General features: G+C 41.9%; 5 protein-coding genes across 10 annotated transcripts in view; 4 read left to right on the top strand and 1 right to left on the bottom strand.

Annotated features, from left to right (window-relative positions):
• The first annotated feature begins 18,218 nt into the window (after window positions 1-18,218).
• Window positions 18,219-37,546, top strand: NMNAT3 (nicotinamide nucleotide adenylyltransferase 3). Of its 5 annotated transcripts, none has more exons than XM_050977998.1 (5): window positions 18,219-18,316; window positions 25,461-25,597; window positions 31,800-31,983; window positions 35,320-35,426; window positions 36,732-37,546. In XM_050977998.1, exons 2-5 carry the CDS (start codon window positions 25,489-25,491, stop codon window positions 37,121-37,123), a joined length of 792 nt encoding a protein of 263 aa, XP_050833955.1. In that variant the 5' UTR covers window positions 18,219-18,316; window positions 25,461-25,488; the 3' UTR covers window positions 37,124-37,546. The 5 variants fall into 5 exon arrangements, with proteins under 5 accessions (XP_050833955.1, XP_030082727.1, XP_018768806.1 ...); XM_030226867.2 differs by having other exon boundaries at window positions 18,306-18,389; XM_030226868.2 differs by lacking the exon at window positions 18,219-18,316 and adding an exon at window positions 18,435-18,517.
• A 648-nt stretch (window positions 37,547-38,194) lies between these two features.
• RBP1 (retinol binding protein 1) lies at window positions 38,195-55,231 on the top strand. Its single transcript, XM_009089365.4, has 4 exons — window positions 38,195-39,698; window positions 40,317-40,495; window positions 51,766-51,867; window positions 55,042-55,231. Exons 1-4 carry the CDS (start codon window positions 39,626-39,628, stop codon window positions 55,093-55,095), a joined length of 408 nt encoding a protein of 135 aa, XP_009087613.1. The 5' UTR covers window positions 38,195-39,625; the 3' UTR covers window positions 55,096-55,231.
• A 17,824-nt stretch (window positions 55,232-73,055) lies between these two features.
• RBP2 (retinol binding protein 2) lies at window positions 73,056-82,317 on the top strand. Its single transcript, XM_009089364.4, has 4 exons — window positions 73,056-73,179; window positions 75,793-75,971; window positions 80,407-80,508; window positions 82,235-82,317. The coding sequence occupies exons 1-4, from the start codon at window positions 73,107-73,109 to the stop codon at window positions 82,286-82,288; spliced, it is 408 nt and encodes a 135-aa protein (XP_009087612.1). The 5' UTR covers window positions 73,056-73,106; the 3' UTR covers window positions 82,289-82,317.
• An 18,114-nt stretch (window positions 82,318-100,431) lies between these two features.
• COPB2 (COPI coat complex subunit beta 2) lies at window positions 100,432-114,219 on the top strand. Of its 2 annotated transcripts, none has more exons than XM_030227008.2 (22): window positions 100,432-100,570; window positions 101,744-101,881; window positions 102,107-102,193; window positions 103,063-103,189; window positions 103,750-103,898; window positions 105,009-105,155; window positions 106,203-106,302; window positions 106,432-106,574; window positions 106,792-106,991; window positions 107,280-107,390; window positions 107,645-107,733; window positions 107,810-107,916; window positions 108,197-108,340; window positions 108,984-109,114; window positions 109,385-109,592; window positions 109,818-109,928; window positions 110,729-110,943; window positions 111,220-111,312; window positions 111,392-111,572; window positions 111,686-111,754; window positions 113,401-113,490; window positions 113,861-114,219. In XM_030227008.2, the coding sequence occupies exons 1-22, from the start codon at window positions 100,568-100,570 to the stop codon at window positions 113,954-113,956; spliced, it is 2,739 nt and encodes a 912-aa protein (XP_030082868.1). In that variant the 5' UTR covers window positions 100,432-100,567; the 3' UTR covers window positions 113,957-114,219. The 2 variants fall into 2 exon arrangements, with proteins under 2 accessions (XP_030082868.1, XP_009097678.1); XM_009099430.4 differs by having other exon boundaries at window positions 113,398-113,490.
• A 521-nt stretch (window positions 114,220-114,740) lies between these two features.
• The window catches only part of MRPS22 (mitochondrial ribosomal protein S22), a 7,377-nt gene continuing 221 nt past the window's right edge, over window positions 114,741-121,896 (bottom strand). Inside the window, exons 2-8 of the mRNA XM_050978143.1 lie at window positions 121,624-121,784; window positions 120,746-120,910; window positions 117,991-118,134; window positions 117,456-117,539; window positions 116,377-116,522; window positions 115,200-115,308; window positions 114,741-114,916 (exon numbers count right to left, since the gene is read on the bottom strand). Coding sequence (XP_050834100.1) covers window positions 114,824-114,916; window positions 115,200-115,308; window positions 116,377-116,522; window positions 117,456-117,539; window positions 117,991-118,134; window positions 120,746-120,910; window positions 121,624-121,784 — 902 coding nt within the window. The 3' untranslated portion in view covers window positions 114,741-114,823. The remainder of the gene's footprint in view (window positions 114,917-115,199; window positions 115,309-116,376; window positions 116,523-117,455; window positions 117,540-117,990; window positions 118,135-120,745; window positions 120,911-121,623; window positions 121,785-121,896) is intronic.

Raw genomic sequence — 121,896 nt, 5'->3', positions numbered from 1 at the left:
TTCATCCTACCAATTTTTATATCAGTTGCTTTAACTTTTCATAGTTTCTTTCCCTTTTCAGTATTGATTTAAGTATGGTACATGGCACAGCTTAGGGAGAGTATTGGATTGCATGGATCAAGAATTCATTGACTTATTACTGCTAAAAGGAATGACATGACTTGGTTATTCTTCATTGTGTTCTGTACTTCTGGATCTGCTTGTCAAACCTATTTTAACCCTTTCTTTGACAAGACAAGATCAGTCACATTTTACAATAGGTGCATTATATTTTCTGAGATTCCTTCCTGCTTCTAAGCCCATCCTGACACAGCTTATTTTACAATAGGAATTTTAAAAATCCCTCTTTGGAATTACTTTAAGAAATTATAGTTATTCTGTTCAAAAATATTTTTATCATTTGCTAAAAAAAAGCTTCATAGGAAAATGTAAAAAAAGCATTTTTTTCCTAATCCTGATGGCATCAGAATGTCACCTTCCTGCAGAGAAACCTGATACCAGACAGCTACAGAACTTCTGCAGGGCATGGAAAGTCCCACAGGCTTGGCCTGAGACAAAAATTTGGCATTCTGTTCTTTCAAAAAATTCCTATTTTACCTTGGCCAAATCACCCAAACTCAGGCCTTCTAAATTTATTTAGATCCTTTATACTAATCCAACTTAAAAGAATCTGTATCCTTCTTCTCCTCCTTCACTACTTTTTTAAGAAGTAAATCCTTATCCCATATGAATGGAAAGCTGACACATTTTTAAGACCATCAGTTTCTCTGTAACAAGTGCCAGTGATTGATAGCAGAAAAAGTTACTCAGGTTTTTTGAAGCATGTCTTTTGAAGAATTCTTATTCTAACTTAAGGGCAAATTCATTTATTGAATAAAGCAGCGCCAATGTCATTAACCTCACTGAATTGCAAGTCTTGGCAAAAAAGAAAACCACCTTTCCTACTACTTCTTTGAGGGTAATTATTCATGATTAAAGAAAGCCAAATTAGTAGGAAATGTGAATTCAGTTCCATGAAGCAATTTCAGAGATACGAGCAGCTGCACCTTTGCTGCAGAGAACTGTAAAAGAGAACCCTTTACTGCCTGCTCATAATTCAGAGCTGCTGTGCGCGGGCTAAGGAAGAAGAAAGGAAATGTTAATTATGTTTCTTTTAACCTAACTCTTCTTTAATATACCTTTTTCTAGGAATACCATATCCATAGATGGTTGAAGTGTTCTTGGGTTAAGAAGCTTTATTTCAGATGTGAAAAGATTGAAGCCAAGTATTTCCTAGCTATTAATTCTTTCTTTTAAAATTTTTTTCCTGAGTATTTTTTGGAGTTTAATACTTCTCTTAAGGAAAGTCCATTAGCTATGTAAGGACATCAGACATACTTGTCCTTCTTCAATCCTGTTCACCTCATTGTGCCATTTCCTGCAAATAGCAAAGAAATTGAGTCATTCTAAAAATGGCAGTACCAAACTCACTGCCTGCATTTCAATTCAACATACATTCAGGTTTTCAGGGTTATTTTTCCTCCTCTTTTCTACTGGTTTACTGTCTGACTTCCCTTCCTTTCTGAAAGAGGCCAGTCCTTTCTGAAGTTGTTTAGTTGTATATCTTGTTTTCATAAACAACTATTAGAGGTTAAAGACACCAATGTTTTAACCTTTCTCCACGTGCAAGTAGTCCTTCCTCTAAAGAGAGACAGGATTCCACCCTGCTCTCCTCATACTTTTAACCAGTTCTTTATTCAGTGCCATGCTTTACCTTGACAGTTCATAACGTTTATCTTACAAAGAAATCTCTCATTGTTTCCACTGGGGTTTACAGTATTAAATTCCAAAAACTGAATTGGTCCCTTATGCAATTCCAAGGGCTCTGTGTTGGAGTCACAACAAACCATCAAACTACCACTATGTGGGGAATGCAGAGAAACTGAAAACAGCAAGAAATCAAATACCATCTTCCAGCAGTACAGAGGGGTGGAGCTTTAAAAACAAAAATCTGCTTGTGATGAGTCTCAACACATCTGCAGAAAAGTCTGGGAAGAACTGGAGAAAGATGAAGGGCTGGCTTTGTACATTCTGTTCCCCGCTTTTTCTGAAAACTGAGCAGCACGAAGAAATGACACCACAGCAAAGTTTGTATCACTCTACATAAGGCAATCCTGACTCTGCAGGCTCCAGGGAGAGGCAGACCTGGCCCTCATGGCCCTTGTGGCCCAGGGTTAGTCATGGACAGCAGCAACTGCACTGAAGCTCTGCTGAGGTAGAGACACTGAAGCCTGGAAAAGCTCAGGGGATGAGGGGACAAACAGAATCACTGCTTTGGATTTTTGTTGATGTGAATTACAGATGCCTAAGGGTGAGAAAGAAACAAGCAAAGAAGTCTGCTCTGCACTTCATGAATGTTTTCAGCAGAATTACTGTTTCCTTTTCCCTTCCTTTCTAACCCAAGAGGTATTTAGGAAAAATCTTTTACAATGGGCTGAACTTCCTTCTCCTGCGGCTGAAACAGCTACTAGCCAAACACAAGGCTTAGCTTTAAATTCTAACAAACAATGTATGCAAATCACGATTTTGTGTCTGTCTTGCTGCATTAAAAATCTCACATATTGTGATTGCCCATTTTGAGAAGTCTTCTTATTATAAACATCTCCTAGATTAGCAGAAGCAGTCATTAGAGGAAACAGTAAAAGTGCTCAGTAGAGCAGGAGAAAAGTGAACGTGAAAAGAACAGGAGAGGTAATGTCGACTGACAAAACCATAACGCTCAGTGAAAAGGGAGCAAACTGCAAGCACAGTGAGAGCTGAGCTTAAGAGGAGTGCTGAGATGTCTTTTCAGACTTTCTTGGGTCTCCTGGAGACAAAGTTTTGTGCAGGGGCAGAACTCAAGCAACCACTTTGCCCAAGAACCAAAAGGGCAACAGAAAAGCACACAGGTTCCACATTAAGGTGCAGAAGGAACAGGTCACATCTTCCCTTCCACTCTCAACTGAGGTACTGAGGCCAACATCAGCACAAACACCTGAAGCTGTTCCCAAACATCTGACGTACCTCAGGACTTCCCCAACGACTCTGTGAACTTGGGAGTGGAATTGCATCTTTTCTTTCAGAGAACATGACAGAATATCCATGGGAAAGCTTTAGCAATAATGTCTCCCTCCAGAATGGCTTTTATGTAAGAGACAGCCAAAGCCTGAAGTACAGCTAGGCAGATGTGGCCTTATTCTGAGGTTTATACTTGCAGTTACAAAAATACAAGCAAAAAATCTCAGAGACTGAGATTCCTTCATACCCTGATTGTTTCATATTGCAGACAGCTCCCCCTGCACTCTGATCACAACGTTAACCATAAGGGCCCCATAGCTAGCCAAATATCCTCTTCCTCCAGAGGTACAAAACAATCCTGAAAGGTCAACAGAAGGAGCAGCATGAATCATGACAGCAGGGAATTACACCTGCTGCAGCATCAACAAGGTGCTCAGAAGAGCAGAAGTTGTTGATCAATGCTGGAGCAGGGGGATGAAGGAGGTGACTGACAGCTCTGGCAAAGCCCTGGCTGCAGGTGCCTGGAGTTGATCCCTGGTAATGGCAGCTTCCCCCCACAGAATCCCAGAAGGGCCAGTGGGCAGTGACAGAGATCTCTGCTCAGAGCTCTGCTGGGACACTGATGCACTGATGGTGTGCTGCATGTTGAGGATGGGGACTGGGAATTTTAACCGCACTCATTTGCTAAATCCTTGTTAAAATCTTTTCTTAAAGTCTGCTCCATTTAAGTTCAAGAAGTTCTCACAATGTGTCAGACACTGCAGGTAAACATTTCCAATGTCTGAGGGTGGCTGGAGCCCCCCAGAGAAACACGAGACACAGCTTTTACAGTCCCAGCCTGTGCTCCCTGTGCTGTACTGCAGCAGAACTCCACCCGCATCATCCACCTTCAGATGCATTTACACACCCTATGCAGAAATGGAGAAATGCTATCCCACCTCCACTGCAAACTTTTTTTCTGCATCAAGTAATTCAACTAAGATTTTTTTGCACATAAAATCATTGTGGTCTTAAGCATCTCTCACAAAAGAACAATCTTGCAGTAAGAATTGACAAGAATCCCCTAAAGAATTACGGATTGCGGAATCAAGAACTACCTTTTGCCTTCCAATTCCAACAGAAATTCCAATTTCTAGATGAAAAGGTACCTCTGAAAGCAACATTCAGTTTTCACTTCTGAATTTCTGCCTGTGTCTCTTCTTTTATGCAGAAAAATTAACTTGTCTTTGTCATCTTATTAGCCAAAAAATCACTGCAATATCTTACATTTACATAATTTCTGCTTTTTCTTTTATGTTGGATATATCAGTTTAGACATATAAAGTCTCCATCACTCATATTTCCTGTTTAATATACATGAAGTATCAGTAATAAATGGGTGTCATCTCACATACTGTCCAGGTGTTTTTTGAAAATAAATTATTGGTGAACTGTTGAATCTCACTAAAGGGAGATTTTTGCAATTTTTATTACAGCATGCAAATAACTGTAATTGCTTATGCCACAAAAAATATTAGTAAAAAGTATTTTTGGAAGTCACAGAGCAGAAAATACTTCTTAATTTTTTTTAAATATACCATGAAAATATATACAGGAATATTGCAATCAACTATATTCATAATTACATTTAATGCAACTGAGAATGAAGTTTTCCTAAACCCCACCTGTCTGTTGATTTAAATGGTGCCTTTCACACACTGCAATAAATCTGCAGCTTTCCTAATGCCCATCAAAAATATGCAATAGATGAATGGTCCAATGCAACAATCATGGTACATGATTGCAGTAAAATAATAGACAGCCACAGCTTGAATAATGTTTCTAGTTTGATGACAATGCAACAATCCAACAGCCAAATACTTTTTCTCCTGAACAAAATTTAGGGAAGTGAAAAATAGTTAAAACCTCCTGCAGGTGATATTCATTAAGTATTTTCCTCATTGTTCAGCAATAACTTCCTTTTTTTATTTTATTCAAGCAAGTCACAGTGTTGCCAGGACATTTTTGTGAGAACATTTACCTTCACATATGCTTGTCAAAAACATTATTTCTCCACAAAACAGAACATTGCAAATTGGAAAGACTATTTCTTGAGGGCAAGGAAAATAATGTTGTTTACTGTTATTTTTTCTAGGTTTGTACATATAATAAGACTCTGAAATTAGCTCATTGGGATGGTTAATGAAGTCAAGTAAGCCCATTTATTGTACAGCAGAAGCAATAATTTGTTTTAATTCCATATTAATATAATTTTGCCTGGATTTTTTTTCAAAGAAACCAATTCTTCTCCATTCTGGAGCAAATTATGTACTCTGTGCACATACTGAGCATGCCTTGATAACCAGAGATCCCATTACATGTTTAATAATTGACTATTCAATAGAGCATTGATGCATTTTTGTCTGGAACTTATTCACCTTTGTCTGTGTATCAAGAAGAAAGTACAGTGAATTACAGATACGGTCTTGAAATGTAAAGGCCATATGCTTTATTCATCTTAGGTCTTTTAAACTCCATATTCATGACAGGCACTGCTTGGGAATTAATATCCTGACTTGGATATGCCAGTATATATACAATATGATTTATTAGAGCAATGATTCATTGAAAAGCACCTTGAACCTCTCAGGTAGACAGCACCTTCTGTAGCAGGTTTGACCTCACAAATAAATCACTCACTGCTGTATTTGCAGAGATGTGTGTGACGTGTCACACTAACAAATAAATCCGGGAGTTACAGTATTTAAAACATCAAGTTTAACAAACCCACCAAAAGTCTAAAAAATCCACACACAAATGTCTTTGTGGCAGAACAGTAAGCACAGGAAGGTCCCCTCTGCTCATGCAGAGTTGTCATCCCATCACTGCCAGCTTAGGAAGAGAAGATCTTAACAGAGGGCTTATTCTCAAATGTAGGATGTTTCATCTCACCAAAAAATAAGCATCTCCAGCACCTCCATTCTCACCAAACAATTCTAATGAAGGTCAGTCAGCCTGGGTGGTTTCAAGCACACACTCACTGATCTAGGTCTCACAACCCCATTGAATTCAGCCCAGAATGAAAAATAAGACTGAAGAAAACAATTTCTAAAATTTTCAACAAATGGCATTCAGTCTCAAGGAGAAAGAGCAGTAATTTTCCTCCATTGGTAAACATTCTCTCTTAGCTGTACAGTAACCAAACTACTTTCCATATTTGGAGGCTGCATGTCTAAAGGTGAATTTGTTTTATATTATGCCATTTAAGCCAGCATCTTCAAGAGCAATAAATTCACATACTAATTATTTTTGTCACTTTGCCACAACTGCACTACTGGCCCAATACTGCATCTGGATTTCCTCTGACTATAACCAATGCCGAATCCCTCCCAAGTGAAACAGGAATGCCCTGAAGTAAAGCATCTGTTACTTTTACAGTGATTTGTAAAGTCACAAATGTAGGTTTGTCACCAACCAAATCTGGTGAGGGGTTTTTTCTATCTGATAACTACTGCAGTCCAACTCGCTGTGATCCCAAATCCTGCTTGGCCAGGGGAAGAATGGCGTAAAATAGAGGAACGGGAACAACAAACTCACCCAAAAAAGATTTTTAAGAGCAAAATAACAAATGAAGAAACCTCATCATCTGAGGGGCAAGATCCAAAGACCTGTGGGCATGGCAAACGCAGCCAGGCACAGGGGTATCTGAAGGCAAGGGTCCAGTCACAAACTTGGAACACGACCTTATTTTTAACAGCTTCTGAACTAACTGAGAACAAGAGCCAGAAACATGACCTAATATAGAATAGTTCCATTAACATCCCATTAACATATTGACTCTCATGACCCCACTCTTCTCACCATTACCTGACTAGGTGCCTCCCCTTCAGTATCCTGTTTCCCATGGCCTGAGGTTGATGCCCTCTGTAAATGCTACTGAGGCAAAAGTCCCAGCTGGACACAGTTCCACAGATAATCTCACCTGTTACACTACCTTGTGACATACACAGGCTGACATAAATCTTGCCATGGAAAAAACCTGATAATGTTCAATTTAACATTTTAAGAGATTTCAGATACCGACTCTGGTATTACTTCACCATTCTTATCCTTAGGAAGTGTTTATCTTCAGATTCCTACAAAGTAGAAAACCATTCCAGACACCTCTTTACATCTGACTTTAATTTTTGCTGTCTTTGCAGCCATTCCTCCAAATATTTGGGTTTTATCTCTAAATGTGTTCAAACCGTAACAAACTTTTCCCTATACTTGGCAGTTGTTTTCCCTCAGAGAGTTTAAGAACACAAAGCACCCCAAACATTTTTATCCACTAATACATAACTATGTTTTGAGAGGCATTTATCAAACAAGGTCAGAGTTTTGCCACAGACATGACCGACCCTGTTGCAATACGACATGAAAAGAACGACACTCACATGCTGAGATGTCTCAGGTAAAAAAAAGGGTTAGTTTATTTCTGGACCTTGATATTTATAGAATTCCAAAAGTGATCATGGATTGGAGGATGAAATTGCTACCTCTCCAACCACACTGGTCAAACTAACAGTTCATCAATTCTGTCCTCCTCCAGAAATGAATGCTAACAATCATTATTTACATGAAAAGTGTGTGAGAAACTCCATTACAAAAATGTAAACATCAGAAGGCTTAGAAGAACTTTAGAAGAACAGGGTGACAAGACCCCACTACACTGATCACTCTGCAGAGATCCCAGATGAGTACACTGTTCCCAAAGCCCCATTCTGAGGGTGCACAATCACAGCAGTCACTCACTCACAGAAACCCAGGGGATCCCCAGCATTTGTTAAATTCTGCTTGAGGAAATAGCTGCAGACACACCCTGTATTGGATAAATGACTCTTCACTGCTGCCATCAAACCCAAAAGTGAGAGTGTTCTGCTAAGTAAGTGCTTTTCCCACCCAACCACCCTGTGGATGCTGATGAGCAAGAGAATTTCTTCCCATCTCGAGAAAGAATTTCAAGTCATGTCAGCCACAAACCATTGGCTCAGCTCTAAAGTTGGGCCACTGCAAGTACCCCATTCTCCTTTAGGTCTGGAGCAAAACCAAAGTAAAACACTGCAAAGACCTGCTACGATTTTTAGGAATTGTCGTGATTTGAGAGGAAATGAGGGGTTTTTTTGGGATGGTGTGGTCACACCCATCAATGTTCAGATTTTAATATTGGCACCTGGTTTGTCCACTGAGGGCATGGATACACCTCTGAGAACACAGGGGGTTAAAAGCTGTGAACTCCCAGGGGAATTTCCTTTTGGGTTCCGGTTTGGAACAGAGCAGACCCTCCCTGCCCGGCTTGAGCGGGGCAGGGGAGGAGGGGAGCCATGTGGCCGAAGGCAGGTAGGCCAAGCCTAGGCCGAAGGGTGGAGAACATTGCAAGGGCTTTGGGCAGCCATCCCCCATTCCCCCCCTGGGAGAGAGAGAGAGAGAGAGCAGCCTGTGCCTGTGATAGCGCGGCCGGCGTGAAGGAGAAGAGGGGGTGCCCAGCAGGGCAGCCCTGGGAGTTCATGCACCAAACCGGCAGAGCCTGGGACTTTTAATCCTTCTTGGGATGATGGAAACCTTGCAAATGCTGATTCTTCCTGAAGTTGAGGAGATAGAGTGGGATAGCAGGAAATGGGCAAGTGAAAGATATTGAGAGAAGTTGAGAAGAATCCTAGGTGGGAGAAGATGATGGAGTGGCCTTTGGCTGGACTTTTCTTGGATAGCCATGGCAGAACCCTTGTGTTCCCGTGACACAGAGACTGCATTCTAGGGGGAGGCGATGGCTCAGAGCCAGGAGAGTGCAGTGATGTGGAGGAGTGTGAACGGAGATGACGGGTGAGGAGGGTGGTGGTGGTGCACTCCGTCTTCGAAGAAGAAGAAGAGGAAGATGATCTCTGTTCAAGAGACCCCTCAGCCCCAGGGGGTGAAATCTGGGGGGGACAGGTGTCCCAAAAGGAGAAGGACTGTGCTCTTTTTTTGGAACTGGACAAAGCATTCTTAAAGGGAAAAACCCTAGAAGCAGCTCTGGTCCATGTGTATTACTGCGGGTTTTCTGAGGTCTTAGGATGAGGGAAGAGACGACAACGTTGACTCTATGTATCAGAAGGCTTTGATTTATTATGATATGATATATTAGATATAGAAACTATACTAAAAGAGTAAAGAGAAAGGTTTCACTACAAGGCTAAGCTAAGAATAGAATAGAATGTGTAAACTGAAGTCTTCTCAGCCCGAGACGGGCCGAACAGGTGAATTGTGATAGGCTCTCAATTGGAAACAGTCTGACGGGGCCAATCACAGATTTTCTCGTGGCATTCCACAGCAGCAGATAAGAATTGTTTAGTTTGTTCTGAGGCTTCTCAGCTCTCAGGAAAGGAAAAATCCTAAGTAAAGGATTTTTCATAAAATATGTTAGCAACACATGTGCAGTGGTGAGAGCACTGGACATGGAAGGAAGAAGTCACGATGGCAAAATGTTCTCCAGGCGGTGCCACACGTGACACGGAAACACGAGAAGTTTAGACTGTTTCCTGGGGAAGGCTGTGGTGAAAGAGGGACTCCTCTCTTCTCCAGGAATTGAGAATTGATTATCTAAAGGGTGGTGATGGACTGAGAATGGGTGATCTAAGGGGTGGTAACGGAATTGGAAATTTGATGGGGGGAGGAGGAGGAAATTTGGAAGGTTTTCATCCTGTGTTCTGTGTTTTTTTCTCGTAATTTTTGGTTAATAAAGTTTTTTTTTTCTTTCAATTTTAAGTTGGAGACTGCTCTGCTCTGTCTCTGATCACATCTCACAGTAGATACCAGGGAAAGAGGTATTCTCATGGGGGCGCTGGCATTGTGCCAAGCTCAAACCATGACAGGAATCTACATTCTTTGCTTTCTAACACATTTGAAATGTCTAAATTTCATTTCCCTGTGGACTGTGGGTTTGACTGCACAGCTATCCAAGTGTTAAACAACTTCCTTTGTGATTGGATGCTGGTCTGTGATTTTATTTTATCTTTTACTGATGGGGCCCTTGACAAGCAAAGTCAATTTAGAGATTTTCTGAAGCAAACAATAACTTACAAGTACGAACTCAATTCACGGTCCAGTTCAAGTGTTGGGTGATCTCTCCACATGTTTAATGTGGTTCTGCTGTACTTGGAAATATTTCCACTCTTTCACTCCCTTCTTTGTTGAGAATACCTTTGGTAAATACCATTAATTCCCAGTGATTTATTTACTTCATGTTTATTTAACAAGATGTGCACTTTACCCACTTGTGTGGTGTTACAGCCCTGACATGCTGCATACCCACAGCTTCACTTCTGCTTTTGTGGGGATTGTGATCACAGACACATGGGCAACAAAGACAAGGGACACTGAAGATCTTAATTACAGAGCCTGTTCTTCCTTGTTTTTTTCTTCAGAACTAATAATCATTTATAACACAGACAGATGGGGTTTTTTTCTCTTCCCACATAACTGTTATGTTGTCATTGCATTCATGTCATCTAGTGAAAATGCTTTCCATTGATGAATTCAGGAGATAATGCTGGTTCTGCATTAGCTAGAAAATTACTGACATTTCACTGCATGAGGAATGCTGTTTCCTAAGTGGATACTTCACCTTTTAAAGGGCTTATTCCAAGCTTGGCTGTAGGCTGCACCATTGCACACAGCTTTTGTCTTTCATCAACAGCAATGGCAATCACCAACACTGCTCTGCAGCTCCAGAGACACTTCAGCTGCTCATGGCTTCCAAGTGGTGAAAATAACCAGCAGTTTCTTGTTCCTGAGTTATCCTGTGTTTCTCATAGCTGGCTCTCTTGGTTCTCTGGATGCTGTCAAAGTAAGTCAAATGCCCCATCCAGGACTAAAATGAAAATGCACTCAGAAATATGTGGGGAAATGAAGATTTTTATGCAAACATTAATATCATTAATGAAAAATAGACAAAGCTCATTCTGTCTCTTTTTAAAATATGCATATATTGTCAACTGTTAGCACATCACAACCAGCTACACTATTTTGCAGTAATAGCTAACAATGACTGTTACACAAGATTTTGTGGCTCTCCTGAAAGAAAAAATCTTGACACAGCAGTTATGAAAAGTAAAACAAAAACAAAACCAAACCAACCAAACAAAAACCAAAACCAACCAACCAAAACAAACAAAACCAAACAATACCCCACAAAAACAAAACAAAGCAAAAAAAAAACCCCAAAAAACAACTACAAAAAAAACCCCCAAACAACAAAAAGCCTTTATATCTGCTTTTCTCAGAGCTTCATTTAAAACATTTTTCTCTGCAAGGGTTCATTTCAGCAGTGATCTCTGCAGGACGAACAGAGCTCCAGTCAAAGTCAGGCACTGCTGCTGGATTCTGAATTGCCTGTGTATGGGCAAACCAATTAGTGACTGGCAATAAGTCATCAGGTGCAATTGAAAGGAATCTGCAATCTGGCTTTCCCTTCTCAAGAGGCACTTATCTTCCCATCCATTGCTGCTAGAACTTGAAACTCCTCTGCAGCTGCCATCTGGCATGCAAGTGTGGATGTGGGCCTAAATGAGGAACAATAAAGATGGATAGAAGCCTTGATGCTTTGTACTGCACAAAAGGCTTTGTAAAAGATCTTTTATATTAATTGATACTGAAATCAAGAATTTAAGCATTATGACTATGCCTCATGTATCATTTCAAACTTATATAACACAGATTAAATAATCTTCTAGCCAAGTTACTATAAACTAAACTGGTGAGGGATGAGAGAAAGAAGTCTTCTAGCTGACGAAGATAACAGAAACACTAGTAAAAAAATAGGTAAAATGTGATGTTTGTGGCACATTTAATTTTTACTCTCTAAAGTACGATATCACATGTCTTAAAATATGTGTACAAATATGAACAAAAAATAATTTATTTCTTTTTGAAATTCAAGCCATGTTGTTCTTCAATAGTCCTTGAGGAGGATGGCAGTACCAGGTACCCAGGGAACGCAGGCATCTGACTGGCAGTGAGGGATCTCCTGCCACGGCCTGGTGACATTGCTGAGAGCCAGAGCACCGTCACTGTGGGACACAGAGGGAATTCCTGGTGGGAGCAGTGACCCTGCAGTTCCTCCCCGAAACACAAACCCCACACTCTCCTAACCACTTTGTTTGTCCACATAAATCCCACTGTAGTAGCTGGAGATCAGTTCTAGGACAGTAAAAATTCTCCCAATTTCCTCCTGACAACCCCAGGAGAGGAAAAGGAGGTTACAGGAAGGGAAAACCTGTAAGTATGGTTTGCTATCAGAAAATAGCAACAAACTTGAGTATTTCACCAAGCCTGCGTGGCTGTAGCAGCAGAATCAAAGACGGGAGCATCTCCATTTCTGAGAGTGGGGAAGTGATGTGCCTTTACAGCAATGCCTCTCAGAAAAACAGTAATGAAAGCCATATATCATTCTCAGTTTTTCTACATTACACAATTCGGTTTTACAGAGAAGCTACTCTTAAATTTACAGAGCTCCCAAAAAATGCCAGCTCTGGTTCACAACAAACCTTCAAGGTTTGAAATTAGTCTTTGGTCTGCATTGAAAGAACACAAAATCCTCTCCGTATCTTTCCCAAAGGAAAATGTGTCAGATACCAAATTTTATATAAACCCAAATGCTTTCCGGTCCTGGACTCTTCTCCTTTCTCTGTGCCCTACGTGTGCAAGGGATCAGTGAACACTCTGCAGTCAGGAAGTTATCAGAACAAACATGCCACCATGATACATTTCCATATTGACTCCTGCCACATTTGATCTAAATGCAATTCAATTAAAATCATCAGCACAGGGCACACAGAGATCTAGCAAGTGCCAGTGTTGGACAACACCCCAGAGAGAAGTTCTAACTCTGCTGGCTATCCATGTTCCAGCTGGGGATGTTACAGCACCTTTGCTGGACAGAAATGTATTACAGATTACAGTAGTAGTATTTTTTTGTCTTGGTCCTTTCTGAATCAGAACAGAGTCATACCAAGAAAACAAGAATGGTTTCCTTTTGGTAATGGCATCACTCCCACTTTCAGCTCAGCAGAACTATTACATCTCAAACTTCCAATGATACAGTAGCTTTAGGTATAGGAAAGCTGACATTTGACAAAAATGGTGCTGTGGTTGTCAGTACAATTATTAGAAATACCTGCAGTTAAATTCCATAGGTTACAGAAGAACACAGCACCATGCTAATATTCACTACAGAAATCCTACAGAATGCACAAATGAAAAGCAATGTCCCAAATACTCTCAGAAAATCCACTTGAAAAAACAATATCAAATTTCTTATATTAAGAAATAGATTTTAAAATGATCTTACAAAATTTCTCTTGGACTTGTTATATGTTGTTGTTGTTGTTGCTACCTCCAGACACAACCCTGCAAATTGTTTTATATTGTGATTAAAATAGCAATCAACTGTAAGATTTTATCAGCCAGTAATACCACTTACTGTGCTGGAAAGATAGTATGGAATGGAAGCATTATGCAATCAAAACAAGCTATTTTAGCTCCACTAAAATTTAAAATATAAGCAAGTAAATGAAATGACAAAAACAATTGATACATATTGACATAACTTTACAAACAGTGGAGGATTAATGAGAGGGATAAAAAAAAGAAACCAAAGCAATTTAAAATGCACATCTGAGAGACTCTCTAAAAACAGAAAGAAATGAACCAAACATTTCATTCTGTTCACCTGTGACCAAAATAAAGACTGTTTTGATGGTCATGGAACCTAAAACAAGTGAAAAATTTTGTTTAACTCCCTTTCTGTGTTTATATTTTATCTTCTAGATAAGCCTTCCTTGCAGCCAAGTTTTAAAGTTTTATGATTGTTCTTTGAGCCTTTTAAGTTGGTTTGGGTTATTTCTTGACTTTCAGACAAAGCTTTGTATTCTGCCATGTCTCTACGTCAGCTCATTTATCTTCTGTGACTTCAGAGGAATCTGCACAATGGACCCTGCTTTGCTTTGTTTCTGTACTGCAGTTTAGTCTTTTGATTCCTCCTGCTTGCCTCTGTAATACTGGATTTGCTAATGTTTTTCTTTAATTCCAACAGCAATCAACCAATGGAATGATTTTCTTTTGCAGGAAGTCAACATTTACTTGCCCACCCGTATTTGTGATATTCGATGTAATGTTCAAAGTAGCTGTAACTGCAGCACTTAAGTAAGTTCAAGATAAAAACTGTGTATTTCCTTTACTTGTGTACAGATGAAGCCATGGGAGTATCAGCAAAGCTTCAAGCTAATGCTCTCCAACTCTGCTATGGAGGGGAAAGGTTAATGAACACTTCTCTCATGCCTCTCTTCTCCATGTCATCCCAAAATAATTTTCTTCAGATCTGAACTACTACACAACACAACAGAACAGAGCAGATGCCAAGAACTAAAAGATTATTTATTAATTTACAATTACAAGCCCTAATTCTACAACCTCAGTGTGCACAAACTGTGTAAGACCCTGGGAGTTCTGCATCTCAAGAACTGCATTAAATGCCAATTTTTCTTCACAACATCTGGAACAACTTTGGCTTGGAATTCCATACTCGTAGTTTCACACCTTGACATGGGTATTCTGATTTACATTTTACTTAATACTAGTGTAAGAGAAATAAAATAACATGTTGCTCCAAATTCCCCCTGAAACTAGGCCAGAAACCCATGAAAATAATTCTGTGATAAAGAGCAGAAATCAGTCCAGTGACTACCATTCCCTTTAGGTGATTGTCAGAACATGACCTGATTCTGTACCAGTAACCAGACAGGTTTTAATTAGTCCATCATTCACGACACTGGGGAACTTTCTGTGGTCATTTGTTCTTCCCTTGCAGAGGAGCATCTCAGCGCTTCAGCTCTTGGACACCTTCATGTCTGGTGCCCACATCATCCCTTTACACCACTGCACCTCAGGCATGGTTTGCAATTTCACCCACTTACAGAGGGCTCATGGAGAACTCAGCTTAGGATCACACTCAGCTCTCTATTTGTTACCTTCAGAAAATTACTCTCAGTTCTAAAGCATTTTATTTATGAAACATTTTCTTAAAAACTAATGTGAAGTGGAAACCTTATGTTTAAAGACAGCAAGCCAGAAGTGCACACCAGTGATGCAGTTTACAACAAAACTGGTGAAGGACAGAACCACAGCCAGCACAGAACAGCTCCCACTGGGACCAACGGAGCCTCATTATTTTGTGCCCACTCATCCTTAGTTTTTCAACCTGAGGCACAAGATTTAACCTTTGCATTGGTTGTCTTTTCTATAAATGAAATGTTTCCTTTTATAAGAAATCTTATATATTGACAAAATATGTAACAGGAATTCAAACTCTAGAAAGAGGAGCTACTACTTTTCAGGAAAAGCTTTATATGTTTAGTAAGCATGGTCAGGCAAAATAAGTGGTCCATTATGCACGGGATGTCAGTGTCATAAAGTTTTTAAAAAGGACTTTTGTCAGTCAAAGGGAGTTGGGGAATTACTTTTCTACTAAGTTCTAGATCCTTTTGTAAGAAAGATTATTTATACACACATTAGTGCATTTCAAAACTGCTAATCTGACTTTTCATCATTATATAATCTCACAGTTTTTAAAAGTTAAGCACCTACGGTCTGGACTCCTCATGTATAAGAAATTGCTTGTGTAGTCTTTGTCCAACACTCTCCCTGTTTTAAAAAATTACAAAAGTCACCCTGCCACTAACAATAATAGTTCCCTAATATCTCAAAATGCAAGTTGTAGAAGAATGAAACTTGATGTGAACAGAGGAGGACCAACGACAAGCGTGGAAATATCATGGAGAAATACATAGCCACACACAATTTCAGTTCAGTTTCAGCATTTTCCACACTGCCACTTTATCTCCCTGAAGTTAAATCTCAAAAGTGCAAACTCTGCTCCCAGTCTGAAACCAAAGTCCCAATGCCAAAACCATCTCTTGGCCAGCTTTCAGCAAGGGCAACAAAAGATCTAAAGTACATCTCATGGCCTCTGTGCAGGAGTGAAGCTTCATCATTTGCATGTACATTTCACACAGTAGAGCTTAAAAATGCATTCCACAATCCTATTTATTATTTACCATGATGTCAGACCAGAGGAAAATTTGTGTTTCCTTTCATCAGTACAAAAACCAGGATGTTTGTGGTGGACTCTAAACCTAGCTGGTGACATTTTGATGTCTCAAGAAACTGGACTTTATATGCCTGAAAATTAAAGAAGCAAATTATTTAAAACTCTCTGGACTTCACTTTTTTCAAAATCTATTTAACACACTTTTCATTACATTGGCATATTTTGAAGCTGATGGAGAAGGAGATGACTTTGTGAGGCCATTGGACACAGAGAAAGCTGAGCTTTATGAAAGGAATAAGATAACTGTAAAAAACGCCAATCACTTGTTTTTAAAATCTTAAAAGTTTAATGATAATCAAATTGTTTTAAAAATAGCAATATAATTAGAGTAATAATATTTTGGACAATTTGGATTAGGACAATATGAGACAATAAAAACAGAGAGGTTTGGACAGTCCAGGTACCTTTTTCTGGGCAACACAAGCCCGAAAATGGACCCACGTTAACAGAGGATTAACCCTTAAAAACAACAGCCTGCTGAATATTCATACACCTCATACATGATGCATAAATTCCCTTCAAGCACAGGATTCTGTCTGGTCAGTGTCAGCTTCCTCCTCTGAATCCTGATGGCATCTTCATGGCTGAGCAGGTGGGAAGAAGTTCATTTCTTCTGATGAGGGAGCAATAAATTATTTTTCTCTGAAAGATTGAGGTGTCCTGTGGCTGCTATCTCAGTGCGAGTACCTCATTCCTTTCTTAGAAAAATATCTCACATACATGGTTTCTATTTTAACATTACGTTATAACCTAAACTATATTAAACACACTACTTAAAAAAATTAATACAGCATAGCTTCCTAACATAACACATATAATATTCATTTTAGTATTTGTGAAAAGCCAATCATAAAATCCGCATTTTTCACGACTATGTCTTTGCAAACACACCTGTGAAACTCCTTGTAGATAGGGCCAGGGACTCACACACCGGGAAGCGATGGAAGAGACCATCAGCTCTAGAAAATGGTACTAATTGGCAGAGACTGCTGCTCAGCCAAGGCCGTGGTAAATTCCTGAACTTAAAGAGAAAGAACAAAGACTTAACAGAATTATGAACATCATTTTGTTACATAAAAGAACAAAAGAAAGGGGGGTACATAGTAGAGAGGGACATAGAGTAGGGGATGCATGAAGTGTCTTGTGAGAACCCCGGCTGATGGAGAAAGCAAGAGCGTGATGCGGATGGGAATTAGGGCAAAAATGGGGCTGTGTCCCCCAGCCATGTGAAAGATCCCATGGGAAATGCCCCATGGCCTCTCCCTTTATTCCAACGAAGTTACAGGACTCCTCTGTCTCCTTTTCGGACACAAATCTCTGGCGCTGGGAATTTTCCCACAGGTTCGCAAGCCGACCTTCCCCAGCTGTCAGCACAGGCCTGGCGCCGCAGGGGCCACCCTCAGTAACAGCGGGAAGCCGAAAGTTTGGAGGTCACCCTCAGGTGACAATAAAAACACACTCACTGCCGTGTAAGGAGGCGAGGCTGCCGCTGTGCAGGTCACCCTCAGGTGACAATAAAAACACAACTCACTGCCGTGTAAGGAGGCGAGGCTGCCGCTGTGCAGGTCACCCTCAGGTGACAATAAAAACACAACTCACTGCCGTGTAAGGAGGCGAGGCTGCCGCTGTGCAGGTCACCCTCAGGTGACAATAAAAACACAACTCACTGCCGTGTAAGGAGGCGAGGCTGCCGCTGTGCAGGTCACCCTCAGGTGACAATAAAAAACACACTCACTGCCGTGTAAGGAGGCGAGGCTGCCGCTGTGCAGTCCCCGTGCAAAAAACACCTCACGCGTGGAGCAATGAATAAACACACAGCGTAGGCGAGCTGCGCGTGCAGCCCGTGACATAAAAACCACCCGGAGGAGCGAGGCTGCCGCTGTGCAGGTCACCCTCAGGTGACAATAAAAACACAACTCACTGCCGTGTAAGGAGGCGAGGCTGCCGCTGTGCAGGTCACCCTCAGGTGACAATAAAAAACACACTCACTGCCGTGTAAGGAGGCGAGGCTGCCGCTGGGCAGCGGCGCTGGGGGAGGCCCGGCCGCGCGGGGCCGACCCCGAGCCTACCCCGAGAGCCGGGGGCAGCGCTGCCAACCGCGGGGACCCCGCTTGTCCTGCGGTAAGTACGGAAGGAATGACGGACGGACGGACGGACGGACCCCGCCGGGAGTCGGGAGCGGCTGCGGGCTTCGGTGCGGGGGCGCGGAGCGGGCACTGCGGGCATTGCGGATAGGCCTCAAAGCCCCGGCCGCGGCTGCTGGGCTGGCCACGCCACGCACGCGATAAACGCTTATCCACCACCATACAGACATACAGACATGTATGTATGTGTGTGTGTGTGTGTGTGTGTGTGTGTTTAACACAGAACGCTTTTTTCCCTTCTCCCCCCTCCCTCCCCCAACACCTAGCCAAGTGCAGTGAGGGTTAAAGAGGACAACAGCAGATATGGTTACTTTTTGTTTATTTAAATCCCGCTGACTTTCACCGCGTAACTTACTCGTTTTTACCCCCGGCTTTAAGAGGGTGCAGCAGCTGCTGTTTGATTTTATAAGCAAAAAAAATGCACGGTGTTTGTTTTCTTTAAGCTTTGTAGCAACAGTCCATGTGAGCTCATTTTCCAGGTGCGATTTGCTAATGAAATCTGGTTCCACTGTGTGTATCACTAAACTGCCTTCGTGCCTTTAACTTCAGAAATGCCAATTTTAGGATTTAGCCTATCTGTGACAACCTAATTAGCATTGAGATTATATCAAAGACCTTTGAGAAGTCCAGAGCGGTGTGTGGGGAGCACGGAGGACACAGCAGGTGACAGTCTTGTCAGAGGGGAATTTGAGCTTGTGCCTTTTAAAATAATTTAATGAGACAAACTGGATTTCATAGCAGGGATGATTTCTGAGGATTTAATTCATGCAGTGTTTCAGTGGCAGGTGAAGCTGTCAAGGCCCAGCTGCCTGCCCTGGCCCAGCAGGTGCCATGGAGACCTGCGTGTGTCCCAGCAGCCAGCCCCACCGCCTTGCTCAGGGTGGGCAATTACCGCTCAATGCTGCTGCGGATGTCACCCTCTCACCAAGCACTGTGCCTTTTTCTGAACAATAATTAGCAGAAAGGAAGAAATATGCCATGCAGGGTCACAGAGTATAATGGGGAACTTCAAAACCATAAGAAATGCCATCCAGCCCAGTGATCTGGCACAAGCAGGTCTTGCTCTGTGTTCTGGAAATACTGTCTCATGCCATGGGTGCTATATATAATTAGTTTGCAATTGAGTGTTCTGCTGTAGTACTGCTAGGGGTTTCATTAGCTTGCTGCCTTGTAAAACCAGCTTTATAAGAGCTGATTTTTGTGATTGAAGATGTTTTCTTTACTACTTAAATTTATCTTCCATTTGTGTGTGAGCTCAGTTTCTGAAATTTGCCTTAGGATATGCTAAGTGTGTTTTGCTAGTTGAAAGAAAATTACAGAAGTGTTGATAGACAAGAAATCACTCTGAATGGCTTCTCAACAGGAACTCTTGAAGTTTTAGCAAGAGTTTGTTTTGACAGATAAGTTGGTGCTTTCACTAAATCAGCAGTTTGTTTGCTTAAAAATAGGCTCCCAGAGCTGCAGTTCGGCGTGAATCCTCTTTTTCTGTAATTCAGTATTTTGTGCATTGTGGATGACTGATTCGTACATGCAAACAGAAGGAGGACTTAGAATAGTTTAGACAATTCTTCTGTAGAAGAAGAAAAATATGATATTATTATTAATATTAGTGTGATTGGGCACAAAGAATAGGAAGGAAATTGAGTGTCAGATGTTGAGTAATTGCTAGGATTATTGGAGCAGTAATTATAAAGATCATACTGCAGGAAATACAAGATACAGGAGATGATCATATTCTCTTGAGTTGTGGAAATGCTGCAAAATGTGCAGGGAGGGGTGTTGTGTGAGGCCAGTGAGACCCTGCACTTCCCAGCAAACACCGGCTATGAGGTGTTGGTCAATCTGGACCTTTTTTACTTATTTTCTGCATGGTTCTGGCTTAGTGGAATATCACTGGCCTTGTCACCAGATGAAACTGCTGCAGAGCTGTCTAAGTATTGTCAAATGTTTTATGAGTAGTTAGAATAAAATTAATGCCTTTTGTATAAAATGGGATTATTTCATTATTTTCCCTGATACAGAAAAATAACATGAAGGACGTTATGCTGTGGTTGTCTTTACATGTTTGCTGTCTAAGGACAGCAGAAAATTTGAAATAACCTCAGAATATTTAGTAAATGCACAAATAGGGATGTTAAAAATATGGTAGTTTACTGTTGATGTGCAGGAATAGTGGTTTCTGAATTCCATGTTGCTGAGTAGTTGTATTCCTTGTTGCTGTTCAGGCAATAGGCAGCCTATAAGCATGATTATTTTGCAGGATGATTAAGAATGTTAATAACATATAGTATTCTTAAGAATACTCAGAAAAACATATAGGATATTATCGTGGGAGTATCTCTGTGGATTCTTTAGTGGCTGGACTCTGGGACCCGACACTCTTGTACCCCACTGTGGAATTCTAGTTACAAACTTGCAGCAACTCACAGGCTAAAAAAATGTGTTGTTCACTTGAATTCACAGGCACTGTTTTGTGTGAGTTGAGAATATAATCTTTGTGACCTTGTGCTAAGACATAATTCTGCTCAAATTTTTCAGAGTACAAAATTGTTGAAGACAATGCTGTGTTCATTATTAACTGAAGGTTCAATATTTGCATGTATTTCAGACTGCATGAGTCCTGTGCTCTATTTATTATTTATATTTGTTGTGCTTTGTCAGTGTGTGCTTTCTGTGGTGAATCTTCTTCTTTAGACCCTTTAGACTGCCAATTCTCTGTAGCGGTGGAGCAGAAAGAGTTGAGATTGGAAACTGAAAACAGAGAAGTAGTTTCATTCAGAAGAAAAAACTCATTCCAAGTAAATGGAGCCATAAGTCATGTTTAGGTTGATTTTAGAGATGTAACTGATGGAGAAGTTTTGTTGGTTCTTCTGTGGAAGGGAATGCAGCCTGAAATAAAGGAATGGCGAGAGTGAAGTGTACTGTGATTTGAAGGATTATAATCTCAGGAGAGGAGGAGACACTTCTGCTGAGTCTGCTTTCTCTGGTTGCCACCAAGGCACTTGGAATTTGGGCCACAGGCAGTTTTCAGTGAGGTGACTTGTTCACAGAGAACTTTTTGTTTTGCTGGGAAAGTTGCTGCCTGGACAGAGAGGAACAAGAAATAGTAAGTATCCCCAAAGTGAGCAGGTCTGTCTCAGGCAAACCCCCCCTGTGCATTGTCAAAGGCAGCATTTGCTGTGTTTTGAGCCATCTTCTGTGTTACACATGAAAAAGCCCAGATGATTTTTATAGGCTTGGATGAGTTGCTGCTCTGGTGAATACTGCAGTGAGGAGGGGAGCAGATCTTGGGATTTGTCTGAAGCTGCAATGGGACTTCTATGCTCTGACTAAAAGTCTGGTGTGGGGATAGGAAGGAGTAGCTTCATGGTTCTGATGTGGTGAATTTGATAGAAATTATGTATCCTGTCATGGCTTTCAGTGAAAGTCAAATAAATGGGGTCGACCTGAATCACTGGAATTTAATAATAATAAAAAGACTGACCATGTGGGCTTGAAAAGTTCTTTTGGAGGGTTACAGCATCATATTGGGCTGTGTATAATATATATGCCCTCCTTGTAAAATCCTTTGTGGCTGGAGTGAGTAACTTCTTGATGATTAAATAAAATACTGCCCCAGATTATACATTTTCCATTTTTCCTCACCCAGGTACATATGTTCATTGTTAAAGGGAAGGTGGGGATATACAGGTAAATATTTGTCACTGTTATGGAGGATTGCTTTTGGTCACAGCAAATGCTGGGAACTTACTGACTGGAGTAATTTCTCTGTGGCAGCAGAGAATTATTAACAGCATGAGGAACTCTCATATCCCATCATATTTTTAGGGATATTTGTGTACTGTGGCTTGCTATGATTTGGGTCAGCTAGTAAATGTAGTTTTATTTACTGACTTTCAAAATCTGTCTCACAGCTCCAATACTCTTAGTGTCACTTGGTGTAACTCAGCTGGTCCCATTGCATCTGCATGAATTTATATGAGGTGATGATTTGGCCCAGTAAAAGAATGGAATCAGGCAGCTTTGAATTTGTTCAAATATAAATTTCATCTAAATTAATCTAGATTCACCCTGACAAGAGGAGATAATGCTTTAATCCTGTGCTAGGATTTGGTTTATTTCTGCTTTTTGTAGGAATGTTCCCTCAAGGGGGAGTGACTCATAGCATGCACGTATCAGTGTCTTGTTCTCCAGTTTACTAATTTAACAGCTCATGAATCAGACTGTGCTGCTCAGCACTCCATTCTGCTGCTGGTAATTAATCAGATACGGCTCTAATTACTGACTTTCAGCAGAACTTAACTGTGGTCATCTGTAGCGTCATCTTTATTGACATATTGTAGGAGTATAGGTACCACGGAAAGAACTTGCAGGAACTATCTAATGAAAGTCATGATGCTTTGTCCATCATTAAACCTTTTTCATATAGCTTGAGTGTGGCCTCCCCATCTGGAGGTGACTGCCCTTTTCTGCATTGCCACACGATGTCCCTGTTGTTGGAAGCTTCCCAAGCTGCAGACTGGCATTTCTGGGAATGCACTGCTTGCCTAGGGCTGCTGGAACGTGGGGCTAGAGCTGGGCACACAGACTCTGTGTTTAAACTTTCCCCAGTGTTTGATTTCTCAAGGGAGCTTAGCTGAAAAATCAGTTAACTCTCTTTTTTTCTGTAACTTTGAGTGGTGTTCTAATGATTTGAAAACCCTCAGGTAATTAATACGAGCTGAGATAGCAAATGAATCAAAAAGTTTTGTTTCAAAAAGTTTTGTTTCAAGTTGTCCTAGACCTGTTGAATAGGTGTAGGTGTGCCATATTTGAAATTTTTATATATACATACATATATATATATATATATGTATATATATATATACACTATATACACACACATATATATGAGGTGTTTGTGAGTTCATAGATGCATAATACCTTGTGAGATACGTTTTCATTATGTGTTTATTTACTATTAGTACAATCTTGGTTTGTCGTGGGTTTTTTTTTTCTGTTTTCTTTTTTGCATTTGTTTGGGTTTTTGGTAGTGGTGGTGGTTTGATTTTTGAATTTCCATTGTCAGTATGTCAAGTTATCACTAAAAATCACAGGTTGAAGTCTTTCCCTGGAGTTTCCAGGGTATAAATGAGTAAGAGCTGCAACAGAACTGTCCAACACCTTTGTTTCAGGTGAGGAGTAGTCTGTAGAATTAAAAGCAAAGCAAAAGAAGTCATTCAGTTGAGATGGCAAATAAAGGAACAGCTGTGGAAATACAAACTGCACTTGATCAGAACTGGAGGGAGCACAGGAGAGCTGTGAGCCAGCAATGAGAGCTACATCCAGATGCTGATGTTTTGCTCAGTTTCAGAGTAGAAACACCTTCCCCAACTCTATGGAGATACATTTACAGAATTGCTGATACTGAACAAAAGAACAGTTTTGGTTTTTTCTGACTAAAGAAGCTATACATTTTGCATACAGTTTTCATGTGTAAGTTTTTGTGTCTGCACAGAGACAGTAAACCAGAGGAGAGAGCAGGGTGCAGTGAAAGGAGCTTCCTCCAGCTGCTCCCATCACAGACCACAAAACTGTTGCTGTCTTTCAGTGGCTCTACAGCCAGCAAGTGTTTTCTCCCCAGTATGTCTCCCCTAGTATGATGGAAGGTATGAGAAATGAGGAAAGTAGAATAAAAACATTATAAAACAAATGTTGTATTCAGTACTAGATACTGGAGGTACAGGTAGCACTTAATGCTTCAAAGGATTTTCTCAGTAAAAGGGTTCAAAAGTCAAAGGTTCAAAAAGTCACAAATTACAATATTAAGACTTGTTGCTTGGTGCACCGAGTGTTGTTCCGTTGATACAGTCCCAGTCTTCAGGTTGTAAATCCTCCATAAATTAACTGATCAGTTTGGCAGCTATAAAACATGGACTTGACATGGATTTAACCATTATTATTAAATTTTTCTAAGTCAGAGAAAGGGGGGAGGGAAAAAGGGACTGTAAGAACTGGGAACTATAAGAGGTGGGCTCTGAGCTACAGCTACAGTGCAGAAGGAGAATGAGATTTGGCTGATCAGAACACACAATCTGTGCTGGGTTTGGTCTGTTATCCCAAAACTGGGTTCTGAAGTTTGGGATGAAGGTGTCTCCTGCAGGAAGCCTGTTCCGTTAGACAGGGGAACTGGAGGCCAGGAAGGAGAGGAGAGTGGTGTTTGTATGATAACACAGGTGTGAGCAATGTAGAGATTTCAAATTCTAGGAAAATACTTTGGATTTGCAGACATTGATGTGGGACACAGTTGTTTTTATCATGCCAGTTGTATTCTGGATTAGTTTTAAAAAGAGTTATAAATAGCTCCAAGCACAGTGGATTTAAACTGATTTTTGCTACATTTTTAGTAGATGACTGACAGTTTAACCAAATTATGTCAGGGTTGTTTGTAAACACCCCTGCAAGGCTCCTCATAGCATGTCTCCCTATGCATTCCCCCGTGCACAGCTTTTTAATGCCCTGGGGATTTCCTGACACAGCTGTGCTTCCTCTTCCCTGCTGCTCCCTGTTGGTGGTGATCCATTGCTCTGCAGCCCAGCAGAGAAGCCACACATACCAGTGCTGATCATCTGGCTGGAAGTGTTTGCCAGCTGGCTGATCCTCAGTGCTGCCTGCCCAGCTCCCAGGAAGTCACACTTTAGGATTGGGTGCTGCACGTGAGGTTTTGTCACGTGTTGCAGAGGTTCATTGAAAGAAGTTATTTTAAAAAAAATTTTGCTTTTCTAGCAGGCCTGTGGGTTCTGACGTTATCAACTGCCACAAAGACAGAACAAAAACATTTCTGTCTAATAAAAGCAAGTTAAAAATTGAAGCAAAAACACTTGTCAGGTTTTAGTAGTAGGAATGTAAATTCCTAGTATATGTTGTAGCCATGTCTGTGTGTGGGGAAGCAGAATGTGTTGATGTTCTCCTAATTAATGTCCAGGAACAGCTGTGCTGAATGCTGGGCCAGGACTGATCTCTGGAGACTGCGCTGGTGCTCCAGGAACACCCAGTCCTGGAAACAGCTCCTTTTAGTTCAGGAACCAAGGGCAGACTCCTCTTTCTCAAGTTTGTCTTTTGTTTTAATTTTTTTTCTTCAGGGAGGAGCAGTAAAGTTTTGCTGTCAGAATGAGGAGCAGGATCCCTGTCATCCTCCTGGCCTGTGGCTCCTTTAACCCCACCACCAACATGCACATGCGTTTGTTTGAGCTGGCCAGAGACCACCTGCACCAGACAGGTCAGTGAGGCCTGGGAAAAGCAAGAAAGAGTTTTAATACTCACTTAGATCAGCTCTTACTTTACAGCTGGGTTCATTTTAATATTCTGTACTGATATTAATGTAAAGTCTTCATGGGATTTTCAATATAGAAAGTCTGGTGTTACCTCAGTGTATAAGCAAGTAAATGAGTGCTCATGCAAAGAGAGTAAAAGTTTTATCAGCAGTTTGAGGATCCTGCTCATGGCACTGGCTGAACCTTGTGAAATAATATGGTTAATAATATTGAAACTTAGGGAAATCTTTTATGTTCCCATTCCATGCTTTTCTGATACAATGTGTTTCAATATGAAGAAGAGTTCCAGATCGCAGTTTTGACAGCCAGAGGAAATTGGAGAAAAGATGAAACGTTAATTATTCATTATCTGTCTTCACTAAGAGGCACTTTATCTATCCCAAAAAAAGATCAGAAAAGCAAGATGCCACAGGCTAGAATGTTTTGGCAACAAAAGAGCAAGGTGGTAACATCAGGAATTTAAGAAAGAATCAGAAATGCTACTGGAAAGACTTGAACTCTAAGCTTGAGCAGCTCCTTAGTTGCTCAGGGATTTTTTATTTTTTTTCCATCTGCAGCTAATATATGCAGTTATGTTTCTGGAAGTGGTTGGGAGGGAATAATTATTTATTATCTGACAGAGAATCTGACAGAGAAGATCCTAGGGAGGTGGTTCAGTAGGAACCTAAACAGCAAATAATAGTAAAAGGAATTTGGCTGTCAAATTTATCAGGGGGAGAGAACCTGGGAACCCACTGATACCAGTGTGCAGTAAAAGCAGCAGCTGCATACTCAGAATATCCTGTGAGGAAATTTTGACTGTCATGAGGAGGAATTACACAGCTGGCTCTGAGAGCAGCCTCTACAAGTCTCTGTTTTCCTAGAACTAACATTATTTTGTTGCTCCTGAGGGACTAGAAATAAAGGGTTAAAAAGAGATTTTTCATTTACTTTTTTCACTGTAGTTTTATAACTGAATTCTGCTGCCCAGATATGCAAAGAGTAGTATGAGACCAACTGGTAATTCTGTTAAGTCATAAATTGTAGTCCAGTAACATTTCTCTTTGCCTTTAAAGAAAGACTGAACTGGGAAATTAATTATTATTCTGTCTGAATCAATTTAATGTCTGGTCTGCCCCAGGGTCAGTTTAGAAAGACTCCACCCCTTACTCAATGTAGCTTGCTTAAAATCTGGTAATAATCATATTAAAAATGAAATTTTGAAAGGTTGAAATGGAAATTGTGCATTATATTACACCTGATGTCAATGCCTAGTTCTGGGTAGGGTGTGACTTGCCTTTTGGCTTCTCATTTTAATTTGTGAAGCCTTACAAGTGCAAGGCCTTTCTGCATTGGATAATCCTTCTTTGGTGTCTGGGTTGCCTACAGCAGCAGTTGTCTTTGCACTTCCTGAAAGCTTCACCCAGTGTGGCAGCAAGGTCAGAGCCCTCAGTTTGCCTGCAGAAGCTTCCCCATCCTGAGCAGAGGAGCTCCAGAAGCAGCTGGATGTGTTTGTACTGTGTGTGGGGGTGTATGGTTTGTATGTATGGGCACTCAAACCCCTCCTGTGGCCCTTCCTCGACAAGGAGTGCAGTTTCTCAAGCTGAAGGGGTTGGCAGCATGCTATAAAAATGACTGATTCTGGATGCCTCTTTTATAGTAGAACCATTCCTACCCAGCAAATTTGTTGGTCATTCTCTCATGGTTTCAGCTTTGTTTCCACTTGGGGTTTGCAAGGAAGGAGAGGAGAAATTGGAGCTTATTTGCTGAGAAGAAGCAGCAGCTGGAGCCAGGGAGATGATGGGGGAGCTGGAGAAGAGGGGTTGTGTGACTTGAGGCAGCAGTGATTCCCTTTCAGAGGGAAGAGTGCACTTTGGAGCTGACATCCACACTGGGTGCCTGAAATGAGTGAGGAATTAATTAGTGAGGGATGTGTTTCCTAGGCTTGGGAATGGCTTCATCTTCCTGCTGCTTCAGTAGTGCTTCTCCATCACAAATCAGGCTGAAATGATGATGTGGGCCATGGCTTGGCTGGAGTTCAGTCACCAACCCTGGAAGTGTTCAAAGGACATGTGGATGTGGCACTTGGGGACATGTTCTAGTGCTGGGTGACTGGTTAGACCCAGTGATCTTTTCCAGCCTCAACAGTTCAGTACTGTGTGACTTCAGAGTCAGGTTTCACTGCCATGAATGATGTGACTATCCCTGATGTGGATCCTGACTGAAGTCTCCAGTAATTCTGTCTGCCAGCTTTTTGTACATCACGTCAGTTTCTAATGCTGCCTAATCTTATTTTTCATACATCCCTATTTTAAGTAAGCCATTTTATTGGGTTTCTTTAAGTGCAGTTTCATTGCCACATGACAAGTAATTCATCCTTTTTCTGTTAATATCAGCCAATAAATCTTGTCATGCTGCCTTTTAAATATAACACACATAGCTGTGTGCCTGAATGACTCAAATCATTCTCTTTATCTGGATTTTCTGTCTATTCATTTGAATCTGGCACTTTACACATCCTCAGACAAAGCTAAACTTTTCCAATATTCAGTCCCTTGTTTTAAATTTGTTTTTTGAAACTTGCAGTGACTGTGGCAGATGCCTTTAGAGTCTATGAATACCTAATATCAAGCACTTTTACATCTCTGTGACTGTATTCCTCATTTGGCCATAAAGACCAAAGAAATAGTACTACATCAATCTATCTGAGATATTTTTACATAATCTTGTTTCCCAAGTGTTGCCAGTGAAGGCTGCTTACATCCCCAAGCTTCCAGGTGAGACCAAAAGTGATGCAGGTCAAAGGAGGAGGGTGTGAAAGACAAGATGTTTTCTCTGTAGCAAGACAAATGCCAGGGGAAGGTGAAGGCTAATTAGTTATTATCTTACAAAAACTGGGGAAAATGGGATGCCATTACTGGGATGCTGTCGCAGTCTGGCTCTCTGCAGCCCCGAGTCTGGTCCAGCCAGGGGGAATGTGGCAAAAACAGAGGGACGGGAACAATGGACTTGCCCAAAAATAAAGAACTTTAATAGCAATATAACAAACACAGAAGCCTCATCTGAGGGTCAAGAGGGGGATGTGGAGAACATAACAAGATACAGGGGTATTCTGAGGGTGAGGGCCCAGTCACCAGCCCGAGCTCAGAACATGACCTTGAACGTGACGGGTTCTGAACTGACTGAGAGCAAGAGCCAGAAACATGACCCAGTCTAGAATAGTTCCATTCACATCCCATTAACATCCTGACTCCCATGAGCCATGACCTGACCAGGTATCTCCCTTTCAGTATCCCACTTCCCATGGTCTCAGGTTGATGCCTCCTGTATATCCTTCCAAGGCTAAACCACTGCTCATCCCAGCTGGCTGCATTCCTACAGCTTCTGTCAAATGCATTCCTGTTCACTTGGTAGGGTAACACCAGGAAGCTGCAGAGCTTCTCTTGGGGATTTTCCCTTGACACTGAGAGGAAAATGAGTAGTGAGAAAGAGTTCAATGTACAAAAGTGTTTCATTTATTTGCTTTTCTGTAGTAGTTATTTACTTTTGTTATTGATTTCTGGCATAATTTCTCCCAGTGAATTACAGACTTACTACCAGAAGAAATTAATCTTTAGAAGTGCCACCAAAATACATAAGCAATTTTGTATGAATTGACATTTGATAAATTTGCTTTAGTATTAATAAGCTAATTAAGCAGTACAATTTGTTAGTGTTTGTGACAATTTACAGTGACACCTTGATAACAGAAAACTAAATACCTATTTTCCTTAATAATCTCCTTTAACATGTTTGAGGGACAGTCTTTGTTTCATTCCTTTTGTTATATTTAGTTTTCTGAGCACTAGCCAGTTCTCCTAAACAGTTCTTAGATAATGTAAGCTCATAGCAACAGGAACTTTTTGCTGCTTTTGGTAGGTAGGTATATTTTGAAAAACAAGCCACTTGAGGGCCTGGAGGACTTTTACATATATTTAGGGCAAGCAATAATAACAAACTACATGATGAAAACAAATAGAATTCCAGAGAAATAGAATTTGAAGATAATTCTGGACCAAGGAAGGTATGAAACAACCTGCAATAATTTATGGGAGAGAGAAAAGAATTGCAATGGACATTAATAAAAGCTCGAGGTGACAGAATTTAATTATTTCGTCTTCACACACCTGCCAAAACTGAGGGGCATATTTGAACAAGTGAACTTCTAAATTACTGAATTGGAAAGAAGTTATTTAGAGCCAGTAATAAAATTATTTCCTATATTTTGACAACTAAACTTGTTTCTGTGTGGAAGGCTCTCGTGCATCCTGTTTGCACAGTGCTGGTTACTCCATCGAGAATCTTCTCAAGCCATTCCTGTGTTTGACTCTCTGAAGTGTTACCAACCTTGCTTTTTCTCTTCCGGTTGGTTTCATTTCTGCTTGGGAACAAGGTGATATGGCACCAGAAGCTCTTATCTCATCTCATTTATGCAGCTCTAGAGCAGATTAGAGACTGAAATCTTTCCATCTCAAAGGATGTGGCAGACCCATATGCTTGGTTAGCACGAACTCACAGAAGTATGATTTTTTCATTTAATATCTTCATTTAAGTTATAAGGGAAGAACTTATATCCGTAGAAACGTGAAGAAACTGAAACATGGCAAATAAAATCATCATGTAGGGAAAGCCTTTTAATAAGGTTAACGTTGTAGTGAATTCAAACTGCACTTTGGAAAAAAGTTTCCTTCCCTTTAAACGAGAAATGAATTTAAACTGTAATTTCTTTCCCTTTAAATGACAACTTGTTATAGCACTGTATAATACCAGAGTATGAGAGAATAATTGTTGTTCATAAATCAAGTGGAATTATTTCCAATTTCAAATCAAGAGATGGACTTAATTATATACACATCTCTGCATGATTCTGGAAAATTTTATCTTGCTCATTTTGCCTGTAATGAGAATATTTTAAAACAGAGGATGGTTTGAACTGACATCTTAAGAGGATGTAAATCTCATTGAATCTTACTGCTGGTGTAAGTCCGATTCAGTGAAGTTCTTTTGAAAATTTTATTACATCAAAATAAATGTGACATTGCTAGAGTGACATTTTCGTGTTGGAATATTAAATTGTCATGTACCAGTATCAGAAATGTCAGGGGTGCTGTTTTCCTTACAAAGCAATAAAGGTAGCATGCTGCATTGAAGTGTCTCTGTTAAAATAATGAATTAGAAAAAAGGAAGAGGATTTTTTTCCCTCTTCAGTAGCATATTTATCATAGTTATTTAAAATGCATGTGCTACATTAGAAATAATTTTGTTCCTTTCTGTTCAGTTGAAACACTCTTCCTCTCCTCTCAATTTCTCAGGGCTTGCAGCTTGTGGTGGTGCTTTATTTTTGTTTCCTGGTTAGGGGCCAGAACTGCAAAATCTGACCAGTCTGTTGTGTTAATGGTTATATTGTGTTACAGGGGTAGAAAACCAGGGGCATATTGTCAAATGTATTTAACATGGTCAGCCAGATAGAAAGGCATTTAGTGGCTGCTGAGCTGATGTGTGGAGCACAGTGCTCCAAGTCTTGTTTTAGACTCCATTAGCCCCATCTTTGTGCTTGAATCTTCTGATCTGTTTGAATCACATCTATCACAGCTGCAGTATTATGCTGTAATTTTTGCTTTAACAGAAAGAAAGGCACAATAAATGATAAATAGTTTCTGATAAATAGCAATGATCAGATATCTAAGAACAAAGAAGTGGTCACTTAAGTCATTCTTTGCTCTGGCTATATCAAAGCTGTACTAACTGGACTATGAAAATTAATTCTATCGAGCAGTTTTGATAGTTTGTAACATCAATTATTACTATGCCTACATGGTTTAAAATGGTCTGTTTACTCAGCTTTCCTTTTTGGATCATTTATTAGGATAAACATGATAGTAATTGTGAGCAGTTCATAGAGGAACAAAACATTTGCATTTTAATTTTGTAATTGCTGGGAATTAATTAATAACAAAACCCAAATCAAGTTGTTCATAGCATCTCAAACCTTTGACCTTTACCATGACGTTACCCTTTGAAGAGGTTGGACTAGGTGAGCGCCCAAGGCCCTATCCACCCTAGATTTTCAAGATTCTGTGAAGAGGACCTAATTTTCTTTTTTTTCTTTTTTTTTTTTTTTCCCCAAAGGAAGATATCAGGTGATTGAAGGCATAATGTCTCCTGTCAGTGACAGCTATGGGAAGAAAGGCTTGGTGTCAGCAAGGCACCGGGTGGCGATGGCCAGACTGGCCCTGGAGACGTCTGACTGGATCCGGGTGGATCCCTGGGAGAGCCAGCAGGACACGTGGACAGAGACAGTGAAAGTATTAAGGTGATTACATTATCTTCTTCCTGTTTTTATGAAATTACTGACTGCCAAAAATCTGCCATGTCAATGCACAGAACTTGCTCCTCTAACACCTAGGCAAGTCAGGACTCCCCACCAGGAATCTTTCATTTGCTTCCCCCAGACCTGTACAATAACTGCTCTTTGGAAAAGGTGCTACAGAAGGTAACAGATGCCATTAAACTGGAAGCCTTCGTGGAAGTCTACAGCCAATGTGCTGTAAGAGCTATCACTGATTCTTCATTTTTATACCCATTTTCTAGGTGACTTTCTGAGTGGAAACAGGTGTTCAAGGCTCTAAATTGTGCTCTCCAACAGCTGCCCCAAAAGCTCTTGTAGCTCTTTGTGAAAGCAGTTAAAAGCCAGACCTGTTACTTTACAAAAGCATCCATTAGAATTCATTGGAAACTTACAAGACAAAGTAGAGTCTTTTAGATCTGCTTTTATTTGCTTCCTTGAAGGAACACAGACATCCAGTTGCTCCTTTTGCCCCTTCCCTCCAGGCAGCAGAGCAGGATCAGCGTGGGAGGTTTTCTATCTTTGCAGAAAACTCTATTCTTTCTCTAATCATAACTGTATCTCCCAGTTTGAGAAGTCACCAAGTCCTGTCCTACCCAGTATGGCCTGGTTATTAGGCTTTTGTCCTAAACTTCAGTTCAGTCAAACCATTTTCCTCCAGAGAAGCTGCCTCAGATCTTGCAGATCAGGTGATCCTACTTTGGTCTTGCACAGCTCCAACCGAAGTGAGTACTGCTTGCAAGACAGGGTTTGTAAATTACAAATCCACTTCAGAGTTCTTCAGGATAAGAAATCAGTAAGCAAAACCTATATGAATAATTTTCTGCTCAGGCAATGTGGTATGAACAGCCTAACTTCCCATCTGCCTAGAAAGTGAACCTCTAGTTATATTAGGAAATCCACAAAGCGTTAAAATGGCTGCTTGTTAAGGAGAGAAATGAGCTTAAATTTTGTTTTGTCCACAAATGCCGATGTGTATTAATGAGCTGAACCAGTGCCATAATCCAGTGCTGAAACTTGTCCCTTGAATGGGGAAGCAGCATTTTGATGAAATGCAGGTGTTTGTGCTTTACACTGTATTTTAAGTATCACAGGTGAAAAAAAGATTAAAAAAGATCAGATCCTTACTAAGTATAAACAGGCAATATTTTATTGTAGAGTTGTTGTTCTTCACATGCATTCAGAGTTAATCTGTAGGTTTTTCACTCCTCAAAAAACCAAGGACTAACTACTGCCTTCACAATAAGGTCCCTCAGGTAGGAAACTTCAGTACCAATAGAAAGAGATTTTCCCATTGCAAGGCAGAGGAAATCATTATTGTACCTAAATGTCTCTTCTCATCTCTTCTAGTAGTTTGAGTTGTACACTTACCTGCAGTAGAACATTTAGTCCTGAAACACATGAATGGCCTTTTCCTACAGTACTTGTTTTAACTGAGTGTGATAAAAATGTCACATCTCATCCAGACCTGTGGATTTTGCAGAGGATCCCAAGTAGTTGTGACACAAAAGAATTTAAAGCAGCAAAGCTCAAATCCCACTTATGGCAGTGCTAATAAATGAGTATGGAAATCTTGGAGATTATCCCAAGGCTTTTCTTAGGGAGGAGGAGGGAACACAATGGAGCTGTTTTCCACTTAGCGGCTGTTGATGCATATTCCTAGACAAGGAAGCAGTATTGTCAGTAGGCAAAGGACCACGTTCATTGCTCCTATGGATTTGATTGGCATGCAGCTACACCACACAGTAATTAAAAATTGGCAAAGATCTGCATTACCCAACTTCTGTTGAGTTGTGCTTGTGATTTAGCTCTATAGTTACTCAAAGCTTCATACACAGTTCAGAAAATGCTTGAGAAGCTGGCAGAGGGGGTTGTCCTTTTTGCTCCAGCCCTTGAGCTGCTGAGCAGACCTGGGGCAGCTCAGATTTTGCAGTGCTTGTAACATTGGTCCTGCAGGGAGCTCTTTGCCAAATGTTTTTGGTTTTGAATCCTGGCCCAAGAATGTCAGAGCACGACACACAGTCGGTGTGCTTGGCTATACATAGCAGCAGCCTGTTTACAGCAAGGCAGGGTTAAAATTAGGTATGTGGGAAGGCACAGACCAAGCTCCTGGTACCCACTCTCTGCTGCCATATGTGCCTCACCTCTTGGCTGTGCAGTTTTTCTGGCCAGTGGCTGAGCACCAGAAATCACTGGAGGCTGCTTTGCAGCCTGCCTGGGTGTAGGTTCTTGACACATATGCAGCTTATTCCTATGGCTAAAGTGCACAATTAGAAGAGTGTACTTTTAAATCACTAACCTGTGAATTCCTTCCTTACAGCAGACATTCTGAGGGTCAGCTGGGACTTTGCACATGCACTGGATCCAGACTGTTCCTTGAAACTCAGAACATTTGTGATGCTGTAGTTGGATAAGAGCTGGTGGTCACTGTGGCTCTATACATGCTGCACTGAAATTGCACACAGCTTTGATTCTGTCTGCTTGCCCTGCCTGACCAGGAGCTTGTACAATGTTGGCTTGTGCAAATGTGAGCAATGCTTAGGCCTGGCTCAGGATGGTGCAAGGCAGGGACTGTTCTAAACAAGCAAGGTTATGCTGATTTGGGAAGAAAAGGCCACTGCCATGAGGTAGCAATACCATTATTGCAGGGGGGCCCAGGGATGAGGAGTGATAAAGGATAAAGTAGCAGAAACCTGGAAAAACATGCAAAGGGATCCTTAACTGCCTTCCTGAATCTGGACTCAGTAAAATTAGAAGCACAGCAGATGTCAAAAGTCTTATGAGAATATTTAGTTTCTTGGAATTGTGATTCTTCTAATTAAAATAAACAGGAAAACAGCAAGGTAAAAACTCACAGAACATATTTTTATGGAGAAGAGGAGGAGAGGGAACAAGAATGTCTCCTCCTCAAAACAGAGCACATGCTACAAAAACACTCTCATGAGGGTTGTATTTAGTCAAGAAATTACAGCTAGTGATTGAGGTGAGATTTAGTCCTGTTTCGTGCAAAAAAACTCCTCTATGTTTTAAATGTAGTAGCTACCAAAATTGCCATAATGGTAGAATTTCAAAAAGAATTTACAAACCAGGATGCTATTAAGTAGATTTCATGTGAATTCCACAAAATGTAACTACATTGATGCTAATCTCATGGCAGCACGAATGTGCCAAATTCCTAAAAAATGGTATTCCAATCAAAAGGGCATAAAATCAGACCCTGTTCTGGAAGGGCAAAGTGCCAGGTAATCACTTTGTTGCATCTCTGAGAATTACCTCACACAGGAACCTTTATTTTAAATGCAGGCACCATTATAATGAAGCACTCAGAACGTTCCAGTCCAAGGAGTTCACAAGAAACAAACATCCCACAGAAAGCTCCACAGGGGACTCCCTTTCTTGCCAGCAGCCAGGTTGGTTCTTGACTGTAAACATAATGCTGTGTTTATCATTAAAAACTCTACAGCTTTACCAGATTAGTAGTGAGAAAATTGAACATAGTAGCTGGTGAGTTTTGAGGGTTGGAGCTGTGTGCCAAAACCAAGCCATGCCAAATGGCAACATAACTGCTGGGGCAGTTCTGTACTACTCCCACACAGATAAGAGACCCTGGAGTTCTATTAACTCTTGATTTTATAAGCAACTCTTTAGATCTGTCAGAGATGTACATTGTGGCCCTGCTTGTTTTGTAAAGCACAGATTTCATTAGTAAAAAATACGAAAAATACAGGGATTGCTTACAATTCTACTTCTAGTGTTAGACAATGGTCAAAGTGCATAGATAGCACAGTAGTGATGCTGCCAAGTTGATGCTTGCTGGCCGGAAAAGCTCCTCTTGGCAGTAGAGGCACGGCAGGCTCTGGAAACAATGTCAGTTTTCAGTTCTCTATCTAATAATCTTCCCTAGCCCTATGGCTTGCCAGGATGCTGCTGAATTTCTGATACATTGCCTTTTTCCTCTACTGTTGTAGCATCTCTTGGACATGAATAATACATTTCAGTTGTTCCTGGTTGTTAAGGAGTTGTATCTTTACAGTTGGTGGAGGAAAGGAGTCACATTTTTGACACATCATCACTGGAATGTTTCTGAATGTCTCCTTTAAGGTGTTTGTAGAAGACTTGCAGATGTGCTAACCATCAAATGAGTGTAAAGTGAAGGCAAACCACCATCTTTCCTCTTTATTTCACATGAGTACAAGGCTGTGAAGCTACCTGGTCAATGTTTGTACAATGCTCAGGTGGAATAATGATGAGTGCTGTGGGAGAAGTTTGAGGAAAGAGTTCTGTGCTGGGGCTTAGGCAGGGAAGAGCAAATAAGAAATAGAGACAATAAAGAACAGCAGGGCAGGATAGTGTGTAGTAGCCAGGTTCAACCAAATCTAATCTTTATGCTAAATTATTTCTCTTTATTTCCTTCTTCCTTTTTATGGATTGCTTGAGTGGAGTAAAAATTCTCCTTTAACTGTGTACAGATAATACTCAATATGCTTTGAATGATGATGAAGTAGGTGATAAAGTAGTTGTGACCAGACACATGAAAACCTAAACTGAATTTTTCTTGCAACCTTCTGAAAAAAAACCTGGAGTAAAGGTAAATTATTTAAAAAATAAATTTTATTAAAAAATCTTAAGTGATGAGTTAAACCTGATTTTGAATATAAACTTCCTAGAAGACTGAGAAAGGATAAGACATCTGTTATTTCCTTTTGTCTTTCCAGTTATACCAGAATTAAAGCTGCTGTGTGGGGCTGATTTTCTACAGACATTTAAGACACCCAATCTCTGGAAGGAAGAAGACATCAAAGAAATAGTGGGGAAGTTTGGTTTGGTCTGCATCAGCCGGGCTGGCTCTGATCCATCGCAGCTCATCCAGGAATCAGACCTTTTATCTAAATTTCAGCATAATATTTTTCTAGTGAGAGAGTGGATCCAGAATGAAGTCAGTGCGACACAGATCCGCTCTGCCCTGTGCAGAGGGCTGAGTGTGAAATATCTGATTCCAGACTCTGTCATTGCCTACATTGCACAGCACAACGTCTACACAGCGGAGAGTGAGCGCAGGAACCAGGGGCACCTGCTGCAGCCTCTCAGGCTGAAAACACAGCAATAAACCCTCTGAGGGACTGATTTCTGCCCTGTGTGCTGTGTCAGACCACCACCCTTGTCATGGAGATTCCTTGGGAAAGTTGTTTCTTATTAATAATGAAGGGAAAGTCCAAAATTTCTTGAAATCATGCAGTGTTTTAAATCCATGAATCTGTGTGTAGTAGTGTTCAAGAAAATTGGGATGCTGAGCTGTGTAGCTTAAAATATACAAAGAATAGCTTCTTTGTGAACATAAAAGCAAGGAGATCTTCACAATAAATATTCTTAGTATTTCAATAATTTCAGTCAGTCAATAAGTATGATTTAAGGGTCAAATATAGTACTTTTCTAACTTATAATTCTGCAATCCTTACTGTTCTAAACCTGCAAAATACAATAACTTGAGAGAGAGAGATATGTTTAAATATAAATTACTTCTAAACTTTGACTTTATAAGACCCTGAATCAATTTTTGGATTTTTGGTGGTTTGGCCAAAACATGGAAATTAATTTTTCTTCCATGCAAGCGCTTAAAAATGCACGTGCTACTACTGCTACTTCTAAGGCTCCAGGTTCTCAAATGACAGGCAGTCCTAATCCCCACATTTAAAGGGGTGTCTTGGTTTGAAAAGACAGGTGTCTTTCAAACCCCCTCCCTCTGAATTATTATAAATGTGAAATTAAGAGGCTCTCAGGCAAAGATAGGGGAGTAGTAATAACAGTTCTTTACTAATACGTATAAATAATAAATTTAAAAACAAACTAAAAACTACAACTTAATAGGGAAATGAAAATAAAATGTATTAGTATGAAAACGCTGACAGGGCCAGAATAGGAGCTGCCCCCTGTGTGTCAGGGTGGTGGCACAGTCCCATCCCAGGGTGGCTCAGGGTGGTGGCACAGTCCCATCCCAGGGGGCTCAGGGTGGTGGCACAGCCCCATCCCAGGGGGGCTCAGGGTGGTGGCACAGTCCCATCCCAGGGGGGCTCAGGGTGGTGGCACAGTCCCATCCAGGGGGCTCAGGGGTGGCACAGTCCCATCCGGGGGGTCAGGGTGGTGGCACAGTCCATCCAGGGGGCTCAGGGTGGTGGCACAGTCCCATCCCAGGGGGGCTCAGGGTGGTGGCACAGTCCCATCCAGGGGGCTCAGGGTGGTGGCACAGTCCCATCCCAGGGGGGCTCAGCCCTCCTGCAGTGCCAGCTGTGGTTCTGCTGGAGCAGGGATCCTGCACAAGGGGGGAGTTTTCCTCTGCAGCTCCAGGGCTGCTGGAGATGGGCCTGCTCTCCCTCTGGGAATGCAGGGCAGCAGAAAGCTGCTCCTCTGGGAATGCAGGGGGCAAAGGCTGCTGGGCTGTTCCCAGGGCAGATTGGATCCAGGGAGGAATGCTTGGCTCCTCCCCTAGGCAGAGCATCTCCCCATGGGATGGTGGGATTTGATCAGCCCTGCAGGGACACTCAGTGGCCATGGACAGCAGAGATCTCCTGGAGGGAGGATTGGCTGTGGAAGAGATAAAGAAAACTGCCCCACCTGGTTTTAACAGATGGTGATTGAATACACACTTCTGGTCACATCTTGCATTGCAGCCTAAGACAAGTGGGTTTCTTTTCTTCTCTGCTCCAGAGTCTTCTCAAAAGCAAGCAATTGCCAAAGCCCCTGAGTAGATAAAATATCCAGTAGAGGCTTCAGTTGTACCATCTGCTAACATCTGAGAGGCTCAGTACCTGAGCTCTGATGTTAGTGGGGAATATCTGTGCTCCTCTCTGCTGGTTGCCTGTTATGCTGATTGAGTGTCTCTCATTTCTGACAGGAGTCACTTTCAGAGAGTACAGAACTCTATAAATGCTCCCTCTGTCTTCCAGAGCTCCTCAACTGAAAACATTCATGCAGCATTTATCACTGTACAGAGTAACCACTGCTTCCCAGTACAAGTTTCCACCTAACTGGTGCTTCTGAGCCCCCAGCTGGCCAAGCAGCTCCCAGGGTGGTTCTTTAGGATTCAGGAGCTTGTGGAACAAGTTAAAGGAATACCAGACACAAATGGCTTTGGCTGAAAGCATCTGTATGATTGTTTTCTTGAAAGAAAGCATAAAGTAGCTGAAATCTATTCGGGAAGAATAATTTGGCTCAAAAAAGACACAGGATAAGCACTTTTTTAGTTTTGGCTAATATCCTAAACTAAAGCTATTTGAAAGGGTTTTTTTTTTTCTGAGTGGCAGGAAGAATGAAGAGTAATATGGTAAAAATGGATTTCCCTTACATAGTGATGTGAAAGGCAAATATTTCATTTGTTTCAAATCAAGTCATCCTGCTGTCATGTTAGAAATCTCAGAGGTTCAGCCTTGTAGAAGGATTTAAAAGCAGCACTTCAACAATAATCGGATTAGAAGGACTTGCATAGCTCCATGGTCTAAAAAAGAGATAAAAGAAACCAGAGTTCAAACCTGCCATAAAGCAAGGCAGTGAGTTGTGTGGTGCAGAATCAACCACAGTTCTCAGCCAGTGATTTTGACCATCACCTGCAGCAGGGATGCCTGCAGACTTCAATGGGTACTGGAAAATGGTCAGCAATGATAATTTTGAGGAGTATCTGAAAGCACTGGGTAAGGTTCCCTTCAAACTTCTTGAATGAACAATCAATGTTGCCTGTCTTATTCTTTATGTGAATCTATTTTTTCTTGTACAGTCATAAGTCATTTTTGTGAAAAGTATTTTTTTTTCAGAAGTGCACTTTAAGGGTTGCCTTAAGCAAAATAGTTTTGCCTTAAGCAGCCTCTACCTTTTACCATCTTGAAGCTTACATTAACAGACATTAAACTACATAGCTTGAAGAGGTATGTGGTGGATTCCAAACATAAAAAATCTCCTATAATTTGAAAAGCAGTAAAATTTTTATATTTAATAAAGATTCAGTGTAGATCTCGATGCAATTTTGTGTGTTTGTATTTGATGTTGTATTAGTATCTCTGTAGGAATATTGGAGGCCTTATTAACTGTCAAATACAATTGCTATTTTTTATAGATTTCACATAATTGGAAAATTGAAACATTAAGTTATTTAGGATATAATAATTAGGTTACATCTTTTTTCTGGATGGGAAGGCTGGTTTGAAAGATTTGGACGTCTATTTATCTTTGTTCATTTCAGTTCTCCCTAGAAGCGACAAGCTTCTTCTTGTGGAAGGCTTTCCTGGATAAAAATAACTCTTTTTCTTTTTCAGATGTAAATGTTGCTGTAAGAAAAATAGCCAACTTGCTAAAGCCTGACAAAGAAATCCTTCAGAACGGGGATCATATGATTATTAAAACACTAAGCACTTTTAGAAACTACATCATGGAATTTGATGTAGGAAAGGAGTTTGAGGAGGATTTATCTGGGGTGGATGATCGCAAGTGCATGGTAAGAAGCAGAACTTCAGCAATGGACAAAATGAATATTGATAACCTGAGGCCTTTCACAGAGCACATCTTTTAACCATCCTGGTGACTATTCCTGGAATTATTTCTGTACTTCTCAGTTTGCCAAGAGGTACCTACAGTTTTGAGCATGCCTTTAGATTAGAGGAATGCTAATTTTGATCAGGAGCACAAAGCAATTTTATCAATCAATGAATAATAACCTCAGTGAAGTTGTGCTCATTTATTCTGGGATGTTTGTTAGTCAAAAAGACATCTAGGGTCACTTTCAGAATCTCTTTAATGAGTAAGGTTTTACAGTAGAGGAAATCCACTGATTGCAAGGTCAGGCACTGCTTCTGTGTTAGAATGGCCAAGTGCTTAAAGATTGCCTGGGTGTTCTTATTAGAGTACACACTTAATTAGCCCACTGGAACAAATCTCACTGAAATGAATAAGCAAACACTGGGGACTTTGTTTTACAATAGCTCTGTTTTATGAGCTCTTTTTGCTTTTTAATTTAGGACTGATAAATATTAATTTACAGAGGAAAAGCTTGAGAATAGCAAGTTCTCACCTATTAGTTTGGCAGCATGACACTGGCAATATTCTACAGTTAGGAAGTTGACAAATAAAAGAAAATTATTTCGGGAGCGACTCTAGAGGAGAAATCTCATAAAAGAGAATTAATAGGTTTACATTCTGAGAAAGATAGTGCTATTTGAAAGCAATACTTTTCTCTCACACTGAGATTTGCAAATTTGCTTTTGCTCTGATTGTGGCAGGAAAGGGAAAAAATGTGAAAACCAGAGAAAAAGAATGGTTGGCTACTGAGTGCCTCAGCAAATCCCTCTGTGGTCCTTGTTCCAAAGGGTACAAGTTTGATGGGAGTACAGAATACAACATTCACAGAAGGGAGGAGCAGCTGCATTTGTGTTTAGGAAAGTACCCAATGGCATCTTGTGATTTTCGTTCCTGGAATGCTCTTAATTAGGATATTGAGGTCCAGATTCACTGAACAGTTATGAGCCCAAGAAAAGACTGAAGACTGAGTTGATTAAATTACCATCAAAGATAGCAATGTTCAAAACATCTGCTCCAAAGGTTTGTATGTGCACAGAACTGTCCATGTGTAAGCATTATCTGTACTTGAATACCATTAATTCCCATCTGAAGGAGAACTAAACCATCCTCTGCATGGTGGAAAGAAGTAACATTTTATTATTTTTAACAAACCAAAATTCTCTACCCTGTTTTGCTGAATTGAGTGATAAGGGAAGGATTCAAAATGTTAAACCAGAAAGAAGAAACTAGAGAGAGAGAATTTCAGTCACTGCAACCATTGATTGATTTGGCATAGAAGCTAGTTCAGCCTACTTTCAAAGGTTTTCCAAACATTTCTCTTGTTGACTGTTTATTGGGAAATGCTTATTCAGCCTTGGAAGCAGAAGGTATCAGCAGCTTTCTGCCTGTTTCAAACAAACAGACCAAAACCCCATCAACCAGGGGTAGTCACTGTCTCTGACTGGGTTTTTATAAGAAGGATTTAGGGATGTAATCCCACAAAACCCCCCAGAGATCTCTGTGTCTCTCTGTGTCTCCAGCTGTAGCTGGACCATCCAGGTCACTGACCCCTGGTGCTCCATTTGCCTTGTAGCAGCACATCATGCTTTACAGTTCAGTTTTCTCATTAAAGATTTCTACATGAGACCTCTGTTTTGTCAATGACAAAACAGTACAAGAATCTGTCTTGCTGAAGTGACTTCAGTTCAAATCTGATTACCATGTCAGGCAAAATTTGCAGTTGTTAAGCAGCAAAATGACTCCAACAGTGCAGAAGGACTCTTGTGAGAGAAGAGTCATGGTCATAAGAGGTACTGGCCCACCACACTCCCTGTGTGGTGTTACAAAGAAAACCACCATAAAAGCAAATGTTAAATATTATTCTTGGTGTTCCATTTGTTCATGTAGAACCTGTGGAACTGCATGCCATAAAAGGCTTAATCATTAATAGTCAGCCTGTGTAATGGGAAAGGTTGTGAATGAATTATTGTTATTTATATTGTGGACTGAGTAGACCATGGGGCAAGTTTTATCCAAGGAGCTCGATACATGAGCAGTACAAAGTAACATGGATAAGAAAAATTACACATTAAACATTAATCTATACAGCAGTGCAATCATCTGGAGACTAACAAAACCTTAGAATTAATCCTTCCTAGATGTATAGATTGTTTTTTCTTTTAATGAAGAATATATCATCTAGCCAGAGTTAACATATCTGTAAAAATAATATCAGCACAATGGACAGGTTAGATCCTGTGTGTAATTCACTGAAATTGTGTTCACCTTTCAGTTGTAAAACATATCTTTGAGCCAGTCAGGGTAGAGTGTAACTACAGTAATTCCAAATCAATGCTGTCCATGAGCAGGAAATGCTAAAAGGTTTTTCTGATATTTATTTTTGATGTTGGAGTTTTGACATTTGGAACTTGATAGTCTTGTGATAGTGCAAGCCCTCTCCTTCTTTGCAGTTAGTGTTTTTTTCTTTTTTGTAGTTAGTCACTCCTGGGAGCCTGTCTGAACTTGCTTGATCAGAGAGTTGATTGAGAAGGATAAACCTTAGCAGTTTCAGTTTGTCCTTCTGACCCTCAGCCTGCCTTTCTTGCATGCACATGTTTTTGGGTGACTTCACTGGAGGGATAGAGAGAACAGCAGCTGGTGACATCAGGTCCTTTAGGATGTTGTTTCTGTTGGGAAGTGAAAATTTGTGACTTTGGAAACTCTAAAGCCCTGCAGTTTAGGTAAAGATGCAGTTTCTGTGTTCTGCAAAACCAAAGATGGGGATAGTTGAGCACAGGAGAGATCGCAAATGACAGCTGGTGTCAATGCTCCTCAGGCTTTCCTCCCAGGATTGGATCTCCTGGATAAAAATCTATTCACTTGGCAGTTTTGTGAAAGAGATCTTTCTGCAACTTCAATCATAGTTAACTATCCGGGGTTGTTAAAAACTTGGCAGCTTCAAGTACAAATGTAAAATGAAAGTTCAGGAGCATCTTTCATTCCTTGCAAATGTTCCTAGCTGTACATTGGATGGTGTAGAAGGAAGTTCAGAACATTAATTTGTGTTACATTTTTTCTCACGTGATGTGAATTGGAGCATGTAGTCAAGTTTCTACTGCTTTGAAGAGTTTGTTCATAGTTTTAATTGGCAACATATTATCAAATGGAGAATGTACTGAGACAGAAATTTAAAGTTAAATGGAAAGTTCTGGCTTTGGTATTTCTCACACTGAGTCTTTGATCCTACTGTCTTAATTCTCAGTGAAGCTCCAGTCTCATCATGAAATCTCAATTTTAAAGGAATTTCTACAATCTCAAGTTGTGATTAATTTAGCATCTCCGGTGTTGCTCTAAGTATGAAACTTTGTTTCACATACATAAACATTACTGCGGAAAAAATTTACTGTGCAGGCAAGAGGAAGACCCTATTGAAACAATTAATCCAAAACCATCTCTGAAAGTATCTCTCATTTATCAGCAGATAGTTCTGCTGATAAATGGGAGTCCTTTTTCTGCTGTCAGTGATAGCCAGTGAAGCTGGTGAAACACCTACAGTGTGAAATATGTACCAGCACATAGGAACAAGGCACATAAGCCTTCTGTACCTTCACAGTGTAATTTACTTATTGTTTAGTAAAGAAATTATGAAAAAGTTAACTGAAAAACCTTAAAATGCTGAAACAAAGGCTGAAGTTTCACATTTCAAGCCTTGCATCCAATGAAACAAAGCAGATTGAAAATTGGGTAGCTCAGATGCAAAAATCCCTTTCTTAAAATTTTTAGTTTTCTAATGATTCTGCTACTAAAGTCAGAGAAAGCTTTTGCATTATAATTATTCTCTGCTGTTCAGGCATTTGAAAGACTGAATTGCTTTATCTTACACTATTAATTAATCTATCTTATGCAGAATTAATCTCTTTTGACAGAAACTAAGGGCAAGTGATGTTAAAAAATCAAGAAAGATTTTATGTTCTAAATATAGAAGAGCAGAGTTGCTTGGATAGCTGAGAAGAGTTGTGTCATAACTGAGTATCTGTCCAAGCATATGAGAGGTGCTTTGGTAACTCAGAACCTTGTGCTCTCTGGTACAGTAATTTTCTTCTTCCATTGAAGCAGGAAAAGAAATGACAAAGGCAGGGAACTGGGAAACAGAGAAAATGCAAGAATTTTAAACTGAATGTGGGAAATAATGCATCTTTACCATTTAGCTATCTAAACCTGAATACAAGTGGGATATAACCATGAATAAGTTATCAAGTGGGTGATTCAGCTTCCTTTATTGGAACTAACAGAACTTGTAGTCCTAGTTAAGACTTGCTGGGGTGGGGTAGGGTGAGGAGGATTTGGGAGTTGTGGAATTCCCACATCAGATCTAGAATTCCTCTTACCATGTGAAATGTCAGTTAGTGTTTGAAACAGCCCCACAAGGACTGTTCACAGACACCTGAGTGTGCCATGTCCTGCTGAAGGGAGGGAAGTTGTTCAAAACTGATCATGGCTCTGTTTTAATTAACAAATGAGGCCAATGTGACACTGATTCCTCTCAGGTTTGTACTCAGGAAAACTGAAGTGGAGGTAGTTGTTCTGGCCATAATTTGATTTATACCACTGCAAGGTCAGAATAAAGCCCTATTACAAAATCACATGGTTTGTGAAGCTTATTTAACTATTTAGACAGGTTCCTCTGTTACACAAATGGAATTCACAGCTGTTAATCTTGTTCTGAGCAGGCTTGGGAATTAAGACTTTGCTGCCAGCAAAACACCAACCAACAAACAACATTCCAGTACGTGGAATTGCAGGAGGAATCTCCCACAGAGTGAGAAGTTTCAAAATAAATAGTGCCTGTCTAGTAAGATGCCAGATCAGCAATATGTCTTTACTTGATCCCTCTGATTTAGCTTAGCTGATTTTATTTCTTTACCCTTCCAGTGCTGCCCTTTTGGGCTTGTAAGTATTTTCTCATATATTTTGGTGGAACAAGCATTATTCTAGAATCACTGTTTCTGGGGCTGATCTCTCAGATTCAGTGCCTCCTGTCTCTTTGCAGTACTGTAATTTCCCTAGCTCCTCATTGGCATAATCCCTGATTTTTTTTTTTTTTTTTTTTTTTTTTTTTGGGGGGGGGAGGGAGGTGTAATTTAAAAGAGGCAGTCTTTATGATAGTTTTCTGTTGGTATTTCTGGCCCTTTACAAACTGCTCTCGAAAAAAGATGGAGAAAAGTCCTCCAGTCAACCCTCTGAGGCTCCAGAGAGCAGAAGTCCATCTTGGGCCCATCTCAGGCTCTGTCAGAATGGACTCTGTGTGTGCCTCAGTGAGGAGGAGCAGTTTCCTTTTTCCTGCCTTGTCCCACCCTGCTTGCTCCTTGGGCATTAGTCCCTGCCTGTAAGTGATGTGCTCAGCACATTTGCATGGTGATAGCAGTGAGATGATTGGAATCTTTGGCCATATAAATGTCATAAACTCCACATTTTGCAGGGCTGGATTCCTGTCTAAACCACGAGGCCAATTAGAAGTTTGGAGCTGGTTATTCACAGAACTGCTGCTAGCACAAGCAAGCTCTTCAGGGAAAGTGGGTTTGGATAGGTTTAGCATTTCAGCTGTTTGTGAACTCTAAAAGCTCTGAGAACTATGAATGGAGAAAGAGCAGTCAGAATCTGCTGAAAAGCTGAGAACCAGACTTAACAAATCCAATTTTGAATGACAAACCATTAGTGTTATGTACAATTGAATCTTGCCAAAATTACACAGGGGATAAATCAGTTGTAGCCATTAATTTAAACAGTAAGTGTCTTAGAATCGATTCTGATCATTGCACAGAGTGAATTGGATGTGATGGGTTTTACTTTTTTTTCTGGCATGGTATATACACAAGTTTTCCTATTTTTGTATTACTTGTGTATAATTTTATTCAGTAAGAAAAAAAAGCCACCATTCCAAAGAAATAAAACAATATGCACTATCTAAAGTATTGATTCTCCTCCTCCCCCCACATATTGCCAGCTGCATAGCCCAGAGCTTTGCATCTTCACTTTCCTACTCCCTGGAACATATCTTCTCTTTGCTTTGCTCTGTTGTTCTTATGAGCAAGGATTCAAAACAAGGAATTGGAACATTTAGGATCTGATCCTATCTGACTGCAGCTCACCTTTCATCTCAATTTTTTCAATCCAGTCCTAAGCCCCTTCTCTAGCAGTGCTGCCCTGGAGATGCTGACAGTGACAGAAGCAAAGGACACTTTGCCATGACTGAGCTACAGCGTGGCTAGGTAGGTTCAGCCTTTGGCCAGCACCAGGATCTGGAGATAAAGGGCAGGGATCCTTCCAGGAACTGGTCTGTTGGGTTTGTTGTTGTTTTCTCAGTAGTTTCTGTTGCTGAACTTCCAGATGCAGATGTGATGAGACAAAAGGGGTTTCAGGGGGAGGGGACAAAGCTGCCCATGGGCGTAGCCCCTGGAGCAGCCTCCTGCACAGAGGCCATGGGGAGTGACCACGTGCAGGGTTCCCTCTCACTGCTATTGGACTTTGTCTGGGACATCAACATGAGTTTATTCTATTGACACTTCATTTTTCCCCCCAAAAAGCTGCTTACAAGAGGTTTTTATATCACTTTGATACTTAGTACAGATGAAATGGCTTATCTTGAGAAGTTGTTAAATACTTTGCTGGAGATGTGGCTGTGTTTGACCAAAAGTTCTAGGATATTTTCTTTGGTCTTATTTACAAGACACAGCTCAAATTGGATTTTCCTGTTTCATCTGACCTAAAAAAAAAAATTACTTTCCATTTTTAAATCATTCTTAGATCATAATTACAGTTGTAAAATGGGCTGTCATTCTCCCAAGCAGGGACTTACTGGCTGAAGATGGAGCAGGGAGTGTGGTGCATGCCTGGCTTTGCAGTCATTTGGTGCTCCATATGTAGAGACAGCACTGAGGGAAGCAGGAGAAAAATAGAACTGATGCTGCTGTGTTTGTGCTACAGATAGGAAATCAATAACATATTTTTGATGAAAGGTGGGAGCTGCAATTCATACTTGTAAAGGCAATGTGTCAAAAATCTATCTAGCATTAACAAAAAATGTTCATGAACTACTTGGATAAAAGTTATTTTCTTCCATTCATCTGTAAAATCCATTCTGCACCCTCAGCTGCAGCCCCTGACCCAGGCAGGCCCACAGGAATTGCCAGCAGGGGAATGAGAAATATTGTGCAGAGCCAGCACCAAATGTCTTTGAACTTAGACCTCGGTGGGAAATGCAAAGTACTGTGATCACAAGTTTGATGACTATTTCAGTAAATTACAAAATTCACTGGCTCTGCCTGTGTATCAGGATGATTTGCCATTGGAAGCTGAAATTGTGCAGCATTTCAGTACAGTTGCTGCTACTAAAAAAAAAGCAGATATGTAGTCAAGAATTTGTTTAGGGCTTACTAAATATTTCATTTAATAAATCTACCTTGTCTCATAACTGGAAACAGTAATGAGAATTCTTTAATTATCATTTCCTCCACCTTTAATATTCAGGAAGATTCAGGCGGTGCTGTGCATATGAATTTAAAACTTCATAACACAAAGAGATTAAATCACTAACAAAAGTATGTGGATGCCTAAGTAATAAAAGGAGAATATCAAAGTACACAAAAAGTGAAACACTACAGAAACCATACCATAAAAGTAAAGAAAATTTGAACATTTTTTGTGTTCTCAGGCTTCAGAGGCTTTTCCACTTCCCGGAAGAGCTCCATTCTCTAGTATTGCACCTCAAGAACAAAGTGTACATAACCTGAAAAATGTGCAGTGTTGGTGGTTGGATTTTTTGGGAAGAGTTAAATTGAGGCAACACTCCCAGGTTTTTACCTCACTCCATCCCCTTTTCTGGTATTCCTTTAGTATTATTAAAAAACTGCTGACTAATTGCACCCATCACCATTCTCTGCTGAATTTTCCTACAGAATTACATGCACATGGCCCAGGAAGTGTTCATCTTAGGGTTAAGTATGAGCAGGTGGTAAGTAAGCAAGGGTCAAGCTTGCTTATGGTGAGCTAGATTATGTACTGTGTAGTTGAAAGGAATAAACAATGGCTGCTGTTTATTATCAAGTAGTACAAGGTGCCCAAAAAGGCAGAGTTCAGCTCTAGAGGAATGCTCCATTTTCAGCTGGTTAGTTTTGTTACTGGAAGCTGCAGCTCTGCAGTGTCCCCTGGGTCTGGCTGCCAGCCCGCCTCCTGTGGGGGAGGATGAGGAGCAGGAGCTGAGTGCCTGGGCTGCCCTGTCCCCCACCCTGGGGAGAATTTTCAGTCCTTCTGGGCAGGTGGCAGCAGCTCTGCAACCAGGCAGCCCTTAGGTAATGCTGTTACCAAAATGGGGGCAAACAAGGCTCCTTACAAAGGCATACTTTGCTGAGAAAAGTAGCTTTACATAAAAGGTCAAGTGTTTGTTTATCTTGGGAGCATGTGCCAGGAAGAACCAGAGGGTCACACAGAGCTACCTTAGCAGTCTGCAAGCTCCTGATTATGCCATGGCAAGATCCTGAACCAGTCCTCAAATATAAATCCTTGCTCTTTGATACAGCAAGAGAGATTATACATATAACGTTTGCCCTACAGTATTTCTGGAGTATTGTTTTTATGTTCTGATTCAAATATTTGAAAATGTTGTAAAGCAAGTGTTGCTCTGGTTTAGGTGTTGTAGAGGGTGGGATGTTGGCAGCAGCCAGCGCACATTAACAGCCAGAGCAGCCTCACCCTCAGCTAACACTCATTGTGTGTCTCAGTAGAGGTTTTTGAGGTGGCAGGACGTGTTTTAATCTCAGTTAAAAGATAATTTTGTATTTTGTTGTACTAGTTTAATAAAAGACACATTGAGGCATTGCAGTTTGACCTAAAGAAAGGATCCAGATGCCACTGATTAAAGTGCTTTTCCCTCCTAACAAAGAAAATGACATTATGTTCTCTTGCAATGTATTCTACCCTTTATAACCTTCAGAGGAAAACATCTACGTACAGAAATCAGGAATTGTGTGGTTTACTCATATCCCTCAGTATTATATATTTCTCAAAGGGAAGGCAGAGGATACCTGAGAATATTGTCTGAAAAGACAGCTTGGTTAATGTCTGTTGGTTTAGACTCTTTGTGGTTATCACCAAATTGCAAAAAGCAATTTATAATCTTGACTGGAAAACCAAAAATTCCTGAGGAAAAAAGTGTGTTGTTTTCTGAGATGAAACAATTTCAGTCACCCTTGGAGGCTAAAAAGTTAACACTTCCTTGTGCTGCTACAAATATTTCTCTATTTCCCCCAAGTGTACTAAGTCAGTGTAATACTCTCAAGTGACTTTGAACATTAGGACCAATAATGTTGGATCTTACTTTATCATGGTGTTTTGCCTCTGAATTCACATCTAAACCCACCATATTTAACCATTAAGCTAGACTAAAGATAAAACTATGCTGAGCTAATACTCGGTGGATATAAATAAGTGGAGTTACTAAGCAAAGTTCCACATACTAATGCTTCATTCCACAGTGTCCCTCACATCTACAACTCACCATTCATTGTCTGTTACATTCATTATATAGAATCAGAAATTTTTTAAGTTATAGATATGTTAACTTATAAATTAAATATTATTCCCTTTGACTCCTATCATTTGTTATATTCTATCTCTTCAGTGGATGTGTGCAGATTCAGACATGGGAGAGGATTTAGGTTATGGTGACCCCATTAACTACAGTTTTACCCAAACTGTTGTTCCTTCCTGCATTAGCATTTTTTGCATTATAAGGATATGGTTTCATAAAATGTTATCTACTGCTTGGTTTAAATACATCACTTTACAGAAGAGAACAGAAGAATTTCTGAATGCATTTTCTAAATTAGAGAGATTTTTAGCAAGGACATGTAAGTTTGTTTCTCAGAGCCCCCATGTGGTGCAGGCAGACTGATGGGATCAATCCCATTGCCTTGCCCATGATTATCCATCCTGGCACTCTGGAGTGATTCATTTTCCATGCTGGTTTAGTCTAAAGCTTCCCAGGGGAGGAGGCTGCTGCCTGCACTCATTCAAAGGCAGTGCCTGTCGTGGGTATCATTTAGGAATTAATTGTTTGTGGCATACACAGCTTAAATAAATAAGACTGGATAGGTTTTGAGTCTTGAACTGGGTTTAATTACCAGAAGGAAGAATGTAGGCTGACTTCTTCTCTTAGGAACTACACAGGTTGGATGCAGGAATTGTCCTTTAATGACAGATCAGAATTCTTCATCTCTCCGTATCTGACTGCTCAAGCAAGTAGTGGCTGAAGACTTTTACAAGGTAGACATCAATTCCCTGTTTAGTCCTCAGAGTGCCTTCAAACAAGCTGATTTACAGGCCATGTGCTAATATTAACGTCAAACTATCCTCATGGAGCACAAACTGTCACCACTCTTCCCTCTTTAAACGTTTTACAGAGCGTTGCTTCTCTTTGTCTGAGGGAGATGGGAAAGGCAAATTGTCAGTAAATGCTGACCAGGGGAACAGGTTGCACTGTAATTCAGTGAAAGAATTCTATAAATCAGGTTTTCCTGAACCCTCAGGGCAGCACCAATATTCACACAAGTGCAGTATGGATTGCTGCACCTGACTCTTGACTTACTCTGCCAGTCCTGGCTTGAGAAGTTCCCCAGCCTCAGTTGAAAAAAGCAGGATGCTGCAAAGTTCCCAGCTTGCTGACACTTCCAAACCACTCTGCTGGGTGAAGGAAGGCAGGTTGAGAATGAGGAAAAGCCAGCCCAGTATTCAAAAGCTTTGTTCATCCACAGGAAATGGGAATTGTTCTCAGGTAGAGCAGCTGGGGAGTCATTCTTAGGGTGGAAAAAACCAAACTGGATCTTAACTTTTCATCTCCTTTTGCACATACAGTGTTAGGCTGAAGGGCCCTTCTGCTGCTGCATTTTTCAGCAGGGAGAGAGGAGTGTGTTTTACACAATGGTTTTGATGGTATTTTTTCCTTGCTTTATCTCATCCTTCCAGTTTATGGCAGGCAGTCGGGCAGCAACTTTCTATTCAAGCTCATTTCTTAGGTAATTATCCTAAGTGGTACAACACTATCCAATCATTCTTTTTATGAGATACACTCATCATTAGAGATAAGTTTTGCTTCACAGAAACGAATCATAATATCAGAGAATATTACAGTAATGCCAACCATGTCTGTTTTGTTAGACCACTGTGTCTTGGGATGGAGATAAGCTGCTTTGTGTGCAGAATGGAGAGAAGGAGGGCCGAGGTTGGACCCAGTGGATTGAAGGAGATGAAATGCACCTGGTAAGATCATGCAAGAGGTTTGGAATGCCCCTCCATTCAAGTGGTTAGCTGTAACACAGCAGGGAATGTGCTGTGTCATTTTGGCTTACTTGGACATCACTGGGTACTGGTGCAGCGTTTGACTTGTTTCTAAAGCAACAATTTCATTTGGAGCCATTGTGTTTTTATGTCCCTTTCAAAGCCTGACCATTTTGAATGCTCTTTCTGTGCTCAGTGTCTGTCCAGACTCACCAGGCTGAAATCTTCACATGAGGAAGATTTTACCAGAATGTCCCTCACAGTCTGTAAAATGCTCAGTATGGGAGCTGTGAAACTGAGCCCCCAAAACCAAGGAAAAAATACACAATTGTTCTTTAAAAATAATTACAGGCTGCACTACATTATAGCCTAGAGAACTAAAATGGCAATTAAGCTTTTGAAATTGATGTTTTTTTCAGATCATCATTTTTATCTTTCTAAATTAACAGGACCTGAAAGAAGATGCCTGTTCTTTTGTCCTATATCTCTTTATAGCATCCTCACTCTCTCATCAGTGTGTGTAAAAGGCAGTGATCCTGCTGGGATAATAAACTCCAACCTCCATTTCTCCTCACTGTGCAGTGCTATTAGCATTCAGCAGTCTAAATGGATATATTCTAAATGTTCAAATCAGTAGCAGAGTTATCAAACCCTTGCAGAAGCACCTCAAGCCCCTATTACTAAACATGATTTTGAGGAAGTATTGGTGGTTCCAGAGTGCAGCTGAGGAGAGGAATGGCTATGACAGATCTCCCCACCTGGCCCTGGTGCAGCACAGGCAGGAGAAGGTTGTTGTGTAAGTGAGGACTCAATGGCTGAGGCCTTGGGCTCACCTGGAGGAGGGGAGGCAGCAGTAAAAGGAAATGCCCAGATTTCCTGTGCAGGCACACTCCCTCCAAGAAGCCCCTGCCAGTATTTCCACACTGCTCCCTCCCAGCTGCACACAGCAGGGCCATGGCAGCTGCACAGCCCTCCCAGCTGCTCTGCTGGGACAGGTCCAGCACCCATCCAGTGCCTGCCCCAAGTTCAGCTCACAGCTGGCTGCCCTCAGCCCTGCACATCTGCACCTTCTCCTGCACACACAAACAATGGCACCCATTGCTCTTGGATTTCTCTGGCCTGGCACCTGCTTTCTGGCCTTTGCTAGCTCCCAGGCATTATCTCTTCCCATCTTCTGGCCCCAACAGCAGTTCCTTCAGCCCTGGTTTCTGTTCTCCTTATTCTGATTCCTGCTCTGGCCATACAGCCTGGCCCTGGCCCTCCATGCCCAGAGCACTTTCTGGACTCGCCCTTGTCAGGAGGTTGATTTTAGAAGGCAGAAACTCAGCTTCTGTTGCTCAAATACTTGTGTCTAATGCCAGTTTAGGTCGCTCAGGGTAACCTGAGTACTCTGATGCTGTTTTTCAGAAGGCTGGGAGGAATTCTGGATCGTACCTGCCAGCTCATGCATTCACTCACTGGCACTTGGAAGATTTACCACAATCTGTCTCCCATGTGTGCAGAGTCACTACAAAATTAATGCATGCAAAGAAAGTAACCAAGTATTTTAGAGCCCACTCCTCGACCTTTCAATTTTCTCACTTCTGTTATTTCATGGATTTCAAAAGATGTCCTCTTTATTTCTCTAATCCTTGTCAATGCAGCTCTCTCCATTAAAAGTACAGTGGAGTCCCCTTTAGTATCTCATTTCTGACCAGCTAAGATTACTAGGTCCTGTCCTTTTGAGAGAGCTTTAATACAATGAGCAGTTACCTTTAAAGAATGGATACTTCAATACCTTTATGATCCTATTGAACTTTACACAATGAGCCAAGTGTTAATTTATTCTTTTCACAGTTCTGCAGAAAGTGGGACCACATCCTTTAGTAGTTTATCACTTCCTATTTCTTTCATCTCATTCTGTGGTCTGTACCTTGTAGTTCCTTTTTGGATATTATTTTATGTGAGTGACTTATTTGACCATTCCCCATTTCCTTTTGAGTTTTATTGCCCTTTTCTATTGTATTGATTGCTTCTGCTCCATAGTTTTTGTCACTGTCAGCAAATCTCTCACCCCTTATTGCACACTCCTTCTTCTGGGTTACCTCTGCAGGAGTGAAGAGAACAGGTCCTGACCAAAGTCACTGCATCAGTCTGTTGTTCCACCAACTCAGCATGAAGCACTTTCTCTTACTGGGGTTCAGCAACATATGTCAATTAAGATTATTGACCTAGTTTAAGGTTTTTTAAAGTAATTTTATCAAAGTCCCCCATAAGAAATGTGCATAACTTCATCAAAACATTCGGGGAGCTTTAGAAAAGTCTCATCTTGAACTGGAAAGTGTATCCCTTCTGCTAGGTCATGCATGAGCACTGTCTTTATGTCCCTTAAGAGCTTCCACACTCTTTTTTCTTGCACCTAAACCTTGCCCCAGGCACACACCTGTGTGCACTTCCCAGGTGGAACCTGAGGAGTTTCAGGAACGGGGATGGGTGAACAGGCAAACAGCAGCAGCAGCCTCACAAATCCCAGCCCAGGATGGGAACTCTGCCCCTGCTCCTGTGCAGCTCACAGAGATGCAGAGATCAGCAGGGGGGGCTCCCAAAGCTCCTGTGGAACTCAGAGAATCAGCTTTTTGCATCCAGAGTGCTCAGGCTCAGTCAAACCCTCTGTGCTCTGCTGGTGGACAGGCCTGGAGCAAATCTTGTGTACAGCCACCTGCCTTTGGTAGCCAGGAGCTCTGTGTTGATAAAGTGAGCATGATTTCTGTATTTGCAGGCTTGACCTGCCAGTTGTCACCACAGAGATTCAGAGCTGGGGAGGCAAATCCATCCCCACTGCTTTATGTGACCAAAACAGAGAATGCCCATTCCAAAGGCCTAAAGCAGTTGCATATTATTCACTGCAAATCCAGAATGATGCACCAGGAATGTATTTGGCCCTTTAAGATCTGAGATCCCAAAATAACTTCCCTTGTTCCACCTTTTAGCAGAAAACAAACCCAAACCAGATGTTTTCTTTTAGGATGAAAAATAGGCTAAAATATGTACAAGCCTCCCAATTTATTTTAATAGAAAATCATGGATTCAAATTCAGCTGGATGTACACATGAATCCATAAAGTTTGTGTCCTAAGTAAAAATTAAATTGTGGTTTCTAATTATTTTCTCTTCCTAGGAAATAAGAGTGTGTGGAGTCACATGTAAGCAGGTCTTTAAGAAGGTGCAGTGAGCTACTGCTGCTACAGGAGTGAAGAACAATAGAATTTACTGACTTGCCAGCAGCTCTCCAAATGCTAGTACTGAGCATCCTCAGCAACAAGAGCAAACACAGAAATGAAGATCACATTAGAACCATAGAGTTGGAATAAAATATTTTTAGGAGATTGAAAAAAATTACTACAAATACAGCTATTTTTAGAAATGCCAATTAAAGCTACTAAACTCTCTAAATGTGTGCATAACATAATTCTTGACTCTGCCAAAAAAAGGACTGTAAGGTATAAAACAAGATGCTGTAGGTTTAGACCTTGTAAGCTGTTTTTTTACTCTCAGTAGACATCACCCTTTCAGAGCCTTAGCCTTGTTTTAAAATGGTGAACTGCAGTTTAAAGGAAGCAAATGAGAGCTGTAGGATGCAGCTTGCACTTAAATCCTGAATTTACTGAAGTCAGTAAGAATGTTACCATTAGCTCTGGTGAAACAGATCTATACTGGAAGTGTTCCATCAAAAATAAAAATCTGATTTCTCAAAACTAGTAAATTTATAGATCAAGATTTTGGGAAAAACAGTGCTTACAGAAGCATGGCTAAAGGGCAATGCTTTTCCAAATGCTTTAGCCAATATCTGCCCATGCATTTTTTTATTGTTCTTGTTCTGGAGACACTGAGAGTAAGGTCATAGCTAGAAACTGTCTGTAACTGTACACACACCACACAGAAGATGAGACCAGCATTGCTTTGTACAGTATCATTTGCAGATATTTTATGCCCATCATAGTCCATGTTCTGGTGCAGACTGGGAGTCTTGGCCTGGCAGCTGAAATCAGAACACTGATTAAACCTTAAGTGAGGGGAAGAATACTGCCAGATTTTCACTCCATCAACACACTGGAGACAGTGAGCACCACCAGGTCACATCAAATTCTAAAAGGTTTAAATTCACAAAGCTTAAGCTACTGTAAGCTGGAATTGCAGGTGTCTCCTGTAACAGCTGTTATCAGCCATTTTCAGGGACTCAGTGAGTGGGGAAATCACCAGGGCAGAGCCTGCTCTGCACTGGGACCATCCCTTTCCCTGCTCTGCACTGGGACCATCCCTTTCCTGCTCTGCACTGGGACCATCCCTTTCCCTGCTCTGCACTGGGACCATCCCTTTCCCTGCTCTGCACTGGGACCATCCCTTTCCCTGCTCTGCACTGGGACCATCCCTTTCCCTGCTCTGCACTGGGACCATCCCTTTCCCTGCTCTGCACTGGGACCATCCCTTTCCTGCTCTGCACTGGGACCATCCCTTCCCTGCTCTGCTGCAGCTCCTCTGCTCAGCCCTGCTTTTGTCCTTCCCAGGGACTCAGTGCTGACTGGGACAGTACAGACCTGTAAATGGAGCAAATGCTGCCATCCTCTCTAACCAGGGGCTATTTGAAATGTGCACTGTTATTAATCCTGTTTAGGAAAGCTGTGAGCCTGGTCTGATATGGAAGCCCAGACTCACAGAATGGCCAGGGATGGAAGGGCCCTGGGAGATCCAACCTGCCTGCCATGGGTAGGGACACAGCATGGAGAATAGGAGGCTCAGAAACAGCCATTTTGGAGTCTAAAGTTAGCACAGCAGGGATGGAAAACTTTCTGAACTCTGTTATTTCAATGGTACTGTATCCTGTGGGAGTAGCACCAGATGTGCTGTACAGACATCTAATTCAATTTCCTAAAGTTTTGGGGTTTGCTTTACTTCAGAAAGTACCCAGAAGATATTACTCACGAAGACTTAAGCACGCCCCTGTGATAAACAGGTGAATAATACTCCCTGGCCATGGAAATTCTTGTGCCAGCATTGCAACAGCTGTGGATGATAGCCTCAGAACTGCAGTCATGCAATGAAATTATCTATTTAAGTTCCCCTGTAATTGTTTTTTCTTGGTAATACTTATGGCTAAGGAAGTCTCTGGGAAATATACTTGGGTCTGATCAGCCAGGTCCATGCAGAAGCTGCTGTTCTCTCTTGGAAGAGTGTGTTAGCCAGCCAGCTGTGTGTCCATAGCTAAATGGATATCCCGACAGACAGACAGAGCACCAGCTCATGGGGATTGAGTTTTCTGGTACTTGGAGTGGGACAGATCTAAACTGGTTACAATTAAATAAAGTAGAAAGGCTGTCAGAGAGGGAAAGAATCAGAAACCTGTGGATCTCGGACTAAAACACTGTTCTGCTTAAGGAAAATTGCAAATATTTGCCTATTTAAAATGCTATTTATCATTTTACACAAGGTTGAGGAAATCCCAGTTGCCAAATTTCAGCACATCAGTCATTTGTTTTTCTTGGAAGATGATTGGACACACAAACTTTTTTCCTTAAAGTTTCTAATTATTGATTTCATAATCATGGACACCCTCCAAGTATCTTTCCACTCCTCAGCCCCAAGGAGAGCAAGAGAACAAACAAGTAACTGTTATAAAGTGATGGCTCACACCTCCATCCCCTGATAAACTTGGCAGGATTTTTTTTTAATGCTCAGCACTGACAAAGACCTTTTTGGATATGTAGTATTCCTCCAACAGAACTTGGCAGTTCATAACCCTTACTTCACCAGCTGTCTTCTAATTTTTGCCTGCAGTTCTCTCCAGTCTTGTGTAACATTCAAGAACTCTTTTTGCAGGAGGTTGTAAGTGGATCAATTAACATCTAGCTAAGTAAATCCAATTGTTAAAAGCTATTATTATTGCAATCAAACAGACAGCTTTTCCCCTTTGGGTCATTTGGTACAAGGGCAAATTTAGCACCATGCTAATAACTAATGGCTTATCAAGCAGAAGCAATGTAACCTGCTGCTAATTATGGAGGAAAGGCAAGCCCACAAAGCACTTCCACAGCTCATGGATGGAAAATACAGAAACTTCAGAAATGTTTAACTTTGAATAGATTCTCTTCAAATCATCTCAATTGCTTGTCATTATAATTGTAACCTCTTATCTCACTGCAGCCACCCTTTCCCCTGGAAAAGGAAATTATGTTCATCCATTGCTTCCACGACAGTGCTTTCCAATTAATGTCTGTAAAATTAACCACGCTGTTTCCATGAACCTTTAACAACTGTTATTGTAAATGTAATTTAAAACTTTCTCCATAAAATAGATACTTACTGAATGTATAGCATTCAACAATTTTTTGACAAATATCTGCCCCCCTGACTACTTAGTAACCAAGACCTTCACAGGGAATTCATATCCAGATTTGCTTGTGATTCAAGAATCAAACTTCATATTGGTTTTCTTGATCTTCAACAGAATTTCAGCCATGGTTTGCCAATATCCACTCTGTATTTCTACAGAACTGCAATACCTTCAGATGATGGACATCTTCTATTTTGTTAGGAAAGACCAGTGCCTACAGAAGCAGTGTGAATGGAAAGTGTAAACAAAACACTCCCATTGTTGAGAAAACACTATTTCTTTAGGTGAACCTGCAACCTACAGGTAATTACAATGTAATTCCTCCCACCAAACAGCCATTCCCTGTTTTGTCCATGCCACTCAGGTTTTCTTCACCCCTTCCAATGTATAAACTTGGCTGTTCCCATCTCTTACAAGCTAAGCCATGGAAACCAGAACTGAAAGAAGAGTTGGGGTTCCAGTCTACAGTTATGCAGCAGTCCAGCTGTGAAGGCTGGGGAGGAGCTCCTTAGGATGATCTGTGTGACACTTTGATTGTAAAATAAACAAGTGCTGAATGGCAAATTCCTCACAAGGAGAATCAGATTCTCAGAATGTCCCATGAGACTGAGCTCTGGGGCACAGCAGAGCCCTGGCATGGCATGGATGTGCTCCCATGGGTACATCCACTTCCAGCAATGTCTGTCATTTGCTTGGCTCTCCTCTAGGAAACCTGACAGTAAAAAGCAATAGTTCACCTCTGCAACATTAATAAAACTTCCTAGAATGTATCATTTTGTATTATACTCTCATTTGGACAGCCTCATCTATAACCACAGAACAGATTCCCAGCTATTCGTCCTTTCACCCTCTAATTTGTCTTAGATTATTACCTAGGTGGTACAGCTATTTCTATTTTAAGAAGTTTTTTCACCTCAAAGCAAGTGTTTATTTAAATAATTTGCTCCTGTCTCGCAAAAGTGCACACAAAAGTAGAGTCCCTTTAGTACTATGGATTTTATTACTAGGGCAAGCTTTTTCACTATATTAGTAGCTAATAATAAGAATCCACACTGAACAAGTAAAATGGCATTTCAGTTCTTCACCAAACCCTTCAATAAGACTGTCTGGCAATTAAATTTCTGCACCATAGAGGCAAAATAAAATCCCCCCTTTCAATGGCAACATTCTTATTAAAGGAAGGGAGGAAAGAAGGATAGGAAACAGTCTGTGATTGTTGACTCTACACTTATTTACATAACAAGAGACCATTTGTCTTGTGGTACACCCCAATCCTAGTGCTGAGCAAATAAAAGGTCAATATTGTGACAAGAGCACTCCAAATTTAAAATATTTTATTTAAATGTTCAGCTATTTGGCATTTCCAGATTGGAGCAGGAGCATGAGCAGTTATTTATGTGTCTATCAGAATTACAGAGTAGCCAAAATTTAAAACTTGTGTGTGCAAGTGCAGAACAGGTGGTTACACAGCCCATGGTTATCAGCAGCACACTGCAAAGAAGGGCACTCCTTTAAATGCTTTTAGCCTCACTCCCAGAGCTTTCTTGTGCCTGTTTGTTGAGCCTGTCCCAGGGTGGTGTTGTGATGCTTGTGTCCCCATTCAGGTGTGCTGTTTATGCTGGATATTGTGTTCTGTGCCTTCAAGACTGGCTCTGATGAGCGAGTGTTTTGTTTTGTTTTGTTTTGTTTTGTTTTGTTTTGTTTTGTTATCAGCCGCTGCCCCATGGCTGGTGGGACACACAGACAGGGCAGTGCATGGTGCTGCTTTGGCTTTTTGCTTTGCTCTCACTCCTGCTTTGCTCTTGCTTTTTGCTCCTGCTCATTAGTCAGTTTAGCTGAGCAGTCTGAATTTTTCCCTGGAATGTTTTTCCTTTCCCTTTTCTGGACCCACTCGAGCCTGCTCTGGATTGAGACCCAGCAAACACCCAGAGTTGGCACCTTGTGGCTGCAGCAGCTGCCCCAGTGCCAGAGGGACTGAAAACAGAGTGACCACCCCAGGAGAGACTTTCTGAATCTGTCATCTTTGTCAGAGCAGTGACAGAGTGGTGTCACCTGGTATTGTTCATTCTGTGTGCTGGGGGTGCTGTGCCTGTTAAATAAACAGGTTCTTTCCACTTCTCTCTCAGGAATCCTTCCTGAACTGGCTGGGGGAGGGGCTGTGTGGGTTTGCTTTCTGGAGGGGCCCCTTTGGAGGTTTTCTCCCAAATTTGCCCCAAACCAGGACAGTGCCTTTCTTTCACCTCCCTCTCCAGCTACAAAAGGCAATACTGCAGAAGAGCAGAGGTGAAACACAAGGAGTGATGAAGACTTAATGCAAAATTGTACCGAAGCTTGGAGTTAAGCAGAAAGGTTCCTCTCCATCCTGATGTTCCTACTGAATTTTCTCTCATACAAGTCAGGATTTACTATGAAAAGGAAGAGTTTATAACACAGTGCAGCCACCATTGTAATTTGGTGAGGCTTAGAACCACAGCACATGGGGAGAACTCACGGGAATTCAACATCCCATCAAGTGCAACAAGAGTCACAATAGTTCCTTGCTCCCCTTCTCTAATTTGAAATCACCATGATTTGAGTTACATTTTATTACCAAGGCACTGATGCTTGTCATCCATAACCATTCCAATTTCCAACACTTCTCTCCAGCTGGGCATGCAAAGGGCATACAGAGGAGGCTAACACAGCTCAGTGGAACTTCTGTGAAATGACTGTGTGATCTTTCACCCTTCCTGGCACCAAACATGTTGCCAATCTTGATGCTGGCATTTCCAAGGTTATTTTTGTAGAGGCAAATGAGAGAAAAGAGCCATTCTATGTGTGTAACAACAACACAGAAAGAACTTGGAGCAGCGAGCAGCTCCTCCACACACCCAGCTTTGGGTAGAGCAAGATACTGCAGTCTCTCCATTGCCACACGGATGCCAATGTTGATCAGAGACACTTAATTACTCAGGACAGCCCTTAAGGGCAGCACATGCTCTGGAGTAGCCCTGGCTGGAAAGCCAAGCCATCACTACTGCTCCATTCCAACACGTGTTCATCACTTCAGCTACAGACACTCAGTTCCTCTCTAGAACTGGTAATAAATTCTAACTCTGAAAGAATTACTTGGGAGTTTTAGACCTATTGTACCTAAAAAAGCAGCCAAAGGCACAGAGCAGGCTGTCCCAATGCTCTGCAGCAGTAACTCATCATCCCAGCTTTGCCTGAGCTCAGCTCAGCCAGTCTGAGACACGGGGGCTGCAGGAGCCAGACGAACAAGAGCTGCACACGAGGTTTCACACCTCAACATGATGCAGAAACTGATGATTCATTCCCTACCAAGCCAAACAAAAAAGAAGTAGAACATCAGAGTTGCCTAGCAAAATAACCTGTGAACACTCCAGTTCCACCTCCTAAAAGCCCCAAATTTCCACTAGAAGCTTTCTTTGTCATCTTTTGTGCCATTGAACACAAGGAAAATGTCTCCCAAACACAGATGCAGAATTATTTCAGATAATATTTTTTTCAACATATGTTCAACCCTTTTTAATGTATTTTTCTCTCACAGCAAGTCCACCTTGTAGACATTTGAATTACCACATTACACAAAATTCCATTTCTGGTTCCACCTCTCAGCATGGAACCATCTATTTTTGACTGTCTTTCCAAATGTATTTTGGGAACCAAAGAAACAAGGACGTACTTAAACAGCTGAAGGTCACTCAAAAACCTTACCAGGTGCTTAACTTTAACACAAAGTTAACAGTTAAAAAGTACCTAATTTACTTGAAAATCCTGTGGATATTTTTAGGAGACCCTTTTTGCCTTTTCAGCCACAAAAAAAAAAAAAAAGCTTTGAAAAATCTGATTCATGTCATGCAGTACTTCCCACTGCAGCTTGTGTAACTTCAGGGACATCTAGGTCCTTCTCAGTCACGTATTCCCCTGAAGTGATTGGTTTTCAGGACCCATTAAACACTAGAAGTTTGAAAAGGAAATGTCCAAATCCTAGTCAAGTGGAGGTAAATGTAGAACAGATCCCCAGAGAAGTAACATTGTTCTTCTTTTAAGTCCCCCCTGCACAATGAAAAGGGAAAAAAGGGCCCCACAACAGCAAAATTATCAATGGGAAAATAAGTACAGCTTTCAACCACAGAGATGACCAAGGGCTCATTGCAGCTCATCTCTGAAACATCAAGGACACTGGATCATGAGGAAAAACATAAATGTACCAGGTATGCACAGAAAAGGGCCCTTTTCATGAGAGAAATTTCTTTGTGAAGTAAAGCTCTTCCTGGACCCACCACATCATTTTTTGGAGTGCATTTTGTTTTGTTGTGCAGCAGGTGTGTTCCACTAGACAAAAAATAATTGTTGATGAAACAGCTGGGCAGAACAAGATTTTTCCTTTTTACATATTCCCTTAAGTACTCCTTAATTTTATAAAATTCATTTTTTTAAAGATGTACCATGGGTCATTTTGGTTCTTTTTTGCTTATAATTTTGCTTTTTCACAATGAAAGTACTTTCTGAAATAACACTTTTTAATTTATTTTTTATCTTTTGACAAGACAACAAAACTACCTGTAATTTTGCCAGGATTTCAAAAGTAGTTATTTCCATGTTTAAGATTGATTACTTAACTTCCATGTTAAGATTAATGCAAGTATGTTTCCTTGTCCTATTTAAATATCTAAATTCCACCTCCTGACTACATTGCAAATGCCCTTGAATGGATTCTGCAAGGGACTGAGATCTCTGCCTTGATATGGGAGCTGTAAAAGCACAGTGCCATCACTGTGGAAGAAAAAAGTTATGTTGATGTGCTGAGGAGATAAAAGGGATATTAGCCAGCAGCTGCTGGTCAGACACTAATGAAAATGTATTAGTGGGGGAAAAGGAACAGTCTTGGGCTGCCTTTGATAAATCTGAACTTCCAATGCATCCAATTAGAGACTGGCTCTGGGAAGTGTGTGTATACCAGCCACCAGGGAAAGGCTGTGATGATGATGTGATGTGTCCTTTGAAACTCCAGCTACACCTGATTGCCAGGCAGCAGCACAGCCCTGAGCTGTGAGGGAAGGATCTGGAGCACATTCCAAGGGTGGCAGGCACCAGGCTCTGCTCCCAGCTCTGCTGCAGGGCTCCCAGCCCTTCTGCTGCTTGAACCCTCAGCACTGCTGGCTCAAGATGCAGCTGTAGTAGTCACCAGGAGGAAAAGGAATAATTTTTTTCCTCTCATGCTGAATATTGTTTTAACAGACCTTTTTTTCTATCTTAAAATGGTCCTGGTTTAAATCTCCTGATAGCAGAGCTAATTCACCCAGCAGTGCTCTCCCCAAAAGCTCCCCCATCAAACAGGGGACCAAAAAGTTCCCCTGACAAACAGGACTCCTCTTTTCCCTGACAGGATTGTCTTTTACTAGCAGCAAAGGCCATGATAAACATCACTCTCACAGATATATAGCTTACTGCAACAACTGTGCTTTATGTTTGGCAAGTTAGAAAAAACTGCCCAGTTATCTGTATTTTTACAAGTAACGCATTTCATTTCAGCACAGGACTTTGTTTTCCCACTGCCATGAAGGGAGACTCCTCATGAGGTGCTAATGGTGCTGAAGAAATACTGCCCAGCACAAACTCCTGTTTCATGGCAGAAGTCAGAGCTGACACCTCACTTGTGCTGTTCCCGCACCCCTGGCAGCCTGGGGCCATGCTCATGAACAGGAGACTCTTGTATCCATATCGGGTTTTGCTCTGATCAAACCCCAGATCACCTGGAAATTTCCATAAAATCATGACAGAGCCAAAAACAATGGTAACTATAACTTCAAATACAGTCTAAAAGGGGCAGGTGGGGAAAATCTCAAGAGACCAGAGGAGACATTTCCATGTTGCACTAAATAGCAAATAGTTTTGCAAGACAGAGGTAAACATGGCTGTTCTGCCTTCTCCATCCAGCTTCCTTAAGTTCCTTTTGGAATTATTCTAGGCAAGCTGGTTTTCCTTCCTTCCTTCCTTCCTTCCTTCCTTCCTTCCTTCCTTCCTTCCTTCCTTCCTTCCTTCCTTCCTTCCTTCCTTCCTTCCTTCCTTCCTTCCTTCCTTCCTTCCTTCTTCCTTCCTTCCTTCCTTCCTTCCTTCCGTCTCCATTCCCTCCTTCCTTCCTTCCTTCCTTCCTCCTTCCTTCCTTCCTTCCTTCCTTCCTCCGCCTTCCTTCCCCACTTCCTTCGCCACTTCCTTCCGCCACTTCTCCTTCCGTCCACTTCCTTCCTTCCGCCACTTTTCCTTCCTTCCTTCCTTCCTTCCTTCCTTCCTTCCTTCCGTCCTTCCTTCCTTCCGTCCTTCCGCCTCCTTCCTTCCTGGTCCACCTTTCCTGCGCACTGTCCTTCCGCCATTCCGTCCGTCACTTCACGCCATACTTCCTCCGCCACTGTCCTTTCATCATCCATTCGCTTCCTTCCGGGTGCATCCTTCAACTAGTCCTTCCTTCCTGATTCCGGTCCTTCGTCCGCTCATTCCTTCCTTCCTTCTTCCTTGCCTTTCCTGTCCTTCCTTCCGTCCTTCCTTACTTCCTTCCGCCACTTCCTTCCTTCCTTCCTGTCCTTCCTTCCGTCCTTCCTTCCGCCGCCACTTCCTTCACTTTCTTCCGCCACTTCCTTCCGCCACTTCCTTCCTTCCGCCACTTCCTTCCTTCCGCCACTTCCTTCCTTCCGCCACTTCCTTCCTTCCGCCACTTCTTCCTTCCGCCACTTCCTCCTTCCGCACTTCCTTCCTTCCGCCACTTCCTTCCGCCACTTCCTTTCCTTCCATCCGCTTCCTTCCTTCCGCACTTCCTTCCGCAACTTCCTTCCTTCCTTCCCCCCGCCACTTCCTTCCTTCCTTCCGCCACTTCCTTCCTTCCGCCACTTCCTTCCTTCGCCACTTCCTCCTTCGCACTTCCTTCCTTCCGCCACTTTTCCCTTCCTTCCGCCACTTCCTTCCGCCACTTCCTTCCCACTTCCGCACTTCCTCCGCACTTCCTTCCGCCACTTCCTTCCTTCCGCCACTTCTTCTTCCGCACTTCCTCTTCTGCCACTTCCTTCCTTCCGCCACTTCCCTCCCTCCCTCCCTATTAGTTTATAAAAATTCATTTGTTTAATTCTCCACTTTCTCAGAAGCTTTTAATGTAAATTTGGAAAAGTAAATTTCGATGTTCTGTTGAAAGTGACTTGTGACAGGCCAAGCTGGCTGGTGCTGGGCACTTCCTTGGGTTATAAATAAGAAACCCAGCCCAGTTCCATGACCCAGCCCCTGGGTTGACACACAGGGACTTCACCCTATCCCATTCCACCCTAAGCTGCAGACATCTCACTGCTCAGAGAGCTGGGAGCTGTTCAGACCAGACCAATGAGCATTTTAGACCGGGGTGTTTCAAGCCCCTGTATAAAGTGAGCTCAAACAATAAAACCTTCTCTGTGCCACGTGGACTTTGGGTGTGTGTTATCTGTCTCTGATCCACCCCCTCCATATTACAGTAACTCTCCTTATCAACTGATTGATTTTTTTTTTCCCACATATAAACTGGAGAAACACATAATAAATATTACTCTGAACCTCTGGGGAATCCTTTCATAATCTGAGATTATATTTAAGTCTCAGGTTTTCAAGTTTCAATCATTTTTCTCTTTTATTTTACTCTTTAAGTGAAACACAGCTTGCTATTCTCTTATATTATATATAGAGAGATATATGTATAGGTAAATCTCTATCTAAATCTATAAATTTTCATCTGAAATACAGAATTTAGGAAACTTTATTTTCTCTTTTATCTTCTTCTATATTAAATGTACTTGGTAAGTTTTACTGAAAATTGAAATTACCATATTTATCAATTCCTTATTTCAATTCAGTTTTCCAGTGGCAATGTCAATAAATCAGATATAAATGCTCCTTCCCCTGCTTTGCACGCATGTGCATCCAGTAACTGAAACCACCTGGCCTCCCTGCTGTTAAGAACCAATCCTGCCGTGTGTCTGGGAGAAATCTCAGCTCAGCAATGTCTTGGATTGTCCTGCTTGGCCCATCCCCAGGAACTGATGGATTGCACACATGCCTTAGGAGCCAGCTTGCAGTGTCACACGTGCTGCATTTTAACTCTGTGGACAAACCCACTGAACTACTGCTGACAATATTGGGATTTTTCGACTTAGGTTTTTTTAAAGATTCAATTTTCATCCTAAGTACTATTTCTATCAAATAATTGCCAACTTAGAGCCAGGAATTCACCAAAAGATCAGACAGATATCTAGATGCCACTGCTAGTATAAAAAATTATTTTCCAGTGTTCCAGGATGCCTTGGGGAGTTTCACTTGTTCATTCCTCGAACAGGGTGGGGTAGAAGGAAGCCAGAGCCTTTCTCACAGAAGGGATGCTGCTGTGGGGCTGGAAATGCAGGCAGAGAAGAATTAACCACAGAGCTCTGTGAGAGGAGCAGATGAGTGAGATTTACTGCACTGAGCATCCCCTAATCAACAGGAAATAATGACCTGACTTCTGAGAGGCGCAGCAGCACAGGGTGAGGGTGCTCACAGCTACCCTGATTTGCTGCTGCCTCTCTGAGCTGGTGGTTTTTTCTGTCTGAAGCACTAAAAGGGATTGATGGCAAAAAGAAAGCAGAAATAGATACACTCACCTATCCAGGAATTTTTTCTGGAGAGGGCTGACAGCTCTGGAACTGCTCTGCACTGCTAGCAGCACAGTGAAGGAGCACAGGCTGAGTGCTGGTGGGGATTCCCATCAGTAGCTCTGGAGCCAGCTTGCAGCCCTCTGGGACACTGCCCTTAAGCCCTTGAGTTACCACAAGAATGGTTCTAACCTTTTTCCAAATGGCCACAGTGAACCCCAAACTGGGCACTAATTGGCACAGCTGATACAACCTCTTCTCTTCATCAGGATTCTAGAACTGGAAGCAAAATCTTTCTGTCATTGAATTCTATCACTTAATGAGTTATGTGGAAATTTGAGGTCTTAGATATTAGAAAGTATTTCTAAAAGTGTTATTCAGATGAAGTAAAGAGGATTGTTTCTGTCTGACAAAACTGAATCTTTAAAATATTCTTCTAATGGATGAGAGACCCTGCATTAAAATGGCTTTTCAGCTTTTATGTCAGGCATGACCAAGCCAAAGGAGATATATACATACTAAATTGTTGTGGAAGTATCAAAGAAAAGACCTCAGACTTCTTTCTTCTTCTTATAGATTCTTCTAATTCAAAATCCATCATCAGTATTCCAGTTCAATGTCTAAGTAATACAACCTTTATCTGATAGAGATAAGAAGTGGCAGCTGCAATTACAAAACTTTGCCACAGAATAAATACAATTAAGGTATAGATTACAGTTACAGATATTAATGCATAGCTCATGCAGGGAATTCACGTCCTGAACAAAATCTTTTAAAAGAAAATTGAAGCAGCCTTAATGGCAATGACAAAGCACTTGAAGGGGTTCAGACTTTCCATCCATGCTGGAGTTAGCCCAGAGGGAAGCAGGCTTTTGTGCAGAATGTAAAGAGTTCTGCTCATGATTGCTCTGCCTGGTGGCTTCTTCCATGACCTTGGCCAGACCATGTTGTCTCCTCAGTTTTTCTGACTTCACATAGGCTGATTATTTTTATCTGCTCCCTCGAAGCCTGAATAAAGAGCTTTGAATAAGTGCTCAGGAGAACCACTAAACAAATAAATTCAGTATTCCCCATTCCCCATTTCAGTATTTTGAAAATCAAGGTCGGTCAGTTCTATCCACTAGCTAATAGTTCTCTAGAGCATAATATTTCAAAATGTAAACCACCTTAATAAAAGTGAGTTCTCAAGACAATAGAGTCCACTGGATTATATTTTTTATGTTATCAGTAACACAATCACAAGTGGCATTATGGAGTCTAAAAGCTAAGCCAAAGTCCTTAGTTAAGAGAGGAGGGAGGCTTTTGATTAATGTTTGTTACATCTACATCCAACTCTATCAGCAGAATCAGATGGAGTAGAAGAGTTGGAAATGACTGAAAAAAGACAGAACCTCAATGGCTGAAAACCAATTACTTTATTTCTAAGAGTGATTTAAAGCATATTTTGTGCATCTTTGCTGAAGTTGAAGGTAAACACAAAATGTGCTGAAGTGGCATAACTGACATTTGTGCGCCCTGTGTACACTGTTGCCTTTTTCCCAACCTGGAAATGAAACTAAATTTTAGTAATGTCAGAGCAGATCTTTATTTGAAGGCTTTCAGGGGCAGTTATGGAAAGGTGGCCACAAAAGGCCCCCCTACAGAGATGAGTGCACGGTTATAGGTTTTAGGAAATTAGCACAATTGACAAAAGCACCAGTTAGGAGCATGAGTGTTGACGCACTCCTTGTCTGGACCCCTGAGCACTGGCTGTGCTCTGTCCATGACAGGGATCTCCAAGAGTTGCTCTCAGCCTTGGCTCCCAGGAAGAACCAAGACAGCACAGAGGCCTGGTACCTCCCAGGGCTTGGAGCTCTGGAATTTGTTTTTTCTTTCTGCCCAGGGAACGGCCATGGAAAAGTACTGGGAAAACTCATTAATACTATAGGTGACAGAGCCACAGATATATGTGCAAAGGATACAGAGAACATAGAAAAGAAAAAAAGGCAAAACCCAAACTGTCATCAACCCCCTCATCCTCCCACAGTGTCTGCACCCCGTCCCTGCTTTGTCATCAAGTGTCAGACAAGTTTGTCCCTGCGGATCTCTGCTCTGGCACGACACCAAATACAAGTGTTTGGGCAGCAAGAACTCTGTGTACAACTGGCCAGAATCCTTCCATTCCCTCTCTGGAGGGCTGAACACAGCAATAAAGCCCAGGACACAGCCAAGCTCCAGCTCCAAGGCACTGGGGTGGATTTGCTTGTAGTGAGTGTGCCTGACCCTGAGAAAGGCTAGGATCAGCCAGGGATGGCCAAGGCAGAGCAGGGCCAGTCAGTGCTGGGGGAGACAACCCCCAAGGGGCCAGCAAACTGCACTGCTGAGCCCCTTTTGCAAAGAACACCTTTGGATTCTGTCCCCTCCTGCTGTGCATGCCTCTCCTCCTGCTCCTGCACAGCCTGCTGGGTCCCTGGGCAGCAGCTGAGGCTGCAGGACATCATCCATGGACAAGGAGCCCAGTGCCTCCTTCCAGAGCACTCCTGCTGCTCAGAACGTGGCTCCTGGGGTTTGTGCAGAACAGAGCCTGTGGGACAGCACCTCTGACAGCTTTTGCAGCAGCAGCCATCACTGAATGCATTGCAAGTGATTAATTTTCTAAAAAAATTAAAATAAACCCAGTGAGTGCAATGTGCTAACAAGTTAAAAATAATAATAGGTGTCTGTGACCATGCTGCTTCTGTCTGAATCCTTCAGGGGGATTCAGTTGCTAAGAACAACTTATGCAGTTTGCCATATTCCCATGTGTTAAACAACAACGAAATCACTACAGGCAAAAGTCCCAGCTGTCAAGCATGAGGAGTGCAGGGGCTGCTTGGGGGAGTACCAGGCATTTCTCTCCTGTTGCATCTGCATATTGGATAATTTAAAAGAAAAATTAATTGAGGCAAGGGCAGAGTGGGAAGCATGTTACAGACTCTTCAAAACACCATCCCCAAAAGTATACAGGGAAAATTCCATTTGACTGGGCCTTCTGTGGTTTATCTAGAGCTCTGACAGAAGAACTTTTCCAAGGGGAATGCACTTGCAGCTCTTTTGGACAGCAAGAAAGGCTGAACTTTGTTCACCTACCTAGACAGAATTTCTCTCTGGGCAGTTCTCAGACACAATGGGAGGAACTGGAAGTGTTGGAAGCAGTATCCATGACTGCTGACTTTTCCACACAAACAGCATTTGAGTGTTTTCCATGAGAGCTTTTCTTTCAAACTGTCTCTAATCAATCCTGACTCATAGGAACGAGGCAAGCAATGCCATCTTTGTTCCTTCACTCACAAATGAAGACTGGAAAAGTTACTTAGGCTTTTAGCAGAAGTAAGTTAATTTTTTTGACTTTGCTTTAATTCCAGGAACTCAATATTCAGCCATAAATCTTAGTCCTGTGTTGAAAAAAAAGAGATGAGCTCAGTGTTCCATTTTTAGCAAGTGGTTTTGCAAGCAAAGGGTGCTGAGAACAAGACAGTCATGACAATTAGGAGAGGGCACCTTACCTGCATTGCTCTAAATGTAGATTTTTCCATGGCAAGGTAATACTGCTTTCCATTTTGCAAGTTTGTCTCTGCATATGGAGTGCATAAACAATAAATACAAAGCACAAAGAATAATTTCTAAGATTTGAAGTAGATAATAAGTAAAAATTTTAAAACTTTGTTGAGAGGCAGGTCAGTCTAACTGGCAAGGCAGAGCTGAGACCTGGAACTCTCCCCCAGGGTTTCAGGCAATAGTGTGAGCAGTGTCTGTGCTGTGCTCTGGCACCCTGCGATTCAGGCAGGCATTTGGCTGTGCTGGAGGATTTACTGTCTCTCAAGATATTGATTCGTAAACTGAATATTCTCTTTGTGAACCTTAGTGCAACACTCTTTTAAAGCTCATGAAGCATCACAGAACTCTGTCAATATTTCATGTTTTATTAATTGCCTACTTAGCCAGTTCTCTGATTGGGTAAATGTAGTGTCTGTAAACCTCCTAGTTGTACTTTTACCTGAAAAGGCTCAAAATGCTAATTTAGTCTGATGGATAAACACGTGCTTAGAAAATACAAATATTGGGGAAAAAATGTAAAAAAATTAATAAGGGATGAGCATAAAAAATAACTGTGGGGAAAAGCTGTACAAATATATGTCTATGCTGTTAACTAGTTATGAGATTTTGTGCAAAGGATGTATTCATGTCATAATTAATTCTCTTAGAATGTGCCTAGCTCTGCATATCTACAGCAATGGAGCTTTCTGTTACTCTATTAGTAGTTAATGGGCATTAATTAATAATTGTTAATGGGCATCAATTGCTGATGGTCACACAATACAGCTTCAGTCTCTTCCCCAGCTCACAAGATGAGTGTTACATAGGAAGTAAACTGTGTCAGAACTGAGATCAGTGAGCATCTAAAATATCCCAACTTGAGCTTCCAGCACGTGCTTTGATTCTAGGAGGTGATTGTAGACAGTCTGATATATTCTTATTTTTACAGGACCTTTCTGTCTGTACATAAAATGTGTAAATAGTAATAATGTATTGTTGACATTGATGCAACACAGAAGCTAAGAAGCCAAGTACACAAAGATGTTCAAAATCCAACTCTTGCAGAGGTATTACATAATACACTACAGAGCAAAGGGGGTTTAATTTTCACTTTCAGTGTTGCATCACTCATAGAGTTCCATCTGGAATTTCTCAGAGTGGAACAAACACATCAGCAGTAGATGTGATCAGCCCAATGACCTGAGCTGGAGATGAGGCAGGTTTCAGAAAGCTGCTCCCGTCCTGTGTACAGGTGTCAGCTTCCCTGCATCGACTGCTCTGCAGACAGGGCAAGCCCAGCCAGGGCTGCAGGACATTTCCTGGGCATCCCCACAGGAATTCAGCTCCAGCTTCCTGTCACTGAGCTCCCCCTGCCTCCGCCCCACTGAGAACCCTCTTCGGGGCTCTTACAAGTACACATCAGGATACTTCTTTTCCTTGTCTTAAATAAGCTCCTTAAGTTGAGGCATTTTAAGAACTCAATCCCCAGAAACTCTCAACTTTCTTTGGTTTGTTTTGAGGGTTTTTTAATCCCTGTACAAATTTTCAGCAGTTGTGGAATTTTAACTTGGTTAAATTTGAACAAAGTAAAGGCGTAGTAGAGAAATCATAAGATCAGTAACTCCTCCCTTTACTTATTTCTGAGTTGAAGATCTAGACCTTAATACATTTTCTAGTAAATTTTTAAATAATATTCCCATTAAAAAAAAATGGAAAGGAAAGCAAGGAGTTCAAGTTTTTTACTTTTGGTCACTTCAGGTATTGTCTCTGTAGAGCCATCTGTACATTCTCTTGTCTGATTAAAGCCACAACATAAAACCTTATCTTAAATTAATTTGCTTTACTACTTACTTTAAATTCCAATAAAGTTTGACTGCACATTCTCCGTTCTGACACATTCTGAATGTGCTTATCAGCACAACTGAAATCTATGGTTTCCTCCACAACTGTATATAAAATAGATTTCCAATAAAAACTGACATGTTTCAGAGGAATTACGAAACCATTTTCAGGGCAGGATTGATACTAATTATGATTGATTTTGATTTAGTTTACATTTGCTAAATTTGCTCTTAAACCAAAACCAAAAATTGAAAGTGTAGTTGGTATAATGCAGCTATTGGTATATGGCAGATATATTGATAATCAAACAATATTTTGAACAGGAGTATTCTCTTTCCTGCCCTTTCTAACATTTGTTTCACATTTAAGACTTCCATCAGCTTTAACTGGGAGTTCTGGATGTGTCAGCTCCGTGGGACTCAGATTCACAGGGAAAAGTGACACGTAGATAGGAGCTAAAAACCAATTCACCTTGGAAGCTTTAACTGGCTTGTACAATTTGCCACGGTGTTCAATATATTTCAAAGGTACCCCATAATAGCCAGCAGTTCTCTACAAAGGTCACTGTAAAATCATATCCTGTATTACTCCATATTTCTGAAATTGTTCCTTGTCTGCCACCTGTTCCACTGAACCTTGGCAATGGAAGCAAAGTTTCCAGGGTTATCACTCTGCCCCTTCAACTGCATTATCTACAAAACCATAAACCTGAGTGGAAAAAAAGGTCTGGAAAGGTTTATAAAAGATTCCCTGAGCAGAAGTTCTGTCCAGCCTGTGCTCCTGAGCTGAAGCTGGGTTTGGGCTCTCGCCACCATGCCTGCCAACTACAATGGGACCTGGGAGATGGTGACCAATGAAAACTTCGAGGGCTACATGGTTGCTTTAGGTAAATGACAAAATATTAATTATATCTAGAGAAAATGATCCAATTCTAAGTCAAATCCTTCTGAAAATTAACGAGCTTTTTCTGTAATATACATTGTGGCATAAGGGTTTCTGCCAATTATATTACAAATCAAGGAATTGTTTTCAAAATTGCAATGATTTAAATATATAAGCATTTGAAGACTGGTAGCAAAAGAGGTTATTCTTTATTTATATGAATGAAAAAACAGATACCAACAGGTTTTCAGATCTTAGAGCTCTTTTTTACTCCTGGTATATTCTTACTGTAACAGTGGAGCCACAAGTTGGTTAAAGAGGAATAAGATATTCTATAGCAGTAAATTAACAATAATGCCATTATTTAATTAGTTCTTTGAACTAATTATGGTACAGGGATGAAAAATTTGATGCTTTAACTGATTTTCTACTAGTTTTACCAAAGAACCTTAATCCTAATTGATTGTTCTGTGCAGACTGAAATAAAAGAAATACATAAATACATAAAAATAAACTCTTATCATTATTCATCATCAATTGAAAGCAGTTGCAATTTTTCCAAAGCCTTAACTCTCTTAAGAGAGAAAGGCAAGTTTCACTATTCATGGTTTTTAGCTTTTGCATTTGTGGAAAAAAACCACAATAACTTCAGGGACATCTGTAAATAATATGTATATACAGTTGTGAGGAACAAAAAGAGAGAGTGCTTGAAAATGAGAATGATTAGGACAATGTCTTGAATTTCAGGAGAAAGATACACGTTATTTGAAGTGATTTTTGTGCATATGTGCCTATATAAACTATAAGTTATATCTATACAATCAGCTATAGTAACTTAAAATTGCCAATAAATAAGCAAAAATAACCCAACACCAAAACCAGTGCAAAGATGCATGTGCTGTATGCATCTTTGCATACAGCATATGCAAAGATGCATACAGAAAGAAATGCCAGGGAAAGGGTGAAAAGATATTCTTCTGCTCTTTTTCTCCCCATTTTACATTTTGTTGATATTTTAAGTATTAATGTGCTCAGATTCAAAGCACACAGGTTTTGAGGGGTATTTTTAATTCATCTGTCCTTTTAATTAGTGCATACACATTTCTATACTTTAATTAAAGTTTAGGTTTGCCCTCTAAGTCAGGAAGCTTGATTTTATCATAAACATGTTACAAAGTATTTAAATATACTAGAATACAACTACATATCATTTTTATTGCTTATATTGTTAGAAATGCAGTTATGAAAACCATGCTTTAATAAAACCACCCTGATTTTTCTCCAGGAGCTACAAGACCAATATATTAGTCAGAAATAGCATTTCTTTAGAGGTCTAGACATTTTTGCCCTCAGAGAGAACTAAATTTTATGTTGCCTGGCTATAAATCAGCCCTGGAGTTACCTTTAATCCACCACAGCAGATAAAATATACCAAGAAGTCTTGCATATAAATACTGAACAAGACCATTATTCCCCATGCTTAAAAGTCACATTTTTTTCAAGCCTATCCTCTTACTCAACTCAATTAGTACTTTCCAAGTAGGATAATGAATCTAGCAGAAGAAAAGGGCTCCATTAGTGAGTGCCATTGCTGGGCTGGCAGTGATTAACAGCCACCAGGGGATGGCCAGCAAACCAAACCCATCTTTCAGAACTGCAGGAGCATGGGAGGGGATTTCATGTGCACACAGCACCCGACAGGACCCCCTGGCAGCTGCTCAGAAACGTTCACTGCAGATGGGGATGGCACTGGGGCCGCTGGACAGCCTGGGATGGTGCCAGGGAAGCTCTCCCACGGTGACAGCAGTGCTCCCAGTGCCAAGCAGTGTGTGCAGCATCACGTTGGTCCTCGTGGGGAGCAAAGTCAGGGTGCCAAGGAGATCAGTACTGCAGGAAATGTTGACAGAATATGAAACAGAAACTGTCAAGTGCTCTACACAAATGCTGTTTTTTGACTTTTGACTTTGAATTTGTCTCCTTTTGAACTGCAATTCATTTGTGTGTCTGCTATTGAACAATAATGGATTTCACTTCTTATTTGATTGCTTCTTTTTTCATTAATAGAATTTTCATTCTTTTAAGCTAATTAATTAACCTCTTGTATACTCCCAGACTACAGGTTCATCATAAAAGTACCATGCCCAGGTCCTCTTGATCACATACTTATTCTCCCTTGATTACATACCCAGTCTAACACACTAAATCTCTGATAAGGAATATTATTCTGAGATCCTTCTTTAGTGAGGCAAAAAAGGCACTGTCAGGCTTAACAGCCCCTCTTGTTTCACATTCTCAAAAAAATTCAGGTGATTAAACATACCAGCATCTATTCACTCCTGGCTGTATGTTGTATGCTCCCAACATTCCCACAGATATCCCATTAATAAATAAATTTATTATCAGTGGAAGAGCCTCAAGTTGAAAGTGTACTTGTAAACACAAGATTATTTTTATTTGAAATTATCTTTTTCTCTGAAAAATGTTGCAGGTAAAAGTACCATTTGTGGAACTATGTTTGACTTACTTTATTTTTGAAATGTGTGAATATAAATGCTGTGGGGCTTTACGTTCATTACCAAACACTGGAATTTTCACTCTCTTTTCTGGTTTTTGACAGGTATTGATTTTGCAACTCGTAAGATTGCAAAACACTTGAAACAAACAAAGGAGATTGTTCAAAATGGAGACAATTTTAAAACCAAAACACTCAGCACTTTCAGAAACTATGATTTGGATTACACTGTGGGGGTGGAGTTTGAGGAGCACACCAAAGGACTGGATAACCGAGTGGTGAAGGTAAAAACCTGGGGCTGGTGTGTGTTGTTCATTCCACAGTCAGCACCAGGAGCCTGCTGTTCCCAAAGTCAAACCCCAATGATTTACAGACACCAGAGGATTTTTATAAAGCAGAAGTAATTTGCATCCTGAGACAGTTTTCTTTCCTGCTACAAGCATTTATTAGAAATGCAAATCAGGATGGCTACTGAGATTTGTGAGGACAATCATTAATTAGGTTTTTCTAGTGGGGAATTTTTCCAGCTTTTCTGTCTGATACACCTTATGTATCTAGAAAGTAGCAAAATTGTATTTTTACCTATGCATCCTCCTAAAGGAAAATGGGAGTGGATCCCTGTGAACTTAGGACTGCATCAATAGAACTTTTCATTTTGGGATGGCTGGGTTTGCACTGATCAGTCTCAGCTGGGCAGTTTAACAGCTGGGCATGGTTAAAAGTAAACCTGCCCTCAGCTTTTACTGTCAGGGGAGCTTTGGGAAGGGGCAAGACAAAGATTAGAAGCAAAGCTTGGAGGGTGGGCACTGGCAGGGCAGGAGGGCAGGGGGACCAGCAGTGGGTGCTTTACTGCCCTGGGGATAACTGGAGAAACCTGAGCCCAGCACTGCCCAGGAACCCGGGGCCATTGCTCAGACCCATTTCAGGGGCGTTCGTGGGCAGCACCTGGATTAAGGGCAGTGCTCCAGCCCCTGCCCCACCTCCTGTGGCAGAGTCAGCTCCTGGGGGATTCAAACAAGGCTCTCAGAGAAATCAGGGAGGAAAACAATACACCAATTCACTTCCTGAATTCAGCTTCATGTTTCTGCATCAGTACTGCCTCTGTTTGACTTTCTTCTCACCCTAAAAGCTTAAGCAACACTTTCAGACGAAAAAGGCCAGTAGATGTGAAATTTCCATTGGCTGTCCCCATGGGAGCCTTGCTAATCCAGCATCCCCTTCCTCCCTTGGTCATCACTCACTGAATCTCTGTTATCAGCTCTGCTGATTTCCACACCTCCATCTCCACACCTCTGTTCTGCCACCCAGCTCGCAGCTGCCAAACTCGGAGAAGTTGAGATCAAAACTCTCTGTCAACAAGACCTGCTTGTTTTGGCAATTGCCACAGGAAAAGGAGCAGCATAAAGGACATATTTGTATTTGAACTCATATCATCCCTCACTGGAGGGGCACAAATTTAGCAGAAGACACAACTTGTTCACCACAGATCACTTTTAATTCTCAAACTAACTTTGTGCAGGGTAATTCCTATGATTTCTTCCAAATTATTTCTCATTCACAGCACTGCAAGCCATCAAAGAGTAAAACCCATTTTTTTTCACTATCCTGAATATCCCTACATCTAAATTTTCTTTTTGTCTCCTTCTCCAGTGGGCACTGAGTGGAACTAATTCCCGTGACAAAGTCTATGCTTAAAAACACTGCTCCCACATCTCTTCAGATCAGTTGAAGGCATTGCTAAGGATCTAAGGACTCATTAATTTCATCACTCCTTAAATCCATCAATTAGTGCTCCTTTAGTGCTCATCACCACTACAAAAGCTTTGCTCTGCAAAGAGGAAGGAAGGAAGTGGCGGAAGGAAGTGGCGGAAGGAAGTGGCGGAAGGAAGTGGCGGAAGGAAGTGGCGGAAGGGGAGTAATTTAGCTGAATAAGGAATGAAGTGGCTGAATTCAGCTGGCGGAAGGAAGTGGCGGAAGGAAGGGCGGAAGGAATGGCGGAAGGAAGGAAGTGGCGGTCAGGCAGTGGCGGAAGGCATGGCGGAAGGAAGTGTCGTACTGAATTTGCGGAAGTAATTAGTTTCACAGGAAGCAAGGAAGGAAGGAAGGACGGAAGGAAGGAAGGAAGGAAGGATTACAGGAATGCAAGAGGCCAAGTACGGAGGACTAAGTCCTTTAAGGCCATTCAGTAAGGGGCCTTCAAGCAGAAGGAAGGAGGAAATGACGTAAGTTTGCGTGATTCCGTTGCTTCCGGACCTTGGCAGAAGGAGTAAGGAGTGGCGGAAGGACGTGTCATGACAGGAAGTGGCTGGAAGGAAGGAAGTGGCAGAAGGAAGGAAGTGGCGGAAGGAAGGAAGTGGCGGCACTTAATTAATCGGCGGAAGGAAGGAACTGGGGAAGTGCCGAAAGGAAGGAAGTGTCGGAAGGAAGTGGTGGACGGAAGGAAGTTGCGAAGGAAGTGGTCGGAAGGAAGAAGAAGGAAGTGGCGGAAGGAGGGAGTGGCAGAAGGAAAGGAAGAGTGCGTAAGGAAGGAAGTTGTCGTAAGGCAGGAAGTGGGCGAATGAGGGCGGAAGCAGTGGCGGAATGGCGGAAGGAAGTTGCGTAAGTGGCGGAATTGGCGGAAGGTGCTGAAGTTGCGGAAGTGGCGGAAGGAATGAAGGTCCCGTCTTCCTTCCTTCCTTCCTTCTTCCTTCACCTTCCTTGCGTTACTCCTTCAAATACGGAATGAATATTGGCGGCCTGCTTTTTCTTCAGGACTTTCTGCACTTAATTTGCTGAAGTAAGTGTCGGAATTCCCCTTCCTGCCTTCCTTCCTTCCTTCCTTCCTATCCTTCCTTACTGCCTGCCCGGCCGGCCGGCCGTCCCGCCTTTCCTTCCTGCCCGTCCTTACCTTCCGTCAGGAAGGCCATTCCTTCCTTAGTGTTTCCTCCTGGCGAAGACGAGGGGAAGTGGCGGAAGGAAGGTGGCGGAAAAGTAAGGAAGAGTTGCTGAAGGACAGTGTCTGAAGGTAAGTGGCTGAAGTGACAGGAAGTGGCCGACGGAAGGAAGTGGCAGAATGGAATTAAGTGGCGGAAGGAAGGAAGCGGCAGAAGGAAGTCACTCTGGCGGAAGTGGTGTAAGGAAGTAAGTGCGGAAGGAAGTGGCTGGGAGGAAGTGGCGGAAGGAAGTTGTGGCGGAAGGAAGGAAGTGGCGAAGGAAGTGGCGGAAGGAAGTGGCGGAAGTGGCGGAAGGAATGGCGGAAGTGGCGGACGTGGCGGAAGTGGCGGAGTGGCTGAAGAAGGAAGAATGAGGAAGGAATGACGGAAGGAAGGAGGAAGAAGAAACGGAGATGAAAGAATTGAACTTCAAATGAAGGAAGGAATTGTGTGCATTTACAACAAACAACATAACATTAAAACCTTACCAGATTTAATTACTTTTTCCTAATACCAATTTCTAAACAAATCATGTTATTTGTTTCTATGGGGAGAAGGAAAAAGGACGCATGTCATGCCATTACTTTCTTAATGGCTCTAAAAATATTTTCTGGTCATTTTATTTAGAAAACAATGCCTCAAACACATTAAAGTTAGATGAAGGTAATAAAATTGGTAGGCAACATTTAAATGTAAAGAGGGCATGGATAATTTAAAGAGCATGTAGCTTGAAAATTCCATAAATAAGAAAGAAATTAACTGAAATGGAATGAGTTTTGTCTCGTTATTAATGGAAAGCTCCCTCATAAGAGAAATAAATCAACCAGTGCTGGACTAGAAAATAAATTAGGCTCCCAGTACGCTTGCCGCTTTATAATAACTGAGCTTTCATGGACTGTAACTGGTGTCTAATAAGGACTTGTCTGATACATGGTTAAATGCACCCCTAAAGGACAGTGCTTCAAATGCAGAGCAATTCCAACAAAGCTGCTTTGAATGTACCCTGGCACATCTGTAGACAGATAATTCAGCCTCTAAAGAGAATTTTTCCTTGATGAGGGTTATCCTGCTCCTGGACAAGAATCAGCAGGACCTTTTCTGCTGCTGCTAGCTGGAATCCTGCCAGAGCAGGAGATGTTTGAGTATGGAAGGGATCTCTCCAGGTCCAACCTGTTTGCTCAGGCAGGGTCAGCTACTGCCCATTGTCCAGCTTATGATCACATCTCTTTAAATTTCTTACTAATTGTTTTAATGCTGTAGGAACTGACATGTGAAGACCAGGTGTGCCATCAGACATTTCAGAAAGTACAGTAAAATACACAAACAAATTTAGTGCATGAGATGATAGTAACGTGCTGTTCCTCTTGTTACTTTATGCAGAGCTAGCAAAGGTGTTGGCACTGCACTTTGCAGTACAAGCCTTCAAGTCTTCACTCATGAAACCCTATATAACTTTTTTCATTAATGACTTTAAACAGCAAGGGGAAAATGTACTTTGCATATATTGCACCAGTAGCTGTAAACACACTCAGCAATTCCCCGGTTAGTGTGAACACTTGTTACTCATGTATGTGAAGAAACACATGGAAATGACAACAAAGCGCTGCAAGAGCTTCCCTCTGTCTCACTGCTGTCACCCTGAATGCATTTGGGTTTTGTTTAAATGCTTTGGGTTTTGTTTCTTTAATGAGGAAATTGGCAAATGATAGGAAGCAACTGTAATTGTGTATTCCCATTGTTTGAACTTATTTTATATGTTCATAAATTTCTGGTTAATGTAACTGAGTTAATTATCTAATTCATGCAGTCCCTGGTGACCTGGGATGGTGACAAACTGGTCTGTGTTCAGAAAGGCGAAAAGAACAACAGAGGCTGGAAGCACTGGATTGAAGGAGACATCCTGCATCTGGTAAGGGCTGCTCCACAGACCCACATCACATCACTGAGGCTGCAGCACAGGTTTTCCATTTCAAAGGATTTGTTATTTTTTTCTAGTTAGAAAGGTCTTTAGACAGTTCTGATCTCTGAACTCTAAGGAAATTTCTCCTCTGTTCCAACTCAGGAATGCTCAGTTTCTGTCCACCTGCTCCCAATTAAGTCATAGCCCTGCAGTGGTTTTTTTGCTCCAGTCCACTTCCCTCCAGCTCTCAACCCCTCCTGTTACATTGCACCTCTAACGTAATCTTTTTTTTATATAATCACTGATAGGCGGGGAAAAAAAAAGAAGAAGAAAAACCACCCCAATCAGATTGCAAGATAAATGTTAGTCTTTTTTCTGAGCAAAGCAATAAGAAATTTAAGGACACTGCGCTGTAATAGAGATCAGAAACCCCCGGATATTTAAGAGGATCCCACAAACAACCTATACTGAAATTATTTTTTCTTACTTCAATAATAAATTCAAACACCTAAAGTAGCAAGCTGTAGCCCAAAGATAGATGTGGTGAGTCCAAGAGAAGCTAGAAAAGCCTGTGCAGGAAATCAGCAATCAGTGTTGGGCGTAAAGATTTCAAAATAACAGTACTGTAGAATCACAGAATCATTAAGGTTGGAAAAGACCTCCAAGATCACAAAGTCCCAACTTTGACTGAGCACCACCATGTCCATTAACCCATGTCACAAGGTGCCACATCTACTCATTTTTTGAACATTTCTCATAATGATAATGATTGCAGAGTTTCCTGGGAAAGCAATCAAGAAATGGGCATGACAATACTGGGTGGCACAGCAGGTGGATGGAGAAAGATTCTTGAGAGGAGCCCATTGTTCTGTCCTAAGCTTTGCTGCAAGCAATCTGCTCCTTCACAGCTTTGCTTTATGCTTGGTGTGGGCAGTCATAGTGGCTCCCATCTCTGTGCCTGAAAGGGCAAAGACAGGAATTCAAAACCACAAAGTGCCACCCAACTGAAATCTCCTGTTCAGTGCACTTCTGCAGCTCTGTCTGAACACACTTTCAAGAGCTGGCCTAGAAAGTTCCACATGCTGGCACCAAGGCTTTGGCTGAAGCTAGTGGAAAAGGCAAGCAGATCCTTACAGTAGTCTTCAGAAATTGTCCTGCAGGTTTGGGCCATCGCTGGCCACCTTTTTCAGTCCCTTGCAAGGCCTATTTGGCTCAGGAATGCTGCCTGATGGCACCAGCCAAACTGGCTGCATTTGTGCCAGCCTTTAAGGGGGCACTGCAGCCCTGGGCAGCAATGGTGCATTGTTCTGGCCCCTGAGAAACAGCTGGGCACACCTCTGAAAAAAGTCAGCTTTTGAAAGCATTCCTCTTTTTGTATTTATTTCCTTGTTTCAGTGCATCTCATGAATTTTGAAGTAACATTAATTATAACTATTACAGTATATTGTTTTAATAACAGAACATGAAAAAGCCTTGAATTAAAGCAAAATTCTAATGCATTGTTCATGTTTATTCTTCTTAGCGTTCAATTCATGTATCAAAAACTAATTACTGCAACATGAAGTGCATACCTGCTGTTTGGTTCCATATAATGCACTTTTCTTACTGTTCTCTGTTTCATAAGCATAAGTTTTTAATACAGTGGCTCAGTTGTAGCAATTTCTGGTGGGATCTGATATATATGCAAAAGAAAACTTCTACCACTATATACTTACTAAGTGTTTTAATACTGTAGGAACTGACATGTGAAGACCAGGTGTGCCATCAGACATTTAAGAAGAAGAACTAAAATGGAGCAGAAAGCCTCCCAGATTTTCATCACAACGTTGTGCTGTTATGTTTTGTCTAAAAAGAAGAATGAAGCCAGATTTTCATTCTTTTGATACTTCTATGTGAAGATATTATGTGCCTGTTTATGGAAACAAACACATTTTATAGAAATAACAGTTACAAAGCACATAAATTTCTTTACCTTTCAGTCTGGAGTTAAATAAAAGTAATTGTCTTTCAAATTATGTTTCCCTACATCTGTGTAATGCTTTCCAGAGGAATGTCTGTTAGCAACAAGGCTGAGAATTACCAGTCACAATTATTTCAGTCACAGTCTGTGTCTCCATAGTGCTGTATTATCATAATGTCTCTGGGTGACTGGGTAACACTGGATATTCACTGGACTGTTTCTAGTTCATTTAGTCCTGGATCACTAAGTCCACAGTTTCAGGCAACAGAATGCCTCACTGAGCACAATACATGTCCTTTCACATCAGGACTGTTCCCTTGGATTCGGCCCAGGTCTAAAGCTGCTGCTGATTATCACCTGATCAATATCTCACGGCCTTTGTGAAGTGCTGCAGCTCCTCAGTACCATCCTAACATGGATCAATGACAAGGCTGTAAGTTCCAGTTAGAGCTGGCAGCCTAATAACCATGCCCGTGGGGAAATCTGCTGTCTGAAGCAAACCCTGCATTGAAGAGTTGCTCCATGGTGTGAAAACTAAGGCACACTTGGGACTGAGAGGAAAACTGCAGACTATACACAGCCTGCATGTAGCCTGTGCAGAAAGAGTGCCCAGCATGCTGCAATCTTCACCTTGTACCACCTTTCAGAGACTGTAAAAGAAAAATCTTTTCCATGCAATTCTTCTCAGTTTTACTCAGGGTTTTTCAAAAGAATTCATCTTTCTTGCTAAAGGCAAGTTTCAGTTAACCACAGATGACAAACACTACTTCAGTAGATAGAAACTTTTATTATTCAACAAAATGTATGCACACCTTCCCCAGAAGAGCTTGTATGCCCAAAAGCTCATCTGCTTTTTCCAATGACATGAATTATTCTAATAAAAAACACTGTCTTTCCTACAACCTTGCCTTTCAGATATAAAAACTTCCACATCAGCTTTAGCAATGCTAAGTTCCCTCTTGTCCATAGGCCCCCATCCTCTGTTTAGTATGGGAGGAGTGAAAATCCACTGAACAGACCAGTGGCTCAGTGGAAGTACAGAAAAGACGTGAAAAAGCTTTGGCAGAAATGGAGGAGCATATGCTTTCTCCTCATCTCCACCTGCTCCTCAGCCCACTCACTGTCAGTAGCTCAGGGTAGGAAAGGAGGGAGTCTCCCAGCTGACAACCAGGTTATGTCTGCAAAAATCTGAATAATGTACTACCAGTACTTCTATGGCCATGGCCATTATCCTGGTTCTAGCTGGGATTGAACTAATTTTCATTTTAATAGCTAGTACAGACTGTGTTTTGGATTTAGTATGAGAATAATGTTGATATCACATGTTGGTTTAGTTGCTGCTAATTAATGCTTCCTCTAAGTCAAGGACTACAGATTCCCTGTTCTGCCTGTGAGAAGGTGCACAACAGGCTGGGAGGGAGCAGAACCAGGACAGCTGCCCCAAACTGGCCAGAGGGATATTCTACACCACAGAACATCATGCTGAGCATATAAAGCTGCAAGTAGGAAGAAAGAAAACTGCTGTGTTTGGGATGGCATTCCTCAGTAATTCCTTGGTCTTCCCAAGGAGCTGTTACACGAGATGGACCCCGCTGTCCTGGACACGACTGAACACCCACCTGGGAAGTGGAGAATGAACTTCTTGTTCTGCTTCGCTTGTGCAGGCAGCTTTTTCTTCACCCATTAAACTGTCATAAGCTCAGCCCTGGAGTTTTCTCTGGGATTGGCTCCGTGGTGCTTAGCTGCCAGCTGGACTTAAATCACAACAGGCATAGAAGTGCATATGTCAGGATATTTTTATGAATTGGACTTTGCTTTTCCTGATAAAAGTTGTCTTGGTATCAAACTTCTTGTGTCCATTGCCTGGGCAATGCTTTCATGTTAGCTTGCACAGAGGAAACTGCACTGGAGTTAGTAAACTCTTATTTTGTCTTATTCAGCCCTGACCTGGACTTTTCAGTAGAAATGCATTCAATTCATAGTTCTAAGTCTCTGCTAGTTACAAGGATAAAAAAAGTACCACAGCTCATTAAGCTTTCAAATTATCAGACTGTAATCACTAGGAAACAAAATGTGCATGTTTTAATCAGTGACATTTCTCCTGGTTGGTTCTTGCCAGGAGTAACCCTGTTTGTAAATTCACACCAAATCATAAGTCCAAAGAAAACCTTTCATATACCACAAGAAACTATCATCAATTCACTAATGATGAGTCTGAAGAGGGAAAGCAAACATTCTTCAACTGGTTTCTTATTATGCTCACTAGCTCTGTCTGATGGTTATGGTTCAGAAGTGAAGGAAGCAGGCAATTGAGCACAAGTAGACTTTGATTGGGAGGAAACTGGATCTGACCCTATTTTTTTGCCTAGCTCAAAAATGAAAATTTCTGACATTTTAACAGGAAGTGATGAAATATGTAGGCTTTTTTACTCTCCCAAACAACATTTTCTTTTTGCACAGACTGATACACAAGAACTCATGGCCTCCTTTACAACTGCACACACAGTGCTGGAGACAGAGGAGATACTCATTCTGTGACATTATAATTCCTTCCAAAGTTATCCTTGTTTGCATCATATTTGTGATGTTAGGCTGGTCTCTAAGCTGTTCAAAGTCCCTTATCTCCTTGTCAGCAGATTAAATACTTGTGCTGGAGGAACAGATCTTGCTGGTAAATCAAAGAATGTTCATTCACATTTTTCAGCCCTCTGGCACACAGTGCTGTCTCAGGTGTTTTGAAGGATTACCATTTGCACAGATTCTTTTCCTCACAGAGAATATTGCTCAAATACAGCCCCAGGAAGGGAATTTATCAGCAACCTTCTGATCCAGTGTAGTGGGATGACCCTGGATGGACTCTGGGAACCCACCAGAGCCTCTCTCTCACTCCCCTCTGCAGCTGCACAGGGGGACAAAAAACAACAAAGGGTTCATGGGCTGAGAGAAGGACTGGGAGAGAGATCCCTCACCAGATACCATCACGGGCAAAACAGGCTCTAATTAGAGATATTAATTGACTTTATCAGTAACAAAACAGAGCAGGATAATGAGAAGCAAAATTAAATCTTGAAAACACCTTCCCCCCACCCCTCCTTCCTTCCCAGCTCTACCTCCTGCCCCAGATGGTGCAAGGAGACAGGGATGGGGGTTATGGTCAGTTCCTCACCCGTGGCTTCTCCTGCTGCTCAGGGAGAGGAGTCCTTCCCCTGCTGCACGTGGGGTCCCTCCCACGGGACACAGTTCTCCAGGAACTCCTCCAACGTGAGCCCATCCCATGGGAGACAGTTCTCCAGGAACTTCTTCAACGTGTGTCCATCTCACAGGCTCACAGTTCTCCCAAAACTGCTGCAGTGTGGGTCTCTCTCCCATGGGTCAGTTCTCCAAGGACAGGCTGCTCCAGCCTGGGTGCAGGGCCCCTCTCGCCACAGGCCACCCATGGGGTCACAGCCTCCTCCAGGATTCCTCTGCTCCAGCCTGGGCTCCTACAGGGGCTGCAGGTGGATCTCTGCATCCCTGTGGATCCCCATGTGCTGCAGGTGGATCTCTGCCTCCCCCATGCCCTCTGTGAGCTGCAGGTGGGTCCCCAGGGGCTGCAGGTGGATCTCCATGAGCTGCAGGTGGATCTCTGCCTCCTGTGGATCCCCATGTGCTGCAGGTGGATCCCTGCCTCCCCCATGCCCTCTGTGAGCTGCAGGTGGATCTCCAGGGGCTGCAGGTGGATCTCCATGAGATGCAGGTGGATCTCCAGTCTCCGTGAGCTGCAGGTGGGTCCCCAGGGGCTGTAGGTGGATCTCTGCCTCCCCCATGCCCTCCATGGACTGCAGGGGCACAGCTGCCTCACCCTGGGATGTAGAGGAATCCCAGCTCTGGTGCCTGGAGCACTCCTGCCCTCCCTCCCTGCCCTTGCTGAGCTGTTCCCCTTCCAGGTTCTCACCCCACTCTTCTCTGGCCACAGCTGTGCAGTTACCTTTTCCTCCCTTCTCAGATCTGTTCTCCCAGAGGTGTTCCCACCATTTCTAAGTGACCAGCCCTGGCCAGCAGCACGTCCTTCTCTGGAGCTGCCAGGATTGGCTCTGCTGGACACAGAGGAAACTCCCAGCAGCTGCTGACAGAAGCCACCCCTGGAGCTCCACCCTACCAAAGCTTGGCCATGCAAACCAAATAAATCCAGAACAGAAAAGCCTGAGCAACTCAAAACTACTTCCTCATGAGTGCAGTACTGGGTAAAGAATCAGTACCATTACCCATCACTGGGCTTTTCAAATGACAATGACAAAGCTGTGGGGAGCAAATGTTTATGGTGGAATTTCTAAAAATCTCTGCATTGAGCCAACTGGCTCTGCATTGAGCCAATTTTTCTTCCAAAAAGTTAAGCATTTTATTGCCAACTGCTAAAAGAAGAGAGCAACACTGCCGGCAGAGGCTGTAGAATAAAGCTGTAAAAGCTGCTGCCAGCTATGTTCTGTGGCAGAGCCCTACAGTGCTGCCTTCCTCTGCAGCTCTGGAGGGTCACAGAAACGCACAGAATGCCTTCTGAATTTGCCATGGATATCCTGCATGCTCTGCTGCTTGTGAAAAATACTCCACTGCCATCTGGAAAGAAGTCTGTGGTTTTTAAATCAGCATTTACTTCAAGATCTGATGGAGACAAAATTAAACAAAAAAATGTTGCTTAGTAAGATTTATTTGTATTCTTTTAAGCAAGGGTATATATTTTCCTTTAGTGGGGAGAGATTGATAGAAAGGATTTCTTTAGCAAGTTTTTTTCCCTCTAGAAGAGATTATTTTCTTTAATTTGTGACTGATTTAAAGGGCAGAGGTTGCAGATACTTTAATTTCAGCTTGCTGATTACTTCTTTCTTATGCAGATTGTGAGGATTAGAAGAAATCATTTTGTAAAAATTAGATTTAAAATAACACTAATGAGACAAGCTTTTTAATAGCTGTGAAAATTTTGTCAGTTATTCTCTAAATAGCACATTTGCTTTAATTATATCTCACACTGCAGTGCTTCAGTCACTATTAAATAGAAATGGGAATGCAACGACAGTAGATATTCCAGAGTTCTTCAAGGTGGCGGAATCCATGGAAAGATGAGGAGCTTTGTCTTATGTGAGAGCAAACATGGCTTCACTTGGAGGAAGAATATAAACATGGAAGGAATAGGGGCACACTCCTCCAGGCTCCAGGAGAGGAAAAGATCGGCAGAACAAGTAGGAACAGCCTGGAACTGCAGCATGGAAACTGCAGGTGGCCATCAGACAGTGCCTCTGCTCTGCAAAGAGCTGAAGGGCTGGAAGAGACTGGCAGATGAGCCTGAGAGTCTCTGTGGTCCCACCCCAGAATCTACCTTCTTCCATCAGCAAACCTATCAGTGTGCCTGCAGCAACAGCTGGCAAAAAGACTGGCAAGAAGATCCCACAGATATTCCAATTCTGACTGCTTTTATGGGGGAAAAGGGTCAAATAGAGTCCCTGCAGTAAGAGAAAAGCTACTAATGTATGGCAAGACCCAGAAACAGGAACATTGGAAGTTCTCTTTATCTGTTTTCATGCTACTGTACTTTGGATTTCTGCTGGGTTTGGTTTGGGTTAGTCTTTCAAAGAAAGGCTTCCTGAATGTCTGGTAAACCCTTCACAAAGGCTTTTCCTGTAAACTTAGGTATGACTTCAGAATTAAATCATGGCATGGAAGTTAAATGGGATGGCACCCTGTGAAAACTGCAACAGGCATACTTTTTAATTTGCAGTGCCCTTGCTGCCTTTGTCACTGCACCCAAAGGTAATTGTTTTCCTGTCATTTCTTAGTTGTCTTCCCCTGTCACCTCTATTTCATTCACTTTTGGATACACACATGTACCATATCCATGGATATATATATATATATATATATATATATATATATAATATGCATCTTTACACACACATGTATTTACATCCAGGGGTAGAAGGGTTCATAGGTGCCCACAACATTTGTTTGCCTACACCCCCACATCTTTTGAACCAGTTGTCCAGGGCAGACTGGTCAAGCAAACATGACTGTAAAGTTTAAAATCTCTAAATGTAATATTTCTACAAAATTATCTGAAAATTAATAGCCTGATAGAATGCCTCCAGTCAAAGAAAGGCTACAGGGTGAGCTCATGTTTATCAAGTCCCAGAAAATAATTTAGGATAAATGCCTGTAACCATGGAAAACCTTCAGCTGGATGCCAATGAACCCAACCATGAGATAAAATCCCCTAGAAACCACGCTTTGGTGGTTCTGCTGCTAAATGATAGATATGATAGATATGATTTGTCTTTTTCTGGCTGTCTCTCTCTTGTTTTTTCAAAATTAGCTCATCTTTCCCTACTTGTGTGTAGGGGAAAAGAACTTTAATAATGAAAGAATACGTTTTCTCTTGAGGTGCCATGAAGCCAAAGATTGCTTAAGTTTCCTGATGATCAGACTAAAGCACTGTTCTTCCAACAGGGCAGCAGTGCTAAAGGCCAGCTGAAGAGTTTAGTGTGCCTTTTCTACACATTGCCTAAACATCCCCCCACTGGTCATGCTTTCCAGCTTGAGCAGAGAAAGGTTATTGAGCTTTGGCAGAAAACTGAATCACAGTTGTAATAAAACTCCGTTGGTGTAACAAGTGAGACAACAGTAGATTCTCAAAATACATAATTTTATCTTTTCTTGATATGGTTTTAGTTAATTTTCAGGTTTTGAAATAATTATAAGGGTGTCAAACTAGATATTGGAGCTTATTCTGCAAGTAGTTCTGCTTAAGTCAGAGCACTTGCAGGGAGTCATTTATTCAGTTCAGCCAGATCAGATCCTGATCAGGCCTCTACTGAAAACAGACTGTAGACTGTGAAGCTGCTGAATTTCATGCATTCAAAGTATCAGGGTCAGAAAAATGTGTATTGCTATTCACTGTTGTTGATACAATAAATGAATGCAGCAAAGTTCCTGAAGGTTTAGAGATAGGGTTTTAAGTTAAACATTTTTCTATTTGCTTAGATATTGAAAAGAAGCAGCTAAAAATAAAGGCATGTGACATATGGCATTTTTTTTTCTGTCATTTAAAAAAATGTGAGAATTTACAATTATTTCCATATACATATATCATATTGTATTTCTTTAATAATCATGCAAAACTTAATTTAAATTAGACTTTTATTTTCTAAACACTTTTGAGAAGCCAAAAGCAGTCAAATAGTCAGGAAAAACACCTGGAGGATGAGTTTTACTGGTTAGAGGATTAAGGCAGAGTTGAATTGCTCCCTTTGTGAAATAACAGCCTTGGTTCTCTGAAAACACAGATTGCTGTTTGCTACTAATGGGTGCCTTGTGTAGCATTACAGCAAATTGCTTTCCTTGATGGCATAAACTGAATACACAGCAAACACGAGTACTTAGTTAAAATGTTAGCACAGCCAGAGTTGCTAAATGAAAATAACTGTTTTCCACAGCAAGGCCCTGGATGATCAGAACTGAAGGATTTCTGGTGTGGGGGACCTGTGTCATCCAAAACAAGAAGCAGCCCCAGGCATTCTCTGGCCCTGCTGATTGCACAGGGGTTTTGCAGCACAGCAAAGGACAGAGGCAGGGACTAAGGGACAGTGGCAGGAGGAGCTGAACCCTTGGCCACATCAGTGTGGTCCCAGTGGAAGCCCAGGCAGCTCCAGGCTTGGCCTGAGCTTGGCTTTCCAGGTTTTTATAACAGGCCTCTTCACAAGGATAAATCTCTAGATACAGTTAATACAGTTTTTGTTGTCTCTTTCAAATAAGAAAGTCAGTCCTTCGTGAGGTCGCAAAAAAAACCCCAAAAAAACAAAACAAAAAAAACACAAAAAAACCTGTTTTGCTTACTGTGTCTCTCAATATAAACAAATATAAGCAAGGCCTTGCATGAAAACAGCATAACAGCTTCTCAGATCTCAGGTTTTATTATAAAGTTCGTGACAAAACTTGGTACCTGTCCTTCTGCAAATAATTTAAATAAAAAGAGACCCAGAACATATTTGGAATCTTCCAGTGAAAAATTGAACACATTTTGGCACCTTGGGATGAGTTAAATAAGGCCCAAATATCTCACCTCACCCTGCAAATTTGTTTCCTAATGGCATTGATACAGATTTAAATTCTTTTATAGAATAAATCAGTATCACAACAGATTAAAATTCTTTTATAGAATAAATCAGTATCACAACAGTGCAACAATTTATCTAATAATCTGGGTTTGCAATTTATTCCAAATATTTGCAGACCTCTGCCTTGATAGCCAGCAATTCTAGGACAACCAAGAATCCTCAGTCCATCCACTCTGGATAGAGTTCTGCAGCCAAGTGTGTTCACAGCCTCAGACCTAGTAGCCAGTTTCCCCTTAAATAAGTAATTTTCTCAAATATTAGGTCAATGCTAGAGCATTTGAGGGACATGTTTTGTTTATTTTTCTGGATTCCACCTGGACTTAAGGACCAAAATATGAAAATATTCCTATCAATTGATCTCACTTTGTTAAAAGGTTATAATTTATCCTTCTTCCCTGACCACTCCATAGGTTTTGGTAATGAAACCATTAAAACATTACTATCCTATCCTTCCCTGCCAGCTGCCTCAGCAGTAATTAATCTCCACTGACTGAGGAGCATAAAGGTGCTTTTATCACCATTTCCCCCCTGCATTATAACGATTATATAGCAAAAAAGAAAAAAAAAGAAAAAAAAATAAAAAGCACCAGTGAACACCTTTTGGTAGGAGAAGATTTCATGTGAGAAATTCTATATCCAGTTCAATATCTGGCAGTATTTAGAGAGCAAAAGAAATGAATCTTGGTTTCTGTAGTTCCCTGTAAAGTGTGAGGTTGTAACTTTCAGAAGTTACTTGGAGCCACAGAAGAATTTGCAGCATCTACTCTGGAGATAAATGCTTTAACTTTGTGATATTTGGTTTTTTAGAGCACTTATATGAGTAGTGCAATAGGCACTTTTTTCTATACTATTACCTTCAGCATAGGAAAATTTCCTCAAAGCCTGGTCTACACTGCAAAGGCTTATTGCCAAAAAACTCCTTTTGTCACAAATCTATAAACACAAACATGATGACAGCCAGCAAAGCCCAGTTTTTGTCTTGTGCAAATCAAATCTACTTTCCCAAACAGCAGAATTCTCTCAGCTAACACATAATCATTAAAGATCCTGCTGGCAGAATGACATTGTCTCCAGTGTTATTTTACATACATTTCCAGCTTCTATTTGCAGACAGAGTCAACCTTCTGAATCTCTTCTCAGAAGAGCTTTCAAACAACTCCAGCACTAATTTCTAATACGTTGAATGTAACAATATTCATCAGTTGTCATGGAAGAGTTCACATTGAAAATCAGACAGCATTTCATTCAAGTAATTCTGTAACTAATTTTAAAACGTTTCAAACAGTGGATGACACCTCTTCCAGTTACAAACCCATTCAGCAAGGCTTGATTTTGTCAGCAAAACAGACAAGTGGGCACAGAACAGAGCAAAATCTTAAACTCTGTTACATTTGGGGTTTTGTCACGGGTGTAGTGCAGCCCCTGGACACAGGAAAAGGTATCACAAAGGAAAAAAACCTTGTTGGCCGATTTGATGCCAGGAACCATTCCCATGCCATTGTCTGCCCACATATATTTACACTGAAGAACTGCTGAACCAAAACTGAGCGAATTCACCTTTTTTCATTGAAAGACTGGAGTTAAAAGGCATCAGTGAAAATTTAAATAATTTTATTTACTTCTGCAGAAGGCATTAAAAACTATCTTTTAGAAATATGTGATAAATATTTTTTCCCAGACAGATTTACTACAAAACCAGTTTTGGGATTTTGTGTCCAGACATCAGAGAGAAAAACTAAATGGAGATGCACAGAATCAAGGCGCCATCGAGTGGTGAATCTTGTACTGTCACTGCCCTCTTCCCTCAAATCAAAAATAGTCATTATTGTCACACCCCTGTGGAAAATTGAATAACATCCCTGTCGTTTATTTTCAAGAACAGAACTGTTAAGATAATTTTTTTACTCACAACCCATCACAACTTTCCAAGTACTTTAACTTTGGGGAGACAAAATTCCAACAACATACTGGCTACGTGGTAAAACTCCTCAGTTTTAATTTGGAAAGCCATGTAAGAAATAATCCATCTCCATTTTCGATGGAAGAATTGCTAAAGGATATAAAACTATGTGTGGGTGATGGTTATTATCACTGCTTGGAGGGAGGGGGAAGCTGACTGTTTTACAGAATTGCAAGAACAGCAGCATAAGATTTGAACCAGAAACCTCTAGCATGAAAAGCCTAAACTGTTTTAGTCTAAACTGAGATTCTGTACTGATCCTCACTCATCAACTGATTTTATACTTCATTTTTGGGAATGAATTTGTCCAGAAGATCTGAATGCTGCAAATCCTATTTCAGGTTCTATTTAAGTAATATACTGAGCAAGGATTGAAAAAGAGCTATTCAAAGCTAAAAGAATTCATTGCTATATTCTGAGTTTAGAAATTCAAACAATGAGCAGAGATTGTTGAGATGACTTGCAGTCTTCAGACTACACAAAGAAGCTACACACCACACACTAATATTGAATTTTTTTAAATATGACTGTATTTCTGAAAAAATTAATGATTCAGGTTCTACTGGAAATGGAAAAACAAAAAAACAGTGCTTGTATAAGACTTGTACATATAAATATATTGTTACATTTGCCTCTTGCAGTATGTTATTTATATGTGATTACTGCAAAAGAGCAAGGATAAAATTTAATATAGCTTTCATCACGGCCTGCTCTCCTCCATAAACAACTTGTTACTGGGTTATTGTGAAGAAATATCTTCCAGTACAAAGACACAGATTCAGTGCTGCGGAAATGCCACAGAATCCTGTGTGCTGCTGGTTTTCTGAACACAATGCAAACTCATAAACCATGTAAATATGCAGCTCCGATCATAAATACAGAGGGCTTTGACCTTTCCTAGAAAAGCACCTACATATTACACTGCCGTAACCTAATTTTAGAATAATAATAGATTTTTTAAAAAAAAGTTCCCAACCTGTTGACAAAGCCACCTTCCATTCGACAGGTATATCTTGAGAGAATAGTGTTGTATTATGGTCACATTTGGGGTTTCTAGAACGTTCTTCTGACACCCTGTGTAAATTACCAAGACACAGCAGCGAGGTTTGCTTTTCTGTGCCTGGCACAGCACAAGGCTGAGCTGCATTTCAGCCCATGGGGAAACAACTGCTATCAAATGATAAAAGGAAAAGAGTTTGTGCCTTGGGATTTTAGTGACAATATGTGCTTTAAACCCAATCCCTTTCCTTTGTTTGCTGATGAAATGCACAGGTGGAAGGTATTGTCTGATATCACTGCCCTGCCCCAAAAGCAGTTTTTCCATCATTGCTGTTCCTTTGAGGCAAACACCGTGTAGGCTGTTGGACAGGATATGGAGATTCTCAGATTCTGGATTGTTCTGGACATTGTGCAGAATTTGCTAGGAGCTGAAGCCTCACCTCTGCATCTGGAAAATGCAAAACTGCCAGATCAAGAGAAAACAACCTACTTCCTTCCTTCACAAGCTACAGTCAATTGTCAAAGCCTGGCCACAAACCTTTCATGTTGACTCAGTGTCCACAGTGCTGTTTTTAAATTTCCTTTTATTACCACCTTGTATCTGGATAAAAAAATAACTCTATGTCAATTTTGTCTAACTTTAATAGAAAACAAACACAGTGTTCTCAGTTTTCCAGGGTGCTGGCAACCCCATGCTATTCAATAAAAAATTTTTGCAAGCTTATGGAAAATCTGATGCTGAATCATTGCCCAAGAATGCTCCAACTCTGTAGTCAGCAGCGATAAGTTAAAAATATATAATAGCGAATAAAAATTGAAATCACAGAATCTCTCTGTCCTGAAATCAGTGTCATTACAGAAATTTTTAAGTAGCTACTGGGCTGATACTCCTCAGACAAGAAGAAATCATTTTAGGATTTCTAGTTCACATTATCTCAAGACTATATTCAGGGCAAACTAAACTGCTCACTGAATCAGATCTTAGGAACAGTTTGGCAGGTTTGAAGATGAGCAGAGAAAATGGAATACGTTTATCTGAAGCCTCAAAACTCAGTAAAAGGACATTAGCACCAACATTCAACTATAGTGGAAGGCATTGTAAATCTGATAAAGAAAGAAATTACAAGCTCCAAACTTGGAATACCTGGGAGGATATAAACTGCTGCCTTCCAAAGCACTTCTGTGGTTTAAGGCCTGCCCTATTGCCACCAATCTTAATGGAAATGGAATCATGCCAGAATTGGAACTGTGGCCTCCAGGAAATAAAACAAGAAGCAAGTGTTAATAAATCAGGAGCACTAACAAGTCAATCAGGATGGTTCTTGCTAAGTGATTACATGAATGACATAAAGATAGCACTTTTCTAATGAATCAAATGGGCCCAAAGAAGCTGTAGCACAAGAGGTCAAGAACTGGAGTCTTTATATTATATACAACACTTTGGTCTCTCTCACTGACAACCTTTTTTTTCCTCAGAATTGTCTGTTTAAGGACATCTCCCCTTGTTATTAGCATTATCACATACTACAGTGCTACCACAATTAATACTTTAGATTTTCTTTTTAAATTAAATCCATATCAGATGCTGCTGAAAGTATGCTGATTATCCTGTTGCTGATTTTAAAGAAGGTGGTATTTGTGCTCACTTAAAACCTCTTAAAAATAGTAAACCTTTCTACTGAAATTTGAAAACAGTCTGAAATAGTTATCTTGTTGAGATGAAGACACACAGTACAAAAAATCCAAACCCATGTGCTGAGGTTTGGCAGAACTGAGTTGAAAAGGCAGGTCTGTAATGAAAGTGTCAGGCAATACTATTTTAGATGACACAAAATACAAAATTCTGATCTCTCCTTTACTGACTGCAGTAGCTCGTTCCTCAGCATGTGCCACATACATGATTGTATTTGAAGGAACAACCATTTTTGGAAACAATCATTTTATGCACCACCAGGCTGCTATAGGCAGGCTGCAGGTTTTGGAGGGGATGGGGTTATCTTTTTTCTAATCTGAGCTCTAGCCTTTTGACAGTTTTTATTTCTTTACTGGCATTTAAATTCCTCAGTATTCTAGTCAGGGCAATGTTTGGTGTGTTGGTCAGGATTGTATCCAAGGCTGGGATGCTTCCTAGAGAGTTAGAGACAGGCTGGGCAACTCAGACTAAAGGAGACAAAGTGCATTCCACACCACTGGCTGTCCCTGAGTCACCACAGAGTGAAATGCTGTCCTAACAAGGGAGGCTTTAATTCAGATTTACAGCAGGGTTTGTCTCACAGCTCTGCCTCCTACACGTTAATAACACCTTTCCTTTAAACCCACCACGTTCCATCAATCTTCGCTGGCTGCCAAGTTAAGGCTGCAACGAGTTTGCTTCAGTTCACTGCACTGCAAGTATTAACTCCTGGCAATCAGCAGCACAGCACATTAATTCCACATGAAATAAACACTTCACAATCCTGTAGAGCTGACCTGAAGAGGTGAGTGCCTCTGTTTCTCCTAAAAGCAAGGACCTTATGAGAACAGTAGAGCACTTCTGGTTACAGGGTAGCTCACTTAGGGAATTGGTAATCACCAACAGCAGCTCAGTCAGCCAAGCCCCGAGGCCCTGGGCAGCTGAGCCCAAGGTGAAATGCAGAGATCCCGGGAGGTGCCACAGAACCCTGTGAGGAGAGCCAGCAGTGCCTGGAGAAAGAATTTGTGTCCTGGGTACATCAGTCAGGGCAAAGAAACCCTGGACCCCAGGACTGAGCTGCCTACTGCATCAAGCAGCAGCACACATATTTATTGCATATAAATATTACATCTAATACATATGCATCACATTCTATTTATTACATCTATTATTATATTAATAATAAATTACACTTATTGTTTATTTTTAGGTATGGCTCCACCTGACAGCACTCCAGAGCTGAATAGGAATTTTCACACATATGTGATGTGCCACATAGATATGACTCTTGTTTCCAGACCTCTAGACTTTACTTGAGAGAAAAAGAAAGTGGATTGGTATTTTATTATTAAAACAGCAGTTAGAATTCATTTGGTACACTAAAAATAAACAATCAGTGCTTGTGATTAGCATCCCAAACTGTTTTCATCTTTTTCTCTGAAATAATTATACTGTACCTTTTTTTTTCTAAACCTTAAAATGCTATAACTACTTCCAAAAAACCTTTTTATTGCCAAATAAATTCAAAACCTGCTAATAATTTTATAGCGAAAATAATTAAGCTGAAATCTCAGAAAAGTAAGGCTGAGTGGATTGGCTTTCCTGAGAGACAATTATTTGGCTAATAAAAAAATGCTTTTTAATGCTTTGCACTGAGAACTTTCAAGAAATGTGTCTGCAACACCCTATTAGCAGTTCCTCTGTTATACACTTGCAGACACACCTATATCCACACTCACAGGATGTGTTCCTAACAAAAAGGCAGTTGTGGAATGGCCCATTCCACTGCACTGAAAATGTCCTGTACAGCTTTATTCTAGTTTTTGAAGGAAGCCAGGCCTGTGGTTGCACTCTTCTCATCTGCAGCCATCTCATAATTTCCCTGCATCATCCTCTCCTCTCCCCTTTCCCTGTCTGTGGTCTGGGTGATATCTGATAGCTACAGGAGACAGGCAAACTCAGGTTTGTGCTCTTCTTCCAGAGTAAAGAAAATGTCAGATTTCTTCCAGGCCTGGGAGGAAAGAGCCAAATGCCCAGCCCAGGTGTGCTGCTCCAGGTAAGCTGCAGCAGGTGCTACTGCAGAGCCAGGCAGGCAGAGGTGAGAAAGGGGCACTGAGGAATTTCAGGGCAATGCCCACAAGGAACAGAGTTACCTCTCTCACTGCTCTGCAATAAAACACTGCCTTGGGGTTTTTTACCGGTTTTTACCTTTCAGTAAACAAGCATAGGAATAGCTGTTGAGTTACACAAAAAACCTGAAGCAGAGATTGTGTTCTCATGTAATCCCTGTACTGAAAGACTTCTCAGGGACACGCCAGAGTTCCAGCTGTTTTGTATGCAGCCCCTGGTGAAACAGTGGTGAGTACAGGATACAGGGGAAACCACAGGAAAGGCAAACCAATACACAGAATATTCCCTCTGTATACCCATTTAATTTCCACAATGGATCATGGTTTGGACTCAGAACTCACACCCAGCTGGTAAACTTGCGTCTTACAGCTTGTGAGGGATATTTCTTATTTCAAATTTAATTGCTTTTTTTCATTTCTTCTTTCCTCCTGTAAGGTCAGTCTTGGCTTACACCCTGTGCTTTTTCTCTCTCCCTTAGCTTTTCTATTACTACAACTTCCCTGGAGAAGCTAACAGCAAAATAATTTCTTCCTTTCTCTGCTGTTATTTTCTTGACTAACAAGCTCTAGTCCTTCATCTTTCCCTTACCTTGCTGACCATCTCTAATTGCCCTATAATAGTCTCCTCTCTCTCTGGACAGGACTTCATTGAGAAGGAAAAACACACAGTGTGTGCTGTATATTCCCCACCACCTACATACTCTATTATGGTCACTTTCCTCTACATCACTTCTTTCAGTGTGCCACCTCAGCCATCTAAAAATCCTGAAGTACACTCAAAATTCATATATTTTACTCAAATTGTTCCTTTTAGGCAGGGTTATCCATATTCTGCATCCTCAGATTCTGTACTCAAACATTTTCAGTATTATTCATTATATTGTAGAATCATCACTATAATGAATTCAAAGTGGAAAGCAAGACTTAAAGGAAGCTGAAAGTCTGAACTCATCCATAGCAGTTGACAATATTCAGCCCTTTTTCTTGCTTCAGGCATTTCTCTTCTCACTTTTCATCAGACTTGTGAGGTTTTTTTAAGATTTAATTAATATCTGTCTTTTCTCCCTTGGAGTGAAAATGACAAAAATTGCAGTAACTATTCTGTCTCTCTGGCTTTTGTTTGTTTATGTCCTTCAGACTAAACACTCCAGGCCGGTGTAATCCTTCTTGCAGTGTTGTGGGATAGAGGACACAGGGCTCCTAATCCCCAGCTGAACACTTGTATTGAAAGGAGAATTTTCTTTAACAGGATCTCAATGAATATAAAGATCCTCTGTGTTATTCCTCTCCTTTATACAACAAAATGCGGGGGATGCAATTTTTAGAGACGGAACTTCAGTCTGGGAGTAGGGGTAGGAGAAATTCCCTCAGGAGTGGTTCCTCGTGCTCTGGTGCTTCCCAAACGCTCACATTTCCCATGTTTCTGTGAGATGCTGTTTGGAGTTGCAGCAATTTTAGCTGGCAAAATGATTGAGAAAAGTGTCCAATTGCCTGTCTAGGGGTGTGCAGCACTGACCAGGCTCAGTGCTTGCCCTGAGGGCGATGGGCACGCCGGGCTCGCTGGCAGATGACCCCGGAGCGCTGTCACCAGCAGTGCCACCATGGTGCGCACCGAGACCGCTCTGAGGGAACACCGGGCACAGCCAGACCACGCTGAGGGAACAGCACCGGGCACAGCCAGACCGCGCTGAGGGGACAGCACCGGGCACAGCCACACTGCACTGAGGGGACAGCACCGGGCACAGCCAGACTGCACTGAGGGGACAGCACCGGGCACAGCCACACTGCGCTGAGGGGACAGCACCGGGCACAGCCAGACCACTCTGAGGGGACAGCACCGGGCACAGCCAGACCGCGCTGAGAGGACAGCACCGGCACAGGCACACTGCCTGAGGGACAGCACCGGGCACAGCCAAACTGCACTGAGGGGACAGCACCGGGCACAGCCACACTGCTCTGAGGGGACAGCACCGGGCACAGCCAGACCGCGCTGAGAGGACAGCACCGGGCACAGCCACACTGCTCTGAGAGGACAGCACCGGGCACAGGCACACTGCTCTGAGGGGACAGCACCGGCACAGCCAGACCACACTGAGGGGACAGCACCGGGCACAGGCACACTGCACTGAGGGGACAGCACCGGGCACAGCCACACCGCTCTGAGGGGACAGCACCGGGCACAGCCAGACCGCACTGAGAGGACAGCACCGGGCACAGCCAGACCACAGTGAGGGGACAGCACCGGGCACAGCCACACTGCTCTGAGGGGTCAGCACCGGGCACAGCCACACTGCGCTGAGGGGACAGCACCGGCACAGCTAGACCGCACTGGGAGGACAGCACCGGCACAGCCAGACCACGCTGAGGGGACAGCACCGGGCACAGGCACACTGCACTGAGGGGACAGCACCGGGCTCAGCCGGGCACTGCTGGAGATCACACACCTCCTCACTGAGGGGTCAGGGTCATAGCGGGGGCTCTGCAGGAGACACTGAGGAGACAGAGTTTGGGGCATCATAGTAAAGAAAAAGACATTCAGCTGTTCGGGAGTGCCTAAAGGAGGCCACGAGCACGTCAAGGCGGAGATGCCGTGTGAGTGGTTTGGGACACTTGGTCTGTTCAGCCCGCAGGAGACTCGGGAAGAGCTCACAGCAATCTCCAGCATCCTCGTGAGGGGAAGGGAGGGGCCGGTAGCGACCTCTGCTCTAGTGACAGGGACAGGACCTGAGGGAACGGCAGAGAGCCGGGTCAGAAGACACTGAGGCTGTTCCCACGGAGGTTGGGCATTGAACAGGCTCGGGCACAGCACCGAGCCTGACAGGGTTCAGGTGTTTGGTAAGCGCTCTCAGACTCACGGGGTGCCGCTCGGGATGCAGTACCAGGGCCCGGGGCTGGGTTCCACGGTCCCGGTGGGTCCAGGCCCACCCGGTGCCTCCCCGGCCCCGAGCCGCCCCACGCCGGAGGCAGCGCGTGCCGACTACAACTCCCACCCGGCTCCGCGCCGCCGACTACACGTCCCGGCATCCCACAGGAGAGCCTCGCTCTCGCGAGACTGGAGGCGCCCAGGCGGTGCTGTCGCGAGAGCGGCGGGCCCGGAAGCTCCACGTCGGAGATCGGAGAGAGACCGGGCGGCGGCGGCGCCGGAGCGGGGCCGGGGACACCGGGCGGCACTGGGGACACCGGGCGGCACCTCGGCACAGCGGGGCCATGGTGAGCGACAGGCAGGGTCCCGGGAGGCGTCTTGCCTCCGCTGCGGGAGGGTGACCATCCCAGCCGGCCCGGGCGACGCAGCGCAGCCCCGCGATCGGCGGACCGGGCGCATGAGGGGCCGGGGCCGGGGCCGCAGCGCGGTGCTGCCCGTGGTGTTCTCAGCCCCAGCGAGCGGCTGTCCCGGGGCTCGGGGTGCGTGTCGCACTCAGCCCTCGGAGCGGCCCTTCCCGACCCTCGGGAGCTGCAGGTCCCGTCGGTTCCCGGGATGAGCGCGGAGCCAAGTGTAGCTGTGCTTGCCTTCCTGGTGTTTGTAGCAGGAGAAGAGAACCCAAACTCATGTCCACATCCCATGTCATAGCCGTGGTTCAGCACCTGTCATAGTACCTGATAATCAGGTGGGGTTTTTTTCCTTGCAGTGTCTAACATACGTAACTGCGGGTTTTATTAATGCCTGCAGTGTTCTTTGGTCAGCCATTATCCACTGAGTTCTCTGAGATAAAAGCAGCGTTAAATGATCGCCAGTGAGTGTCTAAAGAATCACAATGCCTCGAATATATTAGAAAATCACTTCATGCTAGACTTCATGCCTTTTAAATACTCTGGCTTTACATTGCCAGTGATGAAAGTGGAAGGTCAGAGCCTTCTTTGTAAGGGAAAGACAAACTTTTCCCTGCTCTCAGTTTTTACAAGACAGTGTTCCATTCTGAAACATAATTTTGGAATTGTGAATGGAAGTAAATTTATAATGGACAAATGTTGTGCTCTGTTGTAGTAACTGACTTTTCTTCCTGGTTTGTCAGGTGAAGTAGCAGGAAGATTTATTTTCCAACATTTGTATTAGGCACAAATTCTCTTCACTTTGCTTTCATAGTTCAGGGACACCAGGAGGATGTGCAGTGCATCTTTTTATTTTTTGACTTGGCTGGAGATACTTTGGAAAGAAAATCTGAATTTCACAGAATTAAATTAAGCAGATCCACTGATCACCACTGCCATTGGTGAGGATGTGATGTCTTCCTACAAAAACAGACTCACAGATAGATAGCAAAGAGTAGTAACCTGTCTGCACGGAGAGCAGGATTGGATCCTTTTATTCTAAGAGTGAACTGCAGCTTTCCCTTTCCTGAGCCAGTTTGCTGTTCAGTCACCGGGTGCTCCCCATTGTTCCCCCAGCCTCTGCGCCTGGACATCAAGCGGAAGCTGACGGCGCGCTCCGACCGCGTCAAGAGCGTGGACCTGCATCCCACGGAGCCATGGATGCTGGCCAGCCTCTACAATGGCAGTGTCTGTGTTTGGAACCACGAGACACAGGTGAGTGCCTTCCTGGGAAATGTGCATAACTGTGCATCTGGTGCTGGAAATGGAATTTGTACAGAATCTTCAGTCACTGCTGCTAACTGACTGCTCTCCTCTGGCTGAGTGCAAGAGTCACTGTATCACTAGACAAGGAAGTGACACTGTTAAGAAAATAGAAAGAGCTCATTTTAAAGTTGTTATTTTTTCCAGTGCTATAAACTTAACTGGTTTTATTTTCAGACTCTGGTGAAGAATTTTGAAGTGTGTGACCTGCCTGTGAGAGCTGCCAAATTCGTGGCGAGGAAGAACTGGGTTGTTACTGGAGCTGTAAGCTGTTTCCTCTTGTGATTTCCTGTTCAGCTGCACTTTCTCTGATCAGTTTTCATGCCATTACTTTCTGCATCATGTAATAATCTAATCTGATCTGAATTTGTGGAGGAGAAGGGAATACTTCACTACAGTTTCCCAGAAGTTTTCTCCTTTGTGGAAGCTTAGAAGCTTAAATTTTCATTTCAAAAAAGAGCAACCTACTAAGGTGACTGACTCTGCAGGTAATGCCACGTAGATGGAGTTTCAGCTTTTACTGCCAGCTGGAACATACTCAGCACAGAGTTCAGACTCAGATCATAGGTTCTTCTTTAACTAAGATGAAACTATTGACAATCCTAGGTAAGATGAATTTGAAATTGCTTTCTACTTTTTTTCTTGGTTATATTAAAAATAGCTTTTTAATTTTGCTCACCACCAGAAAAAAATGCCTGCTTTTATTTAGTGAATGTACCTTGAGAGGAATAGTTGTATTCTGATCTTGGTAATGCATTTTGCCTTATGGAGTGAATTTTTTTTTGGCTAAATTAAGGTAATGCCTAAATGGTTTTTTTCTCAACTTTCATTTCCTCGTCTTCTGCCCTGTACCCAGAATAAAAATGTGTTTTCATTTCATTATATATGCTGCCATGACTTGGTTACTTGTAAAAATGAAAATTTGTTTGAAGGTTTTTCCACTTCATAAATGACTTGAAAGAGCAGTAATTTATAGCTTTCTGAATCCAAGTGTAATTTGTATAATTAGCAAGCAAAATTCCTTAAACATTTGTCTTCAATGGTGGAATGTTTTTTCCTAGCTCCCCTGCATTGCATAGAAGGGGCACTGCACAAGAGACTTCTTTTCACATGGCTTTTTCTCCCTTTCCCAGGATGACATGCAGATCAGAGTTTTTAATTACAACACCCTGGAAAGAGTTCACATGTTTGAGGCCCATTCCGACTACATCCGCTGCATTGCAGTGCACCCCACGCAGCCGTTCATCCTCACAAGCAGTGGTGAGAGTCCTTTGGGATCTTTTCATGTCCAGCTGTTCTCAGGCTCCTGTGTTCTGTGGGGTGAGGGCTTGCAGGTCTTCTTGGGAAGACTCAGAAGTCTTTGAGCAAGAAGCCAACGTGACAGTTGTCATTTTGTTGTTTCTTGGTAGATGCGTTCATGTTTTTTAATGGAATATCATTTGCACTTTAAATTTAAAATATAATGGCTTGTGTTCTGGTCAGAGAAAAGAGCTTTCTCTCTTAATATCTGCCAGAGGAAACATTTGTGTATGTGCCAATTAGTGTGGCAAACTCTCAAGTAACAGCTAAGGTTATGTTTTTAAAAAAATTTCATCATGGTTTGGGGTAAGTTTTTAGCTGGGAATCTGACTTGAAAGCAACAGACAGCTTTCATGCCCCTTTGGTCCTTCTGAAGGACTGGTAATCCTAGAGATGCAAGTAGATTATTAGCAGTGCCCCCTTGCCAGCCTGTGCCATAAAGTTCTGGAGGATTATGCACTTTAAGGAGGTTGTTATCACCCACTGACGCTTGCTTGTTTGTTGTTTCTGTTTTTTTCCAGATGACATGCTGATCAAACTCTGGGACTGGGATAAGAAATGGTCTTGTTCTCAGGTGTTTGAAGGACACACCCATTATGTCATGCAGATTGTCATAAACCCAAAAGACAATAACCAGTTTGCCAGTGCCTCTTTGGATAGGACAATTAAGGTAAAGAAGCTGTATTTGGGTGTTTTAGTCATTAAGTGATTATCAGTGTACACAAACCAATAATCCTGTATGGATAATGGGTCAGTACTCTTAAAAGCAGGTGCAATAATAGAATTTTGACTGAACAAAGACCTGGACATTGGTCCAGGCACCTGCTAAGTAATTCAGTAAATTTTCCAGATGACCTATTGTCTCTAACAATTGGAAAGTAGTTCTTTAAACTTTTTTAAGTGCTGTATCGCCATTTGGACTGCACAGAAATATGGGAGAGGAGTTATGGTTTTACTCTCAGTGAGTGATTTGGGAGCATTAAAGCCATATAGCAGGTAAAGACTTTACCTGTGCACTAAAAAAAAAAACCCTGGTGAAGGTGTCTCTCCCATTACCTGCATGTCCTTGGCTGTTTGTGCATGGAATTGTTTCCAGTGATGCCTTCAGCATTCTCATGGTCTCATTTGCTGTGCAGCTGTTACTAAATATCTGTGACTAAAGATTTTCAGCCACTGAGCAGGGACACCTTCTCACATTTTCTGTACATCATCAGTATATTGGCTGTAAAAAGCCAGCACTGATTTCATGTGGCCACAGATGTTGAGATCAGGTGCATGTAAATGTTGATTTGATGTGATAAACATGAGAAAACACTAGTATATCTACACTTGACTTGATTCATTTTGTATCCTCATTCAACATGAGATTTGATATTCTTTAGTGTAGCTGGAAAAATTAAAATTCAGGACACAGCTGGAGGAAACTTATGTATAACAATCAGTTACTAGTTAATTTTATAAACATGTAGTATTTTTAAAAACAGTGCTTTATATGGTATCATGTCCTTAAAAAAAGTTTAAAGCAACCAATTTCAGTGTTTAGAGGTATGAGCAGAGAGCATGGGCAATTCAGCATGTTATTTGTGTTTACTGGGGGAAGGACTGGTAGTTTGCTGAGCAGTTGTTGAGGTTTTTCATCTAAGGAAAACAACAGTGAATTGGAATTTTGTGTTATTTCTCTTTGGACTTGTGAAGTACTTCTGGATACCTGTTGTGTGTGCCAAGGGTGACCTGGACACAGCAGGTTGCTGGGTACAGGTGTTTGTGTTTTATTGGTCAGGTGTGGCAGCTTGGATCATCCTCTCCCAACTTCACCTTGGAAGGCCACGAGAAAGGAGTGAACTGCATTGACTATTACAGTGGTGGGGACAAGCCATACCTCATTTCTGGGGCAGATGACCGCCTGGTGAAGATCTGGGACTACCAGGTGTGTGCTCAGCTCTTCAGAAGCCTTTGTGCAGGCTGCCACATTTGGTATAAATTTTCTGTTGTTAGATTTTTTTCCTGTGACAAATTAATTCTCTGCCTTTTAGGCCTCATGTTTGTGAAGTAAGCTGTTCCTCTTCTGTGTTCAAGTGTAAATATTGCTCATGTATCAACTCTTTCCATCCTTCCACCTCTCTTTTTTTTCTTCAATCTTTATAGCTTCCCCCCCTCCTGTTTCATCCTGTGCACACTGGCACAGTCCCATGTGTTGCTGCTGCATGGACACCCATGCAGTGCTTGTATCCCCAAACAGGGCAGGAGTGATGAGGTGCCCTGCTTGAATGCTCCTCAGGAAAGAGATCTAATCCAGGGATTCACTTCTGTTGCTGGAGCCTAGAGCTCCAGAGTTCTTCCTGTCTGCAGGTGTCTGAATGGCCAGAAGGGCAAGACAGAAGTTGTTAGGTGGTACTTTCTAGTCACTAAAACTTACTGCCCTGGAGTAAATCCAAGCCCAGAAGGTGAAGCTGGCACTGTCAATTTAAGCATTCAATGCAGTCATGAATATTACACAACAGTGCTTGAGATTTTGCTACCATGTGCAGCTGGAGACACTGTGCGTGCTCCAGTCTTAGTTACTTCAAGCAGAGTAGCCTGTCTTTCAAAACTGTGTGAATGAACATTCTTACCAAAGACCTAAATTAGATCTGTTTTCATCTGTAATGCAATGTTTGGTTATGATTTTTTTTCACAGTGAACTCAGCTTTCTATCATGCTTTAATGTGTTGTGCTGTGCAGCTCTGAGAAAGCATATTTTCTAGCAATAAACACATCTGAAAATAGAGGAAAACAGTTCTGTACCTCCTGCCCAGAAACTTTCTTCTGGGCAGGAGGTACAGCTCAATACAATCAGTTTTTAATAGCTTAGTGCTGTTGTTTGAACACCTTGCAAATATAAGAAATCTAGAGAATTTTCAGATCTATTTTGGATTTGGGGGAGATTTTTTTTAAGAAATAAGGGTTAAAATGTGGCATTGTGTTTTTCTTTCAGAATAAAACTTGTGTCCAGACCCTGGAAGGCCACGCTCAGAACGTGTCTTGTGTCAGCTTCCATCCAGAGCTACCCATCATCATCACCGGCTCTGAAGATGGTAACTTTGGATTTTCTGGTCTAGAAAGGACAGGAAAAGCACTGAGGGGAGAGCTGTTGTAGTGCTGCGGCTGCGCCCCTGCTGCCCTCACAGCAAGATGAAAGGATCTATGGCTGTGTTTTTCCCCAGGCACGGTGCGGATCTGGCACTCCAGCACTTACCGCCTGGAGAGCACCCTGAACTACGGCATGGAGAGGGTGTGGTGTGTGGCCAGCCTCAGGGGCTCCAACAACGTGGCTCTGGGCTATGATGAGGGCAGCATCATTGTTAAGGTACAGTTAATGGTTTGGAGTGAGAAACTGTGATTCATCCTGTCCTGTGTGCACAACAGCTGGATTCTGATTCTGGGATAATATGTAAAATACTGGCATTTTGGCATTTTAATTGGCATTTTTTGATAGAGATTGGCTATTTCACTTGATATTTTCAACTGAAAAGAAAATCAACAATGTGTGTTTTCCATAGCCTCACCTCTTTCTTACTTTCTAGCTCGGTCGTGAAGAACCTGCCATGTCCATGGATGCAAATGGAAAAATTATTTGGGCTAAACATTCTGAAGTCCAACAGGCTAACTTGAAAGCAATGGGAGATGCTGAAATCAAAGATGGAGAGAGGTTGCCACTGGCTGTGAAGGATATGGGCAGCTGTGAAATCTATCCTCAGACAATCCAGCACAACCCTAATGGACGGTAACACATTCCTTCATCGCTCCTCTTGAATTGGTTGGGTTTTTTTGTTAACAGGCTCAAATAAAAGGGATCCAAGTCCAAGAGATGCTCAGTGGAGACCAGAAGGAGCATGACTCAGGAGGGAAATGGAGTTCCATGACATTTTAGCCATATATAAAGCTCATGCTCTGTGTTTCAGTGATTACCTTGGGCATAGGAGCCTTTACCTTTACAGATAATCTGCCTTCTTGCTGCTGCCTGTTGACCTGGACACAGATATCTGACAAGTGCCTCTCTCTCCTGCCCCAGGTTTGTGGTGGTGTGTGGTGATGGTGAATACATCATCTACACAGCCATGGCTCTGAGGAACAAGAGTTTTGGTTCTGCACAGGAGTTTGTGTGGGCACATGACTCTTCAGAGTAAGTCTTGCAAGTTCTTTCCTTTGTATTACATTTGCAGCTGCTACTTTAGTTTAGTTTTCAGGCCATGAAACATGCATGTAAAATGAACTTTGAGTAGTTGTCCTGCTTGAAAAGTTTGGATTTTTAGCACTCTGCTGATTTTAGAAGATAACTCAAATGCAGTTGTTTTGTATGAGCTTATAGTTTAGTAATTTACTACTTTGGAAACAAAATAATTGTTTTGTTTATTTACAATTTTATCTCTTATTTAGGTATGCAATCAGGGAGAGCAACAGTGTTGTAAAGATATTTAAAAATTTCAAAGAGAAGAAGTCGTTCAAGCCTGATTTTGGAGCAGAAGGTAAATACTTTAAAAATAGATATGCTGGTATGGTTTTTGTACAATGTGGATTTCTTCCACCTTTGTTTTCTTGTAGGCATCTATGGTGGCTTTCTGTTGGGAGTCAGATCTGTTAATGGCCTGGCATTCTATGACTGGGAGAACACAGAGCTGATTCGCAGGATTGAAATCCAGCCCAAACATGTGAGTTTCTACATGAGACTGAAGATATTTACCTGTCTGACGTAGTGATTTATATTTTTTTTTACTCAACTAGTTTTCTTGCATGAAGCAAAGCTGTCAATAGTAAAGTAATAATTTAAGTTTATCTCAGTCATGTAGCAGCAAGAGCAGAAAAATTCCTGTATGCGTTGACTTCTCAGTCCTAAAGCTTCTAGAGTTGGGGTGTTTAACCCTTTATTCCCACATCAGCCTTCTTAGCCTGGGGTGTGTAACACTGCCACTGTTGATTCTGCTGTCACAGATTTTCTGGTCTGACTCGGGTGAGCTCGTGTGCATTGCTACAGAAGAGTCATTCTTCATTCTCAAGTACCTGTCAGAAAAAGTGGCAGCAGCCCAAGAAACACATGAAGGTGTCACTGAAGATGGAATTGAAGATGCCTTTGAGGTACCTTCTATTTAAAAAGTGGAATGAGATTAGAGGTGGTAGAAGCAACAGACTGCAACAAACTTAGTCCTTAATGCAGTCCAATTTAAATTTTAGTTTCCAAACCATTTTTAGTATCACACATTGTGCACCTGCTTGAGGAACACTTAATCATTTTTTTGGGATTCACAAGGAGTGTATCCCTGTCTGAATCGAAGCATAACAGACCTTGATGCCAGCATTTCTCTTCATCTGTTCACTATTGTCAGAGAGTTATTGTCAGAGATATTTTTTAAAACACACTTTTGGGTAATTCCTATTTTTTTTCTACAATTTTCAAGTTTTGAAATGTTATTCAAGTTTGAGAAGTGAAAAAACCTCATGCGGTGAATCAAAATTTCAGAAGGAAAGTTACCTTTGATTGTTTTGCTTAATGCTTCGTTTGGTGCTTGTTTCCTAGATTTATAATTAGCTTAGTTAAGAATTAGGGTAGCATGTATGTAGAATGAAATTATCATTTATGTACTTCTACATCTAAATTTATATTTGCAGCTTGCCCAACAATTAAAGTATAGAACATGGAATTATATTTTAAATTTCAGAGTCTTTCTGCTACCTAGAAGTACCTTTTTATGTATCTAATTACCCAAAATTTGCTTTGCAGGTTCTTGGTGAGATCCAGGAGATTGTGAAAACGGGTCTGTGGGTCGGCGACTGCTTTATTTACACCAGTTCTGTGAACAGACTCAACTACTACGTTGGAGGCGAGATTGTCACCATTGCCCACCTGGACAGGTGAGTTGCTGCTCTCTCAGTGAAGGGGGCTCCAGGTGCACCCTGGCAGCTGCTGCTGTGCCTGCTTTAGCACCAGGGGTGGGAACAAGTGGGGTGTTGTGAGGCAGCAGTGCAGTTCTGGGGGATGACCAGTGCTGTGTGAAAGAGTACATCCAGGAAAATCAGAGTGCTTGATGGGAGCATTCTTGCTGCCATAAGAGCTACTGGAATGGTTTTTGACCATTGTTTGTGTGGATCTGTTGAAGTTGAGTGCTCTTTGTTTTGTTTCAGAACAATGTATCTCCTGGGCTATATCCCCAAGGACAACAGGCTGTATTTGGGTGATAAAGAGCTAAACATTGTTAGTTACTCTCTGCTGGTCTCAGTGCTCGAATATCAAACTGCTGTGATGAGGAGGGATTTCGGCATGGCTGACAAAGTTCTTCCCACAATCCCAAAAGAACAGAGAACCAGAGTTGCACATTTTCTTGAAAAACAGGCAAGAAAACTACTTCTTAGTTATGCAACTAAATAAATCAGTTTATTCACATTCTTAATTGAGTTTGCTAAGCAAAACACAGTGATACTATCTGTGAGCATTAACTCTTGTTAAATATCCTGTTTGAGAACACTGTAACCTTCTGTTCAGAGTGCTTTTGTTAAAGTATTTAGGATTGTGTTTGACCTGGCAGGTCCCAGCTTCACTGTCAGATTTTTATTTTAGGGCTTTAAACAACAAGCTCTTGCAGTATCTACAGATCCAGAGCATCGTTTTGAACTTGCTCTTCAACTTGGAGAATTAAAAATAGCCTATCAGCTTGCAGTGGAAGCAGAGGTAATGATGTAAATTTGGATGATTGATCCTGGATTCTGAGTATTAGCAGGAGTCTGAGAGGCCCTATAAGAAAAGGCAGTGGTATGTGGGAATGCAATACAACTCCCTAAACACAGCTGAAATGTCTGCAACTCCTTTGGTGGAGTTCTGCCCATAATTCAAAGGAATCTAAGCTGTGGGATATGGACAAAGAATGGTGTCTGCTCAGAAAGCTACAGGAACACCTGGAGAATACAGAACTTGAGCCCAGAACCAAGCCTCAATCTCCAGTGCTTAACAGTGAGGAGGAAATACAGGGCTGAAGCCTTCAGACCTTTCTTCCAGCCTTGGCAGACTTAGACTGCTCACTAAAAAAACTGATTTGTCCCATCATTATTATGCAGAGAGTTGATCTCCTTGTTCCTGCTGTAAAATAATCCGGTTATTTAGAAGGAATGTTAACTTAGTTACAGACACAAATGCCTTTCAGCGTTCTGAGGGTTAACTTGGGAGCTTTAAGAGATTGTTACAGTTAAATTTCCAGTGTTCCTCCTTCCCTCCTCCATGTTTACTGAGAAGCTGTTTATTTTATGTAGCCTTACAGCTAGGTAGGGATCTCTTAGCACTCACTGTGTCATGCTGAGAAGCTGCAGTAATCGTAGTGCCTCAGCAGGAAGACAAGTGTAGTCATGGGATACAGCACCTTCACAAGTCAACTTGTATTTTCATACTGAGTGCTCTGAAAACCTTTAAATGCTGTTCAGAAGTGTGAGTGGTTTGGTTTTTTTCTTTCCTTCCCTCTCCCCTTTTTGTACAATCAGTCAGAACAGAAGTGGAAGCAGCTTGCAGAGCTTGCCATCAGTAAATGCCAGTTTGGCTTAGCCCAGGAGTGTCTCCACCATGCCCAAGACTACGGAGGGCTGCTGCTCCTGGCCACAGCTTCAGGGAACGCCAGCATGGTGAACAAGTTGGCAGAAGGTGCAGAAAAGGATGGCAAGAATAATGTGGCATTTATGAGCTACTTCCTGCAGGGAAAGTAAGTAGCAAATGAGCTTCTGATTGTTCTGTTCTGATGTCTCAAGTGTGGAGACCCTCAGGTTCTTCAAGTGGTTAACTTCAGCTAACTGAAAATTTCATGGAGAAACATGAGCATAGGTCCTACTCAGAAAAGCTCATTCTATGATGGCTGCTAGATTCAAAGTCTGAAATGAAAGCACCTTAAATTAATGGAATAGAATAAACAGCTAGTCTAATACAAAAATTTGTTTTTATTAAGTTTACTGGCTAAAAACACATTTTGAAATCTTTTTAGGCTTGATTCATGTTTGGAACTCCTGATCAAAACTGGGCGTCTCCCTGAAGCTGCTTTCCTTGCACGGACGTATTTGCCAAGCCAAGTTTCAAGGTAATTTCTAAGCATATGCAGAGCATGAGCTGTGTTGTCTGAATGAGCTGTCTGTAACAAATCTGGTTTGCATCCCCAGGGTTGTTAAACTCTGGCGGGAGAACCTCTCTAAAGTCAATCAGAAGGCTGCTGAGTCCCTTGCTGATCCCACAGAATACGAAAATCTTTTCCCTGGATTAAAGGAAGCTTTTGTTGCTGAAGAGTACGTTAAGCAAAGTCTTGCTGACTTGAGGCCAGCCAGGGAATACCCCCTTGTCACTGTAAGTAGAAGGTTTTACTGTCTCTAGAAGACTAACATTTGGTGCTGTGTAAAATCAGCTCTAAGCAACTCAGTGCAACTTAAATGTTTCTGGGTTTTTTTTTTTACTTTTAGCCAAATGAAGAAAGAAACTTACTTGAAGAAGCAAAAGGATTTGAGCCCTCTGGAATAATGACATCTCAGGTCAGTGAGTGATGAATCTAAGGGAGAACTTTGCTATCTTACAGTAACTTCTACCCTGGAGAATATTTCACCAGTAATGGACAAATTGGTGCTTTTGTTACCTTGACTGTAAGTGCTGCAGTTGGCCTCATGTTCTTTTTTATCTACATCTGTACTTACTAACAGCTTCCTGACTGTGAAATTATTTGTGTGCTTCCTTACCTTGGGTCACCCTGTGTAGTTTGAGTAGTTCTAGAGTCTTTCCATTGAATTCATCCTACAGAAAAGTAACTCCAGTTGCATTTACAAGCACTGGCTCGACTGCAGCTGGTTTTCTAAAAGCTCAGTAGCTGGAAATGGAAACTCTTGCCTATTACAGCAATGACAAATGCTCTGTGTTCTTTGTTGGTGTGCTCTATGGTTGTGGAATAACACTGCTCCATAACTAACTGGCCAGGAATCCTACTGAGGTACTTGACCATAGGTTCTAACCAATGTCTGAAGTAACAAACAAATTTTTTTACCATCTCAGTTGTCCAATTCTTATGTAGAAAATAGGACAATTATAAGGTATAAGCACAGAGATTGAAACAAACTCAAAGCTTTTCAGAGCCTTAGGAGATGACAACTTCTAATTTTGCTCAAGTCAAATACACTTCACATTTGTATGTGAAAATCATAATGCAGGGTTTCTTAAAGGCAGTGATACTGGCACAAACTCTTTGAGGTTATAAACATCTAAAATCAAAACTGTACTGGAAACTGAAGGAGAAACAAAAAGGCTACAGCTCTCCATTGTCTGGATGTTTTTCCTCATGGGAGGTGTACTACAAAACATAGTTTTGGACATCCCTGACAGAGCAGAGAGCTTAGGTTACTTTCAAGCCTCTGTAGTGACTCTTTGCCTCTTGTGCATCATAGGAAATACTATTAAAGCAAAATCAAACTTGTCTGCACATTTGTTAAAGATGATAAACAGCACTGTCTGGGCTACCTATGGAAATAAATGGAAAGAACTGAGAACTAGCTTGCTGTAGGAGCTGAAAACAAGACCTCAGTGTATCTTTGCATTCAGCTCCTGTTCTCATAGAAGCCCTAAACCCCAGTTGTCTCTTACAGCTGAGGCCGAATATGGGACATTTTGTAAGAGATAGATTAATTCTATATTTAAGTACAGTTAATTGAATAGTACCATTGCTTCAATAATAGTACTGACTGATGCATTATCTTAATATAAAATTTGTGCAGCAGTGAAGCAAGAAGAAAACCGTTATAGGATTTGGAACATTAAGCCCAGCAACTACTAAAATTTGCTGTCAGTCTCAACTAACTTAGTCTCTCCTGCGAGGATGTTGAAAATCACTAACAACATTCCAGTGTTTAGAATGAACTGATAATTTCTAAGGTTCTCATTTTATCAGTTCCATCATCAACTGCTTCAAATATACTGGGAAGGGAAATAGTCTCCAGTGGAGTGAATCTTTTCTTCTAGAGTCTTTTCTTTATAATCTTTTCTGACAGTGAAGATCTGGCTCAAGAGTAACTGAGGGAAGCTGAAAGAGAGCCACTGGGCAAGGGGCATTAGAGGTCTGCTGTTGTTTACCTGCTTTTGTTGAAAGAATTTAAATTGAAAAAAAAAACTAAAGGAATTTCTTTGCCATTAGAAGAAGGCTGAAGAACCAGTTCCCTCTCCTAAACAAGAAGTGATGAAGACAGGTGTGCAGAATTCTGACAACCTTCCAGCAAGAGATCAAAAGGTACCCAAACAGTTTTATGAGTGGAAGTATAATTCATTTTACACTAAAGATTTCAATGACTGTGATTTAACCAAGGTACTGCCCATGACTCTGGCAGTCCCAGAGCAGTGTTCAGAGCCCTGCACACAGGAACAGAGCAGTTCAGCAGGCAGGGGTGGCAAGGGGAGTTCAAACCCAGCTGCTCACTTGCTAAAAAGCTGCACTGGTGGAAGAGGCTTCCTCACCAAGCAGGCAACTGCTCTCCAGCCTCCTTTAGCATTGTGTTCCTCATGAGGCCTTGGTTGGGGTTTGCAGAGTGCAGATCCATCCCACAAGCTGCATCACATGTAACCATAGTGGTATCCCCTCATCCAGTCTTTTCTCTCCCTAGACACTGCTGGACTTGGAAGATGACTTAGATAACTTGGATCTGGAGGATATTGATACCACAGATATCAATCTGGATGAAGAGATCTTAGATGAGTGAACATCCTTTTTTAGATGACCAAATCAGGAAATAATTTGGTCAAAACCCAGAGGAATAAAGTTCCTCTGCGTTCCTACGTGCTCCAAGTTATTTTGATTTTTGTATCAGAAGTGGACCATGTACAGAAGGAAGTATACAGCTAGCAACTGTACAAAGAGAATCAGCTTCCAGTATGTTGAAATTCAAGATGTAAGCCTGCTCCAGAACATACTAAAAAATGTTTTCATTTATCAAGCGATTCAATAAATCCTTTTAACATTCTGCTCCTCAGTTCTCCATTTACTAGTAATATTTACTAAGAATAGTAAAATTCTTAAGAATAACCCAGCTTCCACAGTGTATATTCCAAGTCTGTGAAACAGGAGCACAGTAACTGAAAAATAGTATTTTAACCTGACTTTTCTTAGCACCACCACTGAGGTGTGAGGTTATGTATTCACTGTGCTGCCATCTAGCACTGGTAACCATCAACATCAGCTCAGTTACTCTTTCAGACACCACTTGTAGTTAAAAGCTCCAAAAGAGCAGTGATACAGCTTAAGGGTTAGAAGTGGTGTTTGTTACACCCTTTCCTAATTGAAGCTGTCCAGACCCTGCACTTACCTCAATAACTAAAATGAATTGTGGGCAATTCCTTAGAACAAAAAAACAATTGAACTCGGGGTACAGTGTCAGTGTAAACAAGTCATGAGGGCTGCTCTAAGTTCACTTAGAGAACTTTTCAAAATGAATTGCTGTAGTGATTCACATCTATTTCAGTAAAGGAAAATACATTCTATAGCAGTCATTTTCAAGTATTTATTGTGGAATCCTGTACAGAAAATGTTTATAAACAGACTTAAAACTTCCGATGAGCTGAGGTTTACTTCATGAAGCTGAAGAAGTAGCCATTGCTTCTTCATAAGCCTGCAGGGCCAGCTGGATGTAACCTTCTCTTTGGGATTCAGTTTTCACAAATACCTGCAGCCATGGCAGGAGAGAGGTTAAAGTAATGCCATGTAATGTAACATGGCATTAGAGAGGTTAATGTAACTGGCAGATCTGCCAGTGCCAGATCAGCCAGCCACACCTGCAATCCTGATGCAGCTGTAGGTACAGAGTTTAACAAGAACCCCAGCGTGGCATGTACAACAGTTCTGGTTAAGTGTCTGCTTCCCAAGGTAAGGAGAAATGTAACTACTCCCTGGGGTTCTGATGGTTAAAAGCTTTCTTCTGCAGGTTGGGTCAAAGCAGAAAGGCTTACCTTGATCAGATCAACTCCTTGAAGTTTCTGTTCTTTAGCTTCCTTTGCTGACTGACATTCAGGGTGAAGCATATGATACAGTGTAATTAAACTTGTAGCATCGTCCAGCCTAAACAAATAGAGGCTCATTTTAGCAATTCCCCTCTCAGAGTGCTTACAGAGAGTGTATTTTGTGATGTACTTTGCAAAGCACAGGCTGTCAGACTGCTGCTTCCACTGAGTATCCAGTCCCTGGAATACACAAGCAAGTACCTACATCTATCCCTCTTGCAGCTGAAGCCTGCTGGCCTGCTCAGCAGTAATTCAGCTGACAAATACAATCAATTACCAGTTATGAGTGTTTAGTGGAACTTTCTAACATAGACTGCAATGACCAGTATGTTTTACAGAAGTAGCATTAGAAATCCTGTGACACAGAGCTCTCAGCTGAGTTTAAAACTACTGAAGTGTGTGGCAGGAAAAGACATTCCAAACTCTGCTTGTTTAAATTGGCCAGATAAATGAATTTTCCTTTTACCAATCTGATTCTAAACCAGAAACCTTCCTGATTTCTCCATATGCTCAGGTTAAAAAGCAAGATCTGACCATCTGTTCCAAGTTTCTAACTGAAACAGCAGAAAATAAATGCCACTATCACTGCAACCTGGAGTTCTGATTGTACAAATGTCTCCCAGCTCTAGTGGCATTTTGAACAATGGAATATTGTTCACTTCAGGGAACTTTGAATAAATTTAGCTCCACGTTTTATAGAAACTCACCCATTTAAAATGAAACCTTATCTACAAGGTTCCTAAGCTACTTAGGAATTGCTCTAAAACCCAGAGTGTATCAACTTTATAAGCCAAAACTGAACTCAGTATGGAAATGCCAGGCTTTAAGATCAGAAGTGCTCAGAGCTGGAAGTGTTCTGACAATTACATGGGAAACAAAAATAAAAACCCCAAAACCACAGAAGGCTAATTTCTGCAGAAACCTATATATACACCCTACAACTTCATGGACTGTTACTGGTGCTCCTGTACAGCTAGCAGGACCTACACAGCTAACTGTTAGAGCTGGCCTAAACCACCAGGTAAATGAGAACTTTCCTACATCTGACAGAAATACTAGTTTTATTGGCAAACAGCAGTAGTTTTCTAAGGCAAGGCAGGATTACCAAGCGCCAGGCTGTACTCACAGGTCTCTGTTGATCATGTCTATGAGTAAGCCATCTGTCTTCTTCCTGCTGAGCAGGTACCACACCATGCCCCCGAAGTGCCTGGTGGAGCGCAGCAGGTCGTACTTGCCGTGTTTCTCGATGTCCTCATAGGTGCGGTGGTGAACCTGCACACACATGGGCTTGTTCATGGCAGAACTGGAGCCTGCTGTCAGCTTTCCCCCTGAACCTCTCAGAATTTTCAATCCTTTTCATTTCCTGAAGGTGCAGGGGTAAGCCACAGGCTGAACCATATGCCTGTTATAATTCAGGGTAATGCTTGGGTAGCCCAGTCCTTGGTACTCAGGCATAGACATCTTTATGGTAAAAGGAAGCTAAATCCTGTCACTACTGAACTTTTGGGGAGAGAGGGATATAAGCTCAGGACCTTTACTGCAGTGCTGTCACGTTGCATCTATTCTTTCAGGAGAAAAATCCTAGAGCAAAGAGCTGTGAAACTTTTCTTAGGAAAAAGAGCTACTTAAAAAATCGCTAATACAAGTTATGATTTCTCAAATCACTGAGAACATTATAGTTTAAAGAGAAGTAAACATTTTAAAAGCACGTGTAGACTAACATTTACCAGCACCTATAGCTACTAATTTTATTCTGCTAGAACTACATTTTTGTAGCTGGTCTTTGTCAAAAATAATACTTTGTGCACAGTGCTGTTTCTCAAAATGGACTTTGTCAGCTCCCTAGCTGGTCCTGTCAGCTCCCAAGCCAGCTGTCAGTGTGACTTCAGCAGCAAAACTCTGCTCAGAGCCCCTGACAAGTGTTACCATCAATTCTGCTTTCATACCAAAAGTACCTGAATAAAAACTATTTTTGTATGTGCAGTATCCTTCTAGGCTGGTAAAAATTACTTGTGCAAAATCCTGTGTTACTGTTCTGCATAAAAATAAACCCCAAAGTCATCACAAGGATAATCTATATGGGAGAAATTAGAGCACATCTGACCAACACCTCTGCTCCCAGATAAATATTTATGTTTACAAAATAAACCCTACAATTCTCCACTAGGGTCTTTTTTTTACTAGAAAAATGGAAAGTGAACTCACTCTGATATAGTCGGGTGAATCTGGCTCAAACTGAGCAATGCACATGTTCAGGACATCTTCATGACGGTCTTGCTGAAATACAGTCTGAAACAACAGTTTGGATTCAGGGGTAGATTATGTAATCCCACCATCCCAACTCTCCAAAATCAAAACAGCAGCCACACGTCTGTTCTGGACAACACAATGAGTAACCCCTTCATCAAAAGACAACATGGACAGAAGTACAGCAACTGCCTTGATGACATTAATATAATGTTTCTTGATCTTTGATTCTGAAACACCAGTTCACAATTCCAGATTAAACGTACAATTATTTCTAGTATGACACAGTATTTACACCTACCCAGGATTTTCTGGGCCCTAGCCTGGAACTTTGTTTCAAGTATTTTAACTAAGTTACAATGAAAGGCAATTGTTCAAAACAATTCAAGCACTAAACACACCCACAAAGAATGGCTTATTCCACTAAGAGTGGTTTCACTATCAGACTGCAATGAAGTCAAAGTGCTCAGTTTCAAAGCCAAGAAGAGCTTACCCCAAGGTTCTCATCCTTGAATAATGTTGGGGGAATCACCCTGCGCCCTTCCTTTGGGAAGAATATCTGGATCATCCTGTCTCGTTCCTCCCAGGTGGCTTTGCGTAACACCCCATTTGGTTCTCTAACTACAATGAACCGTTCCTGCAAATGAGGTAAAAACCAAACATTGTCAAAAGCCTTCTCTCTTGATAGCCAGAACCATCCTAAAAAACCCCTCATTTGTCAAAGTCCTTCTACTCCTAAAGTCACCCTTATAACACCAGTTTCCCACTGACTGTTGCCATATGCCAGATTCATCATTTCTGCCTTACTACCTGCTGAATAAGTGCTGCTTTTGCACCTTGGTTTCACTGTCTGACAGCTGTGCTGTGCCAACACTGAAAGCCATGGCTCTGGGAAGTTTAGAGATAACATGACACATCAGACAGTGAGTTAGCCTGATTTTATCTTTTAATAACACATACAAAATTAGGAATGCAAGTGTCGTGCACCTTTGTGCCTTTTTTCAAGAAGTAGGCTAGAATCAAGTAAGAGCAAGTGCAAGGCAAAAAAACCCAACAAATTAAACAATATACTTAGATCACAAGCATAACTGCTTCAGGGTGGCAAATGGGAAAGTTTGTTGGACAGGAAAGTTTTCAGTATGGTTGTTGGGGCTTGGGTTTTTCCTTCCTTGTTACTTGTGGAACTTTTTCCCACTGAGTTGGTAAGAAGCACTGATGGCTGGGTGCTTGAGGTGGTGGGAGGGGGAACTCCTCTGGTTTTTGGGAGTTTTCCTTGGGGGGACAGAGATACCGTGACAATGGAGGCAGGTAAAAGACAGGGCTGGGGAGGGCAGCCAGGCTGTCTCTTACTGCGGGGACAATTCACCGGCACCGCTGGAGCTCAGCCCTGAGGGACCGAGCTGCTGTGGCCCCGGGAATCCCAAACCTCGAACCTCGAGTGCTCTCTGGGAATCCCGAACCTCGAACCTCGAGTGCTCTCTGGGAATCCCAGACCTCGAGTGACCAGGGATCCCAAACCCCGAGTTCTCTCTGGGAATCCTGAATCCTGAGTGCTCTCCGGGAATCCTGAACCCCGAGTGTCCGGGGATCCCAAACCCCGAGTGCTCTCCGGGAATCCTGAATCCTGAGTGCTCTCTGGGAATCCTGAACCCCAAGTGCCCGGGAATCCCAAACCCCAAGTGCTCTCTGGGAATCCCGAACCCCGAGTGCTCTCTGGGAATCCCGAACCCCAGTGCTCTCTGGGAATCCTGAACCCCGAGTGCCCGGGGATCCCAAACCCCGAGCGCTCTCTGGGAATCCCGAACCCCGAGTGTTCTCTGGGAATCCCAAACCCCGAGTGCTCTCTGGGAATCCCGAATCCTGAGTGCTCTCTGGGAATCCTGAACCCCAAGTGCCCGGGAATCCCAAACCCCAAGTGCTCTCTGGGAATCCCGAACCCCGAGTGCTCTCTGGGAATCCCGAACCCCAGTGCTCTCTGGGAATCCGAACCCCGAGTGCCCGGGGATCCCAAACCCCGAGCGCTCTCTGGGAATCCCGAACCCCGAGTGTTCTCTGGGAATCCCGAACCCCGAGTGCTCTCTGGGAAACCCAAACCCCGAGTGCCCGGGGATCCCAAACCCCGAGCGCTCTCTGGGAATCCCGAACCCCGAGCGCTCTCTGGGAATCCCGAACCTCGCTCTCCCTGCCCTGCTCGCAGCCGGGCCCCACTGTCCCAGCCCTGCTGTTTCTCTGCTCCTGCTCTGGCTTTCCCCACGCCACAGCCGGCACCGTCCCGCAGCTCCAGCTGCCGCCGTGAAACCTCTGCTACATCGCAGCCCCAGCCCGGGATGTCGCTCATTCCTGCCGGCCGTGACCGTGACTGCACCGAAGGGGGAAGGGCCTGCACTCGAGAGGAGTTACCGGGTCCCTGGTTCTGTTTGTGCTAATGCCACAGTTACTGGATTTTGTTTGCATTGTTATACATACTAGCAAAGAACTGTTATTCCTATTCCTGTATCTTTGCCTGAGAGCCCCTTAATTTCAAAATTGTAATTATTCAGAGGGAGGGGGTTTACATTCTCCATTCCAAGGGAGGCTTCTGCCTTCCCTAGCAGACACCTGTCTTTCAAACCAAGACAATGGTGCAGCAGGAGAACAAACAGCAGTTTCCTGGAGAAGGCTCTCAGATAGAGCAATAGAATGGAAGACTGGGCAGTTCATTTCACAGCATCATCACTATATGCACATTTGAACCATGAAAGGTTCTTGGAATCAGAAGGTGGTTAAGAATTTTTCTGGCCTCTTATTACTGGCACTTAAAGGCAATTGAGATGTTTCATTACACAAAGGAAACTTTATCCTTATACTCCCCAATTCCATTAGACTTTCTTTACAGCTTTCCTGGCAACTCATTCATAATTTCCACAGCTTTCCTCCAGATCTTTGCAAGTGTGGAGTAGTTCCATCTTACAAAGGAATCCAGTCCTACAAAAAGCTTCTAGGAGCATGGAAGAACTCAGCACTCCAAGCATATCACAAGCATCTGCTTATAAAATAATTAACTACCTACCACACAGCTTTCCCATGCTTGCTTTTGAGTAGAAGAATGTAATTTATGATTATCAGCTAGAAGCAGGTATTTAGAAATACATTTTTCTCTACTGCCTTGTACCAGACTGACTCCTCAGCCCTTTTGCAAACTGATCCACCTACATTCGCATTAAAGCTTATTTTGAGAACAAATTAAAAATGTTGATCACGTTACTTACACGATGTGGAATGGAGTAACTTAAATCTGTAAACACATATTTTGCAGTTTCAGTTCCTTCAAGGACTTTGTCTTCTGCTAAGACATCATCAATTGGCTCTCGTTCATTCAAAACGGGGGGCATGATTAGTTTTGTTTTAGCTTCCTCAATGGCTTTTCTTGTGGCCTTGTACGGGGAAAAAAAGTTTAATTTTACAATTGAAAATATCATCCTATTGGAAAGATAATCTACAATTTGAGGACAAATATTTTCATTTAGACAAGCTCGGTTTTTTTCTTCTGCAGTTGAGAAAAAAGGAGACACCAATTCCACCTCTAGGTAGGTGAATTTCGTGTAAACAATTTACCACTATTAAAACCTGGACAAAATGCTGAAGGAAGTTACAAAACTACAATGGATAAACTATTGCAAACCAAGTTTATTTCAGGTGTTTTTCCATGGTAAATTTCCCCCAAAGCACAAACTACAACAGTTTGTATATAGCTTTAATTGTGGCTACAGCACAACTGGCTTAAGTCAAGCCCTTTGTCATCCTAAATGAAGTCAGACCAGGAGAGGGAAAAAAAGTAGTCAAAGGATTCCCAGGGCTGTAATTAATATATCAGATGAAGGTATTTGACAGAATTAGGAAGCATAACAGGCTAATAAAGAGAAGCTGTCACTCAAGAAAAAAAAATCAGATTTCCTTCCATATTCCATCAAAATTGCACAAAACTGGACAAACCAATCTATTCCAAGTGAAGAAACACTGATTTACACTGATTTAGGGAACAATCCGAAACAAAGAAAAGAAACCAGTAAGGAAGGCAGAAATCTGGGCTATTACAGGTATTTTGCTAAAATCAACACTTAGTTCCGAAGGAAGCAGAGCAGCCTACCTCTTCCAGCTGAGCTTCGGTCATCAGCTTGTAATGGGGCGGCTTGAGGGCCTTTTTCTCAGGCCGGAACACCTTGTGCAGGTCGAGTCCCGTCATTTTGTACAGCAGCGTCTGAACCGCTTCGTCCGTGAAGGCGGGCTTGGGCTGGGCGGCCTTTCCCTCTGCGGGAGAGGGCACACGCCGTTACCCGGGGGCTGAGGGGACGGTCACCGAGGGGACACCCCCTGCCCTCACGGCTCCTCCCGCCCCGCCGGACCCTCCGCGGCCCCACAC

Source organism: Serinus canaria, chromosome 9 (assembly GCF_022539315.1).
Source record: "Serinus canaria isolate serCan28SL12 chromosome 9, serCan2020, whole genome shotgun sequence".
NCBI classification, from domain to species: Eukaryota; Metazoa; Chordata; class Aves; order Passeriformes; family Fringillidae; genus Serinus; species Serinus canaria.
Note: the sequence above shows the minus strand (reverse complement) of the source record. Positions and strands in the feature narration are given on the sequence as shown.

What these genes read in the sequence shown, in the direction of transcription:
- NMNAT3 (XM_050977998.1), top strand. Translation starts at nt 25,489, where the DNA reads ATGAGGAGCAGGATCCCTGTCATCCTCCTGGCCTGTGGCTCCTTTAAC. An exon ending in AGACCACCTGCACCAGACAG is followed by an intron (nt 25,598 to 31,799) that starts GTCAGTGAGGCC and finishes TTTTCCCCAAAG; the next exon opens with GAAGATATCAGGTGATTGAA. An exon ending in GAGACAGTGAAAGTATTAAG is followed by an intron (nt 31,984 to 35,319) that starts GTGATTACATTA and finishes TTTTAAATGCAG; the next exon opens with GCACCATTATAATGAAGCAC.
- RBP1 (XM_009089365.4), top strand. Translation starts at nt 39,626, where the DNA reads ATGCCTGCAGACTTCAATGGGTACTGGAAAATGGTCAGCAATGATAAT. An exon ending in GGAGTATCTGAAAGCACTGG is followed by an intron (nt 39,699 to 40,316) that starts GTAAGGTTCCCT and finishes TTTCTTTTTCAG; the next exon opens with ATGTAAATGTTGCTGTAAGA. An exon ending in TGGATGATCGCAAGTGCATG is followed by an intron (nt 40,496 to 51,765) that starts GTAAGAAGCAGA and finishes CTGTTTTGTTAG; the next exon opens with ACCACTGTGTCTTGGGATGG.
- RBP2 (XM_009089364.4), top strand. Translation starts at nt 73,107, where the DNA reads ATGCCTGCCAACTACAATGGGACCTGGGAGATGGTGACCAATGAAAAC. An exon ending in GGGCTACATGGTTGCTTTAG is followed by an intron (nt 73,180 to 75,792) that starts GTAAATGACAAA and finishes GGTTTTTGACAG; the next exon opens with GTATTGATTTTGCAACTCGT. An exon ending in TGGATAACCGAGTGGTGAAG is followed by an intron (nt 75,972 to 80,406) that starts GTAAAAACCTGG and finishes TAATTCATGCAG; the next exon opens with TCCCTGGTGACCTGGGATGG.
- COPB2 (XM_009099430.4), top strand. An exon ending in AGGGCAGCATCATTGTTAAG is followed by an intron (nt 106,575 to 106,791) that starts GTACAGTTAATG and finishes CTTACTTTCTAG; the next exon opens with CTCGGTCGTGAAGAACCTGC. An exon ending in ACCATTGCCCACCTGGACAG is followed by an intron (nt 109,115 to 109,384) that starts GTGAGTTGCTGC and finishes GTTTTGTTTCAG; the next exon opens with AACAATGTATCTCCTGGGCT.